The 144,179-nt window shown below is 48.4% G+C and overlaps 1 protein-coding gene and 1 long non-coding RNA gene across 4 annotated transcripts; one reads left to right on the top strand and one right to left on the bottom strand.

Annotated features, from left to right (window-relative positions):
* Nucleotides 1–39,460: 39,460 nt before the first annotated feature.
* Nucleotides 39,461–117,879, bottom strand: nes (lysophosphatidylcholine acyltransferase 3 protein nessy). 3 transcript variants are annotated; one of them, XM_077655614.1, is made up of 13 exons: nucleotides 117,459–117,879; nucleotides 109,808–109,915; nucleotides 84,122–84,228; nucleotides 79,283–79,376; nucleotides 77,780–77,817; nucleotides 71,471–71,491; nucleotides 65,915–66,022; nucleotides 64,493–64,563; nucleotides 63,745–63,853; nucleotides 59,133–59,219; nucleotides 58,390–58,556; nucleotides 50,290–50,596; nucleotides 39,461–42,992 (listed from the first exon to the last, which is right to left on the bottom strand). In XM_077655614.1, the coding sequence occupies exons 1-13, from the start codon at nucleotides 117,544–117,546 to the stop codon at nucleotides 42,870–42,872; spliced, it is 1,428 nt and encodes a 475-aa protein (XP_077511740.1). In that variant the 5' UTR covers nucleotides 117,547–117,879; the 3' UTR covers nucleotides 39,461–42,869. The 3 variants fall into 3 exon arrangements, with proteins under 3 accessions (XP_077511740.1, XP_077511741.1, XP_077511742.1); XM_077655615.1 differs by having other exon boundaries at nucleotides 71,471–71,488; XM_077655616.1 differs by lacking the exon at nucleotides 71,471–71,491.
* On the top strand, nucleotides 96,190–98,683 carry LOC144122093 (uncharacterized). The gene is made up of 3 exons (XR_013312803.1): nucleotides 96,190–96,311; nucleotides 98,224–98,277; nucleotides 98,581–98,683. It is a non-coding gene; the product is annotated as an uncharacterized LOC144122093 (long non-coding RNA).
* Nucleotides 117,880–144,179: the final 26,300 nt, after the last annotated feature.

Here is a 144,179-nt window from a genome sequence, read left to right as displayed (position 1 = left end):
TCGGAACTAGTGAAAGAGGTTTACCGCCTTTTGTCAGTAAGGCAATTACTGACAACGCCTTACCACCCCATGTGTAATGGGCTTGTAGAGCGGTTCAACGGCACCCTCAAAAATATGATCAAGAAAATATGACAAGAGAGCTACTGATTGAGATATCTCCCAGCTCTTTTGTTCGCTTACCGCGAAGTACCGCAAACGAGTCTTGGTTTCTCGCCCTTCGAGATGTTGTATGGAAGAACCATTAGAAGTCCACTTGCAATACTCAAGGAGCTGTGGGCTAATAGAGAGATTGAATCAGATCTCAAGACGACATACACGTACGTTATTGAGTTGCGGGACAGGTTGAAGGAAACATGCAGGCTTGCACATCAAGGCCTGCAAAAGGCGCGTGAACACCATAAGAGATATTATGAAAAGAAAGCCATTCACAGGAATCTGAATCCGGGCGACAGGGTTCTCGTCCTGCTACCCACGGATCACAATAAGTTACTCATGCAATGGAAGGGCCCGTACCTTGTGACGCGGAAGAAAAAGGATATGGGTTATGAATTATTGATAGATGACACTAGGGAGGTTTTTCATGTAAATATGTTGAAGAAGTACGAAGAAAGCGGCCCCGTATGGTACGCCCCCAAGGTAGCACATGCGCTTGTGGCCGAGGAGACAGGTGATGCTGCCGAAGTGCCCACGTGCAGTGGGAAGAAAAAATGCAGGAGGGGATAAGGTACTGAAGAAGCCCAATTTGAATGAAGACAGACGATTACAGCTCTACTCCAAATCAAGGGGGAGATGTTTTTAGATGGGCCAGGCAAAACGGAGGTCATATGTTACAAGTTAGACTTGTATACAGATAGAGCTAACTGAACCGCTCTATGTATCTCTAGGATATATCTTGTTGTTGTTGCTGTGCTAATGTATCTCTGGGATTTATCTTGTTGTTGTTGCTGTTGTGGGTGTTATATGTTATTATACAAGGGAGTGTGTTGTGGACACGAACATGTTTATTAAGGACTCTGCACGGACAGCGGCAGTGGTGTGTTAGTGTTCTGAAAACGCAATTTGGTGTGCTGTGTTAGTGGTGTGCGTTTGGTGTGTGCTGGACATCTGCGGTGTGTTATGTGCTGGGTCCAATATTGCCACAGAAGATAGTCGGTTGGCTGGATGGCTTGAAGATGAGGATGACGTGAGCAGTTTTTCATGGAAAAACTCTTGAGAGAGGGGGCCCTTGTCACATATATTAAGGAGCCTAAATTAAATTTTAAAGGAAAGATGTGTGAAGAAGACGAAGTGGATTAACCGAAGAATAAAGAGGAGGAAGAAGAAGCATTCGGTGAGGTGAAGAGAGATGTTTGGTGAAGAGAAGAAGACGACGACAAGGCATACGTGGACTAACACCGATGCTATAAAAGGGCGAGTGCAAGTGAGGCCCGGGGGAACAGCAGAGAAGCGAAGGCTCCGGCGGGTCAGGGACACACCGGCTGGAAGAGAGCGACGCCGGCTAGTGCTCCGGTGAGCTCGCGTTCTACGGCATCGCATCGTGGACTTCCTGCCGTGCCTGAGCCCGTTCCGGGGAGTCACCGGAGGACACTACCACCTGCTGCGGCCAGGAGTGTCTCCAGCGCTGTTGCCACCCATCCGGGTGGTGCCCCCAACGCCAACAACACCGGCATCACCTCCACGGGCGCTTGGACCGGGAGCTTATACAACGCAGCCAGCGACGCCGCCAGCAACGCCAGCCCAAGAACGCCGAACGCCGCCTCGACGCCGCCTACTGGGTCCATGCAGCGCCGCAGCCGCACCGAACCAACCGTGAGCGCGAACGCCGACCGCTAGTAGTAGAACGCTAGTAGTAGGCGCTGGTAGCAGTGTGCCCGGGTCGTGTGTATTTAGTCTTTGTGTTTTGTGTTAGTTTTTGTGACGTAGTGCAAGTCATGCACACGCGCCTAGCCGGACAGAAGCAGCCCCCATTTCTGTTATCTAACCGCTTGCCTATATAACCGCTCGCCTTCTTCAATAAAGCGTCATTCATGCACCATGCCTCGTCGTGTCCACATGGTGTCAGAAGTGGCCGGTTAGCGATCGCGCAACGCAACTGGGCAACGTAACCGACGGCAGAAGCACGGCAATCCGGGAGGCCCGGGTAATTTCATCGGACCAGAGCCATGACAGACGCCGAGCAGCACCGCGCCCAGCCTGCCGCCCCCGTCACTTCGCTGCTGCCACCACCGAAGGCCCTGGATACAACGGGAGATGTCTGGCATAGCTGGGAAGCATGGAAGCAAGAGTTCGAGCTCTTCTCAACTGCAACCTACCTGGACCAACAACCGAAAGAGGTACAGGCAGCCACTTTTCTCATCAGTATTGGAGAAGACGCACGCAAAACGTACAGCACTTTCGTATTTGATGCTGGAGAGGATAAAAGCGACATTGCTGTACTGAAGCGAAAGTTTGAAGCGTTCTACAAACCAGCACTAAACCTAGCTTATCACGAGTTTCGATTTGGAAAGCGTGACCAGAAGGAAGACGAACATTTTAACGATTGGTTAACGGAGCTGCGTGTACTAGCAAAAAGCTGTGAATTCGGTGAGCTGGAAGAACGCATGCTAAGAAGCAGAATCATTCTGGGAATGAGAGACAAGAAGCTTCAAGAAACGCTTCTTTCTGAAAATGCTTCCTTGGCCAAAACTGTTGAAATGTGTCGAGCTCAGGAACACGGCAAAGAGCAAAGTGAAGAAATACACTCCAGCAAGAACTGTCAAGTGGAGGTCAATGCGGTCCTCCAAATGAAAAGTCGCTGTAACAAATGTGCTCGTGTTCACAACAGTGAAACATGCCCTGCAAAGGGACGCACGTGCTTAAAATGTGGCAAAAGAAATCATTTTTCAGCTGCGTGCAAAACGAAGAGCGCTAACCTCTGCGGGAAAGAGCAAAAACTGGCGTCACTGGAAGCGAATTCAGACGGACAGGCAGATAATTTCTGGTTGCAAACTTTATCGCCAAGCAGCAAGAAAGACGACCGCTGCACTGCAATCGTGAAAATAGAAGAAACGCCCGTTGCCTGCAAGCTTGTTACAGGAGCCAATTGCTCGGTCATATCACGCAGCCAGCTGCAGAAGATAACTCAAAAGCAACCCGAAAACTGCGCTGTCGTGCTGAACACATTTTTTGGCTTTCAGAAAAAAGCAACGAAACGTAGTCACCTTCATGTGACCGGACCCGAGGGAACATTTGAAACGACATTCTTCGTAATGGAAGACGACATACCCGTGACTCTTAGCGGCTCAGTTGCCGAGAAGCTAGGCTTGATTCGCCGAATTGCTTCACTGGAGCACCAAGAGCTGTACGACGTAGTCAAGCCGTATGAAGACGTCTTCTCCGGATTAGGCGAGCTCAAGGGTGTCGTCTACCACTTGAAGCTCAAGCCAGGTTCCCAAGGAGTGGTCAGAGCAGCACGCCGGATTCCGTTCGCACTCGAGGACAGAGTAAAAACGGAACTGGACCGCATGGAAGCAGCCGGAGTAGTTTCCAAGGTGACCGAGCCAACCGAGTGGTCCAGCCACATGGTTACCGTCATAAAGAACGACAAGGTACGCATATGTCTCGATCCATCTGATTTGAACAAAGCGCTGCTGAGGGAACATTATCCTATGCCAACGCTAGAAGACATTGCACCGTCTCTGTGTGGAGCACAATACTTTTCGACTTTGGATGCCGCTACGGGATTTTGGCAGATAAAACTGAATGAGGAAAGCTCCAGAATTTGCACAATGAGCACTCCGTACGGTCGTTACAGGTTCCTACGTATGCCTTTCGGCATTTCTTCGGCTCCCGAAATATTTCAGCGCGCCATGCACAAAGTACTAGAAGGTCTCACTGGCACAGCAGTCGTAATGGACGACATTCTAGTCTGGGGTCGCACTAAAGAAGAGCATGACGCAAATCTTGTCAATGTGCTGACAAGATGTCAGGAGCACAACTTGAAATTGAACAAAACAAAGTGTAACTTCTTGCAGGAATCCGTCAAGTACCTAGGCCACGTGTTGACGCGCGACGGGTTGAGCCTGAATCCAGGGAGACTGGAAAATATTTTCCACGTGCAGGCCCCTTGCAACCGGAAAGAGCTACAGACATTCTTGGGTATGGTGAACTTCGTTTCCCGCTTCATTCCTAATATGTCAACGCTCACAGCATCGCTCCGAGAACATTTAAAAAAGAATGCTGCATGGGTTTGGGAAGACAGACATCAAAAAAGCTTTGAAGCACTGCGCGAAGCACTAGCAACGGCTCCCATATTGGCATATTACCAGAAGGGCAAACCAATCACCCTATCTGTAGACGCCAGCCAAAACGGAATTGGCGCTGTGATAATGCAGGATGGACACCCCTTAGCTTACTCATCTCGCTCGCTGACAGAAGCACAGCAAAGGTACGCGCAGATAGAGAAAGAGATGCTAGCAATCGTCCACGGCTGTGAAAAATTCAAGGACTACATTTTCGGGCAGCCAGAAGTCATTGTGGAATCTGATCACAAGCCGCTCGAAATGATTTTCAAGAAGCCATTATGCCAGTGCCCTCTCCGCCGGCAGCGTATGCGTCTAAACCTACAAAAATACCATATAAATGTCAAGTATACTCCGGGAAAACAATTGTTCATCGCTGACGCGTTATCACGTTTTCCTAATAAAGCACAGCTCGTAGAACATTGCGCGCATTTCCACGTTAACACTATCGCTTGTCTTCAAGCTTCAGACAGGCGCCTGGAGCAAGTTCTGCGGGAGACGGACCGTGACCCCAGCATGGTGAAACTTCGCCAGTATGCAAGCACAGCGTGGCCCATTGACAAGGCTGACGTCACTACCGAGCTACGCAGCTACTGGAGCTTCCGCGACGAGCTGCATACTGAATCCGGCCTTGTGTTCCGGAGCAATCGCCTTATCATTCCTGCCAGACTGCGCTGTGGGGTACTGGCTTCTCTTCATGCTGCGCACACAGGAGCAGAAAAAATGAAGGCACGCGCCCGAACCGTTGTCTTCTGGCCAAGTATAAACAGCGATATTGAGGAAGTCGCTCAACGCTGTCAAACATGCCAAAAGTACAAATCAAGAAATTCGCGACTACCGCTGTTAAGTCACGAGATACCAACTCTGCCCTGGGAGTCAGTAGGAGCTGATATTTGTCATCACAACGGTGCCGAGTACTTAGTCGTTGTTGACTTCTACTCTTTCTTTTTTGAAATCAGGCTTGTGCAAGCGCCGTCAGCCAACAAGGTTATTGCAGCATGCAATGACATCTTCGCAACACATGGCTTCCCAAGGCGACTTTGCACAGACAACGGACCACCCTTCAGTAGCCAACAGTTCAAGGATTACGCCGATAAGATTGGCCTGCAACACGTCCGGTCTAGTCCGTACTATCCCCGCTCGAATGGAATGGCAGAAAGAGCAGTACAGGAAGCTAAGAAGCTGTTAAGGCGGTTCCGTTTCGGCAGCACTGAGTTTTGTGCCGCATTGCTTGAGTGTCGAAATTCACCTCGGGACTCTTCTCTGAAGTCCCCTGTGCCGAGGCTCATGGGCCGACAGACAAGAACGCTGCTTCCTGTACCAACCAGCCACCTACAGCCACAAACAGTGCCACCCAAGACCGTGCGACGAAGGCTAGAAGACATCAGGAGCAAGCAACGCTGCTTCTACAACAGATGTACACGGCCTCTTCCAGAGCTTCGCACTGGCTCGACCGCAACTATGTACAATGTGCCCTCAAGATCATGGTCCCCTGTCACGGTCGTACAGCGGGCTGAGACTCCTCGTGCCTACATCGTCAAAACGGAAGAGGGTCAACAGTTTCAGCGCACAAGAGAACACCTCAATCCGGCTCCTCCTCCCTCGTCTCCAGACCACAAGACTCCCGCGCCGCTGCCAGCTGTGGGAGTCCCAGACACTACAGGGACATCCGAATCTACACAACTCCGCAGGAGTGAACGGAAGCGCCAACCACCACGAAGATACCCGGCGCCTGAGTTCTGAAACTCTACTTGATTCGACGATTAAAAAAAAGAGAGAGAGAGGGGAGATGTGACGTAGTGCAAGTCATGCACACGCGCCTAGCCGGACAGAAGCAGCCCCCATTTCTGTTATCTAACCGCTTGCCTATATAACCGCTCGCCTTCTTCAATAAAGCGTCATTCATGCACCATGCCTCGTCGTGTCCACAGTTTTGTTAGTTTTTTGTTCTAGTGTGTGTGCCACTTAGGGTGTATTAAACGTGCATTTGTGTGGGTACACCCGTCGCCTAGTCCATTCTTTCGTCCGAGTGTTCTCCGGAGAGATCCGTGACAAGCTAACGATGGCGTCTTTTGAAAACGGCGGAACGACGCGTGCCCGGACACGGCACTTCGCAGGTGCGCCCCAAAGCGTGGAAGCGGGGCTGCTTTGACCCTTTTGGCTGAGCGCACCGCCGCCCCTGGCGTGCGGCGCTTAGGGCCGTTGTACGATCGTTTTGGAGCGCCTTCCGCCTCGTCCGTTTCGCGAGCGGAGCTGGCGGATCCGCCTCGTTCGGCGAACGGATGGAAAGTTGGTGAACTTCAACTTTCTGGCGGACGAGCGCATCCGGCCGGGGACCGGATTGCAGCTATTGGCTGCTTTTCCCGTGACGTCAGTGACGTCCGAGCCCCTCCTCCCTCCGCCTCGGTTCTGCTCTGCCCCGGCCTGCCGGGGCAAAATGGCCATCCGTCGACTGAACTGGGGAGCGCGGCCTGGGCAGTGGCAGCGGTGGGGGTGGTGGTGGTGGTTGTTGCTATGAAGGGGGGGAGGGGGATCTGGTCCCGACGCATGTCGTTCCTTTGGGCATCACTCTTGGGGAGCGGAGGGGGGGGGGGGGCGCCTATGCATCGGTCCCTCGCGAGCACGCGAGGGAGAGAACGCAGCTTCGCATTTCTTTTCCCAGCGCGAACTTGAAAAAAAGAAAAGGGAAAAAAAAGGAGAGAAAAAGTAAAGGGAATGTGGAATTCAAAGTGAATACCTTTTCTGTTTTGGGGCGGTCATTTTCGCAAAATACTTAATTTTGTAGGTGTGGCTGAGCAGGTCGGTGCACGCAACTCTGTTGGCGAAATAGTTGGCATTTCGTTTCGTTCTTCGCTGCATAAGAATTGCAATATTTTTTATTTCAGCATAAAATGAAGTGCCCATAAGGCGATACGCGAGGCTGAAGAGAAAAACTAAAACACTCACGAAATGCGCCTAGCAGCTGCTCGCTTATGGCTAACGGAAAAATGATCTAAAGTTAATCTACCACTGAGATAAACGGCTGGTGTTTTTATTTTAATGCCGATCACAGCGTACGCGTATCCCCAAAACGATGAATGTGCAGAGCCGTCGCTGATATGCAAATGCTCATTCAAGTGCAAGCAGACATTTCGACTACTTTTACTTTTAGTAATTGTTTAGATGTAGTTAAGTAACTTCGGAAATTAAGCCGGGCATCACACGCCGGAACAATAAGCCGATCATTGCCCTTGTCTCACATGCGTCTGCATAACGCAGCTGTTGATGTCAGTCTCCAAAACAATATTTCGCATTCCCGGACTGGACTGGCGCAGGGCTTTACTGGCAAAAAAAGTGTTTCGTTTCTAACGAAGAGGGGTGCATAGACACATTTTTTCTTATATTGGAATATTTGGCTATAACAATCACGCATCTACAGGCTTGCTATTAACGTTTTGGTATCGTCAACTGGCCGATGCGAGCGATGGAAAACTTACAAGACACTGAAGGGATAGACCATCACCTTCAACATTTCCATTAGAGTACCGTGCAAGGTAGTCGGGCGCATACCGATCTGCCCCTTGGGATGCGGGAGCCCGTTTCGGCGCGTGGAGCGATGCTGGCGGTGCGCTCGCGCCGGCTAGGTTGCCACCAGCCGGAGAAGGCTATTGGACAGACGGATATGCCCGGCGCGCCAATCGGCATGCTGGGACCATCCGTCTCGCTCGCAAGCGCCAAAGTGATCGTACAACACCTTTCCGCCTCACGTCCGCCTGGCGGCCGAAAACTGGCGGACCGCTCCCGAAACGGACGAGGCGGAAGGCGCTCCAAAACGATCGTACAACGGCCCTTACCCCTACGTTTTCGCCACTGACGCAGCCATCACTCACGGTTCGAGTGAGAAGGCGCGTCGCAGTGGCACTCAATGCGAGGATGACGGCGGCCATGAGGGGTGGGGGGGGGGGGGGGGGGTCGAAAGAGAAGGTTCCCGACAGGAGAGGGCTCGGATGCCTTTCCAGGAAAGAGGATCTTGTATTTGGTCACGTTGTACGAACATACTGCACCGTGTATTTGGTTTTACTTTGCCTTCTGTTATTGGCCGAGAGCTGGGTTTGGACTGTAGTGTGGCGGCCGCTTCGAAAGAAGGATCTGCTCGTTGTCGGTCCCCTCGGCTCCCTGTTAAAGGCCGATTCACACGACGGTCCGTTCGCCCGCGGCCCGCGCATCACGTGTTCATGCGTCACCAAATTGAGAGGCGTGCTGTCGGCCCAGGGGCTGGACAATCAAGGAAGTTTATGTGTCTTCAAGTGCAGTGCAATTAGCGGCGGCCCGCGAAGGCGAACGCGCTAGCTCTGGCAACCACCGCTCGGCTGCTGCATTTCGCTGAGCGGCGTTGAGCTGGCGCGCTGTTTTGACAAGCTGCACTGCGTTCGCTACCATGACAAAGCGATCGACTCGGCTAGCAAGACGGCCCAGGCCATTGAGGAATTGGACAAAGGGCCGCACCTGCACCATTCAATCGTAGTCATGGGTCAGGAGGAAAAACCAGTTTGACCAGCGTTGCCAAACGCTTCAAAATAATCTGGCAACAGTGATACACCTAGCGCGTCGTCTGCTCTTTTGGTCCGTCGCATCCGCTTGACGTCATCGGATCGCAGGCCAGTTTTGAAGCGAAAAGCTTCACTACGCTAGTCAACACCGCGCTTCGCGCGAGCCGGCGTATGTCGGAGCACGAGTGACGTCACGCACGGCGCAGGTGGCCGCCGCCGACTCCATTTAATACCACCTAGACATACTTAGCTAGACGTCTACGCAGCCAAGGCTACGGTGCCTGTTTGCGATCCTCGTCCGCATTATAATATAGTGCGTCAAAAATAAAAATAGAAATGAATTGACAAGCAAAGTGAACAGTAGTTGATATTATAGTAGACCGATGGAAGTGTTTTATTTTGCAAATAGATTGATTTTTCTTTTATGTTTTCCAGAACCGAGTGACGCAGATTTTTCGTTTTCTCAGGCGCCGGCTGTATCAGGTTTTCGCAGCTGAGCCGGCAGGTCTATTTGTGAAAATGGCGTCGCTGTCACCTGCTCGCTTGTTTTCTTCCCCCGCTTCGACTTCGAAAACATCTCCTGTTCGCCTCTTTTCCAAGGTGAAGTCTCCAAAGTTTTCTAAAGACTGCAAGGCGGTGATAGTTAATGTCTACGCAAGCATAAGGAAGCTCCACCCCGAGAAGACTGTGCGTGACGTTCTCGCAATTGTGGGCGAGATGACCGGAGTGAGCCCTCGGACAGTTGTGAGGTTTAAGAAAGAAGGTCTTTCTGGCGGAGTAAAATAATTGAAGCCACACTGAATTCTATCACCCCACAATTAATGATTCATTGTGTGCAGCATGCGAAAAAATCCGTGAACACCGAAAAACAGCGCCTCTCAGCACGTCCGTTGCCAACTCTCACTTCACTTTCGTTTCCCTGCGGAAAAAGTTAACAGCACGCTTCTTATTAAAGAAGTCATTTCATTTTGATAACAAAAAAGGCCACTTATATATGGCTCGCATTTAGACTTTCTATCTAGAGATTCGCCGAAAAAAGATAAAAAAAGAACAAACCTACGCTGAGGATCGAACCTGGGCCCCCTCACAAAATGAACAAACATGCCCGCGCTTCGTACCACTCAGCCACGACGCGAGGCGGAGTGACACATTTTGTTTGTTTTTTTTTGACGGACTACTTCCGTACCTTTGGCTGTGTAGACAGCTATGTATGAAACGGAGTATAGCTCTTTCTCCATCGCCTGTTTCTCTCTCTCTCGCTCCCTAGTCACTACTGCTCATGCGCCACTAGTAGCACCGAGCCACAGGTGTTCCGCCGCTGTGCAGCGCCGCGCCTTTCCTCAAAATCCACATTTCAACTTTCAGTTTTCCTTTTCTTCTTTCCCTCCCTCCTTTGCCCCTTTACGGCGCGGCTCGGGTGTCAACCACTGTGGTGTCCACCGAGATATGTGAGACTGTTACTGTGCCATTTCCTTTCCTCAAAAACCAAACAAGTGAGCCGACGGCGTTCATAGAGTTCATTGGCGTTGACAACTTTTCAAAGGCCGTTCGTTTTCACGAAAGGAAAGGCGCACAACCGGCTCCGTGGGTCAGTGGAGACCTCAATCTCGCTTTCACTTTGTATATCCTAGATCAGCTGGGCTAATCCACATTAATTTTTTTTTAGTGGCGCATGGACACGTGATGCGCGGGCCGCGGGCGAACGGACCGCCGTGTGAAGGGAGGAAGGTGGGAGTGAAAGAGGAAAGAGAGAAAGAGGTGTCGTAGTTTTCAATTCTGCCTATTAAACAAGCCCCGCCGCGGTGGCTCAGTGGTTAGGGCGCTTGACTACTGATCCGGAGTTCCCGGGTTCGAACCCGACCGCGGCGGCTGCGTTTTTATGGAGGAAAAACGCTAAGGCGCCCGTGTGCTGTGCGATGTCAGTGCACGTTAAAGATCCCCAGGTGGTCGAAATTATTCCGGCGCCCTCCACTACGGCACCTCATTCTTCCTTTCTTCTTTCACTCCCTTCCTTATCCCTTCCCTTACGGCGCGGTTCAGGTGTCCAACGATATATGAGACAGATACTGCGCCATTTCCTTTCCCCAAAAACCAATTATTATTATTATTATTATTATTATTATTATTATTATTATTATTATTATTATTAAACAATTTGGCTTCGTGCAAAGGTGGGGCACAATTGCGCTCCTGCAAAAAATTCGCAGATGATTTGTATTCTGCTTTTGAACACAATCTCTTTAGCTGTGCATTGTTCCTTGACGTATCCAAATTTAGCCTTTGATGCAGTTAGGCGCGACATATTGTTTCGCAAGTTATACCTTATATGGTTTTAGGGGCCCCTTCTACGCAGTAGCTCAAAACTGTTATCAACAGGTCAGAAATGGTTGTTAGAGGCACCAATCGAATATACTAGCAGCAATTTACCTCTTGGTGCCGGTGTCCATCAAGGACCAATTTTATCCTCTCTTCTATGCAATACATTTGTCAACGATTTCGTATAATAATAATTGGTTTTGGGGGAAAGGAAATGGCGCAGTATGTGTCTCATGTATCGTTGGACACCTGAACCGCGCCGTAAGGGAAGGGTAAAGGAGGGAGTGAAAGGAGAAAGGAAGAGAGAGGTGCCGTAGTGGAGGGCTCCGGAATAATTTCGACCACCTGGGGATCTTTAACGTGCACTGACATCGCACAGCACACGGGCGCCTTAGCGTTTTGCCTCCATAATTCCAAAAGGTAAAGTGGTGCAGTACGCGGATGGTATTGTCCTTCTGACAATGCATGTTTATTACAAAACTGCTGTCGAATATGTACACAGCAATCAGTGCACAAAGCTATGCTTTGGTTCTCTGAAAACAACCTTACCGGTGATCAAAACAAGACAGAATTAAACTATATGCTTCAAAACCCCCTGAACAATGGAGCCACTATCATTCCAGTATTTCTTCATCGTCAAGACTGCATATCCCGCAGGAGGCGCATGTCTGTTCAAAAATTAAATCCGTTGCATGTTTACTTTTTAATGTTAGCTTGGTGCCGTTTGACATTTAAAGAAGTGATGGTTTAATCCCTTGCACACATCGTTTTAAGATACGGCATAACTACCTTCGCTTTATGCTCCGACCGTTGGCAAAACCGTGTTGATAAAGCGTTAAAAAACATATTAAAAATTGCGGCTTACAGTCGCGTTGCATCATCGAACATGGACATTACTCATAAACTAGGCTTTCTTTACTTTCAATCCTTATTTACTCCTACAGTTAGACTTCTTGCCCTCCTCCTTGTGGGATGGCCGTATTGGCTAGTCGGTTGCTCCTCGCGAGCGGTGAATGATGGCACGCTGGCCGGTGATCGAATATAGGCTCCGTGCGCTGCAGTTTGGTGCGCCCGAGTGGCGCCACCTGGTTAACAGCGGTGGCGAAAGGCGGACGCAGCCGACGTTTTGTTCGAAGGCGAAAACCAACTTGGATAATTATGGGTGCTCGACCTACTGCTCTGTTTAGCAATGTCACAACAGCTATAAAAACACTGCAGCAAAAGGTACCGAATATATTGTTACGATGAAGTGGCAGTGGAAGACGAAGTGGCCTCTCGCGTGAAAGGACGAACGAAGAAGAGGTGGTTAATGCAGCTCCCTGTTTATGTGCCATATACCTGGGGTGAAGAAGAAGAAGCTCCCTGTTCGTGTTGGTGCTCCCTGCTAAGCATAGTTTACGCTTTTTTTTTTTGGTACCGTTCTCTATAGTGGACACAACTTGTCTCCTTTCGGAATTGATGAGGAGGGCGACGGCTAGGTACTGGGCCCTGCCAGACACCCGCCACATCCGCCTTAAACGGCTAGATCCGACGATGACCTTTTCAGTTCCTCGCGGAATACTTCGCCCTATTGCATGCGTTATCCGTAGACTACGTTTAAACGTGGCATTCACGCGCAAATACTTGCACTTAATAGGACAAGCGGACTCCCCGGAATGTACCACATGTGGCGTGCTAGAGACTATAGAACATGTTTTAGTGGCGTGTCCAGCGTATGCACGTGAAAGACTCATACTTGCATCTGCTCTGAAGCCTGTGGACACATCGCTCCTCTCTGAGGATTTGATCCCCGGCGCTTGGCCAGATAGTTTTAGAACTGTAAAGGCAACGCGAGCGCTCTCACGCTTTTTGAGCGACACGGACCTTGTCTAGCGTTTGTGATGTCAGAAAATGTGCCTTTTTTTAAAGTAGTTTTTCATCTGCCTCCTCCCATCATCATCGTCCCCCATCGTGACCTTCTTTTATCTTCTCTTCCCGTCCGCCAGAGCAGAGTAGCAGACCAGATATTTATTTTTCAAGCCAACCTCTCTGCCTTTCCTATCAATAAACCCTCTCTCTCTCTTTACGCTTTTTGCGTAAACCATGTCAAGCTACAACCAACTAGCTCAAATGAAAGTCTTGCTGCAACATAAGTCTCCCTGCTAGGAACTTTTTATTATAACCCCCAACACTTGTAAATAAATGTAAATAGTATTTCCCCGTAACAATATTTTAACACTTTCTTTGGACATCGTGCATGCTCGCTCACGCACAGAGGGTCTGCTGGAAATGAGTACACTGTGGAATTAAATTGATGAGTGTGAACTGGGAAAGGGTTGACACTGACTAGGGTGTTTTGAACGTGCCATCATTGGTAGGAGTTGCTTTAGGTCTTTATGTAGAGGGAAGGAATGCGCTCAGTCAGTCACAGGAAATGGTCTACGATTAAGTTCTTGGAGCTAGCATCTGAAGTTTGAGCATTCGTTTGTTATGCTCATCTGTGGTTCAGCGAGTCAATTTTGTTCCTAGTTTTTTTTTTTTTGTGCTTGTGTGTATGCTGTGGGAGCGACGTCGTACTTCTGAGTATACTTATGTTGTTTTCACATTGTTTCACCTAAGGTTTTGTGTATTTATTTGAATCATTTTATTTCCTCCAGTGGTTTAAAATTTTGTATCCTTATTTGTTGCATTTCTGAGATCTCAAATCCTGTTCTGGACGAGGGAAAAAAATAGAGAGTGGTTCAAATTTTCCTATATATATTTCTTGGATTTTACAACATCGCTAAACCCTTAATTTCTGAAATTAATATTTTGATTTTAATGAAGTTTATCGTCCCAATTCAAATCAGACTATAAGAGGCGCAATAGTTGGAGGTTCCAAATAATTTGAACCACTTGGGTTTTTTTAACGTGCACTGACATTGCGCAGTACGCGGCCCTCTAGAATTATGCCTTCATCGAAATGCGACCGCCGCAACCAGGCTCGAACCCGAGTCATTTAGGTCAGCAGCTGAGCACCATAACCACTGAGCCACCGCGGCGGCCTTTCTAGAGTTAATTATTTACCAAAAGAAAAATATGACCGAAATAATTCATGTAATTGGTGCCTTCATGAAATCCCTGAAATGAAAGTCCTCTAACTGTGGAATATAGTTAGCATGAAACCCATCGTATTTTTTTATGCTTAGAGCTATGCTTTTCTGAGGGGAATACACAAAGTAAAGCAGTCACGATCCTGCAGGATGTAGAGCATTATAATCTGATATGCGTAGTAAGTGCGTTTTTCGCAATTCTAGCCGACCATTCACATAGTGGATGTCACAGTGGGTGTAAATTACATAGCTGATTTCATTATCTGAGTCAATCAGAGACTTGTTTCTCAAACTGTAAAGGTACATAATTAATCTCAATAAGGTCAACTGTGCTGCCAAATATTGCAGTGCCGTCGGGACTGCAACACAATCATGGCTGCTCGGCATCGGTGATCAGCACAACCTGAAAGCAATTGAAACTAAATGTAGCAGCGGTGGCGCCAAGGCTTTCAATGCCTTGAAATCCGCAGAGAAGCAGGCGTTGACTTAGAATGGCATCGCGGTCAGTGCGTGTCTGCTATGCGGCCGGGCTGACGCGAACGCACCGGCATGGAGGAAGGCGCAGGGCCACCACGGCTAGTCTCGAGGAGAGCGCGGGCTCTCCCCTCGAGAGACCGGCCGTGACTGGAGGCGGGCAACATACCCTGTGATGCGGCGATTACCAGCTCGGAGGCCTTGCACCGCCGTTTTCCACCGCAGCGCGTGGTCAATGGTCACCCCCAGGTACTTGACACTGGTCTGCCAAGGGAGTGGGCTTCCGAAGAGGTGGAGCTGTGGTGTGTTCTTGCGGTAGCTCGGCTGGGGGTGCACCATCATTGCCAGAGTTTTCCCAGGCGAGATGTTTAGGCCGATGTTGCCCAGGTGGTTGACGACCGCATCCAGGGCATTCTGTAGTGCCGCGCGGACAGCTGGGCCTTCGTAGGTTAGACCGGAGGCAAGGATCGCCACATCGTCCGCGTAGACCGCCATTTGGACGTGGTGCCGGGAAGCGGGGAGACAGCGGGGCAGCCGTGCGAGCGCCAGGTGAAAAAGGAACGGGCTCAGCACGCTTCCCTGCGGGACGTCGGAATGGATGGAGCGGGGCGAGCTGATGGAGTTGCCCACCCGCACCCGGAACGTTCTGCCGCTAAGGAAGGCCTGCACATATGCCAGCAGCTTGCCGCTGACGCCCAGTGAGCGCACGGCAGCGAGGACGACGGCGTGCGGCAGCAGATCGAACGCGCTGCGCACGTCCAACAAGATTAGGTATGACACCTCTATTCGTCCCCTGGCATCCTCGAGCGCCGAGACCACCTGGGAGATGCAGTCCGCAGTGCAGCGGCCTCTCCGGAATCCGCTTTGTTCGGGTGCCAGAGCCCTGCACGCCATGGCGATCCAGTCAAGGCGGAGCAGCGTGACAGCCTCGAGCGTCTTCCCGGCGGCCGAGGTCAATGACACCGGCCTGTAGGATGTAAGCGCTTTCTGCGGCTTCCCGGGCTTCCGGACGGGCACAACCAGGGCGCTCCTCCAATCTTCCGGGATGTCCCCACTGGCCCAGATTTGGTTGTAGGCGGCAAGGAGCGCAGGGCGCTGGTGGCTGTCGATGTTGAGGAGCATCTGATATGTAATACCGTCCGCTCCGGGTGCCGCGTCGACGCTCGAGTACGTTGCCAAGCTCGTGGGGGGTGATATCCGCGTTGCAGAGCTCGGCTATCTCTGTCTGCAGCCGTGCTGGTAGAGCCGGGGGGCTGGACAGCGTGATGCCCAGCGGCGCCGAGCGAGGCGGCGCGAAGTGGTCAGCCAGGGCTTCAGTCAGCTGCGCGAGCGACGGCGATGGTAAGGACCGCGCAGCGAGGCACAGCAGGGTAAAGCATCGCGCGCAGTATCCTCCAGGGACGGCCAGGGCGACGGGAGTCACCCAGTGCACCACACACTCGAGCCCAACTCCGTCTGCGGCAGCGGGTGGCGTGGCGGCGACAGACGGCGTCCAGGCGATTGTATAGCGTCCAGTGTTCTGGTTTGCCAGTGCGGATGGCTCGCCGCTGGGCTACACGTCGTGCAGCGCGCACGTTGAGCAGTTTAATGTCCGGAACTGGATCACCCACAGTCAGAGAGCACTTCAGCGTTGCCACGCGCGCGCACTGGGCCACATGTCCGAAAAAATGTACTCCGCTAGGAGACCTGGTGCTGCAGCGCTCGCGGAACTCGCCCCATCGCACTACACTACACACACGCTTGGTGGCTTGATCACGGTGTACTGGGGTGAGCACTATTGGGTAGTGATCGGACCCCTGTGTGTCCGGCTCACACTCCCACCTGTATGCACAGTTGGACGAGGTCAGCGTAAGGTCAATCGCGCTGTGCTGCCCCGCCCGCTGTACGTGCGTGGCCGCTCCGCTATTTATGATGCGAAGCCTCGCTCGCTGGGCAGCCGAGAAGAGCTCCCTACCTCGGCGGTTGGTGCTGTGGCATCCCCAACTGGTGTGGTGTGCATTGAAGTCGCCGCACAACACCGCGTCATAGTTCAGGCGGTCAGCCAGCTGATCAATTTGTGCGGCGTCCCATGCTACCTGCGGTCGCACATAAACACTGGCGACAGCCGTGTCTGTGTCGCGCACGCGCACAATCACTGCGCAACACTCCGCCGCTGCCGTCGACAGGTCAGACACACTCACAAGCAGGTGGGGCAGTGAGTTGCGCACATAGATGGCAGTGCGGGGCCGACCAGGCCCATGCGTTGGATCGGCGCATGGCACAGCTACACACGGGTCACTAGCACAACTGGTGGGACCACTGTATCCGGTGAATCCGGGTAGTTTCAGCTCCTCCGCGCGAACGTATGTTTCCTGCAAGGCCAGGACATCACATTCGAGGCGCGGATTCGAAGGAGCTGAACCAGTGTTGCGTGGCGGCGGCGCAGGGAGCGGCAGTTCCACTGCCGGATGCGCGGCCTTCGAGTTGTTGTGTTAGCCATGTTGGGCTAGTGATTCTTGAGCCGCCAGGGCCGCAGTGCACAGCTGGCGGGCGATGGAGTCTGCCGGGAGGTGGTCCACGTGTGCGCGAACAGCCGCCGTTAGGGCAGCGATGACAACATCCTTGGCATCTGGTGGCGCACTGGAGTGGAGGGGCTGGCTAGATGCCGTCTTCCCAGCCAGGGCTTCGGAGAAGGTGGTGCCTTCTCTTATTGTTGACGTGGGCTTCCACCGTGGCTTTTCGGATGCTGCATCTCGGGATGGCACTGAAGTTGCACTAATTTGAGCGCGCACTGCGCGAGTGGCTTCCCGGCGTGTGATGGGTCGTTTTGATGTGGCCAGGAGAGTGGCAACCTTGCGCTCCTGTTGCCAGCGGGGGCAGCGAGGTTCCTTGGCGTCATGTGGACCCCCACAATTGATGCAGCGCGGCTTAATTGCGGCGCATTCCTTGGTAGCATGAGGTCCACCACATCTGAGGCAGCGCGTCGGCGCTCTGCATGTCGCTGTGGCGTGGCCCAGCGCACCGCACTTTGCACACTGCACCGGGCGTGGGAGACACGCGCGCACTGAACGCCTCAGCTTAAACAGCGCAATCTCCTCAGGAGGGGTGACTCCGGCGAACCGGACGACGATTTTACGGCCACTGCGGGAGCATCCGAGAATGGGGACTTTGCTCTCCATGTTGTCGAGGACATCGTCGAGGGGCATATTGCCGTCGACGCCATAGATTATGCCAGCACAGGTGTTCGTGCTGGCCACTCGAGCGCGAACACGGACATCCCCTATTTCCGCAACCGCGAGTAGGGGCTCGAGTTGCGCGGAAAGCTCGGCGTCTACGGCAACCACGTTCCGACGAAAATTAACGCGAACGTTGCTGACTCCCGGCAGTTTAGAGAGCTGAGCCCCGATGACTTCCCTGGACAATGCCAGGAATTTGCCTTTCCTCTCCCTTGGCCGGAAGAGTACCGTCTCGGTTTTCGTGCGGAGGGTTTCAGCCAGCGCGGCCAGGGAAGTTCTTGCCATGGGCGCAGGGTTACTTGGATGTGCGCTCGAGGCATGTGTGTTTGCCATGTGCACTTCTTCATGCGGCGTGTCGCCGGCAAGTGACTCTGCTTGCGTCAGTGGCCTCTGCTCAGTTGACAGCACTGCCTGCGGGGGCGCCTCTTAGCTAGCAGACGACACGGCTTGTGCCGATGATTCCAGGCCAGAAGCCGCGGCGGCCCGCCGGTGCGCCTCTCCGCTAGCAGACGACACAGGTTTTCGGAAATGCCTCTTCGAAGGGACGAAAACCCAGGCGGCGATTATTTCGTTTGTCGGCCCTCCGCGCCGGCGCAGATCTTGTAGGCGGGGCTATGGATGGATGGATGGATGGATGGATGGATGGATGGATGGATGGATGGATGGATGGATGGATGGATGGATGGATGGATGGATGGATGGACGGACGGACGGACGGACGGACGGACGGATGGACGGATGGATGGATGGATGGATGGATGGATGGATGGATGGATGGATGGATGGATGGATGGATGGATGGATGGATGGATGGATGGATGGATGGATGGATGGATGGATACGGCTGAACCCTTTACATCGGGCGGTGGCTCAAGCCACCTAGCCATGTCTTGTGAAATTTTACTCCTGTCTTGCTTTTAGCCACCAATCAGATAACCTTCGCTTGGTTACTTCTAACCTCTTAAAATCCACTTTCCCTTCACTATCCTTAAACCCCAATGCCTTGGGTGTGTCAGCCCTGCTGCTTTCCACTGTAGGGTGAAGCCCTTTACAGAAAAGTATCAAGTGTTCAGCCGTTTCCTCCTCCTCTCCGCACGCAATGCACAAAGTGTCTATCTCCTGGTACCTGACTCTATACGTCTTAGTCCGCAGAACTCCAGTCCTGGCCTCAAACAACAAAGAGCTTCCCCTACAATTATCATAGATATTTTCTTTTACAACTTCCTGTTTAAAGGTCCGGTATGTTCCCAGTGCCGATTTCGTCAGCATCCCTGTTTTCCACAAAGCTCTCTGTGTTTAACCTTTTTCTTTACCGATAATTGCTGATTTGCCCCCTTACTGCTGTCCAGATATTTGCTTGCCAATTTTCTAGTTCGCTTTCTCTATTTCGTGTCAACATTCCTTATATCCAGGTATCTGAAAACTTTCCTAGCCCACTGCTTTTCCTCCATCTTTCTCAATCGTTCCTCAAATGCTATCTTACTGCTAGCCTCTCTGCTCTCGAAAGACGCCCATCCCATATCACCCTGTACCCCCTGATTTGGTGTATTGCCATGTGCTCCCAAAGCTAACCTCCCTACTCCCCGTTGCTTAATTTCCAGCCTTGCTTGAACATATGGCCTCATACACAGGACCGCATTACCGAAGGTCAGGCTAGGGACCATCACCCCTTTCCAGATCCCTCTCACCACCTCATACCTATTGTAATTCCACAGTGCCCTATTTTTCATGACAGCTGCATTCCTACTAGCTTTATTCATTACATATTTTTCATGCTCTGTCAGATACTCAGCACTGTTATTTATCCACACCCCAAGATACTTGTACTCATTCACTACTTTTAGCACGAACTCCTGTATTCTATGCTCGCCGCCATCTTCATTAAATATCATGACTGCAGATTTTTCCTTACTATACTTGAAGCCTAATCTATCTCCCTCTGTACTGCATATGTCTAACAACTTCTGCGGGTCTTCCTTGTTGTCAGCCATTATCACTATATCGTCCGCGTATATTAGTCCCGGTAATGTCTGTTTAATCAATTCGCCTTGCTTGAAAAAAGATAGGTTGGAGCCTAGTCCGCTCCCCTCTAGCTTGGTCTCCAACCCTTGCATGTACAACATGAACAACAAAGGGGACAGAGGACATAATTGTCTAAGCCCCCGCTGTATCTCTACAGGCCCTGATACATTTTTTCCCATTTTGTGAGCACTATGTTACCTCTATATAAATATATATCTTTTAGAAGTTTAATTACTCCATTTTCCACATCCAATGTGCCCCGTATGTCCCACAAATGCTCCTGAGTAACGTTGTCATAGGCTCCCCTAATATCCAGAAATGCTAGCCATAAGGGCCTATGTTCCTTTTCCGCAATTTCTATACACTGTGCCAATGAAAATAGATTGTCCTCCAACCTCCTTTGTTTCCGGAACCCATTCTGTAGTTCCCCTAACACCCCCTCGTTCTCCACCCAAGCCTGCAGTCTATCCTTTATAATTTGCATCACCACCCTGTAAACCACAGATGTCACTGTTATGGGACGATAGTTACTTACGTCTGCTTTGTCCCCCTTTACCTTATATATCATGTTCATTCTACTTAATCACCATTCATCGGGGACTTTCTCATCCACTATCCTTTTGTTCACTACCTGCATTAATGTTTGCTTGGATTTTGGTCCTAACTTCTTTATCAACATAATCGGGATACAATCTGGTCCTGTTGATGTGCCACTAGGAACCTTCTTCTATGCCCTTTCCCACTCTCCTTGCTCAAGTGAAGCTATTGCTGTAACCGGTCTATCCTCCTTCGATAAATTATGTACCACGTGCTTTGCTGTAAATTTTTCCGTCATCCTTGTTCCTATGTGTTTTATTGCTTCATCCCCTTCTAGTCGAATACCCTCATCTGTAACATAAACCTTTGTTCTAGCCTAGTCTTATTACTCGCGATCGATCATTGCATTTAGATGTTTCCAGAATTTTTGGGCTGCTTTTCTATCCTTTTTATTTACTTTTGACATCCATTGGGCACCCTTTCTAATTTTCTCAATCAAATAGGATGCGTTCCTTCTACACTTTATGAAGGTATCCCATTTTCTGTCTACTTCGGGTTTTGGTTCCCCCCTCTTCTTGGAATATCTGTGTTCCCTGGACGCTTCCTGGCGCTTTTCTATTGCCCTCTTGACCTCCTCATCCCACCAACTCTTGGGTTTGCATCTTTTCCCTAGATGGTAGGGAGCCTACATACATGCCGCCTGCCGCCTGGCTTAGGGTGGTGACATCTCTCCCAGTGTTGCCGAAAACGGCCGCTAAACATGACGGGCAGCCATGTTGTTCCCCTTGAAGAGAGCATCCCCGGCTTTCAGTGGCGTGGTCGCTGGGGCGATCTACAACATTAGTTTATATTCTAGTTTATCGGCGTTTCTTTCGAAGTTAGTACCAACAGATGACGCCGTTCCGACGACATAGAGCAGTTCTCAGCGACGGTGCATTACACTCCGAACGGGTCTCTCCTCTGCGCGCGTCATCGCGCCAAAAGGCAGCGCTTATCAATTACGTAAAAAGGGTTCCTCCTCACGATGAGCACTAACCGAGCTTAGGTGTTGGGCGTTCAGAATTTAATGTTATGACGGTATTCAAAAGATTACGCAGGCCCACTTTTTAATGCTTATCAATTACTTGGTTCATGCGCGGCCTGTACAGAATGTGGCCGTAGTGGCTGTGTAGCTTATGTCGGGCATAATCGCCGCAAGTGTTCTATCGTTGGGTAGCTTATGTCGAGTATAATTGCACCGGACTAATTGTAGGTCTCAATTAATTACCGGTAATTAGTTAATTGTAATGTAATTGAAATTTACGCTACATCACTAAGTCGCTGGATAGCTTATGTTGAGTACAATTGCACTGAACTAATCTTGTCTTACCGACCATTAATTAGATAACCGTGATTAAAAATCAATCGTTATGCTCCATCATCAAGCTATATATCGTTGGATAGCTTATGTCGAGTATAATTCCACCGGAGTAATCGCAGGTCTTAATTACCATTAATTATTTATTTGATTTAAAATTGAACCTAATGTTATAGCATCGTCATATATCCTTGAAAGGTCTCGATGAGTAGAATCGAAAATGTAACGGTAAACCGAGCTAACGCTGGTCTATGTAGGTTCAAAATAAAACCACGCAACAGAAGCAAAACAGTAGCACCTAATGCTTATGCATTCACAGCACGGGAAGAGACTTAAGTGCCCCAGTAGTTCTATTACCGACATCACAATGGCATTTGCGTGTGCAATGTACCATTAGTTTGTGCATTTTGCTCTTCTGTGAGCAATTACACATGCTCTACGCAATGAGCTATGCAACCTCATACTAGCACACTGTAGCTTCAGCAAAAGGTATAAACATACTTAAAAAAATTTAGGGAATCTTGAGGCTGATGTTAACAAATTAAGATCGAGTGTTGTAAGCGTCTTAGTTTTGTACAGATTGCCATTGAGTTAACATTAAAGCAGTGCTTCATTTCACATTGCCTACCATTTTTCCACGTATGCTGAGAAACTAACTTACACAGGGTGTTCAGTAGGAGGCTCAAATGTTCAGAGTGTAACATGAGACTTGCTGGAATGGAATCAGAGAAAGAGGAGCAATACAAACAATGGGACAAGTGAGAAAACCTAAAATCAAGAAACCAAATGACATTTTCAGACGCCTTCGTGTAAACATTCAAGAAGCTTCTTTTATTGCCGACACACTTCTGGCAACTGTCAATTAAAGGGGAGGTGCTCATATTCTTTCTCAAGCAAACTGACAGAATATATAAGCATCCGCAGCCAGCTAAAGTGCATATGAAATTACATTCTTCCATTATCAGCATCTGTGAAACCAGTGAAATTTTTGTACACATATCAGTCACTCCTGTAAAACATATCTGGTGCGCACACTGATGGTGTAATTGCAAACAGGCTTATTATTTTTAAACATTGACCGAAGTAAAGCAGCTTCGTTGCTCAATGAACACTTCTACATAAAACAAAATATACTGATAGCCATGAACAAATTGCATGAGTGCAGTACAGAGGACACAATAAATGGGCTAAATTAGCAGGACTAGTAATGCAAACAACTCAAATGATAATGAAAAACACCACGGCAACTCTGTGGGAGCGTATGTTTTACAGCCCCTAAATAATGCAAGGCATGGTAGTGATGCTCCAGCCACAAAAATAAGACTATTACGCACTTCACAAAAGACTTGAAACAGTGGTTTACACATTTGCATCTAGTTCCAACACTTGCTCCTAAAAACTTCACCTTTGATGAACACACTAGTGGCACGCACTGTAAATCAGTTTGCTATTTCCAAATGCTGACTGAAGCAAAGCAGCTTCATTGGTTAGTGCACACAATCTGCAAGCAACAGCTTGCTACAGAGAGGTGACATAAAAATATGCTGAAAGACGTGAACAATTTACAGGCGAGCAAAGTACACACGACATACACAGTGAAAGTGTCAGAGTGCTATATTCGGGTACAACCCAAGGAAGTAGTGGCAGATGCCCCCCGACCGTTTCCCTCCAGCCAATAGCAGTGACCGATTTTCATGACAACGCGGTCAATCCGATTAAGCCACGGTTAACTGCCGTTCATCTGCCACTCCCAGCGATGCAACTTCTCAGCATTAAACATGGTGTCATGAAAATCGGTTGGCGCCATTGGCTGGATAGAATTCTTTAAGGACATCTCCCCTATTTTCTTGAGTTGTGTCAAACTATAGAAAAACAACGAAAGCAAGGCCAAATCATTAACTAGCTGACTGCAAGCATCTAAGCATATGATGTTACCATCCTTCTCAGAGTTCAGACCAGGTTTGTTGCGGCACATGTTTTGCTAGACATTCCATCCACCCTCTGTGCATGCTGCTGTCGTAGATGGATCCTCAGTCTTGTCCTCACATATTTTGTCAGGAGGACCTTCCCTACCTGAGCATGATGTGTTTCACAGCAACCTAAGTTCAACTTGACAGCCTTGCACAGGGCATTCAGAATGCTAGCAAATGGGGTTTTGAGCACCATGATTTCCTTCATGTCTGCAAAAGTCTTAAACTGCTCCTCACATTCTATAAGGACATTAATCACTGCTTGCGTTGGATAAATGAGGTTCTCAGAATTTTTCACGTACTCTTTAAGCTTAATAAGATTGCTATACTGATTTGTAGCATCTCCAACAAGGGCATTTTTGCAGTCACTACAGTTACCAATGGACTTCATGACAGACTTGACCAGGAATCCTCCTAGATAAGCAAGAATGTCACATTCTGCTTCTGTGAGAGCACACACAAACAGGTTTTCTAGCTCTTCAGGCTCTTGGTTTTGTCCTTCATGTCTCTGGATAGTTGGGTCAAGGAGGTCAGCTAGATGCAAGCTGTCATCAACCTCGTAGCTAGAATTTGTAAGTGTGTGCATGAACTGTCCAACACAAATCAGCTTCAGTGCACACTTAACGTCGTATGCACTAGGGACCGGCTTCTTGAGTCTCAACACAGAGAATATGTTTTCGAGACAATCTTGTACGAGCCGGCCAAGAAGCACATACTTGTAGCTTTGGTTGTCCAAGAGGTCTTGCGACAGGCTGAGAGCAACAGTGGTCGATGCCAGAAGGCCAGCTTGTGAAGGCTTCCAATGTGCCGTTGCTCCCATTTTCATTTGACGGAAAGTGCTGCACGTCAGTTCCAAAAGCGCAGTGGCCTCTTTATGCTTTGAAGGATCTATATCGCTCAGAGCAACAACCGGATGTCTGGCCGACATAAGGGTGTACCACCTGCTCACGAGGTTAAAAAACCACGCTGTAGCCTCTGCTTCGGGGGGCAAAATTTTTTGTTGGATTAAATATCGGATAGCAGCAGGAGCCTCACAGAACAATTGCACAGCAATGTTCACTTTCATGGTAGTGAAATGTCCACTGCTGATGTGGATTTCCGACAGCCTATTTGCAATCTTCAGCTCACTTTGACAGTCATACTTCAACACTGCTTCAACATGCTCCACCTTGACAGTGCCAGAAGGAAGACTTTGTTCCTTAACAGTTTCTTCACCCAGAGTGAATTCTCCCACTCGGAGTAGTTGGGCACGGATGTTCAAGACGTGGGCGGGGTCAGCCATAAAGAATAGTTGCCTGCCACGGAGGTGCGGGTGCGGAATACAGCAGACAGTCTGTGAGTTTCTGTGGTTGGACAAGCCAAGCAGGCGCCAAACTGCACGGTTGGCAGCTCCCATGTCACTTGTGACAACAAGCACTCTAAGCGAGATTTGAAAACAAAGCTCAATCAAGTGGAACACAATGTCCTTCAAAATAGAGCCATCTATCGACCTTCCAGTGAAGTGATAGGCGATAACCTGTTTCCATCTCGTGTTCACGCCACCAACCATGAACACAAGGGCATGGTTGGCAACATCTGTAGCGGACTCCGGCAATGTAGTGCTCCCAAAAAAGCAATCAAGCGAGCGATCGTGGTCAAATCCTTGGGAGATTTCCATCTCATCCATGAAGAGCACACAGTCTTTTTCTATGTCTTGCATTGTGGCTACTTTGGATTTCAGGACATTAAAAACTTCATGAAGAACTCCAGGCAAAAATTTAATATTTTGAAGCCTTCGTATTAATGTCCTATTGCATGGCAGTGGATATGATAATGATCTTAATTCATAGCCTGCTGTTCCACATGCGTGCTTTATTTGAAGGGCTTCTCGAATAGTCTTCTCAGACCACTTAAGGCCCTTCGTAGTTTTCACCGTCAAAGCCCTTCTCTGGTCGTGTTTGAGGAACGGTAATTGTTCCAAGGTTATCATTTTTTGTTGTGGCGACTGTGACTTCTTTACAAGACTGCGCAGTTTTCTCTTTGTTTGCTCGTGAAGCCTCTGTAGGTTTCTGTACTTTTGGGCCAAGTCCTTATTTCTCTTTCTCAGCTCAGCATTCTGTCTTTGAAGAGACAAGTCAGTTGAAGCCGTACTTGAACCAAGTGTGAATGCAGCTTGAGGTATTTCTTTACTTGATCGCTCATTACTATGCTGTGACCTTTCAGCGCTTAAGGATTCGGCCTCCATGGGTGAAGCTGCGGGCAGAGGAAGTCGACTTGCATCAGTGGAATCTTCCCCACTGGCTTTATCTGTTCTCAGAAAGGAATGGGCAACGCTGTCTGCATAGATAACAGTGTCGACAGCTTTGGGCGGCAGCAAGGTGGTTGTTAAAGGTAGATCATACCCTGGTACCTGAGCACATTGTAGTGGACTGACAGTGTCCTGGGAACTCATGCTGTCACTCACAGCCGAGTCTTGTGTTTGTTCGGCTGTTGATGCGAAGACAGGCTCTAGAGCAGCACTACCACATGGTTCATTTCCGGTGGGGTCAAGTACTGGGCTTTGCGTTGGCGTGGCCGGACGAAAGCAAGACCGCTTCTTCGGAGGCTTCCGGTGTTTCGGGATGGCTGAAATAAAAAATTCAGTCAATAGGGTAGCACTACACTCAAGAACTGCAGAAATTCTGCATTTACAGAAGAGCAACCTAGTACCTGCATAAAACTTCCAAATAAACTTCAGGAGTAGTAATATCAGTTGGGTTTTAAGATCCCGAAGCTGTACTGGGGGGCTTTAGATTTCTTACCGCCAGTGCATATTTAACAGCGTCGGAAAGCATGCTACAACTGGCAATGATTCAGTCGTGCAAAATTGTGCTCAACAGCAGGTTGTGTTAGCAGCTGAGGTACCATTGATGCAACTAGAATTACTAATCGTCCTGAACTTTGCATTTTAGCTTCTGTGCCAGGAGACATAGAACAAATGAGGCAGCACAGTATGCAGTCTGCTTTAGGATATTTGTTTGATTCTAGACGCCCCCTTTCTCGCAGGCGTCGGGTGAATTATAAAGAAAAAACGATGCTATACAAAGTATAAACACACTATAGGTGGCCTTGTGCTCTTTGAATACAAGGCTATATCTGTGTGTTACGTTTTGGATCTTAGTATCATATATATGAGTGCATTCAATGTGTAGAGAAGATAAACAGTAGTCCCTTAGGGAAGCAGTGGGTGTTCAAGAAAAGCAAATATAGTAGGGGTAGGCAGAGAGTTAGGTGGCAAAAGTTTTGTTTAGTGCCATACTTTATACCTTTATGGCTTACACGGAAGATTTCAATTGTCATTCATTCATTTTTTTTTCAATCTACAGTGAAAAATGAGCCAGAGGTAATGCAGAAGCCGTTAAAACACGGCTTAAGGTGATTTTATGTTTGAAGGTGCTGTTCGAATGCATGATCCTACAATAATGTGCAATATACATATTTTTTTATGCCCGCGATTTAGTTTTACAAGAAATGAATTGCATGGATCCCAACAAATTTCTAGCTAGGGATCTAGATGCTGATGCAAACATGCGCTGTAGGAATGCTTGGATATAAAAGCCATATCAATAGACCAAGAAGTTTGTGTGGATAATGTGGTCACAGATGGCACAGGAACCGGTTAAAGGGAAGTCAGTAGGATAGGCTTCGTCCTGCTATGGACCTTGAAATGCTGATGGTGATGAACCTTTCTTTGCAGCCTTCTAAAAGCAGATGAGCGCACATTTTTGAGCTTGCACAAAGCAACCACAGCACTACCGTATACGTGTAGACAAATTTCTTTGCAAACATTTCATATGAATGAGGCAGAGTTGTATTTAAGAGATGGATCAAAATTAGAAGCTTACCTCGATAAGTAAAAAGTGTGGGAACCGCATCTGGCCTTAGCTTCTTTAAGCCATCCTGTCTGTTTTGCTCGAAACTTGTTTCTTCAAAATGTGCCTGAAATGAATGGCAGCAAGTACTTCATAAGCATCAAGAAGTATATTCATACCTGCACATAACTGTGACAAATGCTGCAAACCGGAACATGACTAGCGTTACAACTACAGAGCTGTTTCTACCTGCTGTAATGTTTTCACATGCTGTCTTTTACCAGGCTATAGTGCCAAGCTAAAAAAACTGGATAAGGGCTTCCTAAAGGCTTCATATGCATGCCAGTAACCGGGCATATACAAAATGTGTTCTTTTAGTCTGATCTTGGGTTTCCAATCTTTTTCTACCGAATAGCGTCGTACAGCAGAACGGTGCCTAGATAACCAGACCTGACTGAAAATAAGTTCCTCCGACCACAGCGCTCACGAAACAGCGAACGCGTACAATGTCAGAGAGATGTAGAAATTTATTTTCACTACCTCAGTCATGTTCTCTGACATGAGTCTTGGCGCATGTATTACAGCGCAAACAAGGAAGCGGGCGCCAATATATCGTGAGTGCACTCGCGTGAGAATTACAGTCAGCGAGGGCGAATGCGAACCGTTGCTTCTCGCCCTTGGTGCTCGAGACACGCCGCCAGCGCATCTAAAAACTAACGAGAAGATTGCACCCACGCCCGCAATGCGTAGCCTGTTATCAAACCCACGCCGCGCACGCCGTTCGAGGCGGCCGTGGTTTAATTATCGTAAACGTGAAGCACAGTACACCAAACATGGAAAGCGAGCAGGTAACAAAAGAGAAAAAGGTACGGTACTCACAGAACATATGCGAGAAGCAGCAGTGGGTTCCCAGCAGTCTCGCTTTACTTGTGCCAGCCAACGTTTTCTTCGGTTGGAGTCAGCCGGGAAACGAAACATCCGTGTGCCCTTCCTGCAGTGGTTCGAGCACTGCGGAACGCAACACCCGGGCATTGCTGCTGCGTAAGCTTCCTGGCGCACTTAGTGCAACAACCGACAACATATGACTGTCCCACTCAACGATGAACGGCGATGAAGACGCAACTGCTGCAGCAGCTAATGCGCGCCTATGCACGGCGGGGAACAAGATGGCGCGGCGTCTTCCCGTAACCATGACAACACACGCGCTGGCAACATGGGTCTTAGCGGGAGGCGGCATGTGCTGTGTCAAAGGAAGTCACCACCCTAAGCCGGGAGGGGGCGCGACATGTAGGCTCCCTACTAGATGGGAGCGACCAGCGCCATCTCTGGGTTGGGACGGGAGTTGCTGGTGCGCTGCCGATAGCAGCTCAAGTTGCCTGTCGGAGATGGAGTGGAGAGGGTTTCCAGCGGAGAGGTGCAGCGGGCAGTAGTGGCGGGAAGTCTTCCAGGCGTAAGTTGGATTCCCTTTGTGGTGGGGCCTTGTATGGACCTCCTGCATGTTTGTAAACAAACGAGGTAGCGCTGCAGTCGCTAGCGAGCTCGTGGTAGGCAACTGCCCAGCCAGGCGGCAGCAGAGCCGCGTGACAGCAGCCCTCCGGCAGACCGCCAACCCTGATGACCGACGGTCCGTGCTGCGAAGGATGAGAGCCCTCCCAGCCAAGCGGCCCCATGGTGGTGCCCCTCCAGCCTCTAACAGCCCTGGCCACAGTTACGCGGAGGTCGTCCGGTCCGGCCGAGCCCCAACCAGCACTCCACCTCCCGCTCCAGACGTGACTGCAGCCCTTCGCGCGGCGGTACAAACACTCCTTCCCCAACTCCCCGCCAACTCGGAGGCGAGGAGACTCTGCATGGCCGCTCTGGCTGCGCAGGACCTTCCACTCGTCAGCCATGGCTAGACGGACCAAGATTGCCTCACTGCCTCACATCCTGCAGTGGAATGTGAGGTCCCTGCGGGCCAGGCAATCGGAACTGGCCTGCCTCATTGAGGATGGCCGCCTCCCCTTCGACGTGCTGGCCCTCCAGGAGACCAACGTGGAGCCATCCTCTCTGCGCCTGCCGGGGTACCTCGGCTATGCGGGAGTTACTCGCTGCACCTCGCCAGGCTGCCCCAGCTCCCCCTGCCTTGACCCTGGTCACCAGCAACAGGGCCCGCGGAGTGCTGTTTATGTTCGGGCCGGCCTGCCGCACGTTGTCATGGACCTGTCCGACGCCGTCTCAGGCCCCCTGGAGGCCTGTGCAGTCACCGTGCGGATGGGCGCCACAGACACCACGGTGGTGTCCATCTACATCCCTCCAGGGGTGAGCTGGGCCACACCCTTGCTGACCCCAGTGCTTTCTCGTATCGGCCCCAGAGCACTGGTGTGTGGGGATTTCAACGCCCATAGCAGGGAGTGGGGCTGCCGCACCACCAGCCGCGCGGGCCGTATCCTGATGGAGACGACGCTGAGGGCGGGCCTTGGTCTTCTGAAGCCCCCTTCCCCCACCTTCGTCACCCTCCGACACTCATCAACCCTGGACCTGGCATTCACAACGCCAGGGATTCGGTACGAGTGCCGGAAGCCAGCTGACACCTGGGGTTCGGACCACTTCCCCCTGTTCCTCACCCCAACCTCCAGGCGGCCCCAGGAGGATCGGACGTACGCGGTGATCTCCTGGCCAGAGTTCCGCGTCCGCAGCAAGGAGATCCATCCGGGCCAGAGCTTCCTGGACCACGTAGCTACCTGCGCCCGCGAGGCTACCACTTTGGTCAGGGTCCCGGCCAGTTCCCCTGTCCCGGACTTCCGCCTCCTGAACATCAGGGCAAACCGCAGGCGCCAGGAGCGCATTGCCTTGAACACCTCCCTGCCTGCGGACTGGACGGCCTACCGGCGCATCGACGCTGCCTGCCGTCGACACGCCAGACGCCGGCGCCGCCAGAGCTGGACCGGGGTATGCTCCAGCATACAGAGAAGCAGCCACTCGGGCAAAGCCTGGCGCCTCCTGAAGGCTCTGGTCCATCCACAGATCCCCAGGCGTCCCATCCTGGCCATTGCCATCGCAAGGGCCATCAGCATCGAGGACCTGGCTGAGCTGATGGCTGATCAGTTCAATCCTCCTGGCGGACCGGTCTCCAGCCCCCCTCCAGCCCTGCCCACCCCCAGAACCCCGGCAGCCCCCCCTGGTGTACTGGCCCATGTCGTGGCACAGTGCTATGCCGCAATCACGGCGCATGAGCTACAGGCAGTCCTGGACCGCCCACGAAAGCGGAGGGCCCCGGGGGCAGACGGCATAAGTCATCAAATGCTCCGTAACCTCGACACCCCAGAGAGAACCCGTCTCCTTGAGGCCTTCAACGCCATCTGGGGCTCGGCCACTCTCCCCGAGGACTGGCTGACGGCCGTGGTCGTGCCAGTCCTCAAGCCACGGAAACCGAGCCGCCTGCCGTCCTCCTACAGGCCAGTCTCCCTGACCTCCGCAGCCTGCAAGACCATGGAGGCCATCGCCCTGTTCCGCCTCACCTGGATTGCCCGGGTCACCAACTTCCTGCCAGAGCAGCTAACGGGCTTCCGACGGGGCAGGTGCACTGCGGATTCAATTGCCGACCTGGTTTCCACCCTGGAGGATGCCCGGCACGATGGGGACGCCGTCATGCTGGTCCTGCTGGATGTCAAGGCTGCCTTTGACACGCTCCCACACAGTGTGATCCATGAGGCCCTGAGCCGCCTGGGAGTCACTGGCCCTCTGCTGGCGTTTATCCAAGCCTTCCTCCAGGGCCGCACCTTCCGGGTTCGAGTCGGCGGACAACTAAGCTCCCCACGGCCCGTCGCCGCAGGAGTACCACAGGGCTCAGTGCTGAGCCCATTCCTATTCAACCTGGCCATGGCAGGACTACCAGCCTCCCTCAAATCCAGGTCCTCCCACCGGGTGAGGTGCTCTGTGTATGCAGACGACGTGGCCCTGTGGGTGAGGGGCACACCCAGGAGGATCCGTTCTATGCGTACATCTCTCCAGAGGGCCCTGGATGCTGCACAGGCCTACCTATCGTCCATCGGCCTCACAGTGTCCCCGGCAAAGACGGAGGCCCTGCTGTACCACCCCAGAGGGCGTCGGGCGCACATCACCACCCTGCGGCTAGGTGCGGATGGGCTCACGTGGCGGAACCAGGTGAAGTACCTCGGCCTCCTGATCGACCGACGCCTCACCTGGCTTCCTGCGGTGGGGGCCCTCCTGCCCCGTCTACGACGAATCGGCCAGGCGGTCCAGCGCCTCCAGGCCAGGGACCAGGGCTGCTCTCCTTCCTGGGCCCTCCGCCTCTACCACGCAGCGGCCACGTCTCTAGTGACATATGCCCTCCCGCTGGTGACCCTGCCACCTGCCCGCCTTCGGACTCTAGAGCTTGGACACCGCTCCGTCCTGCGGCAATGCCTGGGCCTCCCGCGTATCTCCCCCATCGCTGCCACTCACGCGGAAGCAGGGTCCTGGCCGCTGTCCCTCCTGCTCCTCCAGATGGGTCTGCGCCACGTGAACCGCCTATACCATGCTCCAGACGGAAGGGCCCTCCTGTCTCGGCTCCGCCGAGCACCGGACTCCCGCATGGGGCTCCTGTATAGCACTTTCCACAGGCTCTTCGGCCCCCCTGTCAACCAGGCACCATTCCCGCCCCCACCAACAAGGCCGCCGCTTCCCATCTCGGTGGACATCCGGAGCTGCAGTAGGCGCCGTACACCTGTTGCTGCCCTGCAGCAGACTGCTGCCACCCTGCTGCAGGAGTCCCTGGGAGGACATCTCCAGGTCTACACCGACGGCTCGGTACTTCCAGCAACAGGCCAGGCCGCTGCGGCCTGCGTAGCACCGGCCTTAGGTGCAGCACTGTCATGCCACCTGCGGTTCCCAGCCAACTCCACGGCGGCTGAACTGGCGGGCCTCCACCTGGCAGCAGACCTGCTCCTCCTGCTGCCTGGACAGCAGCCCGCAGTCATCTTAACCGACTCGAGAGCAGCCCTCCAGCTGTTGCGCCAGCACCAGCCCAGACAGCACACGGTGGCCAACCTTAAGGCCCGACTTATGGCCATCCAGGATGCTGGCCGTCCGGTCTCCCTCCAGTGGCTGCCTTCACACGTTGGCATCACTGGGAACGAGGCTGCGGATCAGCTGGCCGGAGCCGCCCACACCAATGGCTCCCCGGTGTCCTCAAACGTAACGCAGCTGGACTTCGCCCGTCCTGCTCTTCGGCAGGCCGTACGGGCCCTCCACCCCGATCCCCGCGTGGCCTCAGGAGTCCGCTTCATGCGGGTACCCGAGTGCCTGCCACGGAGGGAACGGGCCCTAATCCTGCGACTACGAACGGGCTGCTCATGGACACAGGCCCGGCTACACCGACATGGCAGAGCCCCGTCCCCGGCCTGCTCCTTCTGTGGGGCAGACGAGACTCTGGGCCACCTCCTCTGTGCCTGCCCGAACCTAGAGGCCGCCCGGCGTGACATGACTGCTGGGTACCGCAACCTAGGGCTGCCCTCCTACTCGGACCAAGACCTGCTGCACCCAAAGCGCAGCCAGACTGAGGCCTTCCGACTGCTGCTGGAATTCCTACAATCTACGGGATTAGCCACTCGGCTATAAGCCTGGCTCGCATCCTGTGATCCAGAACACGGCCCATATTTCCTGGAAACCCCCAGCAGTCGGCGCAGCTGATGACTTTGGCGTCAGCTTGTTCACCACCTCGACACCTGCCGTGGTGCCCTGAACGGGAGTGCGGGGCCCCGACGCGCCGTCTCCCATGGCGATATCCCCCTGCTGCTGTCCTGAAGCAGCCCCCCGGCGGTACGACCAGGCCCGCATCCCGAGATCCTGGACACGGCCGCCGGTCCCTTGTGCGCCAGCCCGCTGGCGCCCCAGCTGTAACCACAGCTCCTGCGCGCCGCCGGAAACGGCGGTTTTCCTTAGCGCACCCCGCCGCGCTGCTACCCTGTAGCAGTTTACCCCGCGGTCCTCATCGGCTGCCACATGGTGGCCTCCTGCAGCCAAACCGGCTGAGCTGTAGTAATCGCCCACCTCCGCCCAGCCTTTCGGCCGGACCGGGGAAATGAGCTGCCTGCCTCCTGCAAGCCCCCGACGTGCACGCGCCACTCCCAGTGCGTGCCGTTCACCCTCCCCAGTTGTGGCTACTGCTGCTGCTGGGACCTGCCTTCCTGGACACCACGGACCACCAGCGCGCGTTGCAAGCGGACATCCCCCTCCCCACATCCCCTTTCCCCATCCCCGCTCCAAGCTGTGCCCCCGCGATATGGGTGGCAGAAATCGAGCACATTCCCCCCCACAATAGCCACAAGAAGAAGGCAAAAGGTCGGGGAGTGGCGTCGCGGATAGGTGTTGTGCGCGGGTTTTCAAGGCTTGTAGGCGCGTTTCCGGTTTCTGCGAATCACAGCAATGGTCGATGCTTCCAACTTAGTAATTTGTCGAAGTACACGAGCTCGCGTTGTCCACGTGCGGCCTATAAAGAGAAATAGTTTGCCACTGTGTATTGTATATATGGTTAGTAGTAAACATGTAGAAAGCGTTCCTGCCGTTTATTTACGCGCTAGGCATTGAACAAAACAAGTTTTGACACTCTGCACTAGCCGGAATGATTTTACTTCGGGACAGTAGTGAGGGGAAGTGCTGGCGTTGTTTCGCCGGAGCAGACATGCGCTCATCGTCTGCTGACATACGTACGTGTCGCGCTGCGCGAAAAGTGGGGACAGAGTCGTGTACCCGATCTCCTGTCTCGCTTAGCGCTGTTTTTAGCCGCATGACCACGCACCAGCCAGGCCGACTTGTCCTCTTGTTAAGCTGGTCGATTTGGTGAAAATTTTTGATTTCTAGAATTATTTCCTTTCCTAGCCCTGAAGTCGTTTCGTGACGAAAAATTATAGCAAAATATTGAGTACAAATTTATAAATTACGCTTTTTAGAAGTGTGGTCGTCAAAAATTGTGAGGTAATTTCTTTGATTTCAGTGCCGCATTTCTTTGACCAAAGCGAAAGCGAAGATGCCATAAACGAGGGAATAAACTTTAAGGTTCGTTTTCTGACCTCTCACATTTTCTGCGACTGGATCACTCACCTTCGTAATTCGCATGAAAATCAAATGATTTCATTTGTCGCAAACTATTCCTGAGACGTTGAGGAGCGTAATAAATCTCGATTTTTTCCCTACACGTGCAGTATTGTGTTAGTTATTTTTTGTAAGAAACGTTTTCATGTAACTATCCATGCATAAGTACTGATCATATAGAAAAACAACTAATCGCGTCATCATACAGAACAGGGCTTTATGCACACGCTGGCATAAAAAAAAAACTGCGCACTATCTACTCAATTATTTGAGACCTAGCTTGGGGGGACTTGACGACGGTGTTAATTATAATTACCCAGAACTGCGCCAGGTATAGCTATAAATAAAAGGAATGACTGAAACTAGCGTAGGAATTTCATATTTGCACCAAGTTTAGTTACATATCGCATGCATGAATAACGAAAACACTTTTCATGCCGCGTCCCCTCAATCTCGCCACGTGTCTGTTAGTAGCACGCCTGCGGCTGCTTCTTTCCAAACAAGCTTCGCGATCATGTATTACCTCATGAAACATGACACATGCATGATGCAATGAAAAAGCATATGGCGTTTAGCACACTTAAGGTACGCTATTCTAAGCACACCAACGCGACCGCGCAAGATTGACACAACTTACCAGACTTCTTTCTACTCGAATGAAATAATTACGTCGTCATATCAAGAAACAGTTTCAAGTAACTATTAAATGTCGCAAAACGCGCCATTTAAACATGGTGTGCTATTAACAAAAAAAACGCATTCCTTGGGGGCGAGTGAACCTGTCGGCGCCCCGTACACTCCGGCTCAAGGTGATAAGTACGTGTGCAGCTACATGTCTTTTTTTTTTTCCTTGAGCAATTATCAGCCTACTATCCTGAAGTTCAGGTGAATGAACGCAGTAACTTGCATGCATTAAGTGCATTGAGTGGCAGTGCCTATCGACTCCCAGACTTCGCGCTTTACTACCGTGGCCCAATGCCTGTTAGCCAGTTTCCGAATGCGGCATTTATGCGCGAGAAACCTATCGAGGCTAATTTAATATTTTTTATGCTACTACGCGGATCCAGCAGTGACGCAGCTGGTCAATATATGCTGCTTCTGCAGTGCACAGGCTTGAAGCAGCCGCCGGTAACTGCGGCAGCTGCGGTAGGCACGGGCAAGCGGAACCTGTTTTGCCTACCATGCGAAAGTCGCTGCTAACATCAGCGCCACCGCATTTTCGTGACGTCGCGGGGTGAAGGAGGTCCAGGCCCACATTTTTGTTGTTTGGGGCTGGAATGCGAGCCGGTCATTTTTTTTTTTTTCCAGCGCGTCTTGTTGCCCGCCGGCAGGAGGGAGGAATACGGGGTCGGCTTGTTGCTTCTTCTCCCCTGCATGCCTGGAACTCTTGGGCGAAACTGCTCGGCGCTCGTTCCGCGAATGTGGGGTGGGTACCTCCGGTCTGAGCGGCGTCGTGGTCGCCTGAGGGGCGATCGGAGAACAGCTCTCAAAACGCTGGCTCGGTGCGCATATTGCTGGGTACCTAAAGGAGCTGTCCAGATTCTTGTACAGTAGGGACTCCGAGCGTGCTCCCTCCGCGCCCGGCGAACTGGCTTCAGCACTTGTGTCCAAGAAGAGTATGGAGCTCTTCTCCCCTGCGTCCACTGGGATGGTCACAACCGTTCCAGGAGCCGCTACCTGGGGGCTGGCGTTCGCAGCAGGCGGAGAGGCCCCAGAGGAGCTCTGGGCAGCATCAGGGCGTTGTACGGCGGTGACGAAGTCTTGCGCCTGAGCTTGCAGCTCCAGAATCCGGTTTGCATCCGCGTAGAGTTGGTGCAGCGTGCGGGAGCAGTTAACACTGCCCACACGGCGGTGCGTCCCGGTCGCCCATGAGCGGAGGTTCGAGGACAATCCCTCCATCGTCTCGTCAAGACGGTTCATCCTTTATGGGGACTAGGGGATGCTAAGAGCCCCATCGTGGGGCTGAAAACTAGGGAAAACAGCAAACGCAATTGCACGTGGTACGTCTTCCAAAAAATCCGTCCGAACACGACAGTAGTTCGGAGAGAACCATGACACCGCAACTGGGCACTTAAGGCACAGAGCACCGAACAAGCGAGGGCACATACCTAAGTTTGTGGCAATTACTGCGCATCTGGGTCGTCTAGAAACCAATACGGATATATTTACATACAATTTTCTGGCTTTTTGACACGTATGTTGCATTGGGTAGCTTGCGCTGCCTGTTAGCACGATGCTTCGTCCAACGACGCCGCTTTAGGTCAGTAAATGAGATTAACAGAATATGTTGCTATGTGCAGACTGAGGCCCTCATTCGAGTAATTCGACTGATATATTTGGACTACTTTGTTTTCTTGCGTGCTGTGTTCATTGCTTTCATTCTCGAGCAGTAAATGTGGGGCTAATTCCAATAATGCTGGCTCATTTCGAAGACAAGAGCTTCGAACAAAACCGCGCGGACGGATGGAAGAATCAAATCTTGTGCTGGAGTCAGCCTTGCGTCACCAAGCCGGAATAAGAATTAACTTCCGCGAAAGTTTTGCTTCGAAGCCGTAATTCTGCATCTATGTATATATATGCAATCACAACTCTTTTGTCAATTAGTCATCTATTTAACATAGATGTCTACTTTGAAAAAGTGCAATAATGTTCACGTTCCCATAAACAGAAATACTGGTAACTTTATTGAGTGTTTTCATAACCACTGAATGAATGATTTCTTGTTTGCTTGGGTAACAGTTTGTGATCATCTAGGTATACCCAGACGAACAGGCGAATGCTTATATATTTTACTACCGTTGCTGATAATCTTTTTTTCAAAACGTGCGAAACCAAGACGTTGTGTCGTTGACCGCGTTAGTTGTTTTCTTACCCATCCACTGTACTCACTTGTATTGGGACATTCATATAGCTAAAGATTGAAAAAAAAATGCCAAACAAGCTTGAACAGAAATCACCCAATGCGCTTCAGCAATTCTAATAAACTTGATAGTTTGGAATTAACTACAAAAAGAAGTGAACAGAATTAAATGCTTTCAACTGAGGAAGGTGTGGTCTAGAATGAATTCCTCCCCCCAGCCCCCACCCCCCCCCGACCTTCCACCTCCGCAGTGGATTGTGGCATTTTTCAAGCGTTTTGTTCACCCGGAGATTAAACATGCGTAGGAAGGACAACATGCAACGGGTCTGCCAATACCCGCGGTGGTATGCAGAGTATGCCTTGACATAACCATGCAGATTTAACTCATCGTAAAAGCGGTTCAAAACATTTTATTGCATGCTCCTCTGCTTAGTAACGGTTCCCTTCATCGTAATCTATCGCAAACCTCGGTAAATAAACGTTTTCGTGAATTTTTTTCTTCTGCTTCTCTAGGAGGATGGTCGTTTGACGACGGAAATTTATGTTGAAGTGGAGTGCTGTTTTGATGCACCAACGGGGTCAGTGCATAAGACACAGGTTTTGAACTATAGCCATAGATTCTAGAAAAGCTTCACTTACATATTTGGCGCATATCTTGCACACCCGCTTTCCTTCCTATCGTCGACGCCTTGACGTTGGCCGCTTGTCCCGTTTCTAAAAGCAGAAGGCTCTCCAACAAAATTTAGTACTCTATTCTCGTAAAACAAAAGCGCACCGCAAGACTTCTTATTTTGAGCGCCCGCGGCAAGCGAGAAGCGAACAGCCCCCCCCCCTCCTCCCCCCCCCCCCCCCCCTTCCCCCCTCAACGAGCCGGCGCCACTTGCTTCAGGAAGAAGGTCCAATGAACAGTGTATGTAAGCCCAAAGAAAAGTTATTTTAGTATATTGAACACATGGTTTTTTTTGTCACCTCTTCAGACTCTTAGTGTCCCTAGATTTTATGTGTCAGGCGTGCTTTTCTGTGGATCACTTCCAGCTGCCATTTCAGTGGGGAGCCAACAGTGAATCGACAGTTCTGAATTCCTGTAGTATGCAATTAGTTTCAATTCTATACTATTGAAACCAATTGGAATGCCCAATTGGTTCCAGCTGTGCATTTGGAACCAATTGGAAGGTCCAGCAGGTATATTCAATTCCAGTGCTCCAGGCATTCCAACTGGCTCTAACTGGAGCTTTCAGTTGGTTCCAAAAGCACAACTGGGCAATTTTTCCATTGGACCTAGTGTTGTTTTTTTTCGCCTCGGTCCGCGCCATTCGGCTGTGCTCCAGCCTACCAGCCCCGAACTGACGTTGCCGTTGCTCCCCCGCCCAGCCCCCGCACCGACCACCTGTCACAAAGAACTGGGAACAGACGCTACGACCTGGCATACTGACTCCACCAACCCAACAGACATGCTCACACTTGAAGACATCGTTCCCCTGTTCATGCCGTTCGATGCGTCCAAGGGCCTAGGCCGTTGGCTCCTGGTGACCTGCGGCCCAGAAGCTACGTGGACCAGGACTCATTCGCTCATCTCTTTCATCGTGGTGGCCGGCACTAGGTCATCATGCCATTTCTGTTGTACTGCCCTCTCAAGCCCCTCAACATTTCGCACGCAGGGTAGATAACACGAGAGGAGGCGAGTTACCGCTGGCTGCTTGCTGCAGGAACCACCCGGAGGGTAGTTACCCCGGAAGGAGGAAGTGCGTTACCGTGGAAGGAGGTACGGCGAAACTGAAGGCGTTACCGGAAGGTGGTTATGAAGGTGGATATGAAGGGATATGAGGCCCAAATGGCCTCATATCTCATATCCTGTTTTTTATTTAAAACTCCATCCCTTAAAGGATACTGGCATACCATGCTTCAAAAGAACACACAACACGTACGAATCAAAACGAAAGACTTTTTTGTTTATTAAGGCACCTTCATGTATGCTGTATAATACTGCACATGAGGAAGAAGGGCACGTGTAAACTACGTCGTCAGCACAGCTCTGAAATGTGGGTGAACAAAGGCTGCAGCAGTGTACTGGACCCCTTTCTAGTCATGCATGCATGGAAGGAGAAAAAAAGACATGGTGCAAGCTTCACACAGTAAGTCACCACTGTGGAAATCATGCTGCAAGTTCACTGTGCACAAGGACAGAACTTCTGGGAAGCTCGAAGCCCTCTCTTAAATGCTGGATCCTATGGACATCTGTGTGCGCATCACATTCTATCTTGTGGAATGGCAGCCACACAGGCAGCACTACGCTAAGTATATGCAGCGAACCGACATCTGTGCACACCATGTGGTAGTGCAGGGACTGTTTCTAGCAGCTGACAAATAATGTCCCCTTGAGCAGAACTTGCAATCGATAGCTCCTCGTGAAATCACGCTGCTGCCTCGTGGGTGTCAACCTTTCAGCATAGTGGCTGCGGGTTTGCAGTAAGGTGATATGATCCTTTTATACCGTACTTGCATAGGCATACTCTTCAAACATAATGTCTTTTGAGTGAAGGGTCTAACTTATCTGGATGCCAAGATTTCGTCGATGGAGCAGCGAAGCTGAAGAAGCATGATTGTGCCTGCTCCCCTGTCTATGTTCTAGAAGACAACAGACTAGTACTTCTTTACTGGGAAAACTTGCAGGGGCGCTCAATGTTACATTGAGCCCTGAGAAGCAAGGGCATAGCCTCACATAGCTAGAGTTAAGAAATGGCCTAGTAGCTTCATAATTTTGACTGTGTATTGCTTCAGTCGAAAAAGATTCTACAGTTTCAACTAGCACCAGCATTTTCACTCTATCACAAAGCAGCTAAAAATCCTACTTCAATGCAAAGAGGACCCAAACAATAAGGACCCCGAGGGACAGGCAGAAAGGAAAAAGAAAAGGAAGTGTAGATAATGTCAGAGTATGCCTCAAATTCTCATTGTTTCACTCTTAAGGGGGGATGTGGGGATCAGATCACAAAAATAGCGAAAAAAGTCAATTTTTGAAAAGTACACTTTTTGGCATCTACAACAGTCTTTCTATGTTGTACTGAAATATTTCACACAAAAATAAACTCTAAGCAGTCCAAACAAATATATTTGTGAGCATCTACGCATAGACAGTGTGTGCTAGTTTAGAACTTTCAGGCTTGTTTTCTCGAAAGTTGGTTTTGAGCATATCACCTTGCTTGTGGAAAACATAGCGTGGCAATGGGAGCACGGATTTTAATCTCGCTTGTTTTGTTTTAATTGCTGAAATATGCCTTACGTCAAAGACAGTCTCAGATTTACCGTTTAGGCTCAACATTTTTTATTACACAATAATTGGAGCAAGATACATTCTAAACATAAAGAGAAGGTGCATACTGTGTCATTTAGAAAAGGACCAGAGAAAGTTAAAATGAAATTAAGAGAATCTTGATTTAGACTACACTTCTTAGTTACTATTAAAAACATTTACAGACCCATAACCTATTTTGCTGTCATGCTAGATTTTCCACAAGCAAGCAACATTGGACCAACATATAAAGAAGGATAAAATAAAAACTGCTGAAGATATTATTGTGAAACTTAGTAGCTGTCAGTTTGATGCTATTTCACACCAGTCTGCCACATTTCATCACTCTAAGTGAAAAGATAAAAAGTTTGCTCCGATCCCCTCATCCCCCGCTCAATGGATGCCACAATAGTCTGGACACTGGATTCGACACAGTGCTCAAACCATTGAGCCAGGCACGATATTCCAGAGCCCAGGAGACACAGATGAGCAAAGGGAAGGATGCTCATTCAGGAAGAAGAGCAACAAAAATTTCTAGCGAAGGAGAAATGTAGCATTCACAAAACTAACCGCACATGCCTGGCAAGTGGATGGGCATGCACCTGGTGAACAGCCCCTGAGATGGCATAAGCCCCTATTAGGGAATGAGAAACCTTTCTTTCAATATTACCGCTGTCAAGAGAGTACCCTAAAACGGGGCCAAACAAGACAAAACTGATGAGGCACAGGTGACATGGAGCTGCTTCCTTCACAAGTGCGCTCCAAACTGTGAAGAGCAGGTCTGTGCTCTCACTCCCTCAGAAAGTATTTCACGAAAAGTATGAAGGCAACCTGCATGCAAACCATGGCCGCCAGACGATGACAAACCGGCACTTTCAGCAACAAGGTCAAGTGCATTGCAACGAAGCCCAACGTCACTGACTCGATTTGCGCTGTATGCAATAAGAAAAAGGGCGGTGTTTAATGAAAAAGTTACTTGGCCTAATGAGTTTGTGCCACACTGGCTCAGACAGCAAACTTCACCACAGGACTCTGTCTCTTAAGAACACGTCTACCATTTGAAAGCTAAGCAAGTAAAAAAAACCTTCCTAGAACACGTCACTCACCTACACCGAACCGTTGATTGAAAAGACCTAAGTAGTTTTCCCTCAACAAGTGCAGCAATTCCACATAACATTCAACAGAATGCTGTCATGGCGACACAAAGCGCCTCAATGTTGGTATTCTCAGCCATAACAGTGCGCTAATACCCTCACCTCAGACCTCAATATTCCGAGCAAGCAATTTGGTCCACGTGGCTCTCGTTCAATAGTGGGTAACACAAACCAAGGTGCTCAGCACAAGTGAACAACAAAAAAACTCAATGACCACAACACAACCACACAACCTTGCAGCAGTGAACAACAAAAACATTCTGCAATGATGATGTGTCACTGATCTCCCTAACGCAGTTAATTTAATGCGGGTCAACATGCAGCTGCATTCACAGGAAGGTGCTGTTGATGCTGCTGCTACTAGCACTGTGCGGGAAATATTCATAGAAAAAAGACTGCCATACTGTACAGCAACAGCTGAACTGCGTCAGCTGCAATAATGAACACTTTGTGTGCCTCTTCCTCCTTGCAACTTGGCAAAAGATTCGTGCCCCTTTTGATTCGATAAACAGCTCACCCGAGCCTAGCAGCCCAATTAGGCACAGAACTCTCGGCCAACTCTATGCTGGCGTGCCCCACAGCTGCAATGTTGAGTCAGGCTCAGGATTGATTACCCCGAGTCGATTTATCTGTGCATCACACATGGCGCCATGAGCTGCCACTTTTGACACACTGAAAAATGCCAAAGGCTGCCCTAACCTCTCATTGGAACTTCGCATCAGAAGTGAAAAGCGAAATGGGGCATCTTTCACTTACTCTTTTTTTATCATAGGCTCACATGTAACTACATTCTCTCTAAAAAAAAAGCGACTTATTTCTCCGTCCCTGACCAGCTGCCCCAATCGGCCATAGGCACAGCTGCCCTGCCTGCAGCGCAGTCCCCCTGAGCAGGGCCTAGTCCTCCTTCTTGGCGGGCACCTCCTTGGGCATCCTGGGCACAGCCTTCATCACAACCACTGACAGGGGCATCCAGCTCAGGTAGATGATGTGCCCGATCCAGTAGACACGGCTGTATGCCTGCAACACATGCAAGATGCACACAGTTGGCCACCCCTGCCTCTCTGCAAGACTTGTTCCTGAGCTGGTCCACCTCCATTAAAATGTTGTCTGAAAAACAAGGCATGAACAGGAGAGACAGATGGGATTATTGCTAAGAGGAATGTGTATATACTTGTAACTCTAGATGGACAGAGGTCAGTGGAAGCCAAGGTGGCCACCCAACCTTCTGTTTACTCCTCGTTTACCTCCTCTGCCATCACACTGTTCCCCACCGCCTCTTCCCAGCCCGGTGAAGGTCAGGAGTGGTTAGTCCAAAAGCGCTATGATAGCCACATGTTGTGATGAACCAAGTGCATGAACAGAGAGATGAAAAACCAGGGAAGCTATTTGATAGAAGCCATGTGGCTCTGATGAACAGCCTTGATTGTGCCAAAGAGGATGCAAGAGAATGAACAGTCAGGTGGTCAGGATTGTCGGAACACAACCGAATGCTGCGGCTACACTGAGAGCCTCAGTCGAATTCCAGCCTGTGTCATGCGTACATACTGCCACACAGTTAACCACTCTAGCAGCACCGCCATGCGGTAGGACCACACCAGGTCACATGTGTCTGGCCTCAATATGGGCTGGGGCACTACTCGCTTATTTGTCTCCGCTCAAGCTCCAGCTTTGTGATCCTGTCCCATCCTATCTAGTAAAGCAGCTCCCTAAGCCCTGGTGACAGCTTACGTGGAAGTGCTGAGTATCAATCACCCTACCACTCCAATAACACACAGCTAACATGGCATTGCCATGCAGTTAAGACTACATTGGCCTGCACATCGCTAACCTCAATATTATCTGGGTCCTGTTGGCCTTTTCATCTGTTCAGATCCTGTTTTATGAGTTTAAGGCCGCGCTTCATCAACGCATACATTTTTTTTTTTATTCCCTTAGCTTGCGATCACTGCGGGCCACCGGTCTACATGGAGAGCTCTCAGTGAAGCTCCGAGCTCCCCCCCCGCAAGCATAGTGGCAAAGGCGCAGGAGGCACCGGCTGCTTGACAGCACCGCTATGACGGCCGAAGACACCTGGCTTTGTTAAGCGCACCAGGAAAGCATGCGAGGCGCACACAATGAGCACATGGTGCCGCTTGGTCTTAGGCAGCATTCCCACGGCGGCAAAATGCGAACCACCTCGCTTTCCGCGATGGGTCCCCCCCCCCCCCATTTTTTTTTGGCATTCTCGATGGCACCGAAGCGTCGCGGTTCTCCGCCATCTGACAATCCTGCGGCGAGCCAGTGGATTAGTGGTCGCGCCAATTAGCTGAGAAAAAAAACGTTTCATCCTTTGAGAGGCGACGCGCGGGTGCGGCAGGGAAGGGGAAAGCATCAAGCAATAAGAGCGAGAACTCCCCCCCCGGGGAGAGGGTTTTCAGAATGTTTTCTGTATGTTTCTTTTTTTTTTATTTTTTAGCCAAGCCCCGGACTCGAAGTTGGGTGCAACCTTCAGGGGCTGTGGCTACCTCCATTGGTTATCGAAGCTTAGGGCGGGCCTTGAAATATCGCCGCCCTAACTTCTTTGTTTGAAAAGCCTTTAAAATTGCATGTAAAATCATTGGAGGGCAGTCTTGTCTAGTTGAGCTAGAGGCTCCGTGCAGTGGCGCGTAATTCTACAGACCTAGGCTCTAACCTCGGGTCGATGAGTAAGGTCTTGTCGAGTTTCTCTGTGTGAGATCTTTTATTTTATGTTGCAGTTTGAGTGTCTGTGTGACTCAACTTGTAATGCAGTTTGCCAATGTACATCCTGTAAATATATTTTCTCTTTGCCTCCATCATCTGGCATCAATCATCGTCTGCTCCTTCAACACCGTCGAATTCACGTTTGGAGAGGTCCTGTGTCCCTCTGAATAAACGCAAAGAACCATCTTGAATTTACTATGAGCCTGTGCCATACCGTCTAGTACAGCTGCTCCTTCACAAGTCTACTGGTTGTCAGCAATAACAATACAAAACCAACAAAATTTCTCTTTTTCAATGTATATTATGCATTGGTCAATGTGATCAACAAATAATCCATAATTTATTGAAAAAAAAAAAAAAATGTAGCACTTTTATGTACTGTACTGGCCATAATATTATGAGGCATGCTTTGGCGATCAATCTATTGTTACGCCTTACCTAATGAAATTTATGAAGTGCTTTACACAGTCCATGACCAATTTTTCACTCTGGAACACTTAAGCTCCACTTTAAGGGTATGACACAAGAACTTTAGTGGGTTAATTAATGCCCATATATGCAGAATTGGTCACTCTCCACTTTACATTCATAGATCCCTCGGAGTACAGATGCCACTCCTGGCATAGTGGTGCAGCAAGCAGTTCGGCGATGACAGGTGCTGCCACTGGTGGGGCTTCCCAACCCATGTTGCTCTTTCCAAGTGATCTCTCGCGACCAATCATTAATTTAACTGCCACCTGCCACGGTGGTCAATTTGCTCACAATCCGATGGGCAGATTGTGATGACACCACAAGGTTACGTCACCTCGCTGACCCACCTGCCTACAAGATTGCTTCTGTGGGGATTTTTCACTCACTGCCAACAACACCAGCGATGTCGACGACGAGTCAGGATTTTCTGCTCCTTAGCATTATCGCATTATAACTGCCACTATGCTGGAAGAAGGGGTCGGCAGTTTTGTGCACATGCTGAACCTCCTCATGCCTACGTCAGTGCCACCAGCAGTGCCTCAACTGGTCGAGAGATAGGCAGCCTCCCGGAGAACTATCAGTGCAAACATGAGACTCAGGGGAAGAGCAACCTGGGTCTCAAGACAGTGGTACATCTTTTAACTGCTGCACCACTGTGCCAAGAGTGGTATGAGGACTCTCCATGATCTATGAACCTATGCAAGAGAAGGGGCACAGGGATCTCTAATGCTGTCGCACTGTACTGCAGTGCGCTAGCACTACAGCTTCCACTCAGCCACTTAGCCGTTGTCTGTGCGGGCATACCTCTGTGTGGACAGGTTGTGATGACATCACTAGGTCACGTAACCTAGCTGGCCCACCGGCCATCTAGGTTGCTTCTCTGGGGATTTTAGTGCGCTAGCACTAGGGCCCCCACTGGCTGATTTCACCAATGTCCATCCGGTCCCTCTGCGACCTTGAAGAGCTGGATGGTTGGGTGCACCCACCTGGGTCACATGACCTTGTGACAACACCACACTCTGCCCACCGGGATTGTGAGCAAACTGACCAGTGTGGCAGGTAGCAGTTAAATTAATTATTGGTCGTGAGAGGTTGCTCAAGAAGGGCAACCTGGGTCTCATAAGCCCATCAGTGGCGGCACCTGCCATTGCAGGGCAGTGGCACATCATTTAACCACTGCACCAATGCGCCAGGATTAGTATTGGGACTCCCACATATCTATGAATAAAAGGTAGAGAATGGTTATGGTTTATGAGGGTTTAACGTCCCAAAGCGACTCAGGCTATGAGGGACGCCGTAGTGAAGGGCTCCGGAAATTTCGACCACCTGGGGTTCTTTAACGTGCACTGACATCGCACAGTACACTGGCCTCTAGAATTTCGCCTCCATCGAAATTCGACCGCCACGGCCAGGATCGAACCTGCGTCTTTCGGGCCAGCAGCCGAGCGCCATAACCACTCAGCCACCGCGGCGGCCTACAAAAGGTAGAGAATGACCAATGAGAGAATGAAAACCGCAATGGTAGCACACCTAGTAATTCGCACTTGACATAACTGCGCTAAATAGTCAGTCATTTCTAATTTTTTACTGCACCAGCACGTTCTTCAGTTATTAAATTTTAGCTCTTGGTCAGCACTGTGTCCCATCCATATACCACGTCTTTCAGCGAACGCTTTCAAAAATTCCTGAAAATATTGGATTTGATGTAGCAAAAAAATAGGTGTAAGATCACACTCTCTGCCTAGGCGGGCACAATATGCTTCAAAATCCCTCTAATTATGCAGGTAATGTACAAAAACCGATAAATTAACTTATTAATTATCATAGCTGTGTGGTTACTCCCAATTGGGAGTTTGATGCCATAAACAAGACGATGTCATATCAGTTTATGAAACGAAGAAAAACTTGATTCCTAGAGCCCTGCAACCCGAAAAAATTTGACGCTTTTTCCCTCATGTGACCGAAACTGAGCGCATGAGGAGCAACAAAAGTGTGGCGTAAGCAAAGCGTCCGCTGGTGACGTGTCGTAATGGATGCAGCGCCCAATTCGAAACGCATGTGGTAATTTTCCTCGCTAGAGAGCCTCGGCGTTCAGCTTAGACCGCGGAGAGCGTTATCGACTGCTTCATCGCTCAAGGTAAGGAAATTTATAGTCATTGCCAGTTACGGGAACGTCTATTTTGAGAGCCCTGATAGGAGCATCTGAAGGCGTTTGTGTGTGCGTGTGTGTGCGCGTGCACCACTTCTGGCATGGCTGCCCGACGGGCTCGTTTTTGTGCATCATCATGAATTCATTTACTCACTAGCTTGATCTCCTGTTTTCTTATAATCACTGCGTGTCAGGAACCACGCTCGAAGAAGAAGAGCGTTGTCAGTGTGGCAAGGAGAGCTTGCGCGGCAGTGGCTATGTGCTATCGCACAGCGGTTGTGTTAGCGTGTGTTAGCTTCAGTTTCCCAACAGAGCGCAGTCGTTCGCATTTCAGGTACTTGTCTTGGAGGTTCGCGTGTGATAAGGCCATTGCAGTGTCAGTGTTTCAAATCAGTGTGGAAGTGCCGCCTAGGATTGAAACGTCACGCCTCATTGTGTGGGGATGGCCATGCCAACGCAACTCCAATACTCCACTGCGGAGAAGGTGGACAATGTGATCGCTTACGTGCAAATGGACTCAGAGCTGGCATCCAGACTGTATGCTGCCCAACATCCTGGTCGTTGTATGTGGACTCATCCCATGTTCGTATCGATATTTAATCGATTTAAGTCTACTGAATCAGTTCAGAAAGGAAGAGCCCAGGGTGAGCAACCGACCATTTTGACATTGATGTCCTCGCGTACGTTTCTGTCAGACCACAAGCAAGTGTCAGGGAAATTGCCAGCGCGTACGGAGCCAGCCCGGCATCAGTTTGGAGGTGACTATCAGGACACAGCTACCACCCCTATCATGTGTGTCTTCACCAGGAACTGACACCGCATGACTTTCAGAAACGGCTCGATTTTTGCAACTGGTGCCTAATTAAATGTGATGAAGACCCAAAATGCCTGCATAGTGCTTTGGGCAGACGAAGCCAGATTTTGCAGGCACTCCAATGTCAAATTGCACAATGCGCATTATTGGTGCGACAAGAACCCACATTGGCTATGCCAGCACAAGCACCAAATAAGATGGTCACCAAATGTTTGGCGGGCATTTATGGCAGCCATATTGTCGGTCCTTACTTCACCGATGGAAACCTCACTGGGGAAAAGTACACAGACTCAATCCTAAAAGGCGCAGTCTCTGAATTTGCCTCAGAGCTACCAGTGCCCGAGTTGAAAAAAATGTGGTTTCAGCATGAGGGAGCCCCACCACCTTTTTTTCGTTCTGCGATGCAATTCCTCGAGAGCACCTTGCCCAACCAATGGATTGGGCAGTGGGGAACAACAGCGTGGCCTCCAAGATTGCCCAATTTGTCACCTGGCGGCTGAGGCAGTGAAGAAACAATGCAACTTCACAAGTCGTTAGTCTGAGGAACATCCCCTACCTGCGTCCCAGGCCTGCGTGCCGGGAGCGGGGATTTGGGGGATCCTTCTCAGTGGACCAATGAAATTTTCATTCATTCATTCATTGTCACCACTGGATACCTTCCTCTGGGGTACGTTAAGAAGTAAGTTTTCAGTACAGAGCCAGCAAAACCCCGAAGACCTGAAGGAGCGTATCAAGATATAAAATTTAAAATATTCCCCAAGAGATGCACATTTCTGCTGTGAATTCCATCAAAGACCGCATTCTACTGTGCATTGCAATGAACTGCAAGCATTTTGAACATGGCTTCTTTTCATCCCATATACTAGTTCTTTCCTGGAGTGTCCAAGTGGGGCTGCAACCAACTGAATCCATAAAAGGTACAAATTTCATTCATCCCTGTTTGTTATGCAACTAGAAAGTGCTAAACATCTACGGAAAAGGTTTCCTAATTAAATACTACCACTACTTACAGCACGGGACGTGTCTGATCCAGCACAAGGCAACCGTATTGAGCCAGCTGGTACGGAGCACCTTAGTGTTAATATTGGAATGTTTTCAGTTAGAATCTTTTCACCTACGAAGTCATTCTCATTAATTCTAGCAGTCAATAAGCCGGTACCGCATAAAAGAAATAGACGCTTGACAGAAATAATACAATGCATGTCGATATACTGGCACTATCTAACGTTAAACAGTAGTCTGCACACTGTCAGAGAAGAGTGCCTGTATCCCTTTCACGAAGCTAGTGACGAAAATAAAAAAGATTTAGAAAACTCTTTCCGGAATTAACCAGACAGCCAGAGCACCAGGTGCGCTTGTCACTGTTCCCAAAAGCGACGGCCGCGTAGCAGACGATGACCATATATTTTTTGTTACTCCAAGCGACGAAGCAGTCGATAACGCCGTCCGCAGTCCAAGCTGAGCGCCGATATTCTCTAGCTAGAAAAGTTAGCACACGCGTTTCGAATTGGGCGCTGCATCCATTACGACATGTCACAAGTGGACGCTTTGCTTACGCCATACTTACGGTGCTCCTTGTGCGCTCAGTTTAGATCGCGTGTGGGAAAAACAATTGGATTTCTTCACGCTGCAGGGCTCGCGAAATTGAGTTTTTCTTCGTTTCAAAAACTGATATGACATCGTCTTGTTCCCAGCATCAAACTCCCAATTGGGACTAACCACCCAGCTACGATAATTAAAAAGTCAATTTGTGGGTTTAATTACCAGATAATTGGAGGCATTTTGCAGCATATTGTGTCTGCTGGGGCAGACAGTGTGATCCTACACCAATTTTTGTGCTATATTGAACCCAATATTTTCAGGAATTTTTGAAAGTGTTCGCTGAAATACCCGGTATATCTTGCACTCATACTGTTGTTCTGCAGACATCTAAACAAAGTGTGCGCAAACTAGATAGGATTCAATCATTTCTGCAGTCCACCCCTTACCTGACAGAAATGCAGATAATAGTGGCCATAATAATAATAGCCCACCTTAAGAAGTGGCTGGGGTGGGGGCCACAGCCTTGCCGCTGGCAAGCATAACATCCGAATAGACGAGCTTTTGTCGACCAATGGACTAAAGGGCATAGTACCTTACTAGACCTCCTCAGTGCTCACCTCGATGTAGCGCTGGTGCGAGAGCAGCACGAAGGGCACGATGCAGTAGCCGAACATGACAAGCACGTACACCTTGAGGAAGAGGAAGCGGGGCAGCCGCAGGTACGGGTGGTAGATGAGCCGCTTGAAGCGCGGCAGCCGCTCAATCAGCTCAAGGACGTCGCGCTCAAACTTCATCACAATGAACTCGTTGAAAAAGCAGACGTAGTAGCCCGAGTGCAGGCCGTGCCACAGCGCCAAGAAGAAGAGGGCACTCAGCTGCGACAGCTGCTTGTTGCCCAGGAAGCGCAGCCGCTTGAACACGTACCTGCGGTGACAGCATCATCAGCCCCATTCGTTTGTTTGGACGAATAGAAGACGTGAAGGTAGCCCCCACGGTTTACAAACAAACACCAGCGACACCCTGCGCTCACCCACCACCGCCCTGGACAGGCCCCCTTTCTGGTGGCGATAGCTAATAAGTAAACAGCAGGTCACATTTAAACTGAAGTTGTCTACGCAGTCGTTTGTGCAGTTGGAGGACATGGAAAAGGACCGTGGATTTGAGGTCGGTTGCCAATGCCCTTTTGGCGCACTGTGGCAGCAAGCAAATGCAGCTTGCTTGCGAACAGCGACATTATCACTGACATCACATAAAGCAACCCTCCGGGCCGCGCGTGGGAGTTTAGGTTTCGGTTTAAACTTTATAGCTTACTTCAAATTACACTTTGAGTATCTGAAGTAATGAAGTCACATACTCTGACGAGAAAGCCCTCAGCAATATATAAATCAGCCATTAACTAAGTGCACTAAAAAAATTTCCAAAGTTGCTCTTCAAGAAGCAGAGCTGTGTTTTAACAGCTCATGCAAGGGGCTCGCAACCCACAGATGTGTACGAATAACAAATTTTTTATTGCAAATTTTTGGTCCATTACTGAAGGGGCAAGGCGCAGCGTGCTGCTGGCGAAGCCCAACAAGACTGCGTGCAAAATGGACGCAACAGCAGCAACCTGAGCTACAACAAAGTGGTACCAACCTTTCCACACTCCCCCACGAAGACTAAGTGCCAGTTGTGGCATGTCAGCCCAAACGCAGTATTCACAGCAACATGTAGCCCGCTTAATCATACTGCGTCAGTTTGACTGAACTGCAAGCCCTGTGATGGGCCCAAACTAGTGATGCAAAACTACTGATAGTACTGTTGATACTATCGACAGCTGAATCACTACTACTAATCGTAAAAAAACTATTGGTGGTACACTAGCGATAAAAGTACTGAAATTATAAGGTCACGCAACATACTGCTCGTAAACAGTACAGCATAAACTCGGCGAAGTTTTCATGCATGTCCCAAGCGTGTGAAATGCAGGAGGCAGTAACGATGATAGGACTCTCCATTCTCATAGTCCACGCGTCACTGAGCACTACAGAAGTACCTTCCACAGAGTGATTGGATAAATCATTCAGCGTACTGCGAACGTCCTAGTTGTGCTGGCAACAGTGACCGGCACCATCCACAGGCTTCCAAGCGCCCAGAGATGCATCGTTGGGTGCTCCTGGTTTTGAGCCGAAATCGGATGGAATTATTGCTTCAGCGGCTGTGTTGGCCAACTTCCGTGCTCTTGGGAGTTGCTGCTTACAACACAGTAGAAGTTACCGGTTGTGCTTGTGTGGAATGCTCATCTACCAGATGCAGACAATGTAGCTTAAGATTACCGACACTTTGCAACCCATAAGCACAGCATTGTGGATAAGACTTACTTGTAGTTTTCTACCTTACATTTTAACCTGGGCTAAGTTCCTAGGGCATTGCACCCCTCCAAGATTCCACAAATAGGAAGAATTGAGCTTCCAGGTGGCACATTCGGTAATTTTCTTGCTTGACATGGCTCTCGCATTTTACTTCAGCCCTGGCTGAGTAGGCAAAGAAAAAAAGTTTCCGCCAGTCTAGAAGACTAAGTAACGAGCGTTTGCTGTTTGGTTTACTAGAATTGATATGACGTCCTAATCACGTGGTTTCACTTCTGTCCGCCACATTAGATTTTGACGGCATCATTGGCACCCGAATTTGGCCGCCATCTTGGATTATGACATCACAGTCACATGGTGGCCAGAGTCGGCCGCCGTCTTGGATTTATAAATGACGTCACCAATCAATCGCCAATTGGATATATTAGTAACGTCATCAATCAATCACCAATTCGATATACTAATGACGTCACCAACCAATCACCAATTGGGTTGCTACATCGATTTACCATAAAAGCCCGCGTATTGCTTCGTTATTGCGCCGTGGCTGCGGCTTGGATTCGCTACTCTCGAAAAACGACGTCACGATGTCGTTTCTTTGTTGTTGATCCTTTGGGTGTGAGAGGGCTGTGGTGTGTCGTGTGCCTGTTGACAACGCACGTGCTCAGATGTAAGCCACGCTTCGTGAAGTGGATGTTTTTTTGGGAGCAAGATGACAGGGTCTCGAAAACGGCACTCGGGTGCTTTCAAGCGAAAAGTTATTTTAGCTGCGGAAAACAACGGCAACAGTGCGGCCGGGAGGCAGTTTGGTGTCGTCGAGAGAAGCATTCATGAATGGAGATGACAGAAAGAAGCCCTTTTTGTATGCAGCGGAACGCGACGAAGCTTTCGCGGCCTGAATAATGGCGCATTCCTTGAAAATGAGCTTGGCCTGACGGAGTTCGTACGGCAACAGCGAGCCGCACATCTAGCTATGAGCGTGAATCTTATGCAGGCAAAAGCTAGAGAGCTTGCAAAAGAAAAAGGGATACCGCGCTCTACCTTCAAAGCGAGCAAGCACTGGATCCATCGCTACATGTGCCGTGCTGGCTTTTCACTACGGCGGCGGACCTCGATTTCACAGAAGCTGCCTGAAGCGTTCATAGAGCTGCTTGTGAGTTTTCAGCGCCATGTTATTTCTTTGCGCAAGTCAAAGAACTTTCTGTTGGGCCAAATGAAAAATGCCGATGAGACGCCGGTTTACCTGGGCATAGTCTAGACAAGTTAGCGTCCGGGCCACTGGCAACGAGAAGATGCGAGTTACAGTCACGTTATAGTGCACAGCAGATGGGCGCAAGCTCCCCGCTTTTGTGATCTTCAAGAGGAAAGCAATGCCAAAAAGTGAGGTGCTGCCGAAAAATGTCACCGTGAGATGTCATGAGAAAGGGTGCATGAATGAGGATCTAGTCTTGGACTGGGTAAAGTTCGTGTGCTGTAGGCGACCTGGTGCACTGTTGTCTTTGCCGTCCATCCTTGTGCTGCATGCGTTTTGTTTCCATTTGGCCGACACGGTCAAGAGGCTACTGTGGCACTGAACTCATAGTGATTCCGGGTGGGATGACGTCTCAACTACAGGCCCTTGATGTTTTCGTACACAAACCTTTCAAGGACGCAGTCAAGCGGTGCTACGCAGAGTAGATGCGCTCAGGTGAGCGTCCAGTGACACCAACCGGGCGGCTGAAGCGGGCTTCACCAGCCACGCTTGTGCAAATGTATCATGGACGCACGGGTGGCCATCCCAGAAGATCTTGCGTGTTGTTCTTTTAAGAAATGCGGCATCTCGAATGCCCTCGATGGCACGGAAGATGAGTACATTGGGGATGATTTGTCGGACAAGGAAATGTCCAAAGAAAGCGCTGGTGAAGAGGAAAGTGATTGATCTGAAGTGCGGGATGGGATTTGAATAAATGCCTTCTCTGAGCTTTCGTCACTCCTATTACACGCGGGTAAAACTTTTTTTTTTTTTCCATTTCGCGTCTCTACAACTTCACCTCGTATTATACTCGGGTTCGTATTATACACAGGTTTTTACGGTACTATGGGGGCCGCCATCTTGAATTCCTAGGACTTAAAAAATTTCGTGCCGAAGGGAGGTGGTAGGAGACCCCAAGAAATCGAGAAACGCGATGAGTAAGAGCTAACGCCCTTAAAAATTGTCATAGGAAAATTTTGGCAGAATATGCGGTACAATGCAACTGGGAAGCAGTCAGGAAATGATTACCCTATTTTATTGTTTTAGAGTATTCCATCATCACCTTCTGCTTTTTTTCCTGCAAGGCAATGGCCAGTACCTTCTGTTCTAAAGCCTGAAGTTTTCAGAAGGCCTCTAAGATAGCCTTCAAAACTGAAGAAGCAAGCGGTGTTCAGCGCAACCGGCGTGCTACCACCTGTGAGCATTGTCACATGGCTGGAAAATCGAGCAGCGTGCTACTGATATGCAACTGCCGCTTTTCGACCAAAATGATAGTGCAACCTTTGCAGCTCAAAAATTCACACTTGCAAGCCTTGAGGTAGCATGACCGTTAAGGTGAAAAAGCGAAAGTCGCAAGGACGGCTGCAAATACATTGCCCGATTTTGCAGCCTTCCGAGCACAAGTCCCAAACTGCAAACCAATGAGCGTGCCATGCTTTTTAACAATATCCTGTTTCAATAACGTACCGGTGTCAACTTCACGCATGGTTTTAATTTTCTCTCGAAGCGTTTTGGCACAGTAATTACCGCAGACAGTAGACACTTCTAAATTACTACACCGTGGCACACCACGCAGGTTGACCGCTACAGCTGCAACCAATTGCACGCAAAGGACACTGGAAAGCAGAGATAAAGACGTGCAGCAAACATCACCCAAAGATTTTCCAGGCCCGTCGTGGTTTTGTGCGCAACCACATGGTTTCAGAATCAGAATTCTGGAGACGCTGCGATGTGTCTGATTCACTGTATCTCGCTGCCAGTCACGTCGTCCATCGCTCAACAGCTAAAGCTAACCCAGCAGGCTACTGAAGCCTCCGAGTTCAATGCTTACAAGCAAGCCGGGTACAAATCTCGGAAGTCATGCAGTTAATTGCTGCTGTCATGCCGCTGCTAACAGAGAGAGAGAGAGTCACCTCCTCCGTTTACATCTCCTCCAAAGAGGCAGTGCAGCTTCGGGGGAGCATTTCTTGGTTCACCTTGTGCTCAGGCCCGCCCAAGACGCCACAGTGCGTAGTTGGAATTATTGGTGCTGCAAACAATTCTTGTTCAAATTAACGGGCTATGTTTTACATAGACTTCAATGGAGCATGGACGGACCAAGCCATGCAGTTTGACTTATCAAGAAATCTGAATTAATGAGGTTCGAATTAACGAGTTTTCTACTAACTGATAGGACAAGCACAACATATAGACAAGGCGGCCATTAGCAGCGCCTGAGCCTGTCTAGTGAGCCTGTCCTGTCCAGTCTCTCTTCTTTGCACTCCCCTTGTGCTGGGCAAACTTGCTACCCAGAAAGTTTGCAGAGCCCAGTCCTCAATGCCCAGGGGCAGATTGATGGGCCGCTCTTGGAGGGGTACAGTAGAATCACGATGATACGAACCTGGCTGATACGAATTCGTAAAATTCCCCGGTTGAACTGCATTGTGTACAATGGGCCACAATTCGGATGTTCCGAACACTGTTCCATGTCACGCCAGGTGATACGAACCTGATCACCACGACCTTCGAGCAATTGCCGGCACAGCGTATGCCAGTACCAGTTTGGGAGTCCACAGTAACAGGGTAGCTGATGAGGGAAGCGACGGGCGAGTGGAAGCTTTCTATCTTGTTTTTGACGGCGGCCTCTTCACCATTTTTTTTTACTTCATTTTTGCCCGAGGCTAGCACCGCCGCTTATTGGTCCATTCGCCCTGGGAACCAGCCAACCGAACCAGAATTTTTGGGTGCAGTCGTCCTCTCCACATTTCTCGCAGCTCCGCACGCCCCACTCCCCCACTCTCTGCTACAGCCAGCACACAGATCGTTGCAGCGGCAGCAGTTCTTACTTCTTTGTTCCCTCATGTGCGAAGACAGACTACGGAAGTGCAGCGTGTTGTTTGCATGTGTCATTTCATGAGCACCGATCACTTCAGCCCAAAAGGTACTGCAATCAGTACAATGTCAGCAAAGCGGAAGGCGCTGTCTTTTAAGGACAAATTGGATATTTTAAAGAAGGTAGACGAAGAGCCCATGAAAAGGTGCATTGACATGGTTAAGGAATTAGGCCTGTTGCTTTCTAAACTGTCTACGATGGTCGGTAAGCACGACCAACTTGTGCAGAATGTGCAGCACTTTGGCATAAACTCCAAAGAAGCAAAGACTGCCCACCATGTGAAATTAGAAGAAGTTCTCCTAACATGGTTTAAAGCCACCACGGCCGAAATCAACATTGCCGGAAAAGTTCTTCGAGAGAAGGCTGCAGACATCGCACTCACACGGAGAGTCGGAAGATTTTCAGGCCCCTGGCAGCTGGTGATCCACCAATTGAAGGCACGGCATGACCTCTCTTACAAAATTGTTTGCGGCGAAGAAAAAAAGCTTGACACCTCCGCCATTGAAGACTGGATGGCAACCACGCTGCAGTCTTTCATCGCGAGATGTGACGCTCGCAATGTTTTTAACGTAGACGAGGCAGGGCTATTCTACAACCTTCAGCCCGAAAAAGAGTCTGTGCTTCAAGAGCGGAGCCAGCCAGGGCGGACAAAAAGCAAGCAGCGTGTTACGGTACTGTTTTGCTGCAATGATGATGGGTCAGAAAAGACGAAACTGACCATCATTGGCTAGTACCAAAAGCCCCAACGCTTTAAGGCAGCCTGTCGGTTGCCCTGCATCTACAGGAATAATAAAAGGTTTTGATGACATTGGCTCTGTTTGTGGAATTCATCGCGTACTTGGACCATAGGATGTTGTGCCAGAACAGAAAGACTGTTTTGCTGCTGGACCAGTCTGCAGCCTACTCGAAAAAAATGATGAAACAGAGTGTTAAAGTGGTATTCCTGTACCCGAATGCTTCAAGTCATTTGCAGCCACTGGATGCTGGCATTATCAGAAATGTCAAGAACCATTTCAAAGGTTTGTTGGTGCACCGCCTCCTTGCTAAGATTGACCGCAAGGATGCGAATCTGAGGATTAGTCTTCTGGACGCTATGCATTTTATAGCAATGGCCTGGGATTGCGTCTCCCCTGCAACCATCGCCAATTGTTTCACAAAGAGTGGAACTTTTAAATCAACAGTGGCCACCACCTCGCAAGTGCCAGATCCGATTCCTCTTTGTCTGAAACCAGCTGGCGTTGACTGTAGTGCCAATGATTTCATCACTGCGGACGACGATCTCGCCACCTCTGGTCTGCGCACAGTGGAAGACATCGTTGCAGCCTGGACCAGTGATGAAGAAGAAGACCAGCCATTGACGACAGCAGACACTATGCACGCCCTCGATATTCTGCGGCGTGCTGTGACATCTGAGACTATGAGTGAGAACACAACAGCCCAGTTCTTCAGCTTTGAAAATTATCTGCTGGCCGACCTCACGAGAAAAAGATTAAAAGAACATACGTGACTTCTTTCCACGTAAATAAATGTTTTGTGCATGTCTCATGGTTTGGGAACGAATTTCGCTCGTTTTTTGGTGGTACGAAATTTCGGCTGATATGAATATTTTCACCTCCCATTGAGATTCATATTACAGAGATTCAAATGTAGTTGGGGGGAGGAGACGGGGGTGGTCAAGTTCGAAACTTGTTTCTTTAAACTTTTCTGGCCGAAAATTGGGATTCTGTGTAAAAGTGCTAACTTTGAGAGGACGCCCCCCCCTGCTTAAATTCGCCCCTGCGACTGCCTGGTGGCCATATGCTTTGTAATCCCTTTGAGAGGTGTCTGCCACTTCCATCTTGGACCACCATGGCAGATTGTGCCACTAAGCCAGGCTGTGGCACAGTCGCAGTTTCTGTCCACCCCCAAGTCATCACCACCAAGTCCACAGAGTATACAGCAGAGTACGAAGACCTCCCACACTGGTCTCCAAATCACCTATGCCTCGCAGCAATGTGACCACCCTATCGGCACACTCCCACATCGCACAGAACACTGGCACCTTTTGCGTCTCCCCTCCATCTAAACACAGCCACCACAGACAAGTGGCCGAGCAGTCTAAGGCCTGACAAAGTGACAGTGTGTCGTCAGCAATAAGAGCGCATTTAACATGTTCACTGCGTCGTGGGTCACCGGTAGGCCACGTCGTGTATTCACGCAGTGTGACAAGGAATACACCGAGTTGCAGGTGAGAAAGTGATGGCGGAGGAAGAGGAGGAGGGAGACCCACTGTGCAACCCAGAGGTTGGTGTTGATGTTGAAGGATTTGATGAGGTCGTCAAAGGTGGTGGCTGTCTCGTAGCGCCAGACCGAGATGTTGACGCAGCCGTTCCAGAGGTCATTGCCATTCTCGTCCCGGCCGTTGTACGTCAGGCCCGCCATAATGCAGCTGCCTTCCTGCATGGGCCGAGGGCAACATCTTTGTAGGCAACTGCTGGTCACGCATTGGTGCTAAGGTGTCAGTGCATTGCATGACTGCCTATTTAAGAAGCTCATCTCCTGACAAGCCCATTCACAGCGCTAAGAACTTTACTGGCCCCTTCATCAGGGGCATGGACTTATGGGTTGCTCTTGGAGGGGCAGTTCCATCTGAACCAATTATTTTTTCGACTTTTTTCATCAAAGAAATAGGGTCCAGCCCGATTTTCCAAGTAAAACTAGGGGGAGCGGAGGGGGCGTCGTTCCCCCTCCCCATAAATCTATCCTTGCCTTCTATTGGAATGCATATGTGTGGACATTTAAGTGCTGCTTTGTGCCAAACGCTGAGTCCATGCTCTGAAAAAGTTGACCAGTAACAAGTGTTCCAGTCACCATTAATGATAGGCACGAATGAGAAAGAAGGCGAGATTCGTGATGGACTAAAAACAGGCACTACGCAGACTAGCTGAATATTTGGATGGCAGGCATGCACAGCTGTGATTATTCTTTTACAACAGTCGTATCATGGGATTAGGAGAAGATGCCTCCACTCACCGAGAGTAGCCAGCAGGCGACGTACTTGTGCAGTGTGACCACCTGCCACATCCCCATGAGCAGCAGCCGCATGGCTGGACCATGGGCCTGCACAGCGGCAACACTTCAGCCACCAATGTTCCTTCCCTGCTACCTTATTGTCATGCGACAGTTCCTGAACTTCATCCATTGGCTGCCCTTCAATCCAACCGCTCTCCTTCTTCACTTCTTACAGGGGACTGGCATTCTCGTCAACCGACCACAGGCCTCGTACCCCTCAATGGACAAAGGGACATTACCTACAGCACAGCTGCAAATTCCTTCTGCCACGAGTTATTTCCCATAGCTAAGCAATAATATATTACATTCAATAATGATTCAGGGACACAAGAATCAGTTTCACACTTCAACACATAAAAAAATAAAGACACAGCAATTTCACAACCAATTTCAGAGCTGGCCAACAGGCACGAAATGGATCGCGTGGCGGACACAGCTGCATGGTTACCTGCAATGTTACGCCTACTAGGCTTATCAGCTGCTAGCAGTGAGCAAAATGCAGGCAGGTGCCAAACAGGCCCAATGCAGTGGCTGTAAGGTATGACTTTGTTTGCAGCATCAACCCCACCTGTCATTGCAGCAGCCAAACCCAGATGCAAATTCAAGGTGCTTTGTCAGAAGCTGATTTCCTTAACTGAAAATACACAAAAGGTATGCCATGTCTTTGTTGCAGTTCGGTATGGAGTACACTATTTTGACTGCATTCCGATTGCATGCATGCCGAGAATAGCCCACAAATTAAAAGCTCAAGAAAATAGCTTGCAAGTGCCGGTGGCCTTTACAAAGCACCAAGAATGAATAGATGGCTTAGTGCCACACACTGCACGCGAGGAAATAATAATGAACACAGAAGAATGCACACACTGCAAACTTCATCATGAACCAGGTCACCCTGCTCGTAAAATACAGCTTCGAATTGTTTCACAGCAGCCTATACAGACTTGGCTGATTAGATTCATATCTGCTTAAAATATCAGGTGTAAGGAAATGAAGTTTGCCTTTATTCGGTTGGTGTGAGGAACTAACCAGTCATCAGTAGTTAAGACATACCCTTCATTGCATTTTAATTTTGTAAGAAAGACACAAAGATAGAGATCAGAGGTTAATTACAATAGCCTGCTTGTCAGTGCTCCTCACATTAAGAGGTATCTCTTCGTATCTTGGCATATTTGTTTTTACATTATTTTCATGCCACCTTAGAAGGTGGCAAGAGCAAGGTGGCACGGAAGAGCCAGCTGCAACCTGCCACAGTTGGCAGGTGGCAAATGGAGAGGGACATCACCCTCTCCTCTTTTAAGAAAGAGGAGGGGGTGGCTACCATGGGAAGAACCCTGTCACCTGCCAAGGTTAGTTCACAGATGAGCCAGCTGCAACCTGCCGCGGTTGGCAGGTGGCAAATGGAGAGGGACATCACCCTCTGCTCTTTTAAGGAAGAGGAGAGAGTGGCTACCATGGGAAGAACCCTGTCGCCTGCCAAGGTTAGTTCATGGATGAGCCAGCTGCAACCTGCCACGGTTGACAGGTGGCAAAATGGAGAGGGACATCACCCTCTGCTCTTTTAAGGAAGAGGAGAGAGTGGCTACCATGGGAAGAACCCTGTCACTTGCCAAGGTTAGTTCACGGATGAGCCAGTTGCAACCTGCTATGGTTGACAGGTGGTGAAGAGAAGAGAGGGAAATCCCCTTTCTACTTGTATAGGATATGCGGTGTTGGATGTGTATGCAAGTGTATTTGTATTTTATAGTATTTCATTGTGACATTTTGTGCTCACCGTTGCTTGGACTCAAAGCGACTCTGCAGTATTGATGATAATAATAATAATAATAATAATAATAATAATAATAATAATAATAATAATAATAATAATAATAATAATGTGCATGGTAGGTTCACAATGAAGTTTTTAAAGGGACACTGAGGAGAAATTGAAGTAGGCTTGTATCGATAGAATACCAGCTCCTGATCACAAAAACGCCACTCTTACTAAAAACAAAGCTCTTGTAAGGTAGATAATAGCAAGAACCAAAATACAGGTATTGCCGCCATAGGCCAATCTGGCAAGTACAAGCGTGATGACGTCATAGGACAAGAGACGCCACCTTGGAAGAATTTTCCTGCCTGCATGAAATCTCTGAGGCTGACAAAGGAAGGTTGCATGGTTCAATATTGAAGTAAGTTTTGTTTTAAAACCGATAGTGCACTTTTATCAGACAAGGAAGACAGACAAAAGACAACCTGAATGTTGGAAGCAAAAAAAACCAATGCTTGGTGGCGCTACAGGCGGCCAGGAGAGTTTCGATTAGTTATGGCGCTTCGCGTCTATGAGCTTTGCATGTCCCGTGGTTTTGTTTTTGACGCGCCTCAATTTACAAGCGCCGAACAGCAGAGGAACTCCAAGTGCCGCTTCAAGTATTATTTAACCTTTGAAGTAGCCTGTTAAGGCTGGTCAGATGATCGCCCCGGTTGATGAAAAGCTATGCTGGCACGATGGTCAGTGACCATACAAGGCAATTCGCAGTATAAAGAGCACTTGTGCTTTCGCACACTCACCCGGCGAAACATTCCCGGCTGTGCCAGTCAACTTCAAACTACTTGACGGAAATCATTTATTAGGGACGGGAGACAAGGTACAAGGTAGAAAAATTGCTGATGGCCTAGCTCTGTTAGGCCAGGATATACGTAGCGAAAGCGCGGAGACTTTTGCATCGGAAGAGTGCATTCATTAGATGCGCCTTTATCCACTGTTAAAGCCTGAGCCGTTGTGGCAGAGTGGTAGCGTCTCCGCCTCAAATGCCAAAGGCCCTGGTTCGATTCCGAGCCTTGGCACAGGTTTTATATTTTATTCAGTGAGTGTGCGGGGGGTTTCAGTGGCTCCCATAGATGCAGCCACTGAATACGTTGGTTAGCAGTTAAGCGCAGGCTCTGTTAAGGCGCGTTTATACTCCGGCATAAGGAGCGCGCGCGCGCTGCACAGCGACGTCACGTCGGCCAAAGCGAGACCCTGTACACTCCAACTGCGCTTGACCGCCAATGCGTTCGGCGGCTTCGGCGCACTCTGACCGCACTGGCGGAGACCTGGAGCATGTCTCTATTTCGCGCCAAGTGCGCTAGCTGCCGCCGGTCCAGCCAGACCGGTTCGGCTCCGCGGCGATGTGCGCATTGTGACATCATCCAATAGCTTCGGCAGTTGGGAGGAACTGTTCTTTTCAAGCTCTCGGCTAATTTAATCCATTCACAGTACACATCTGAAGGTACATGCAAGTGGGTGAGAGAGCCTGATCCAGTGGACCCCGTACCTCCAGAAACATGCAGAAGCTGTCGAAGCGTTTTGCGTCGGCTTTACTTTCAAGCCGCCAACTTTAAAAGCGAGCGCCCTTGAGCACCCATCCGTTTTTTGTGGCAAAAAAATAAAAATAACCTGGTCCTTGCAACCGTGGGAGACGTCGACGCCGCCTGCTGCACCGTGCAACAGCGCTGTTCAAGGAATCACAATCCGTTAGCCCCAAAGCCCCGGCCAGCCTCCAATGGGAGCAACGTGCCGACCTTGTCCTCGTCCCTCGCGACTCCCCACACTGGGGTCATGATATTTAATCTGCAACGGCTGCTCACGACGGAAGGGGGAAATGACCCGCCGGCACCTACCCTAACTGCATTCCCTCAAAAGCATCACACGCTCTGTGGGGCTGAGGTCGCTGAAATGAAGACTGGCGTTTTTGCAAGAACTTCATCATCGTGTTCAGGAACGGGATCCACTGTAGCGCTGGCAAGACGCCGGTGCAAACGTAGATGAAGCGACGGTAGACCCCCGTGAGATGCCTTCAACGTGCGGCGGCGGTATCTTTCATTTCGGCTGCTGCTAGACTGCACCAATAGCCGCCAGAAATCATGGAGTCAACGTTCACATCAAGTTTCATGTCACTCTGTTCTATGACGTCATAGGAGTGCGTCGTGACGTCATAACAGTGCCCTGAGTTTGAATCGGAGTGGCGGGAAAAACCTTTTCAACTTCGAATCCAAATTTCTTTGAACTAAATGCATCTTTCGTTTCCGGACAAGCGGTAACAAAACCATGAAATGCCGAACTAGCAGGTTTTGCTAACAAAAAAAAATTTGATACAGTTCTCCTCACTGTCCCTTTAAGCATGACATTGTGACAGCTAATGGTGACTAGTTGTCTTCTAGGTTTTTCTTTTCGCTGCTGAGTGGGCTTCCAGTGGGCACAGAAGGTGGATGTAGGTGGGTGGTGGATGGCGTTTCTCGAAGGTGAAAGTGGGCAGAGATGGGAGTGGGGCAGTGGATCAGGGATGGGCAGCCTCTTAGGACGCAGTGGAGAGGTGGCTTCTGGAGAATGGAGGCTCTCCCTGCTTGGGCTGGAAGCTTCACTTCAACAGATGCTGGTGGGGGGGGGGGTGAGAGCATATAACTTTTTTTTGCTGCAAACAGAGAAAGCAAAAGAAGCACAAAAGAAGCACAATGTCCCAATACACGGAACGTGAGTGGCTGAGCCCCCACCCCATATGGTGTCTTTACAGGCTACAAAAAGGCACAGCCTGGCGCAGTGTAGAGCACTCACCGCATACTCGTCCGAGAGCAGAAACTTCTCGTCCAGGTGCCCCGAGCCGACCAGACTCAGCAGCAGGCAGCACATGCCCAGGGCCAGCCGAGACAGCGCAGGCACAATGCTGCGCACATGCAAGGCACCACATCACTCACTGTCAACATAGAACACGGTGGCAGCACTGCAAACACCCCACCACACACACCAGCACAGAAGCTGACAGTACAGACAGCAACGCAGGCAAGGAAAGCCAGCACTTTCTGTGGCTACCATTACCCACAGGGAGCAAAGACAAAAACACCTGCCCCTTCACCATTACCATGAGCTTTAGCATGAGGGATTACCATCGAAGATGATGATAATCTAAAACTGTGAAACACGGCTTCAGACTTGACATGAAACAGCTAGTGTCAGCAGCAGACGCACGTCGCCATACTGCAAGCTGCTTGAAGAATTAAATGCAGTGACGGAAAAAATGTGTGCTGGAATCTAGTGGAAATGATGCATGTAAAGCCAGCACCCGCCACCAAAGTTGTCGAAAGACGGAAACCAGCCAGCCCTAACATGTACGCAAATGCTTTCCATGCACAGATTGCACCTAACGGCATAAAGCAGCAGCGTCTCTGTGCACAAGTTGGTCCTGTAACAAATTCTGCTCCTCATCAAGGCAGCCAGGGTGCCACTGCCAGGAATAAAGCGCCATCGGAACCAAATATGAGAATGCAGGTGCAGCCTCGCAGGGAAGCAGCCGCAAAACACTCACCAGGAGGGCTTGACGGCCTTTCCATGGAAGAAGTGGCCCTGGGTGAAGTCCAGGTAGCGCTTCATCGGGAACTGCACATGCATAACGGCACAAGGTTCTGAGGAGCTTGCCAATATATTCTCCCTTCGCATCTATAGTTGGCACAATGTAGCTGAGATTTGTTGGGCCACAGCGCTGATGGTAAATGCCTTTTCAAAATTCTAAAAACGGATATGAATATTACTCATGGTGGGCTACATGCCTCTCAATAAATAAGTAGGCTAAGGGTAACAGAAAACAAGTTTACTATTCAATGTCAGTTAGCCAGCTTACTAGTTAGCATGCCTTAGCTGTATTCTGATACGCTACACCTCTGACAATACTATACCAAAAAAAATAATCAAAAAGCGTTTTAAAAATTGCAGAACATCTTACACGAAACACCTGGAATGCCACCTTCCTTACAGACTTGAATTATGAGCAATCTTGCCTTCAATTTCGTCCACTGTTTGATTTCAATCAACTCAGTCAGCAGCAATGTCTCTTGTGCATGTATACAAACTCTGTCTTAAATGAATAACTGAGCCCTCTTTGTCAGCTAAAGCACTACTTGCCACTCTGCCCTCAACCCTACAGTCAGACTCTCCTTTCCATATCAAAAACAAGACTGCACAAAGGACAGCAGCAAAGAAAGCAGTGCACGTAATGAGCACTCTCTGTTGTTGCCTTGCTGTGGATTAAGGCAGGATGCAGCTTTCAGCAAAATTTCTTTATTTCTTTATGTATTTCATAACATCTTTTGAGAATATCAGAAATAATTTCATCACTACTCTCATAAAATTTCGCTGCTATATCTCCGAAAGATTGTTTTCTAATGCATATTATTTCTCTGAATAACGTAAAAAAGGCTGCAGAGTTAAGAAAACGTGGCAGAAGGCTGATTCAACTGCATTCCTACTGATGAGCCACAGGTCAAGACATTCATTTTTTTCAGAGAATACAAATTTTTTTGTTTTCAATTTTTGTGATGTCCACTGACATATCTAGAGTGAGCAGAAAATTTCAAACAAAAATTCACAAATTTCAAAACATATAACACCTTGACCTGCAGTAATGCTGTTATAAATGCAAGAAAACAAATGAAGTCAGAAAACCGAAATGAAAAGAAACTCAGATTGTTAGAGCATATCCCCGCAATGAACAGCTGCCATGGTTCACATCTTTTTCAAGCACTTGCTGGTCAATTTCAGCACTCAAACTTCGGGACAGCATAAAAAGCAAAGTATTCAAGCAGTTACAACAACCGTCAAAAAATCAATTGGCCATTTTGTGGGATTTAAAAGTCATGTCCTCCTTTAAGACAGTTGCACCATCAGATTTCAGCCAGCATCTGTAGCCACGACAACAGACTGCCGAGTGATGGACTGGTGCCGAGAGACGTACCTGTGGGCCGACGAGGAACCCGCCAAAGAAGTAGGAGTGCCCCAGGACCTCGAGGAAGGTCGGCACGTTGGCGAGGGCAGTGCGCTTCTGGTCATGCGGCAGCGCCTCCTGCACATGCACCACAGCCTCATTTTACTGAAAGGTGGCACAAGCAGCCCCATCTGCAGCACAGAGTCCTACAAAACTAGACATCAACATCCTTTCCATGGAGCCTCATTTTTGCAGCAGTTTTGCACTGGCAGCATGAGCACTTAACCCAAGTTCAATTTAACTGAAATCAGTGGCCCAAGTTGAACAGGTCGAGCCACAAGACAGATGTCGATGTCATGGGATGCACTTGAAAGCCTCTTAAGAAATGTGCTTCCTTGAAAAGATGTGTGCAGTAGAAAACTACTGTTGGCTCTTGCCTAGTTAAAAAAAAAACTAGCTCTTGAAACCATATCCGTTGCAATGTTCCAGAAGGGTCACCTTTTTGCCATCTCCTATGTTCCTGCAAGAGCCTCATGGGACAAGCTGTTACATGCTCTACACATGGCATTAGCAGCCAATCCACGGCAGCCTCCCAACGACCTCGTAAAGAATTTGGGGCCTTCTTAACAACATTCAAGATGAAAATGCGACAGCATTTGGAAGTTGGCCAACCACCAAATGTTCTAAAGCCCTCTGCCAAATTTTGGAAGTAGGCCTGGCCTAAAAATGAATTAAGGTGGTTTAGTGGGTATTCCTAGGTGGGTTCAGATAGACTAATGGTGATTTCTGGGTGGATTGAGGTGGATTAAGGTGGAAGAGTGTGTCAGGTTAGTTTAATCCCATATGATAATCCAATGAAAGGTACTCCAACGCTCTAGTCCTCAGATTTCCAAATTCAGTGGTTCTGATGACGTGACGACCCTCTCAAGCAATCAGGGAATTTCATGAGAGAGAAACCTGGTGATTTTTGCAAGACAACCAAAATGCTATCGCATTAAAAAGTTGCATGGCAGTGTTTGACTCCAAGTGTAACGCATACAACTCTCTAGATCAAGACATGTCCCACAGGACTCTGTACAAAGCAGTTGTTGCAGCAAAAAAGCAAAGTGTCAGCGCTGAAAGCAGCAGCACAATGTCAAAGCCAGCATGTAAAAGCGGGACACCATAGAACACACGGAAGGAGCGCACTGCCACCCCAGCCCAAAACACAAGCAAAGCAGCAGCAGCAAACAATTGTGGTACATGATGTTCCAGTCCACCATCTCTGATCCACCACAGTTGACAAGACTGCAAAAATGAGGAGCAAATGAAGTACACAGTACATAAACAAACCGAAAGGGACCACTTTCACAGTTAAAAAACATGACATACACATATACAAAGGCCAAGGCAGCTTTAAGCTCATCATGTGAACAGCACGCCCTACTATAAGGCAGAGCGCAGCATCAGCAGCACAACTGCAAACTTGGCAAGAGCGCAACACAAAACCCAACTACCACCATGACCCATGTGCAAAGGTCAATGCCCAACCTGAAACATCTATGTCTAATGACCAGTGCAACATCTTGCTCTAATGCAGCATTTTGCCGCCTGTGGCTTCTTTCCATCTCTGCTACTTAAAAGCATCCATCCAGAAAAGGGCATTCACCATCCACCTGCAAGCTGGCAGTGTTCCAGTTTTTCAGGAAACCCATGAGGCAAAAGTTCAACATGAGTAAAGTTTTCAATACATTTTGCTTCCTAAAACCTTTGTAGCATTATGCTGTTACTCTGACCCCATGCACCACAACCCCACTCATCTCTGCAGTATGCTTCTCCTGGGTCCCTCAGCGGCCAAAAACCGTTAGCGCATGCTGGATGTGACCTGATCACCATTCCGAGCGGATTGACATGATTTGTTCAGCAGCTGAAGATGCGCTGAACGAGCCACTCAAAGACCCATCGGATCGTTTTACAGTGAATGATTCCAGCAGGAAAACCCGAAGACACCGACTGAGCAGCTGAAGCGCGCTTCTTAGAGTGAAGTGGCGCAATGGGTTGTTGGTGCCTGGTACGGGCCGCAGTCGACGTGTTCTGTGCAGCGTTTTCCACGTGCAGTATGTCGGCACCACTTCTGATGACCAGCAGCAGCAGTGACTTGTGAGCCAAGACTGTATCCTTCTCAGAAGTGATGAGAAGTCGCAGCAGGTGCCACGTAGACAAATGTAACTGTTTCTTTGCATGACCCGGTCTTCTGAAAACTTTATCGGCAAGCTAGGACAGCAGAGTGAGGAAGCGTCTAAAATCAGCAATGTGTGGTATGAGGTTGTGTTTCTTGAGTGGCCAAATCTGTGCTGAAGCCACGTCGCCGCTTCCATGATTCCCACGCACCAATGTCGCACAGCTAGCAAGTACAGTGAAACCTCATTAATTCGAAATCGCTTAATTCGAACTTCCGGTTAATTCGAACTGACGGCCGGGTCCCGGCAAAGCCCTGTGTATTTCAATGGGTCAAAACTCCCGATAATTCGAATATGCCGGTATCCACGTCAGTTAATTCGAACTAGGCGCCGATGGCTGGCATTGCTCCTCGCATATAGAAGTCACCTCGTAGCAAATACAATGCGCTGAAAATTTTAAAAAAATGCAGAATGATGAGAAAAAAATAAGCCAGCACGCACGAGGTGAGACGTGAATTTCGTTGCCCGAACCAACCCTCAGGTGCACGCCGTAGCAGGTTTTCGCTGCCGGAGCGTCACAGCATTGGCTTGTCTATTTTTGGCTGACGCGCGGTCACGCGGGTAGCCACACTACCGCGGGCGCCGCCTATGCTCCGGCCACGGTGGCTCCGGCGTAAGCCGTTGCAGGTTTCCGCTGCGCCGAGGCGGTCGTGACCATTGGAGACGCACGCGACCATGGAGGAAGGAAGTACTCGGGCGAGGCGGTTACGTCACATTTTTTTGAAGGCGCGCTTTTTTTCTGATGGAAATAAACGTTTCAATCAAGCGGGCCTCCCCTCCCCGCTCCCCCGCTTCCCTCTACTTGGGCGCCGTCCCCCAGCGCGCCTGCCCATGCAGCAGACGACGCCGCTGCGCCCAGCGTTCTATTGGCTGCGCCGTCGGCTAAACTCTCCCAGTAGCCCTTGCAAGAACGCGTGACTTCCGGTACCCTTTTATTGTGCAGCTCGGGAAGCGAAGACTCTTTCCTTTCCTTCATCCTGCACGCAGCACCCGGCCCCTCTTGCGCCTAGTCTTTGTTGCCGCGGTGTCTAGCGAAGTTTGTGTTGCGTGATATTCCTCATTTGTTTGGTATCTCGCTGGTGACGTCTCATCGACTGTGGCAATCATGGCAAACCGAGGAAAGTACTCCGCAAAGGATTTGAAGACGAAGGTGGAGATATTACAGGAGGTCGAACGTGGTCTCCTAACAAAGAAAGCGATCGCAGAGAAGTTTGCAGTCAAGAAAAGCACGCTGTCCACATACCTCAAGAACAAGGACTCGATCTTCAATGCGTATCAAAAGGAGATGGAGCCCTCACGGAAACGACTGAGAACATCGGCTCATCCAGAGATGGAGGATGCTGTAATAGCATGGATTAAGGATGTTCGCAGCAGGAACATTCCGCTAAGTGGACCAATAATTGCCGCAAAGGCAGTGGACTTCGCCAGCCAGGTGGGCATAAGTGACTTCAGCGCGTCGGAAGGCTGGTTGCCGCGTTTCAAGGCCCGTCACGGACTTACGTTTAAAAGCGTTTGTGGAGAGGCAGCCGCAGTCGATGAAGAAACGTGTCAAAATTGGATCTCAGGTCAACTAAAGGACTACCTTGCCGATTACTCGCTCAGCGATGTGTTCAATGCAGATGAAACCGCGCTTTATTTTAAGTTGCTGCCGAACAAGACTGTCAGTTACAAAGGCGACACGTGTTCAGGCGGGAAGAGAAGCAAGGAAAGAGTGACGGTGTTGGTGTGCGCAAACGCGACTGGCACGGAACGGTGCCGCTTGCTAGTTATAGGCAAAGCAGCGAAGCCTCGCTGCTTTAAAGGGCTAAAAACTCTCCCTGTTGATTACACTTTCAACAGAAAGTCGTGGATGACGCGAGCAATTTTCACGGATTGGCTGCGCACACTCGACAGGAAGTTCGCGGCACAGAACAGGAATGTTCTGTTGTTCGTCGACAACTGTTCAGCCCATTGCGACATCAGCGGACTGAAGGCGATCCGTCTGGCATTTCTGCCGAAAAACACTATGGCTGTGCTGCAGCCTATGGACCTTGGGGTTATTAAAAACCTCAAAACACTGTACAGGCGCCACCTCCTAGAGCGGATTCTTGTGTGTATGGACAGCGGCAAATCGTACGACGTCAATCTCCTCGGAGCCTGCCACATGCTGGCAACATCGTGGAATGCTGTCAAGGCGGACAAAGTCGCGAACTGTTACCGAAAGTGCGGCTTCATTGAAGGCCCAGAAGCCTGCAGCACGGCAGAGCTGGATGCTCAGTGTGATGACTCTGTCGCGCTGCACCCTGCCTACGCTGCTTTATCGGAGGGTGTTGACTTCCAGAGCTTCGTAGACGTTGACAGCGGCGTGGAGACATCGGGGCCGTTAAGTGATGCCGAGATTATTGAAGCGGCCTGCGGTGACCAGATGCCGCACAACTCGGGCGCGGCGAGCACAGCTGACAGCGACGACGAGTCCGACGGAGGCGACGATCCATTGCCACCCCCGAGTGCATGTGAAACAGCGTCAGCACTCGATCTGGCTGCGCGCTACTTCTCCGCCGATGATAATTCGGACGCTGCGTTGGAGCTGTTGGGCAAGTTGCAGACGATGCTTGTCGAGTCATGGCAAAGAAAACGAAAACAAATGCGCATCACGATTATTTTTCTCTTTGATATGCTTTGCCAATCTGCTGTTAATAAACATGTTTTTGAGGCATAGTGTCATATTTAATCATTAAGCTTGCTGCTTACGCGAATGCATTTTGATGTTAGCTCCAACCGCATAAACAAATGAACTTTATTTCCTTCGACATTTGGGCTCTATGATTTTAATTCGCGCAATCGCCCGCCGCAAATGTGTAGTAGCACGTAGTAAGAGATAACGATCTCAGATATGCCTGTTTTAGCTTCGGCCCGTGCTGCCGGGCGTGATGGCCGCTTTTTTTAGCGCCCGCTCGTTAATTCAAACTCCGCTTAATTCGAACAATTTTCCGGTCCCCCTCGAGTTCGAATTAACGAGGTTTTACTGTATAGATGCAACCAATTGCACAGGTCTAATCCAGAACTTCATAGTTTTCAAATTGCTCAGCTGACAGAAGCAGGTGTCGACGCATCAGCAGAGCTTCACAGTAACTTCCTTCGGGTGCTCTGTGCTGTAGCAGCAACTGAATGTGTAGGTGCTAGGCAGGAAGGCACCTGCTAACTGTGCAACTGTGCCATGTGGCCGCAGCGATAGCTCCCCGTGCGTTCCCCAAGCACTGCAAGCACACAGTCAGTAGCCATGAGCGGCAGAGAGATGCACGACTGTGCAAAACACGCATAAGCAGCACAAGGGGGCGCTGCAAGCAAGCGTGCGAGAGTCAGCCTCACAAGGAGAGGGGCTGCTCACCTGCTGTTTTCCACTGGGCTGCTACCAAAGTCAGGGCACACATGGGAGAAGAGAGAGAAACGAGGGCAAAGTCACTGTGCACCCAACTGGCCACAGCATGCAACTGCAACCTCCACAAATACATCGCAGAGGGCAGGGCATCCTCAGCTGCACTCTCGTGGTACCCCACACTCCACCGCATCTCCACAGGGTGAGCTGTGGTTTCGTGCCATTACGCAGAGGGACAACACTTGCAACTGTCTCTTCAGTTTTGGGACCCAAACCCAGCATGTCACACAAAGCTTCCCCTTGCAAAAATATACAGCCAACTGTGCGCTCACTTCTGAAAACAACAGTGCATTGCCTATTTTGAGTTCATGACAGGGGGTGTCAGGAGGCTCTGACACCAGTCACAGCCAGAAAGTTTCAAATCGACATTAGCAAGGATGCTGTTGCCGGTTGTGCAAGGCAAGCCTGGCTAACGCATGCAAAACAACCTTGACGTGGGACTGTACTACCTTTAGGTTAAAAGGAAAGTGCGAACCCACATCAAGGTTGTAACAAGACCCTATTATTTTCCAATGGGCACGATAACAACAGCATGAGACCAAATTTCATTGAACAGTCCACGGCAGCAGAAAAGAAAAGCAGGAATCACACTAACAAGTATACCGTCCATAACCCTTTCTTCCACATTTGTTTAAAGGCCATAAAAAAAGCTGACAACCATTACATGTAGCTTAAATTAACTAAAGGCTAACAAATTGTGTCTGCTCAGAAAGCAGAGGCTTGTAAAGGCCTTGCAATGCAACTAGTACTTTGATGCTGCAGCCGTTCCACCAACACTGCAGAGAGGCATCCCGCACAACAAGTACCCATCACACTACAGAACAAAACCAACAAAAGAAACGTCAGGTCAGCTCGGAGCAGCATTCACCGAGAGTTGCACTGTACACCGCTCTCTTTTGGGCAAGAAGCGCAGTGGCTGCAATGCATGGGTTACAATGTGCTTTGCCACCTGCACACTTACTACACAACTGAGGCCTCTGTTCACAAAGGCTGGCAGTCAAGGATGCCTTTGACAATACCATGCCCTGCCACTACGCTTCATTCATTCATCCAGGCAGCCAGGCTACAGTGGTCTGCTGAACTGAAGCAAATCGTACAGTCTCAGCAGCTCACAATGCAATGCAGGAACTACGCGAACAACACGTAAGTACAGTAGAATTGTGACGATAGGAATAGGAGCACAGTTGATACGAATTTCAGGACAACATGAATTTGTAAAATTCCCTAGCTGAGGTGCACTGCGTACAACAAGCCGAATTTCAGATCTTCTGAACACTCTCCCATGCCACTGGGCGATCCGCAAGTGCACGCTCAGGCACCAAGATATGCCCGCAAATTGCGTATGCCACACCACCAGTCATGCTGTACTCACCGTGAGCAGTGAGTAGCAGCATGCAGCCGTAACTAACTCTTGTGGCCATAAACAGTTTTTCCTGTGCTTTTGCATACAGATTTTGTTAATTTTGGATGATACGATTATTTTTCGTGGGCCCATGATATTTTTATTATCGAGATTCTACTGTACTTGGTGTTGACAGGAAGAGTATGTTGGTAGAAAAGCGGGATTCGGTGCAGAGAAGATGCACACTGCCCAAAAAAGCAACAGCAAAAAAAACACGACTTCTCTGGCATTTGCCTAGGGCTATCAATGCATAAACCACAAAACCAAAGTAGTTGTAAGTCACAACTTTGCGTTGTTTTCTTCTTCTTTTCTGTCTGAACCTCCCCTGTACCATCTCTGAATTTCAAGCGTAGCTTTTACAACTATCAGAAGTACAGTCGTCAGAGCTGCACCCACTTGTGACTGTACCAGCCTCTCTTCCTTGCTGCAGCCATGCCAGTGGAATGACCAAAATGGTTAACCCCTTCCCCTTGTGCATCTATGTAAATGCATTTGAAATGTATTCACTGGCACAGCATGAGGTCCTTGCTTTTCCTTCGCCAGTGTCTTGAAAATATGGAGATAAATACACAAAAGGCGGAAGATAAACTAAGTCACATGTGATATAATAGGCTACTTAACGACCAGCACCACTGTAGCAAGTGGCAATTTCAACCACCTGGGTTCTGCAACACAAACTGACACTGCAATGTAAGAAGGTGATTGTACAGTTCACCTCTGGAGAGACGAGAAAGCCACGAACCGTGGCCCAAGGTGGGACCACTGAGGCTTGACAGCTGAAAGCCACAGCCACTGAGCCAGCACAGCTAGTTGGAAGTAAAAAGACAAAAGAGGAGCCAGGCAACCAGCGCAAGTCAAAAGCCCGTGTAACCTAGTAGCCTGCTGGAAGGTTCAACTGCTGGCAACCAGCGTGAATGTGCAGTGCCATCTGCTGAGCAGGCAGATTCCCAGATCCCGTACAGTATGAGGTATAAAGGCCTTCACAATTACAGCATCATGGAAAGACACAGCATAGTGTTAAATTGGCACCAAGTAGCCTCATTGACTGCCTCGCTGTTTTTATTATTTTTCTGTTGCCAGGCCAAGATACAGAGGCATTCAGACTCTATGCACGAAGCTTAGACAGCCCTAGCGTAGCTTCAAGGTTGCCACGTATGACAGCAGAGCACAGAGTGGCCACAGGTATAGTTCACTTACCATGATATCTTCTTCACTCTAGGACAGACACAAAATAACGTTCACCACAAGCAGCCCCGAGTCACATTATCATTCACAAAAAGATGCAGAAGAAAGCTTACGTCGTGCTTAGACGGCAAACATACTCTGCACTCACAAGGCATCACCTACATTGAACCTTTGACATGAACAGACACTGGTGCTCCCTAACGCACCAGGACGCAAGCACACTGTGTGCTGCCTCATGCACTGAACGCAGCCCACAGAGCATACCCTGCATTTCACAGCTTAGCATACAGCACATCAACTTGAAAGTAAGGGCACTGTGCAGAGAAAGTACTTATACTTTCTGCACAGGAATGGATCCCATTACAGATGCAAACACTCATCCCAAGCACTCGCTGGCTGCCAGACCATGTCACTAATGCATCCCTGGCGAGCACAAAGAGTCATTCAAGAAAAAAAGAGGAAAGGCTGACAGCCGCCCCATGATTTTAGGTTAGGTGAGAAGGTCGCATGCAACAGGGCAGTTTGTCTCCACTTTCTCCACAGGGACAATATTCCACCTTGCCTGGTCTTTTGGGCACACGTTGGCAGTGTGTGGCAAGCAGGGCTGCCGATCCAGCTAACACTACCTCCTTGCGAACAAAAGCAATGCATGCAAGAGAACACCCTTGTGCGCGTTCTGCCCCTTTCCACTGGTTGCTTAAAGTCATGTGTGGTCTAGTCACACTTGGCTCCACGGGAACAGACAGCATACCTCCCACTAACACTAGCATTGTAATCCTTGGCCAAAGAGTGCCATGGCACAAGGTGTTTTGGGCTACTCCAAGGTAGAATCAGACCCATTCTCCACCATAATTAAGCCAAGTACCAGACCAAGGGAAAACCCACCGGTGGGCACCAGACGGCACTGGGGACAGAATCCTGCACCTCCCGCTAACAGTGCTCTGCTAAAGGCCTTTTCGGGCCTATGACTGCAAGAGCAGAGCCCCAAAAAATATCCACTCCAAGCATAACAGCCCCCTCGGTCTGACAACATGGGCAGACCACACCACTTGGCATACTGTGGTCACACAACAAGAAGAACCAAACAATCTGTGCACACAGAAAGGGCAGAAAACCCCAGGAGCCAACCAACGAATGCTGGTGGCCAATTTGTTTCCGCTGTCAATGAGAAGAGGAGGAGGATAGCAAGTGCAACAAGGGTCCAGAGGCTAGGGAATCACCAAAATGTGAGACCTCCAAATCACGAGCAGCAGATCGAAATTTTATACCTGTAAAAGCAACTAGAGGTTTGCAAAACTGCAAATAGTTGCTAACACACCTTCAAGGAGGGATGTGGGGATCAGATTGCAAACATCGCGAAAAAAAGTCGACTTTTTAAAAGTACACTTTTCAGTATATCTACAACACTCTTTCTATGTTGTACTAAAGTAGTATTTCACCCAAAAATAAACATACGCATACATACATACATACATCTATGCATAGTCAGTGCGTGCTAGATTAGAACTTTCAGGCTTGTTTTCTCGAAAGTTTGTTTTGAGCTTATCACCTTGCTCGTGGAAAGCATAGCACGGCAATGGTAGCACGGATTTTAATCCCGTTTGTTTTGTTGTAATTGCTGAAATGTACCTTGCGTCGAGAAAGTCTCAGATTCATTGTTTAGGCTCACCATTTTCTATTACACAATAATTGGAGCATGAAACATTCTAAACATAAAGAGAAGGTGCATACTATGTCGTTCAGAAAAAGAGCAGAAAAATTTAAAAAGAAATCCAGAGAATCTTGATTTAGACCATACTTCTTAGCAGCTATTAAAAACTATTACAGACCCATAACCAATTTTGCTGTCACACTAGGCTTTCCACGAGCAAGCAACATGTGACCAACATATAAACAATGATAAAATAAAAACTACTGAAGATATCATTGTGAAACTTTGTAGCTGTCTGTTTGATGCTATTTCAAGCCAATCTGCCAAATTTCAACACTCTAAGTAAAAAAATAAAGTTTGCTACGATCCCCTCATCCCCCCTTAAACTGCATGCATCAAGCTCAAATGTTCTGAAGTAGCTTAAGTTGCATGTCGCAGTTAGTCTCACCCAATGCCACAGTTTATAACAGCCTACAGTTATCAGCATGCTCATTTCTAAGAGAGCTAATTTGGGTAAAGGAAACAAAAAACCCAAGACTGTGAACCAGGGTTCGTATGTGCAGTCTCCAAAGGATAATCATTTGTGCGTAAGTTAGGAGGATTACCACGCAGAGCTTAGGGCATAACAGGCCCATTTGTTCCTTTCAGCTCAGGTCTTGCATAACATTCAGGATGTGTTGATGCGTCCAGCTTTCCAGTTTGATACAAACACCACACTACATAGAGCTCTAATGAACTTGGTATTCTGACATCTCTGACCTTTGCACGTTTCTATCTAACCTTCAAGTGACCTGTGGGCAGAGATACCACAGACAGAACGGTAATAGGAAAAAAAAGAGCTCACATGACAGTTACTAGTGTGTGATGTAAGATGCAACAACAGCTATCAAAGTAACTGTCATCATCAGCCTGACTACGCCCACTGCACGGCAAAGGAAAGGCCGCTCTCATGTCTCTGCAATAAACCCTCTCCTGTGCCAACTGCACCCATTGTACCCAGGCAAACTTCTTAATCTCATCCGTCTATCCAACCTTCTGCTGCCTCCTGCTACGCTTGCCTTCTCTCGGAATCCACTCCGTTACCCTTGACCTTGGGCAGGGCATATAATGCCCTGCCCAAGACCATTTAACTATATTTCCATTCAACTATATTTGTCGAATTAACTATATTTCATGATATACTGAGGTAAAGAATGAGAGCAACTTCATATTAGTACAGTTATAGTAACACTCCTCTCCAGCCCACCACTCTAGGTGCACAACACGTTTCACAGCAGCCATCACAGATGAACCGTGCTACATTCTGCTGCTCTTGCCGTGCTCTCCCTCCTCCTAGCACATTGACCACCCTTCGAAGGTTCCCTTGGCAGCCACCATCCAGTTGCTCACTCCTTGTACTCGCCATACCCTCTTACTTCCTCCAGATTAAGCTTCCTGTGCTTTCACCATTCCCTTCTACCCTCTGGATGATTCGTGACATAACCACCCTCCTATTTTGCATTCTTACGCTCTCATCACATACTCCTCCTTCCACAGTAACCACCTTCAGATTGGTCCCAATGACAACCACACCGGTTGCGCTAACTACTACTGCACTGATGCAAAAACCAGGAATGAAGGCTTAGCAGCTGTCTCTCCACACCCTCATGCACCTGTCCTGAAATGCTCTTGCAGTCTATTGTGGACTGAGTTAACACGTTTGACTGCATTATGCATTTCCTTGCCTTGGACTAACATTAGGCTGGGTAGGCTTTAGTTAGGTTATGTTTCAGGGGGAAGCAGGCACTGCCACAATGCAGCTGGACGACAGCAACACGATTATATCCAAGAGTGACATCTCTACATGCACTGCCACTGAAGTCATGATTATGTCCTTATATCCGTGTGCCCTTCCTGCTTGGACCTAAAGAAGGGTCTGCTGTATTGTGTAAATAAAGAAAATAAATAAATTTGCTGAAAACATACAGTCTTAATACTCTGCTTCAATCCACTACAGGCAAACAACGGAACGAAGGCCACTTACGGGGTTCTTTGTGCCATCATAGACGTCAAACACCAGACCTGCAAGTGACAGAAAGTTTGCGTTGTGAAGTTTCGGCACACCACAGGCAATGAGAAAAAGTGGCTGATGGCATCACTAGGCGCCTCCCAGTCTTCCTCATGCAAGGCAGGTGAGGTCACTTCTGTAGCTAGTTCTTACATGAACTTGAGCCAGTCCCAGCAGTCTGGTAAGCCTAAGTTATAAGCTTTAACTTATAAACCTAATCAGTAAGCTTATCACCTGACTTCTGCCTGTGACTGAGAGGCTGGCCACAAGCAAGACCACTCAGAACACTGCTAGATGGATGCAAGGGGTTTGGTTTACCCCCCCTTCAAGAACGTGACCAATGGTAAGTGGATTTTCATGAGGCAAAAAGAGAGATAATACAGGAGATAAGCTTCAAGTTCAGCCCAACCAATGAAGCCTCATTACTAAGCAGTGAAGACATGGGGAAGGGTAATAATATGTGGATGATGATGACGATGGCCAAGCTGCTTTCCATCCCACAACAGAGCTCTTAAAACAGGCACTGCAACTTCTACTTTGTTTCCACCAGCCACTTTCACCGTGCAAAGGGCTCCTTACAGAATGCAGAAAAGAGAATTCAGCATGCGCCAATTAAAGTTACTGCACTTATAAAATTTAAAATCAGAAGCAGAAAGAAAGAGGAGAACAAAATGGCTTTATCAATATACTTATCACAGCACTGCTGCGATAAGATGTTCTTAACCTCATCAAGCATGCATCATGTTTAGGCTTTTCTTGGTTAACACCGTGCTGCTTTGAATGTTATCCCCTTGACGTAATACCACAAGCAAAGCTAGGGTATTTGTACATAGTGGAGCCTCGTTAATTCAAACGCTTAATTCAAGCCACTGGTTTGTCTAACTGATGACTTGGTTCCGTCACACATATTGTTTTTAAAGGCTACCCTTAATTTGAATTCCACATATCGCCAACAAATTTCTGGCCCCCTTTGCTTGTAATTTATCGAGAGCAGACTGCAAATACACAAAATGGGGGCCCTCTACCTTGAAGTCAGAGCGAAAATACCATCACAGATATTTAAGATTAAAAACTCCCCTCTTAACACTTAGCAGAAGCTGTCTCAAACTGCCAATGCTGCACAGCCATCGGCATTCCTACTGCCTTCAGAGCCAGTGTGCCTGGATACTGGTCCCCAAAAGTGACAAACTACAATTAGAGCAGAGATCACATGCAATGCCTTCAAAAGCAATGCTGCAAAACAGTCCAGGTGACATTTCAATTAGTTCCTTCACAGTGGAATATGCGGAAGTCTCATTAATGGCAATGCCCTGCTCCATGGTAATGGTGCTGCTACCAGAACGAAGACAACAAAACAGGCACGGACAAGTGAGCAGACAGGAGCGAGTACTTGCCATCAGTGTGCCCTTTTCCTCCACAAATGCTACTCAGAGCAGCGTTTCTAAGCAGTCTCTGACACAAGGCCGACAGGGAACTCACCAATGAGCCGAAGGGCCAGGATGCAGTGGGGCATCGTCCACGTGATGTCATACTCCTTGGTCGCTGTGTAGTAGTAGCCCAGAATCAGGTAGCCCTACAAGAGGAGGGGTCGGGTTAGCCATCAGGGAAAAAAAAACACCTGTGTAGGCAGAAAGCAAGCACTTTTAGCGCCCTTCAGGGCATAAAGTGCACGAGGATGTCGCAGAGTAGCAAACTTTGCAGATTTTTGCAGAAAGAACAAAATGTCCACACAGCTTCAACTTAAAGCAGTCCTAAAGCGACTTCGGTTCCAAATATGACATTTAATTTCAGGTACAGCAAGTCCTTGTGCACTTATGAATTATATTATGGAACTTTTCGCCGACAGCTTTAAAATTCTGCCACAGGGAACTTGCTAGAATGCATGCCATTGATTTCTCTTGACATCAAGCTATGCAATAAGGGTAAAATTATTATCCTGCCTGTCATAGAAGTAGAGTTATAGGATTTTGAAGTAGTCACTTCAGAAACAGGAATACAAATTTTTCTTCCCGTTTGTAAAGTGGCAACTTCAAAACCCCGTAACTCAACTTCTATCATAGCAATGACAATAATTTTACCCTTATTACATAGCTTGATGTCAAGAGAAATCAATGGCATGCAATGTAGCAAGTTCCCTAAAGCAGAATTTCTTTAAAGCTCTTGGCAAAAAGGTAACAACACATTGCATAAGTGCACAAGGACTTGCTGTACATAAAATTAAATGACATATTTGGAGTCAGCACACAAACATATATATTGCCTGATGTTTTCATAATTTTGACTTCATTAACAATTTTTTTTTTTTAAGAACAGTTTCCCCTCTTAAACCTAGAATGAAAGTCATTTAAAGCCCTGCAATTCATTACTTATCTCCGAAAACTGCAGCACTCAGATGTGCGGGTCAACACCCCTGCGCACACATTCAACCACCCCTACCCATTAAATGACAGGTGCGTGACTGACATAAAGGGGAAAGCATCATCACTGGGCTTGCCAAAGTGTGCTGAAGTTTTTCTCAACATTACCTCACTTAAGTGCCCATTTTGCTCTTATTCTGTTCAGGTCTCGAAAATGCACATGAAAGTGGCCAACAAGTACATGTCTTCAAACAAATGCAGGCCATCTGCAGAGAACAAAGTCCATCTGCTTGAGAATCCTTGAGGAATACCACCACAACTGGTGCACTGGACCCCATTCAACCACATCTGTTCTATGAAGGGCCACAAAGCTGATCAGCCCGTCCAGCAAGCTGAACAGCTGCTTTCTTGGTCGGCATGATGCACGGGGTCACAACCAGGTGCACATCACTGCTGCGAGGCAGAAAGGACCCCTGAACCATTTCTTTTTCTTTTTTAATATGACAGCGTTCAGGCTATTGTCTCACAAAAAATTCTGGCTTCATTGTGACAAAATCCCATGGTTGGTTGAGAGGGTCGCGACATCAACACCAAGTGCCAGATTAAGGCAATAAGTGGGGTTTGGTGGCCAACTAAGGTGGGTTGCAGTATATTAGTGAGGATTACTGGGTGGATTAATGTGGTTAATTGGTTACTAAGAAGTTTAGTGGCTGGATTAGTATAATCCCATATAATATTGGCACACTGCTCACATTCTGCGAGCGCCGCCATGGGGCCGAGTGGCATGACTTGGCTCGTGATAAAGCGAAGAAGACGATGTTTCCGCTCGGAAGCGCGCTGCTGGTTTTCTTGGCCATCCGATTAAACATCCCCTTTTGAGTCGCCCTACGTTTGTCGGCGTTTGTCGCCGACAAATGTTTAAAATCATCCAATGGAAGATACTCGAACATTCTAGAAGGTGATGACTCAAGCATACCATATAAGGGCAACAGAACCAGTTCCAACTGGAGTTTTGACAGGAAAATCACAAGGACATTAGACACTCAATGTAGAGACCATAACAGGCAACCTAAAGGCTATTGCATTTTCTTTAAGAATGTGGTTAAGGCCACCAAGTTTTTTTTTTTCTTTTTCAAGGCTTTTTCCTCCTCTCGGCAACGCTGGCAGCTGCACAGGCACTGGTGGTCGGCCCTTCATCAGTCAGCTGCTCTGGCAGTGCTCCTCACTTGGCTAGAAAAACTCAGACATTTTTGTCACGAGCTGCTTTTGTGCCTCCTGGCAGAGCACAGCCACAGCTGCCACAGAGTGAGGAAGGAAGCCGCAGTACGAGAGGAGAACAGTGACCTATAAAGACGGATGTAGCTCCAGCTCCTGGCAGAAGTGCCAGTCCTAACTGGAGAGCAAAAGACTGCACAGCGCAACTGGAAGAAATGCTCCTGAGAAAGCAGTGTTGCAGTAGTGGCCCTCGTGCCCAAACTGTCCAGCTCAGCTTGCCAGCTACCAATTGAGGCACCTGTTAAAGAGCACCTCACAACACTCAATTCTTCCCATAGTCAGTGCATACTCTGTGCAATAAGCACTGTTCTCCACAAACAAGCCCTAGCTGAGAGCCTGCTATTGTTCTGCACCCTCTGCATGCATTTTACTATCAAACGCGCTGCAACACTACCAAAGATCTTCAACCACGCAACCCCCCCTGGCCATCATGCTACGGGACTAAGCAATTCCATCCAACTTGATCACATCGGTTAACACGAACAGTTGCATAACCACAGCTTAGCATCATACAGCAGCAACCAGTTAGTCAGTGCATGAATTTGGCAGAGAAATGAAGTCCACCAATGACAGCGGCCCCCATACCGGAATAACTGAACAGGTTTGTGCGTGCAAGTATACTGCCGCTTGGCAAGGGGCAGCGCTGCATTGTGTGTGGCATTCAATGAGGCACATAATGCTCTTGACGCACAGCAGCAGATTTCTTCGAAGGCAAAAAGGGGCGTAAGCATCCTACACAAACAACTGACAGATGTCTTACTAAGCAAATGCAAATTTAATACGAGGTACACGGCAAAACACGGTAAATGTGAGTGCATATCTGAACTGTGCTGCAAGGAAAGGAAGTGAAAAGAGGCCGAAATAAGGGGGCATCATGACGGTGTACTCCGCATTCATTTCAACCATCTGCAGTTCTTCAACGTGCTCTGACACCACATAGCGCATTAGAATTTTTCCACGTCACTTCCTACCATGTGATAAAATGGCAAAAGCCACAAGAAAGATTGAAACCTGCAACAAATAAATAGTTGTCTGTAGCCACTACCTGGAGCTTTTCAGCGCATCTTTTACTGCGTTAGAATTACAAGGGCCTGTGCAAGCAGATATGGCGACCACAGTCACTCTTAAATTTATGCGAACCCTGAGATGTCATCCTAACCTACCCACTGGACTGTCAGCAAACTGCCCAGTGGGACAAGTGGCAGTTATTGGCTGGCCACGAGAGGTTGGTTGGGGACAGCAACCGAGGTCTCACAAGCTCCACCGATGGCTGTGTTTGAAACAGTCGCCTGCTGGGACAGTGGTGCATCACTTGATTGCACCACTACACCTGAGGACTCCCCGCGATCTATGAATGTGCATTAACCCATGAACACTATCGCATCACACCCTTAAGGCAGAGCTAGAACAGAATCAGCAGCAACAGAAGATGCTAACACATTCAAACAATCCATCGAGGATCCCCTAAGAGCTTTTTTTTTCCCCACTGTATATTCAGTGCTTTCTCTTAAACTCCACCCCATTTATGTTTGTCTCCTCACAAGGTGTGGTAAAAGGGAATGCGCAAAATTTCAGCAGTGGTTTACAAGAACCCCCGTACATCACACACGATCTCACATTTTGGACACTTCAGCTCAAGGTCGCCAGTACACACATTGTGGCTGTACATACACAGCATATGCAGAATATGTAACTAGTTTGCAACTGCAAAAATAATTTTGTCAACCGAATAGCCAAGTTTACAAATAAACCAGTGGCACCCTGCATGAGTTGATGACACTAAGTGGCTCAATTTTTGAGTGAGGCGGTTCATGCAGTAAATCACAGGGACGTTACAAATCCATCAAATACCTACCAGATAGCCTAAATATTTATGTTAGCTGACACAAATGTGATACACGTAAGCTTGAGCTACCTTGGAATGCACTCAGCTGTACAATATCAAGACCCACATCAACCAAACAGTAAACTGTTCTCGTACAGTGTGTGTGGTCTCTCAACATTTGTTCCAAGCCCCACCAAGACAAGTCCGCCTGCACTGAATCCCAGCAGGTCTCCCACCTTCACTCACGCAATCTGCTCTCGTAGGAAATCCTAGTCCAAACCATGAGTGCCTTTTGTGAAACCCCTTGCAGCACACGCTCAGTGTTTCTCCCCACATGTAAGCAACACAAAGACTCAACACGCAGCAAAGGCCTGCATGAGCAGTGTTAGCACGTTTTGCATTCTGCTTGTGCTGTTCATTTTGTTTCTACTATATCTCACATTGTCGTGAATTTCGCTTTAAATTACAGCACTGTTATTTGCCTCAATACTTGCCGCAGCCACTCCTGCAATGGCGCCACTCGGCTGCAGTATTACAAATTGAAAATTAGTGGGGGCAATTAAGGAGCTTACATGCAAGCAATGCGAAAGTGTTTAAATTCTATTCCAATTCCAATCTACTTCTATCAAAATTCCATTTCAATTCCTTTCTAATTATATCTCAATTCCGTTCCTGTGTAGTTGGTGCAGTTAAATACTAGTACTGACTATTACTGGTTAACATTTCGTATTTTCGATGACGTCGCGCCGTTTCGACCAATCACGAGTTTTGTAACACCACCTCTTTTTGGCCGGCATCGGATTTCTGTGCCAACGAGCCATCTAATACTTCCGCATTAAAGAAATAACAAGGGAAGCTCACCATGCAGAAGACAAAGCTGAAGGCGACCGAAGCCCGTGTCCCACCCGCCACCTTGAGCACGGCGTACACGATGAGAATGTTGAGCAGCGAGTGGTACACAGCAAAACCTGCACAGCGTCACCGCCAAATCACACAACCACACTGATGATGACGGGCAATGCAAAACCCCTCATGGTTCGATGCACTCCCTCATGCTGGTATTTCGCTGATAGGCGTGGCCGCATGTGAGCAATGCCATTGAAAATTTTAATCTTGCCTTTCCAGGTAACAAAACTGACAGGCAAGCAAACGTTTAGACCCAAGAATAGTGGGTTGTAGGATGATGGCAAATTCACGCCTGCAAAGCAGCACATAAATATACTAATGCAGGGTTCAACGCAGCCCCAGACAGTGCATTTACTGTAAGAACTCACACGAATCCACAAGCTGCAATAAGCCCATGAAGAGTAAGCCAGCAGACACAGTGAAAAGGCCACGGTTTTCCTTTCCCAGCTGACACCAATCCCAGCTTCACAATAAGGTCGATTATTAAGATCACAGCTTCATATAGCCATTTCACCGCTTGGAATACATTCTCAAAAGCCCGAAAAAGACAACAGGTAAAGAGTGCGTAAAACATCTGCTTTGCAATGCAGGTAAGACGCCTATGAAGCCACCAAGGTTCTTAGATGTGACAATGAAGCTTCTCCTACCGCTTGCAAAGATTCTGAGGTTCAGAGTTGTGTCCTAAATGCCCCACTACATGACTCTAAGGCAGACCTTGAGGCCGGGAAACCCTGGACCCACCCTGCACATTTATCACAACACGTTCGCGAGTTCACACAGCACAGCCTACATGGCAGTAAGAAAGCATCTAGCCTCATCACCTCTCAGAATCACAGTTGTGCACTAGCTGAAACTCGCAGCTCCTGAAAGCAGGCTACTGTACACAACCCATGGTGCTTAGATGTTAGTAAAGAGACACCAAGGACAAACTGATGACGGTTTGTGTCAATAGGTTACCATGTATTAATCACCGCCATCATCATCAGCCTGACTGCAGGGCAAAGGCCTCTCCCATGTCTCTCCAATTAACCCTGTCCTTTGCCAGCTGCGGCCACCATATCCCCGCAAACTTCTTGATTTCATCCGCCCACCTAACTTTCTGTCGGCCCCTGCTATGCTCTTGAAATCCACTCCGTTACCCTTAAGAACCAGCAGTTGTCTTGCAAAGCCCTGGCCAAGCCATCCCATGTATTAATAAGAGAGAGATTATCCTCACCAGAGACATAGCTTTTATGATCTAGAAAAAACCCAAAAATTAAGTACAGGCAGTAACTCGACAGCGTTAAGGGTCCTGTGTCGCAGAAAATTCAGCAACGGCGGCATGAGTGAGAAATCCGGATTGGTTGAAAAGGGTGGCTATGTCAGACGTGAAACGGTGGGTTTGAAAAGTGATTAATACATTAGAAAACTGGTAATCAGAAGGCTGGAACATGTCTCAAACGTCCTTAGGGCATGTAAGTATATTGGCACGACCTGAGGAGCCGTGCAGGTAGGCATCAAGGAGAACCCAAGACAGAGCTTTTAATTAGAGTGCCGGGGTCCAGGTCACAGAGCCAGAGCGCCTCGAGAGCCAACTACCGCTTCGTCATCGTTTTCGATTAAGCGTGGAGGCCGCGCGGCGCTTTAGGCACGTGGCATTATTCCCCCTCCGCAAAAGCAAACATCGTCTCAATGTGGAATGGGTTATGTACAGGGAGAGAAGTAAGAAAAAAACGAAAAATAGGGATGAGGTGAACTATACATCTGGCGCTAGTTGAGAGGTGAGAGTCAAGTTCGCACATGGGGTAAAGAGATAAAGGTGCAAAACACAGCGTGCACTCAGCGCTCTGTCATGAGAAAAGTACGGTTTTAGGCGCACTACATGGATGACTTCAGGCCGTTAACGCTGACGGCCGGCGACCACAGTTCCATCGGGAGCAACTTAGTAGTTGACACTGTTCAGGCGGCGCAGGACTTTGTACGGGTCGAAATACCAATTGATAAGCTTTTCGCACAACCCCTTGCAGCGCACGGGTGTCCACACCCATACCTGGTCACCCGGCTCGTAGTGCACGTCCCTGTGCCGAAGGTTATAGTGTCGAGCATCGACGGATTGGTGGTCCTTGATGTTCAAGCGGGCCAGCTGACGGTCTTGCTCTGCTTGTTCAACGAAGTGGCCTGCTTCAGGGGGTACCACTGCGTCGCCGTACGGGAGCATCGCATCCAACATCATGCGGACCTCCCTGCCATATACGAGACGAAACGGGGTAAACTGGGTGGTTTCCTGCTTCGCTGTATTATATGCGAAGGTGGCGTACGGCAAAATCTCATCCCCAGTTTTATGTTCAACGTCAACATACATCGAGATCATGTCTGCAAATGTTTTGTTGAGCCGTTCAATTAGACCACTGGTTTGGGGATGATACGCTGTTGTTGGTCGATGAGATGTATGGCTAAGAGTTAAGACGTCACGTAAGAGCCGGCCTGTAAACGCCTTGCCTCGGTCAGTAATGATGGTCGATGGGACGCCGTGTCTAAGCACGATGTCGTGCATAAAGAACTGGGCAACTTCGGTGGCAGTACCTCGCGCAAGGACCTTCATTTCAGCATAACGGGTCAAGTAGTCTGTGGAGACTACGATCCACTTGTGGCCGGTCGACAAGAGAGGGAATGGCCCCAGAAGGTCCATGCCAACTTTGTCGAATGGTATTTGTGGCGGCTCGATGCACTGAAGCAGACCGGGAGGTTTGAGCGCCGTTTTTTTTCGCTGGTGGCATTGCCGGCATGTCCGGACATAACGCTTGACACTTGAAGTGAGCTGGGGCCTGTAATAGTTCTGCCGGATTCGGGACAAGGTGCGTGTAACACCAGGGTGGTCGGAAGTCGGTTCATCATGGCAGGCAAGAACTTCATTTCGTAAATCAGACGGTATGACGAGCTGGTAAGTTGTCGGACTGGAAGTAGAGTTCTTTTTATTAAGCACCCCGCTCCGGAGACAGAACGATGATAGTCCATGAGCCAGGTATCTCAGGGTGCCCACCTTCAAGATGTTCTATGAGCAGACGCAGCTCGGCGTCGGCACGCTGTCTGGAAACGAGCTCAGACGTGCTGACCGCTCCAAGGAAGCTATCGTCGTCAATGGTGTCTTGTGGAGGAGGTTCGACGGGAGCGCGTGAAAGGCTATCAGCGTCGGTGTGTTTCCGGCCGGACTTATAGGTGAAATCGAATTCCTGCAGGCGTAATGCCCAACGTGCGAGGCGGCCTCAAGGGTCCTTTAAATTTTTCAGCCAGCACAGCTGTTGGTGGTCAGTGACGATGCAAAACGGTGTGCCATACAGGTATGGGCGGAACTTACCTGCTGCCCAGACTACCGCTAAACATTCTTTTTCGGTGGTAGAGTAGTTCAACTCAATGCGCGACAGTGCGCAGCTGGCGTAGGCAATTACTCTGCGCGACACCATCTTGCCGCTGGACGAGAACAAAGCCAAGAGCGACATTGCTTGCATCCGTATGTACCCCCGTGTCGGCATCTTCGTCAAAATGTGCTAGGATTGGCGCCGATTGGAGTCGGCGGTGTAATTCGTCGAAGGCAGTTTGCTGTTTGTAGCCCCAGGAAAATGATGCATCATCACGGGTTAGGAGCGTCACAGTGCTGGCAAGCTGGGCGAAGTTTCTAATGAAGCGATGATAGTAGGAGCACAGGCCCAGGAAATGGCGGACTGCTTTTTTGTGGACGGGGACCGGAAAGGCAGCAACGGCAGCAAGCATCTCTGGGTCAGCTCGGATTCCGTCAGCACTAGTGACATGCCTGAGAAACTTTAATTCGGTGAAACTAAAGTGACATTTTTGTGGGGACCTGCCCTGCAGTCCCCTGTGTTTGCTTTCCCGCGAGGCACCACCCTGCAACAGCAACCTCGCCTTGAGGAGGAACACATTCCTTTGTCAGTTACACCAACTAGCAAGAGAGGGCGCTAGCGTCGCAGCGAGAGAGACTGCTTGCAGCCCACGCGCGGGAGAGGGCATATGGCGCTTCGGCTGGGATCGTCAGCGCGAGCGGACATGTCACTCGCGGCTCCGCTCTTCGCCAGCAGGGCGAGGAAGCGACGGGGAGCCTCGCTCCCGTATCTCTTCTCGTCCGGCCTTCGGAGTGTCCGTTGCCCTAGCACGGGCGAACATTCGCTCGCAACCTCGCTGGTGAGTCGGACGACCTCGATTCATTAGCTTATCTTGTTGCTAGCTGGCGTTATTGTTGCTGTAGCAATAAATGCCTGTTTGTGTCAGCCAATGTGTCGTTCCTTTGTTCCCTCAGAGCAAGGCCCGCCATGGTCGGCGAGCGCTCGGTAGCGTACGGGATCATGGGGTGGGGTCTGGCGGTATTGAACTGTGTCAGCCGCGATTAAGCGGGGAGAAACTATTCATCTCCCCAATAAAACCCCACATCTGGCTGCCCAACGTGGGGCCCGCTCTTGGAACATTGGACGACTGTCGGATCGATTCGAGGAACGCTCTTTGTCCGGACTTGACAAGTGCTAGGCCTAGAGTGAATTTTGATCGCTAGGAACTGCGGCATGCTTTCTTGAGTGCCAGGTGTATTGCGCTGCAGCATGTTTGAACTTTTCGACATGCTCAGCACATTTTTGATTCAGTTTTCCCTGGGGTTTCTTCACGAGAACCACTTGGTCCGCATCGAGGGAGCGCGAGACCTAGCGCCCACGGAGTTGCCGAGCCCGAAGCGAGTGAGTACGGAATCCGCATGGGTGGTCCAAATTTCTGTATATATTTTCTCTACTGTCTCTTTTTCGACTCTGGGAGTCGCGGCTCGGGGTGGCCTGGGGCCACGGGTGCCGCATAGAGCTTGCTGGTATTGCAGCTTGGCACCGGGCACTCCGACACCGTCCGATACGGTGGGCGCCAACCGCTCAGGAGCTGCTTCATGCAGTAAGAGGGGTAGGACCATCCCACAAAGCTGATGTCTCCTTGCGGCTGCGTGCACGTAACCCGTTTCGGGTCTTTGTTGTGTTCACGGTCGTTGCCGGAGTGGTAGTTAGAAATCAGGCTTTTCGGAGCTGCCTGCACAACATCAGAAGAGACACGACCACCGGACCGTGTTGTTGAGAGGGGGCGCCCTTTGCTGCCCACTCGGTTTTTTTTAACCTAACATGAACTGAGCAGTCTCGTTCAGCTCAAGAAAGGGCTTTGTTCACTCGAACTTTGCGTTTGCACAGCCACCCAACACGTTTTGTTAGCAAGTTAGGCATTGTGCCACGAGGCCATTGCGGATGCCGTTTCCCCTCCCGTGACCTACTTTAAAGGCACGCCGAGAGCGTTGCGGCAATTTTGCAGATCCGGTGGAGCCACCCAGGCTTGCTGTCCGGTGCACATCGTGTCAATGCCACCTGCTGCGACAGAGCGGCCTGTATCCTGTTCGCCGCATCCATCCGGGGCAGCTGTGGCGAGAACAGTCAGCAGTCACCTCCAGCTGCTGTTGCCCGGGCGACTACTGCAGAATCCTGGTCTGCAGTTTTCCAACCGGCCTTCTCTTCGCGGGCCATGCGAGTCGTCCCAGCGGAGACCTTCACGCCGCCCTTGGAACACCGCGGAAGTCTGCGTGGACGCTGTCGGCATGACCTCCGCTGCAAGACGTGCCTCAAGGACATGAAGACCAGGAGACTCCTCCATAGCATGTACTTTCAGACGCGTGGGCCTATTTAAGGTTGGGGGGATGTGGGGACCTGCCCTGCAGTCCCCTGTGTTTGCTTTCCCGTGAGGCACCACCGTGCAACAGCAGCTTCGCCTTGAGAAGGAACACATTCCTTTGTCAGTTACACCAACTAGCAAGAGAGGGCGCCGGCATCGCAGCGCGAGAGACTGCTTGTAGCCCACATGCGGGAGAGGGCATATGGCGCTTCGGCTGGGATCGTCGGCGCGAGCGGACGTGTCGCCCACGGCTCCACTCTTCGCCAGCGGGGCGAGGAAGCTACGGGAAGACTTGCTCCCGCCTGGCCTTCGGAGTATCCCTTGCCCTAGCGTGAGCGAACATTCGCTCGCAACCTTGCTAGTGAGTCTGACGACCTCGATTCATTAGCATATCTTGTTGCTAGCTGGCGTTATTGTTGCTGTAGCAATAAATGCCTGTTTGTGTCAGCCAATGTGTCGTTCCTTTGTTCCCTCAGAGCAAGGCCTGCCGTGGTCGGCAAGTGCTCGGTAGCGTACGCGATCACGGGGTGGGGTCTGGCGGTTTTGAACTGCGTCAGCCGCGATTAAGCGGGGAGAAACTGTTTATCCCCCGATTAAAACCCAATAGGTTTGAGGGAGAGGTTGGCGGAACGAACGGCTTCGAGGATGGACAGCTCTTGGGCAGTGCAGATGTTCCGTGAACGTTGCGGAAAAAATAATGACATCGTCAAGATAAAGAAGACATGTCTGCCAGTTCAGACCAGTGAGGACGGTGTCCATCATTCTTTGGAAAGTGGCCGGAGAGCAGCTGAGCCCGAATGGGAGGACGCGAAATTCCTAGTAAAATGAACTGCGCTGAAAATAAAATTGGGGTAAATAGTTTGGAATCAAACCCCGAACCCTTGGGCAGTGAGTCGACACGTTTACCCATAGGCCATGCAGGCACATTTGTACAGCTTGGTCAAAGTGGGGCTCTATTTGTATGTCATGCTATCTTTCACGTAATATGAAAACAGTGTCCATTTTTACATGGGCAAGAGGAGCCGCTGCCAGGAATTATTAGTGCTTCAAATTTTCCCCACCATCGGTATGTTTTCGCAAGCACACTTAAGACAGCAAGACAATTTTTTGTGTGTGAGAAAGGCTGAAGTGCCATCCACCTTCAGGCAGTGACCACAGTATATCGTCTTGGTGTTCATGTCAAGTGTTTGCATTAATTGTCTAGAAAATTTTTACTAAATTTTGTTACGAAAAAATGCATCTTTGCTCCTGAAAAAACAACAATCTAACTAGAGAATCTATTTTTACTGAGCAAAATAATTTGATGGATTTGTCTCCAGTGCCCCTTCCAGCACACAAGGCAGGGCATTTGAAGTATCACCTTCCTCATTAAACAGCGCATCATTTAACGCTGAATCCCCACATGCTCACAAGTTAGTACAAGTACATGTTCAGAAGGTTAACCCCTTCAGACACAAATTATTATTCCACGCCTCCTTATTAATCTTTTCTCACGACATGTCTATTTTTCACAGGAAAAATTCCCACCCTCTAAGTAATTAAATATGCAATTTATATCGTGTTCTCATGGGTACACATCATGACTGAACACTGCTTTCAGGGTCTGAGTAACACCTGTTTTGACTAACTTATGCAATAAGTAGTAGCTCTGTAAATCAATCAGCAGATTTAGAGTGCTCAATATTGAAAAACAGGCAAGCAAAATATACGCTCACCAGAGCCCTTTAATATGTAGAGACAGCCATCTTAAAAATGATTTTCCATGCTCGTTTTGCATGCGTGGTGTTAAGAATGGCGCCAGCAGGTCTCGCTTGGAAACAGCCAGCACACGTTTCTCCTGTGTGGCTCCGAATACCTCCTGTCTACTCTACGACGACTGCTTCAAGGCCTGTCATAATGGACCACCAGGAGAGTTGTCATGTGGTTTCAACCAATATGCTTTGCTGCGTCGGAGTGCGGGGCTCAAAAGAATGACAAGCTGAAGTTTGAACACAAAAGTGCCCAATTTCCGTTGTTGGCTCAGGCAGGCATTATCTTCCCCAATTGCCGCGACCATGTTAGGGAACTAAAGGCTTCATTTCACGTGGCTCTTCGGCGTGCGAGCACCGCGGCGGACTGGCCAGCATCTTCCGCAACCATCACGAACACCTCTAGGGACAAAGAACCACCTTCCGCCCTTTTTCCGACCTCGCGTTCCGGCCTTGCGCGCCGGGTGTCTTCGGATGAATAACAGGTGCCAGCAGCACGTGGGAACCATCAGCCGGCCAGCGAACATCACCTATCACAGTGGAGAATGCGGTACCTCAACCGCATTCTCCACTCCCTGAAGCTCAACACGTGACGGGGGCGTGTCCATAAGTGCTGGGGTGTGAGTTTGTGGGCACAAGTGAAAGTTTCAGGCCACTCCCAGCGAGGGTGTCAGCCTAAGGAACTTAGGGAAGAACGCTATAAAAACTCAACGAGTACGGTCGAATAACCCACTTTTGATATTTACACTTGTAAAAATGTAAATAAATCTAGTCTTCCTCCAACTCCTTCGCTCAGCAGCACTCCTGTCCTGGTGGTGAGAACGGGCGTCGTCTTGACCATGGTTCTGTCGAGCCGTGACCCCGAACCCCACCTTTCACAATGGCTTCAAAGCTGCCACATGGCTTGTAACCAGAAGGCCACAAAGAGTATAAGCCAGAGCCATGCCGGGCCCGCAACATCCCAGAAGTAACAAACAACCAAACCAAACAGGCTAACGGCACTCTGGCCCTCCTGAACCATGCATGTGCACAGTAGTTTCCCAAAGTCTTTGCCTCGTCAAAGCTCCGACCCTAACCTTGCTATAAAAATAACCCTGGCACTATATTCCACGGCTGCCATTGGAGAACACAATCATAGTACAATGCCTTTAACCTGTTGGCTGACAAAGCAGGCAGACCGACACTAAAAAAAAGTGGGACCAAATTAGTAAAGCTGTCGAAATAGTAGCCCATGGCTTTTCACGCTTCTGATAGCCATTCCGAAATGATGTATAATGACAAATTGTTGGATGGATGTTTCCCTTTATCATGGCATTTTTTGGGATCTCGATATTTTATTTAGTGGATACAGGCGTGGTCTTTCTTATAAACTGTGAGGGATATTCTTTCTTGACAGTGATGATGATGTTGACTGCATCAACGAAGGCAAGTTTTCAGCGCATTCTACAGATAAAGTAAGAGGGGTGATGGGGATGACACCAGTAATGTACAGAGTCGTCAGAAGTTAACCTTCAGCATGGAAGGAATCCACCATAGCATTGTAACGTCCATGAAATACTCAGGTTATTTCTTTCACAGAGTAAATCATCATCTTTTTCCGCACTACTTCTACAAATTATTTTTTACCAGACGCCCATTTTAGAGCAAGCATTCACTGTGTACACGTTCTCTGGGTGAAAAGTTAGGTCGGTACAAAACGTCCAACATTAAAAAAAAAATTCGATGTGAATGGGTTAAAGACAAATACAGTAAAACCTCGTTAATTCGAAATCGCTTAATTCGAACTGACGGCCGGGTCCCGGCAAAGCCCTGTGTATTTCAACGGGTCAAAACTCCCGATAATTCGAATATGCCGGTATCCACGTCGGTTAATTCGAACTAGGCGCCGATGGCTGGCATTGCTCCTCGCATGTAGAAGTCACCTCGTAGCAAATACAATGCGCTGAAAATTTAAAAAAAAAAGCAGAATGATGAGAAAAAAAATTAGCCAGCATGCACGAGGTGAGACGTGAATTTCGTTGCCCGAACCAACCCTCCGGTGCATGCCGTAGCAGGTTTTCGCTGCCGGAGCGTCGAAGCATTGGCTTGTCTATTTTTGGCTGACGCGCGGTCTCGCGGGTAGCCACCCTACCGTAGGCGCCGCCTATGCTCCGGCCACGGTGGCTCCGGCGCAAGCCGTTGCAGGTTTCCGCTGCGCCGAGGCGGTCGTGACCATTGGAGACGCACGCGACCATGGAGGAAGGAAGTACTCGGGAGAGGCGGTTACGTCACATTTTTTTGAAGCCGCGCTTTTTTTCTGATGGAAATAAACGTTTCAATCATGGAGGAAAGAAGAAAAAGAGGGGAGGCTGCTACGTCACATTTTTTGAAGCCGGAAGCGAGGGCTCCGCCATGACACTTGGCCGTTTTCTCAGCCAATGGCATGCGAGCGCCGCGAAGATCAACGCGAGCGGCGCGAGCAGACGATTTCGTGCCGCGCCAGGCTGTCGGCAGCTGTCAGACACGGCGGAAAGTGAGACTTCTGCTCCCATTGACAACAAAGACGCTGCGATGCCCAGCTGCTGCGTTCCTGGGTGTCGGTCGCGCACACCAGGACAAGAACCGGGCGTCACTTTCCACACGTAAGTATGCTGCATTTTGTTTTCGTATTTAATTGACTGCGTAATGAGTAAAATGCATGCTCGCAGAACATAACGCACGACACGGCGTGAACGTGGTATTCGTACCGCCCCGGCCTTATTGGTGGCTCTTTGTCCGAGTGCAGTGAATAGTATTGTTTTCAAACAGGTTTCCGAAAGATCCAGAGCGAAGGGGGCAGTGGACTGAGGCCGTTAGACCAGGCCAAAGAGACTGGGAGCCAGCAAAATGGACCTTCGTATGTTCAAAACATTTCCTGCCCGAGCACTTCGATCGGATGTCGCCGCTCGTAGTTCGTATACGTGCAGATGCCGTCCCCCTTGAGGTGAGGAACCACCTTCTATACATTCTCAAAAGATTGGAAAGAAATGCTCTTATTGAGAAGGTGCTTTATTATAACTTGACTGCATAAGCATGCGTTCAATATGATGTTTTAGGTGTTCGTGCAAGAAATAGAATGATTTGTGAATAAATTGCTTTAGCTAGACGTTATGATCGAGTAGCGCGGCTACAGTACTCCCGCACTGATAAAAAGTAATTGGGTCATTATACTCCTAAACTGGCTGCGGTTCATATACGGCTCTGGTGAAATTCTGCTTACTGTACATGATAATTTATTTATTTATTAGCTTACGCACTAAATCATTAGAAGAAAATAAAAAAAAAAGAGCATCGAGCACACCACAGTTTTCCTTGGGGCATCATTTCTATTTAATTATTACTTGTAGTGTGCAAATGTTTGCGCCTAGCAGTAGGCGGTGCATTTTTTGTTGTCATCTCGGCCATAGCACCTGGGAAGTGTCACCGAGAGAGCACTGTAATTCCTTAAAACTATAGTTCGTTTACAAAGGAAATCACAAAGAAGTTCCATAAGGCATAGAGCACCGTACGTATTTGCTCGCGTGATTTGCGCACGTTTTTTCTTTAATTAGGGTTCCAAAAAGAGGGTGCGCAATTTACGCGCAAGCGAGTTATCCGAACACATCCTAAAAAAAAGGTTGGCACCCCTCGCCCCATGGCAACAAGGTTGACAAGTCCCCCCCCCCCCCTTCCCCACGCTATAGCTCCCGGCGGGGTGGCATGACATGACGGCACGTGCTTAGCTCAAAGCAATAAACGCGCAAAGATTCAATCGCGAAGTCAGCCGTGGGAGGAGATAACGGGCAATAAAACGGGGCCCTTGCGTGTGGCCCCACTGACTAGCGGCAAACCGTATAGCGAACGGTACGGTAGAGTTTTGGATTCGGGCGGGCGCGCAACTGTTCGTCCGGAACAGCGACCGCCAGCGCGAGCAAGCCGGGTAAACGGCACAGTTCGCACCCGCGTACATGCTGGTGGTCTGGCTCAGCATAGTGCGCAAAATGTGCGAGTAGTTTTTTTTTTTTTTATCTGGTTAAAAGTTTGAAACTTTTTGGGGTGCAAAATCTATGTGCGGGCGCAAATTACGCGAGTAAATACGGTAAATGTCATACACATAAGGAAAAGGGGAAGCATGAGACAAAGAAAAAAAGACAAAACACAGGCAGAAAGCTTGGCCAAATGTTTAGGGGAATCCCGTTTTCTTTTGCGAAGTTTCTGTGGAAACAATTTATAGCTTTCCTTTAGCCGCATAGCTGCGCTTGGGTGGATGCCAATGAGTATAATTAGCTCCCTTATTATACAGATACGGCAGTTCTGCATATATAATTCCTCATACACATACCATACACACTTCATGGGGTATAGCTGGGTGAGCCTGAGGAGAGACACCCCACTCTCCCTTCTCAAAAATATGGTAGACCTGCTGTACTAACAATGCATTTCTCTGCTGCTGCTTTCTTAAGAAATGGGTGCACTCTCGCCCACTGGCTGTGTTCCATATTGACAGTCTCAGATTGGTACATCTGTCTGTTGAATTACATGCATCTTTTTAGCTAAGGCTGGCGTTCCACTGCGAGCATGTGATGCACCTCATTATTCATTTACAGCAGGAACCCCTTTCACAGCAGCCAGGCGATGGCACAGCTGTTGCTGCCACTGCTCAGCATGGCGCCCAGCAAGCACTAACACAAAGTCACACATCTCCAGCGTCTCCACTGCAACAGGTATTTTCAAACAGCGCTGTTTTGTGACTACTACAGCTATTCAAAGCATCACAGTGGCTGTGTATATGTTGGAGTAGGAGCTACAAACACTGCTTCCTGGCACGGGCTCACCAGAACATTTATCCGAATCCCATGACACACTAGTCATCATATTTCTTAACCCTTCAGACAGCACTCAGAACAGTCTTAAAGTGTGATGCTCCACCTCCATCTTTCACTAGCTGGTTAAAGCTGAACACCTTGTATGCTTGGTACATGATGTATGCGTTAACAGACAAAGAGGGCAATATCATTAGCAATATGGATAAGATATCAAATAGCCAAAGAGACACAAATCTATGCAGTAGCCAATGCAATCAGAACGTTAATGAGAGAAGCCGCAGCGCACAGCAATGGGACATCCCGTAGCAGTAAGAGAAGAGGAAGTAACGGAAGCCTTAGTAGGAATGAAAAGCGGGAAAGCAGCTGGTGAGGATCAGGTAACAGCAGATTTGTTGAAGGAGGGAGGGGAGATTGTGCTAGTAGAACTAGCCATCCTATATATGCAATGCCTTGTGACCTCGAGAGTACCAGGAGCTTGGAAGAATGCTAACATTATCTTTATAAAGGAGACGTCAAGGACTTGAAGAATTACAGACCGATCAGCTTACTGTTCATTGCCTACCAAGTATTTGCTAAGGTAATCGCTAATAGTCAGGACAACCTTAGGCTTTAATCAACCAAATAATTAGGCAGGCTTTCATAAAAGATACTCAACAATAGATCATGTTCATGCTATCAGTGAGTGATAGAGGAATGCACAGATTATAACCGACCCCTATATATGGCCTTCATTGATTACGAGAAAGCATTTAACTCAGTGGAAACCTCAACTGTCATGCAGGCACGGCAGAATCAGCGTGTGGAAGAGTGTTATGTGAAAATATTGGAAGATATTTATAACGATTGCACGCCTACCATAGTCCTCCATATAGTTAGCAATAAAATTCCAATAAGGAAGGGTGTCAGGCAGGGACACACGATCTCGCCAATGCTATTCACTGCCTATTTACAGGAGGTATTCCGCAGCCTGAAATGGGAACATTTGGGGATAAGAGTTAATGGAGAATACCTGAGTAATTTGCGATTCGCTGATGACATTGCCTTGCTAAGCCACTCAGGACAAGAACTGCAAAGCATGATCAATGAGTTAGACAGGCAGAGCAGAATGGTGGGGCTAAAAATAATATGCAGAAAACCAAAGTAGAAACAGCAGTTCGCAATTGGTAGCGAGGTGCTGGAAGTAGTAAGAGAATATGCCTACTTAGGGCAGGTAGTGACCGCTAATACAGATCATGAAAGGGAAATAACTAGAAGAATAAGAATGGGTGGAGCGCATATGGCAGGTTCTCCCAGATCATGAATGGCAGTTTACCATTATCCCTCAAGAGAAAAGTCTACGACAGCTGCATCTTACCGGTACTCATCTATGGGGCAGAAATGTGGAGGCTAATAAAGAGGGTTCAACTTAAGTTAAGGACAACACAGTGAGCTATGGATAGGAAAATGACAGGTGTAACGTTAAGAAACCAGAAGTAGGCAGAGTGGATGAGGGAACAAACGTGGGTTAATGACATCCTAGTTGAAATCAAGAGGAAGAAGTGGGCTTGGGTAGGGCACGTAATGCAAAGGCAAGATAACCGCTGGTCCTTAAGGGTAACAGAGTGGATTCCAAGAGAAGGCAAGCGTAGCAGGGGGCGGCAGGAAGTTAGGTGGGCGGGTGAGATTAAGGAGTTTGCGGGAATGCGGTGGCCGCAGCTGGCAAAGGACAGGGTTAATTGGAGACATGGGAGAGGCCTTCACCCTTCAGTGGGCGTAGTCAGGCTGATGATGACGATGGTGACATTCCTCCAGAATAAATTTTTTTTTACAGGCACCTATGGATGTCGCTGAAAGCCAGGAGACTTTGGCAGGCCCATCACAACAGGTATTTTACAATATGCCATTTTGTGACTGCATCAATTCGAAGAACAACAGTGTCTGCGTTTATGTCGCAGCACGAGCGACCAAAAACAGATTTCTGTAACAGAATGCATCTTGGCACTGGCTCAGAGGAAGTTTTCTCTGAATCGCCTCAACACATTAGTCATTTTTTATAATCCTTTTGACAGAACTGAAAACACAGCCTAGCAGTGTGATGCTTTTCTATTTTTCAGTAGTTGCTTAGAACTGAATACATCTTATGCTTTGGTAGAAGCATATTTCTCAAGAATAAAATTTTTTTTCACAGGCACCTATGGATGTCACTGAAAGCCAGGAAACTTTACCAGGCCCATCACAACAGATATGTTACGATATACCATTTTGTGACAGCAACTGCTAGAAGATTGACAGTGTCCGAGTTTATCTCGCAGCACGAGTCACGAAACGGGTGAATTTTTATGTAAAAGAAAGCTTCCTGGCGCAGGCTCAGAGGAAGTTTTGACCAAGCCACCTCAGCACACCAATCATATCTTTATTCCTTCAGACATAACTCAAAACGGTCTAGTAGTGTGATGCTTCTCCACTTTTCACTAGGTGCTTAAAACTGAACGCTTGTTATGTCTCGGTACACGCACATTTCTCCTGAACAAAATTTTTTTACAGGCATCTATGGATGTGGCGACAATGCTGGACATTCAGCCAGGGCCATCTCAAGCCTTTCAACTTACACCGGTAAGTTTCATATCGTCCTGTGTGGTTTCCATCCAGGTTTATTCACTGCATGAGGTAGGATGTCGTTGCAATTCTGCAATGTAAAGTGCAGTAGAACCTGCAGTTGTTTGTCAGGCCCCGTGCTTACCGGAGACAGTAGCAGAGTGCAGTAAGTTCTGCAAAGATCCTTCATATAGGATGGTACCTTTTTGTGGAACCACATAAGCACATTAGTAACTGCCACAATATTCTTTCATGTGCCTTCATTGCTTATGTTCGTTACACAAATCAATATAGTCATCTCGTCAGAGTTCCACTACAAATAATCTGTCAGTATCAAGAAAAATTTGGCTATGCAAGACATACTCCACCAGGTCAGTGATATCTTTTCTACAAAATTTTCTCACATTATTCCAAACTGGTTTTACTGATTTTGGACAAGGTCATTGACAGCTATGTAGAAAGTATTCGGTGCAAACTGGCATGCGTGCTACATGAAAAATTTGTACTGTCATGTTTTCTTCTTTTTCAGTTGTTCCTTGTATAAGTTTTCATGAAATACTTCTTATATGGGTACATGCCAACCTCTTTAACGTCAGTTCCAGTGGGCATTCAGAAAAGGAGATTGCACGACACAAAATTTAATGCAATAATTTTTAAAGCTGTATATATCCACGCTTCTACACAGTTGTGCTATTAACCCTGCTTTATTTCTGCAAAACTTTGAGTGTATAATAAAAATAAAATGTGTAGACATATAACATTACCTTAACATGCTAGGTGATGTGAGTTTAACAATGTGCGAGCGTTTTTCTTTTGCAGTGACATCGAAAGGCATTGAGTACATATGCACTGAAGCTGTTGCGTGGCCCAGTAGTGGGCATGCTGAGTAATTTTGTGATTAGCCTCATGTCCTGCTTTCCTTCTTATGCCTTGATGCATGGCGGAGGAGAACAGGGCAACAGGCATTCTAAGGTGGGCTGCATTACTAAACAGTTTATCTTATGCAGGAACTTCCGACTTTGCCAACCGCCCCAGCCTCTGTTGGGACGCCACGAAGAAGGAGGCCAGCAATAGTAAATGGACCTGTCCAATGTGCCTATTTCTGAAGCAGAATTCAACACCATGAATGTCAAATGCTTGTGCATATGCCAAGAGCGTATTTGATAGCGTGAGTGGCCCATCCACAGCATGCATTATTAGCATAATCTTTAACACAGCATGTGCAGGCACCCAGACTGTGTGAATGGACTTAGCTTGATTTCGCCGTGGCAATCTTTACTAATATCTACTAACTGATCTGCATGGTATATTGTATGCAATGATGAATCAATAAACCAATGAATTTTTAAGTGTGTGAGTGGCCTGCATATCAAGCTGAGGAGCACATTATGGAATCTTCTTCTTGGACACCTCTCCATCTACCAGAGGAGAATCGGTGAGTCACAGCTTCATTTATTGATCTATTCAAGTACCCTAAGGGTCCACTAGGGGCATTACATAGGGGGAGATGGGGGGGACTCAAAGCGGAACAAAATTGTTTCAAAAACAAAAAAAAGCAGCGTAGGTACGGCACTCAGGTGCAAGTCGAGAAACATCATTGCCAAGTAAATATTCTTACGAAAATTCACAAAGAAAAAATAAACAGCAGGTGCGAATTAGTCATCTGAGAAATCAAATTTTGTTACTGAAAGTGTGAGGAATCCATATAAGAAAGTGATCCTGACTGAAATAACAAAAGACTCTGTTATCATGGCAATCCTGGAAGGTAAATCATTGCATTCTTTCATCATTAAGGTTACAGGTGAATTTTTGTACTTTTCCATCTGGAAAAAAACAGGGTTACCCTTGTAGGCATTACCGGCTTGATGCGAGGTGAGGTGCTGGTAAAATATGTGACAGGGCAAATGATCTGTTGCTATGGTATAATGTGCGAGAAAAAGATGATGAAGTGAATTTTCTGTGCGTTGTAAGTGATGGCATGCTGAGCATTTCCATCACAGGTGAAACACTTTGATATTAAAGTAGGACGAGAAGATTAACTGAGCTCCTTCATTCTTCTTTTAATGGAACATTCAGAGCGCTTTGTGTTTTATATGTGCACACTGTTGTAACTGTGGTATGCAAGGCTTGGGTGTGCATTGTTCTAATGACGCATTGCATTTTCTATCTCTCTTCATAGGAGGACACACCCGAAAAAGCTTACTTGAGAGCAAGGGCTTCATGGTTTTCTGCAATGCATGCTCAGTCAAGAAAAAGCATAAAAAGGCTGCAGCAAACAAGGCGGAGACTGCAAAAGAAAAATGCGGAACTAAAATCTGTTCTGTCAGCTTTAACTACGGAGAATATCCTCCTGACAGAGCAAGTGTCTGTTTTAGATGGCCTGCGTAAAGTAAATAAGCACCTACTTGAAAGACAAGTCGGAAAGCATGGTGGAATTGGCACTCCAAAGCGGTACTCCCCTGAACTGAGAACTTTTGCCTTAGCTTTAAATTTCTATTCCCCACGAGCCTATCAGTATGGCAGGAAAGTTTTTGACACGTGCCTCCCACATCCCAGAACTCTGCGAAAATGGTATGAGACTGTTGATGGCCAGGCAGGACTTTCAACAGAAGCTTTCAATGCACTAAAAATGAAGTGTGCTGAAACAGCAAGCAAGGGGCACCGAACAGTTTGCAGCCTCATGGTTGATGAAATGGCTATTCGGCAAAACATCCAGTGGAACAAACGCAACTTTGAAGGGTTTGTTGACTTTGGCAGTGGCATTGACAGCGACTCTTTGCCACAAACAAAGGCTGCATTCGTTATAATGGCTGTGGCTATTAATGGGCGATGGAAGTTGCCCCTTGGGTACTTCCTAGTTGATGGCCTAATTAGAACACAGAGGGCTAACCCTGTCACCCAGTGCCTTCATAAGGCACATGATGCTGGAGCTATGGTTGCTTCACTCACTTGTGACGGGGCGCCCACAAATCTGGCTATGTTGCAAGAGCTTGGGTGTGATTTCCAACATGTGGGAGACCTAAAAACAACCTTTCGACACCCAGCTACCCAGGAACCAGTGGCAGCTTTTTTGGATCCCTGCCATATGCTAAAACTTGTGAGGAATGCACTGGCACACAAGAGGTACTTTATTGACCACCAAGGAAGGACAGTGTCATGGGAGCATATTGAGCGGCTGCATACTGTGCAGCAGAAAGAAGGCCTACATTTGGCTAACAAGTTGCGCAGAGCTCATATTGAGTGGCAGCGGCAGCCCATAAAAGTTAGACTTGCTGCCCAAGTAATGAGCACTTCTGTTGCGACAGCACTAGCCGAGTGCAGGGAACTTGACCTGGAAGGTTTTTCTGGCACACAGGCAACAGAGAATTTTTTGTTGAAAATTAATGAGACATTTGATGCCCTAAATTCTAGAAGCCCATATCAGAAAGGTTGGAAGAAACCTATAAATGAAAAGAACATTGAAGCTTTCGAAGGCATTCAAAACCACAACCCATTACCTCTCTTCCTTGAAGGAGTCTGCAAATGGAAGACGAATGATTGAAACAAACCGAAAGACAGGTTTCTTAGGTTTTATCATCTGCATGCAAAGCCTGATTAGTCTTTTTCATTTTCTTGTCACTGAAAAACGAGTGCTGAAGTACATTCCGGCCCACAAAATTTGCCAGGACCATTTGGAACTGTTTTTTGGCCTGATTCGAGCACATGGCGGGCATAATGACAACCCTACTACACAGCAGTTTCGTGCTGCCTTCAAAAAAGTGATTGTTCAAAGTGAACTGGCTGATGTATCAACAGGCAACTGTCTGAGCCTGGACAGCATCTCCATATTGTCATGCAGCAGTGCAACAGTTATTTCTTCTCAGGTCTTGAATATATCTGCACCAAGGAGGCAACTTCTAGACAGTGATGCTGTTCAGCAGTCTCAGGTAACAGCTGCAGACCATGACTACATCATAGCTCCAGGCTACATCAGTGAATGTGGAGGCCGAATTGTGGCTTACATGGCAGGTTATGTAGCTCATAAATTGGCTGCAAAGCTGACTTGTGAGCACTGCACAAGTGCACTACTCACAACAGAACGAGGAAACATTTACTCACTAATTAAGAGGAAAAGCAGAGGAGGGCTGAAATACCCATCAGAAAGTGTACTGAAGATCTGTCAAAAATCGGAGGCGGTGATCAGGACGGCAGTGCGCCTGAACAAATTGGCATCAAGAACACTACTCACTGATCTTCTCCACGAGGTTCTTTACGCATTCCACGGTAGAGAGCTCTTCAATGAACTTCATGAGCACATGTTCGACAACTCTCCACTCGACTATCATTACATACACCTTGTCAGAAGTGTTGCAGAAAATACATCAACATGCGCTTGTTTCATGTTGGCAAGCAGGCAACCGAGAGCCTGCACACTGCTCAGGTCCAGCAGATGTTTAAAAAAATAACTCAATTCAAGGGGCAGTGACTGATGCGACAGTGAGAATTCAAAAATCAGACTTGGTTTTCGTCAGCACATGTCTTAATTTACCGTAGAGTATGAATGCAACCAGCCCATAGGGGTCCCATGCTTCATGTTGACACTGCAGCTTGCTGCCGCAATATGAGCTGAATAAGAATCTTACATGTAACAGACTTTCATATCTGACTTTGTCAGAATAAAATTCTATTCAAACGGCCGCTCACAGTTTAGAGTACATTACAACCTGTCATACTGAGTATTGAAAAGATTAGCTTTTTAATGTGAATGCGTCATGTACACCACCGACTTAGGCTCATGCTTGATGGCAGTCACTGTCAGTTTTTTCAGGAGTAATCAGGGTTTTGATTTAGCTTGATTGCTACTGAATCAACCAGAAATTACCTGCTTCCTAAAATCAGATTTTCGTCTTTTGTGGTAAATGAACAATACGCACATTTTAAAAAAGAAGTCAGTTAAGTAAAATCAGTACATGTCCAGAGCGCAAATGCTAGTTCTTGTTCATGAATCTATATGCTGTAGATTCACAGATGGACATGTACTATTGGTCACTGATGTTCAAGAATAGGGGCTGCAGTTAGCAGTCTCCCAGAGCTTTCTTTACAGCGTGCCTGCACTACTGTCCTTTAGGGTACAGGGTGACTGAAGTATCTCGTATTTTGTAAAAAATATGGAGTGCATGTTTTTCATACTATAGAAGCCAGAATAATCAAGAGAGTAATTAGTGTACCATACTTACAATTTTAGTTCTAGATATTCAACACAACTGAAGGTGATTTTGGCCTTTCAAAGTAATAGTGTCAAAAGGGGGTGATCATCCCACTGCACGCAGCAACAGAGTAAGCACTAGCATATAAGTTTTGCAACAAATTCATGTTCTTAAATGATGAAAACACTTTTCCACATGCACTTGGTACATTCATGCATAAAGAGGACAACCTTATCATTCTACCAGCCGCAATTTGTACATTATATTAAACATTCTTTAGCTGTCATCATGCCTTAGTTGTGCACAGCTCAAATGCCCGACTTATGTGCAGACTATGTTGGTTGGCTCGTGGTTTTGACAAATATAAAACAGCATGTGCACACATGTACCACATAGTACACAACAAACAGAACAGAAAATTGGACAGAAGGCTAGGCAGATAAGAGTCAAATACAACAATGCAACAATAGAAACAGTGTCAGCAGGGTGCTCTCTTTCTTTACATATATTACAGAAAGGAATACATGAAGCAGAAGGGAGGAAAATGATTCACTTTTTCCACTAGCTGCGACAACTGTTACCAATTTTTCAAGTCACTTCCATGCAGTGCTCCAATTACTTTGCATTTGCATCGCTTAAATTTTATCAACTTTGTGATGCAGAAACAACTACCGAGAAATGAAAGCTTTCACACAATTTGGCAAGATCGGTCCACAAATATTTTTCTGTCTCAAAGCCCCCATTTACTGCCTTCCTATATATGTTTTACTCTCTCTGTTCGAATGGTTCATGGTTGCAAAGTGATCTAATTCAGTTGTGCATTTCTTCTTCTGGTCTTTTTTGTTGAATCCTTTTTATGTGCGTTCTCCTTCCATGTGTTATCACTTTTGTTAAAAGATTTTGCTTGCTTCAGGTAGCAAGCTATGTTTTGTAATAAGTGTTATGCTGTATCAAACCTTTTTAAAGCTCATATTTTGATTGTCCAATAAAATACAAATTTTGGACTTCATTAATCCGTTTAATCAGCTGAATGCAAGAAAGTGCAACTCGGCGAGGTGGTCGCGAGGGTCGACTCGGCATCTTGGTAAACGGTAAGTTGCGAGGTACACTCAATCTTACAGAGGCATGGCCTTACACTTCACCACCCTTAAGCGCAAATGTTTTAAACCTAACACTGCGCCTCCTAAACCCGGCTATGTGTCCTTACGCTCGCACAACAGCACTCGATCGAGACAGCAGCGCGGGTCGGTCGATCCACTGGGTCCATATCGGAGAAAACTTGCACGCAGTTGACATATCGCTCGCACAGCGTACAGTAAACATATGGTACGCTTCAGACTGCTTCGCGTATCGCTTTGCTGACGGATACCATCGCATGCGGCGTGGCTTCCTTGGCACTGCACGCTTCGGTGAGCACACCGCGGCCCACGCATATCGGTCGCCACCAGTTGTGACTGTCATGCATAGGGGAATGTAGACGCAACGGGTATGCTTACAAGGACACAGTCTGGACGAGTTTGTATTTATTCGTGGTTAAAACAGCGCGGGAAAAAGTACACAAAAATGAGGGAACACGCAGAACACGTATTCACACACAAAACAATTAAGCGCCGACTCGCACTTTTTCTTCCCGCGCTGCTGTAACCATAAACCAGCGTGTCACCGTCGTCTATCGCTTTATGAGCCGTCGGCACTGTCAATTTCTCCTTGAAACAAGGCTAGCAGCGTTGAGGGACGCAACCGCGCAAAGCCGAAAGAGAATAGCGCCAAGCCAAGCCTTTTCAGAGAAAGCTGTCGCGGGCTTCCAAAACAACCGCTTTCATCAAGACGGCATCCTGAATGAACTAAGCGCACAGCAATGAAGACCAGCACCGACTACAGGCCTCTGGAACTTAGTGCCTCCCGCGGACCACAACGATTGAATAAAAATGCGAATTTCCAACTCTACTCGACCGGTCTGCCGACATGGGTGATGCGTGAAGCAGACGACGCCGCTGCGCCCAACGCTGCTATTGGCTGCGCCATCGGCCAACAAATCCCAGTAGGCCTTGCAAAACCACGTGACTTCCTGCACGTTTTTTGTCTTGCGGCTTGGATAGCGAGGGCCTCTCCTATGGTTTCCTTCCTCCGTGGTTTCAATCAAGCGGGCCTCCCCTCCCCATTCCCCCGCTTCCCTCTACTTGGGCGCCGTCCCAGCGCGCCTGCCCATGCAGCAGACGACGACGCTGCGCCCAGCGTTCTATTGGTTGCGCCGTCGGCTAAACTCTCCCAGTAGCCCTTGGAAGAACGCGTGACTTTTGGTATCCTTTTATTGTGCAGCTCGGGAAGCGAAGACTCTTTCCTTTCCTTCATCCTGCACGCAGCACCCGGCCCCTCTTGCGCCTAGTCTTTGTTGCCGCGGTGTCTAGCGAAGTTTGTGTTGCGTGATATTCCTCATTTGTTTGGTATCTCGCTGGTGACGTCTCATCGACTGTGGCAATCATGGCAAACCGAGGAAAGTACTCTGCAAAGGATTTGAAGACGAAGGTGGAGATATTACAGGAGGTCGAACGTGGTCTCCTAACAAAGACAGCGATCGCAGAGAAGTTTGCAGTCAAGAAAAGCACGCTGTCCACATACCTCAAGAACAAGGACTCGATCTTCAATGCGTATCAAAAGGAGATGGAGCCCTCGCGGAAACGACTGAGAACATCGGCTCATCCAGAGATGGAGGATGCTGTAATGGCATGGATTAAGGACGTTCGCAGCAGGAACATTCCGCTAAGTGGACCAATAATTGCCGCAAAGGCAGTGGACTTCGCCAGCCAGGTGGGCATAAGTGACTTCAGCGCGTCGGAAGGCTGGTTGTCGCGTTTCAAGGCCCGTCACGGACTTACGTTTAAAAGCGTTTGTGCAGAGGCAGCCGCAGTCGATGAAGAAACGTGTCAAAATTGGATCTCAGGTCAACTAAAGGACTACCTTGCCGATTACTCGCTCAGCGATGTGTTCAATGCAGATGAAACCGCGCTTTATTTTAAGTTGCTGCCGAACAAGACTGTCAGTTACAAAGGCGACACGTGTTCAGGCGGGAAGAGAAGCAAGGAAAGAGTGACGGTGTTGGTGTGCGCAAACGCGACTGGCACGGAACGGTGCCGCTTGCTAGTTATAGGCAAAGCAGCGAAGCCTCGCTGCTTTAAAGGGCTAAAAACTCTCCCTGTTGATTATACTTTCAACAGAAAGTCGTGGATGATGCGAGCAATTTTCACGGATTGGCTGCGCACACTCGACAAGAAGTTCGCGGCACAGAACAGGATGTTCTGTTCTTCGTCGACAACTGTTCAGCCCATTGCGACATCAGCGGACTGAAGGCGATCTGTCTGGCATTTCTGCCGAAAAACACTATGGCTGTGCTGCAGCCTATGGACCTTGGGGTTATTAAAAACCTCAAAACACTGTACAGGCGCCACCTACTAGAGCGGATTCTTGTGTGTATGGACAGCGGCAAATCGTACGACGTCAATCTCCTCGGAGCCTGCCACATGCTGGCAACATCGTGGAATGCTGTCAAGGCGGACACAGTCGCGAACTGTTACCGAAAGTGCGGCTTCATCGAAGGCCCAGAAGCCTGCAGCACGGCAGAGCTGGATGCTCAGTGTGATGACTCCGTCGCGCTGCACCCTGCCTACGCTGCTTTATCGGAGGGTGTTGACTTCCAGAGCTTCGTACACGTTGACAGCGGCGTGGAGACATCGGGGCCGTTAAGCGATGCCGAGATTATTGAAGCGGCCTGCGGTGACGAGATGCCGCACAACTCGGGCGCGGCGAGCACAGCTGACAGCGACGACGAGTCCGGCGGAGGCGACGATCCATTGCCACCCCCGAGTGCATGTGAAACAGCGTCAGCACTCGATTTGGCTGCGCGCTACTTCTCCGCCGATGATAATTCGGACGCTGCGTTGGAGCTGTTGGGCAAGTTGCAGACGATGCTTGTCGAGTCACGGCAAAGAAAACGAAAACAAATGCGCATCACCGATTATTTTTCTCTTTGATATGCTTTGCCAATCTGCTGTTAATAAACATGTTTTTGAAGCATAGTGTCATATTTAATCATTAAGCTTGCTGCTTACGCGAATGCATTTTGATGTTAGCTCCAACCGCATAAACAAATTAACTTTATTTCCTTCGACATTCGGGCTCTATGATTTTAATTCGTGCAATCGCCCGCCGCAAATGTGTAGTAGCGCGTAGTAAGAGATAACGATCTCAGATATGCCTGTTTTAGCTTCGGCCCGTGCTGCCGGGCGTGATGGCCGCTTTTTTTAGCGCCCGCTCGTTAATTCAAACTCCGCTTAATTCGAACAATTTTCCGGTCCCCCTCGAGTTCGAATTAACAAGGTTTTACTGTATTGGCATGTCGCTCAATGTGTGAAGAGTGGCAGGGCATACAAAGAGCACGTGTTTTGCGAGCCCATCATAAATTCATTACATCTTTCGTGCAGCATCGTTATCAGATGTGCAGCTGCTTTCTGCTGTGGTACCTTAGATACCCTGCAAATCAAGATGGACGCTCTGCCCATATCAAGAGACCCCAACCATCTTTTCCAGCTGCCGATACACCAGGAGGGGGGGGGGGGGGGGAATGGCTCCCGGGTGTAAAGATTAGGTAGCCATTATACAATGCTGCCCAACACTGCACTGTTACTGCTACAAGGCTTTCAGGGCGTACAGCTTTTGCCTGTATTAAACTCAAAAGCTTCTTCATACACAGCAGGAACAACAAAATTACCGGGGGCATTTAAGGAACTGTGAAAGCACTGCAATTCCATTTCCAATTCTATAATAATTCTACCCAAACTTCACACCCGCCCAAACTTCAAAGAGCAGTGCAGTCTTCAGACAAGGGCACTCAAGTATGGGCAGCCCAGCAGGCCCGGGGTGCACTCAAAAAGCACAAGCCTCACGACCCACCACAAACGGGCTGAACTGGGATAGTGCAGAGTAGGGCGTAACCCCGGGTCGACGCTTGGCCAACGTCACGGCACGTTAAACAGTCGACTGCCGGTATTTTAATAAAGTTATTCCTATCTTATCCTATAATAATTCTGTTCTATTCCTTTGTAGTTAGTGCAGATGTATGTACAGGTGCTAACGAAAGTTTTCGGAATGTCTAAATCCCAAAATACGTTAATTCCCTTGCTGAATAGAAGCGCGGCTAGGCACTGAGGGGTGTACTGTGCAGGTCGTGCTGGGAACTACAAAATACACACTTCAGTTCATAGCTGCATGCTTACGCTGCACAGTAATTAGGCTTTCTGGCAATTTTTGTGTTCCGAAAACTTCTGTGGCTGCCGTAATAGTACTCACTCTACTGGACAACGTTTCACTCTTTCGTGCCTTTGACAATGTCACACTGTTGTGACCAACAGTGAGTTTTATAATGTCGCCACTTTTTAGGCGGCGTCAGGTTTTCGTCTCAATGAGCAATCTAATGCTTTTGCATTAATAAGATTACTTACTCCCGCACCACACACAGAATTTTGACCTGCACAAAGAGCTTGGGGTCAGGCACCACATCATGTGCCGATAGGACAGCTCAACAGCCGCAAATGCAGGAGCAAGGACACAGCAGCAGCACATGCAGCTGCGACTACTCACCATAGTTGAAGCAGCAGAGTACCAGGCCACACAGTGCAAAGTAGAAGTGCTGTGCATTGGGGCTCTTGCCCAGCAGGAAGTTCCGATGGATCAGGGCCAGCGGGTAGCCTGTGTGGGCAGAGACAGTCAGTTCTCCACGGCAAAGACCTCATGTGGCACCTACACTCTCTCCCCTGTGCACAGGCCCAACTCCTTGCTCTTCAAAACTCGGACACTTCTCACTAGCACACACAATGCAGGCACAGGAAACTTCAGCCCCACTTCCCAGGAAACACTGCAAACAGTGTGCTGTGGTGTAGCGTCACACCACGCCGTACCGCATAGCACCACACAGTGCGGGTGTAAAGAAACGAAATACAGGTGTCGCCATAACTGGCTCATTTCATAAATAAAATGTGTGCGTCAACACCGGATCCTTAGGGCTGGGCCATAGGGGCTATGCTCCTCCACCGTCAACTTCAAAACTCTGGCAACCAGTCCTTCTAGTTTGAATCGAGTGGCAGCTAAAATTGCTGAAGTCAATTTTCTCAGCCATAAGAGGGTTTTTTGATGCCAGACAAACAATGACATATCCAGAAAGAGTCCGAAAATCAATTTTTACTCACAACAATAATTGGACGAAGTTGTAGTCAGTATTTTCACTGACTACATTTCTACTGCGCAAATGACAACGAGCAAACTCCAAGATCAACTTGCCAGCAAAAAAGAACCCCCTGGGAAGAGTCAAGTTATCTGGAAGCAGTACAATATAGCTACTGCAAAGATTATGCAGCCTACACTGGCAAATGGGGAAGTTTTAAGGGATGCCTCCCGCAACAACAAAATGACATATCAAAAAGCTGCACAACTCTGAGTGCCTTGGCACAAGACTATGAGCAATGGGCCATCCATCACTGCCCCAGAATAGTGCCTATTTTCGCACTTGCCATAGACGCATTGCAGACATGGATGGAAACATTATCTTGCTGAAGTCAGATCCACTCTATCGAAGTTCAAAGTAGAAATGACTCTGAAAAGGTGCTTGCATTGGACATATAAATGAGAAGTTTACATCTAAATTCAATGCGATGGGGCACATAATGCAACCAAAGGACATTCTTCTGTGCGGTGTAGTGTGACGATACAACTGGCGAAACAGGACAGTTTCCTTCGGCTCTAATCCTTCTGGTTGCAATTCCAATAAATAAAGACAATGGAGTTATTCTGAAGTAGCTCTAAAGCCAGACCAGAATTCACTGCAGCCACTATTTCATGATCAGAATATCATGATGATGCCACTTATTCTATTCTGGGATGTGCACCAATAAATTTACACAAGAGGGAGCACTAGAAAACTTTTGGCGCAATTAGCCAAGAGTGCTCTAAGGTTTCTTAATTACATATTCAATCTCAGTTGTCCAAGAATGATTTTGTGCAGTGTAAACTATTGAGTACCTGTGAATTCAGTCACATTGAAGGAATGTTATTCAAACAGTAAACATGAAAAGTACTTCCAATTCTGGATACACGTATGAATTAACACTTGTTTGTGCTCAGTTTCACTGACAACAGTTACATCACTTTAAAATCAGAATGAAGTGTATAAAGGCCATATCACCACTACCAGAACATTTTATTTTGCTGAACATAACACATTTGCCTGCAAAAAGAGGCAGACAACAGAGCTTTGAGGTAGCGGGAAAAGCACATCATAGCGGAGAATTATGACCACCAACAGACAGGAACTACAACTGATTAGTAAGAAAATGTTTAACCTACTTTAAAAGGTTAAAGCCAAGGATAAGTTGGCCTAGCTTACAAAGATGTATCTGATGTCAAACCTCGCTTAGTGTTTTACTTAAATCTTAAGCAAACAAAGTCAGTAAATCACGAATGCTTCATTGATGTAGGGCAATTTGTCAGTGAAAGGTACAAGCTGCATTTCATCAATATGACTTCTTGCAAGTCCTGCTATAAAGGTGTACAGAATGAGCTTAACCAGAATTTAACAATTCACAAAGGTAACAAAAATAAATGCATTAAGGAGTATACAACAAAAATACCACTAACAACATGTCTCCACTTGTGAAGCTACGCTTTATGCAGTATTAGCATGCTTGATAGCTTCATTTTGTACACTTTCAGCTTGTTTGCTAGCATAAGCACAAGCACACCACGCTCCGCTTTATGAAGTGCACCAGGATCCACATTTAGGTTGTGACTTTGCACAGCACTCCTTTAGTTGATATCAGTGCTCTCAGCAGCATCTGGCACAAAACCTTAAAAGCTTGCGTATGGTTTGAATGCTTCCCATACTTGCATTAGCTTCAAATATCAGCGAAAAATAAGGCCCTGTGTGCTTTTTTTTTTTAATCCTTAAGCTGCTCACCTGTGCCAACAAAATGTTTCCAGCTGTTCCCATATTTTTCTTGCTCCTTTCTGACAGTCACGCTTTGCTCTTTTTTTCTATCAAGCGCATTCGGAACATGTGCCTGCCATGGAGCAAGAAGAAGCACGAAGCAATTCCCATTTCAAGCAAACACCAATACGATGCCCAGGCCAGAAATGGTTAATTCACTCTTTGCGCTAAAAAAAGACATAGTGAGCTAGGAGGAATGCCACAGTAGAAGGTTCTGGTTTAAATTTAACTGTGGCCCATTTAATGAGCTATATTTTTTCCGCAGCACCTCAGGGGGAACAACGCACAATGGCATCCCCCAAACAAATGGACCACAACTGGAGGTCTAACAGCGATAGAATAAAAGATGACGAATTGGTGCCTTCTAAAACACTCTTTCACTATGCACCTTCGCACGCAAAGAAAAAACTAGGCACTGAAGGCGAAATGCAAAAAGACGCCTGTTTTCTGTGCAACGTCGGTGCCATAGGCACACAGTTTTCAATCCGCCCCGGGGGGGGGGGGGGGGGGGGGGGGGGGGGGGGGGGGGGGGGGGGGGGGGGGGGGGGGGGGGGGCTAGACAATTAGCACACTATCCCTTTTTCATTTGCGCCTCTCTCTCTCTCTCTCCTTAGGACCGCAGTGTTGGCCTAGTGGTCTGAGCATCTCTGCCTTGCATGCGGGAGGTGCAGCGTTCGATCCCCAGCGTCGCTGGGAACCCACCGGCGATACAATGGGTACAAGCTTTCCACTGGCCTGGTACTCAGCTTATTTAGGGAGAAATGCTTGGGAAATGGGTCTTTGACCCCACCTTGAGTAGAAAGAAAATACCTTGTGCCATGGCGCTCTTCGGCCACAGATGCCCCTGCATGACAAAAATCCATGCTCATCACCTTCCCCCTCGCGCATGCTCCTTGGCAAGAAATTAGACAGGCGGAGGAGCTATATACGTAAACATATGTTTATTCGTCTCTAGTTGAGTGGATATGCTAAGAATGACCCCATGGCTATTAAGATACTAAATAAATAAATGAACAAAACAAACTGAAAAGTATGTAACCACTTGGTTGACATTCATAACTTCCTTAGTCAAAGTGAGAGAAAACCCTGGGCAACACAAACATTTCCAGAACAAGGCAACAATTCGATACAAATATTTACAAAATAAGCTAACGATTCAAAGTTAAAGATGGATTTTAAACTGTTTGTCTCTCAAACAAGAAAGCCTTTGCTGAGCTTCACAAATGGGGGAAAAAATAGCAAAACTAGTGTTTTAAGGCGCTCTTCTTGCGAAGAGCAAAAGGCAGAGCAAAAGGCATAGTCACAGACTGCTTATTTTGAAAGGTATGTTCATAAGCTGATGCTTTGGATCAAGACATGATTTTGGTGTTGAGAGACGGTTCGAAGCGTTAGAAAAGACTGCACGAAAGAAAAAAACTATGCTTATCTAGTGGCCATTCATTTGATTATGCATAGCGACTTGGAACAGGAGACGTTCAAAAAAGCTCCCATTGCCACTTGGATCCCGCGAAGGTGAACTGAATCTAGTGCAGTCAACCCCTCCTTCTTTGTAGATGGGAGCCAAAACTATATGCTCATGGCAGTTTAAGGCTGCCCTGTTCTTCCAACTTTTAGGCAACTGTAGTTATTTAGTCGATTTGTCCAAAACCGTAAGAAAGAAGACATGCTGCCCCCTAACCCGATCGGTTCAATCTCTGGGGGCAGGGGCAGGCTCGAGCCCCTCCAGCCCCCCCCCCCCCCCCCCCCCCCTCCCCCTCCCCCTCCCCCCCCCCCCCCCCCCCCCCCCCCCCCCCCCCCCCCCCCCCCCCGGGCGCATATGCTCACACATTATAACACTCCTGGTGGTCAAAATTAATATGGAGCCCTTCAACTTCTTTCTCTCCCTCCTTTGCCCTTCCTTCACGGCTGACTGAGGTGTCCACCAAGAGTGAGACAAACACTGGGCCTTCCTTTTCCTCATGACTAGCGGCTCCATTTAAAGTAAAAAAAAAAAGATACATCTATGCTGCATTTATTTATTTTTAATTTGGTTTTAAAGGACAAAAGTCAGTATCCTTGAGTAGTATGCCACAGATTGCTGGCTATTCAGCACAAGTCGTAGACGGTCACAAGACAGTTACAAAGTGCAGAAGACAGGAGTATGGTGAGACGAGATTGTCGCATTAAAGGACTATAGACACCTAATTTTAGCTGAGCGTTTCCTTTCTTCATATTGTCAGGTAGGTAATTAGCCCTTGCGGGTGGATCCAGGACAAAGCCCGAAGAATAAGGCACCACAGTGGTCAGCAAGAACGGACGAGGAGAAAACATGAGCCGCGCACTTCTTCCTCCGAAATCTTTGTTGCCCTCTTCAGCACTGGTGGCAATATGATGCATTAGACGTTAGAATACATGGATCACCGCGCAGTATTCGCCCATGGCCACCAAATAATTTACACTTGAATTTCTTCTTGACGCCACTCTGATTTCGGTTTCGTCACGCGAGGTATGAAAAAAGCCTGCAATATAAACGCTGATACATAGTTTTAATTCACTACAACACTTAAACAAGTGTGCTTCGAGACAGCGGTTATATTGCAGTTGTTTTTTTCGCGTCTCACATGACACGAAGGTCAACTAATTGTCACAGCTATCATTCAGCTGATGAAACCGAAGCAGCATAGAGAAAGGAATTCCTTCCTCTATAGAAGCAGCGTCAAGAAGAAATTCAATTATAAATTATTTAGCAGCCGTAGGTGAGTACCACACGGTAATCAATGCACATTAATGGCAAACACATCACTTGATAGAAGAAAACATGAAAGTTAAAATTTGGCGTTCTATAGTCCTTTATGTAGCGCAGTTTGTATGTTTTGAGGCATTGCTCCACTCCTGAAAGGGGCACTGAGGAGAAATACTTTTACCTGCACCGTGTTCTAATCACAAAGAGACCACCCTCACTGAAAACGGAGCTTTTACAAGAGCTAGGAAAGACCAAAAAATTAAGGAGTTGCCATCAGCGGCCAATTGTGAAAGTAAAATGCATGCATTGACTCTGATTTTCAGATGCGGACCACACATGCTACGCTGAACCACCATTCACTCCAATATGGTCGCGGCCTATCCTTTCAGGCAAGGGCGTCACGGGTTTGAATTGACTGGCAGAAAAATTTTTACCGTCAATTTTCTCATCGATAAATGCATCTCTTGCTGCCCAGAAAACATCAACATAGCCAGAAAGGGCCAGAGAATCAATTTTTACGGAGAACAGTGCTTGGATAGCGCGGAGTTCCGGTAAAGGAGTAGAAAGGCAGTAAGTTGGCCTCTAGCACACTCTCCTTTATAAAGGGGAGTGCGCTCCCATATTTCATGTCTAGAGTGCACCCTTAAGGCATGTGCCAGGCGCAGACAGAGGGGCTCCACCACCTCGTCAAGCTCCTTCTATTATTAGCGTAGCAACTTCTACTGACAGTGTCACCACATCGTCAAGCTCCGTCTACTATTAGCGTAGAAACTTCTACCGACAGACTCCACCACCTAGTCAAGCTCCGTCTACTATTAACGTAGCAACTTCTACCGACAGACTCCACCACCTCGTCAAGCTCCGTCTACTACTAGCCTAGCAACCTCTACTGACTGTCACCACCTCGTCAAGCTCCTTCTATTATTAGCGTAGCAACTTCTACTGACAGTGTCACCACATCGTCAAGCTCCGTCTACTATTAGCGTAGAAACTTCTACCGACAGACTCCACCACCTCGTCAAGCTCCGTCTACTATTAGCGTAGAAACTTCTACCGACAGACTCCACCACCTAGTCAAGCTCCGTCTACTATTAACGTAGCAACTTCTACCGACAGACTCCACCACCTCGTCAAGCTCCGTCTACTATTAGCCTAGCAACCTCTACTGACTGTCACCACCTCGTCAAGCTCCGTCTACTATTAGCGTAGCAACTTCTACCGACAGACTCCACCACCTCGTCAAGCTCAGTCTACTATTAGCGTAGCAACTTCTACTGACAGACTGTCACCACCTTATCAGAACCACTGCTTCATTACAATGGTTGTGACATGGCACACAAGGACACTGACAATGTAACCATAGCAAGCCACCGTCAATGTCAGGCCATGAACAAGCATCTCCAAAAAGTGTCATGTTCCAGTTCTGCAGCCCTTTCATAGCTGCTGTCATCTTGCACACTATGTGCTCACAGGCCCTCTGGCTTCTAGATTTCTGCTGGGGTTACTTTTTTTCTCCACAATCCGTAGCTTTGTTCCATTGAAGGAAACACTTGCTCCTTTAAAGGCACACAATTGCATTTTCCACAACCAGATAAAGCTGTTCCTAGCTGACCTGACAAACTCGTTTTACTAGCCTAAGCGAGGCAAGTGTATGTGTGTTTTGCTGCGCCCGCTATTTAGCTTGTTTTTTTATTTATTTGATTTTTGTATGGTCTAGCGTCTTTTTCTTCTTACAATGATAGTGCTCCCTACTGCAACCACTGTTCTGTATAGCCGCACAGAGGTGTCAAGTATATAATCGAAAAACACCTGTGCTTCTTCCAAGGCAATTCATATTCGCCGAAAAAAAAAAAATCGCGTTCTTAGAAAAGCGGAATCCTTTAGCATGCCAGTAGAGGTGTGGGCAGAGCAAAGGTCGGCTGCCCTCTCCGCAGGCGCTGCTTTGCACTGCTCGATGCACATGTCCAACTGTACTGCGAGCCCGATGCTCACGACATTTGTAGCAGCAGACCGCCACACGGTGTCCTCAAGCGCTCCGCTGCTCGCGGACGGGAATGAATGGAAGGCGCAGCTGGCGCAGCTTCCTCGTTTGCTGCCAGCGACTGCCCACGTCGGAGAAAGAGAGAAAACAAAAAAAAAAACACGCCTCGCTTCCGTCTTCGGGCGCCCGTACGAAGGCCGGCCGGCACGCACCGCCGGCGGACGCTTCGCTTTTTTCCTCGTACTATTCTGGCGACCGGACGGCCAACGAACCCGACCAGTTCTCGGCCCCGTATCTCCGGAGAAAGCGGCGCAACCGTATCCGCAGCTCGGCTGATATGCCGTCAGCTGGAACGACCAGATCGCGCCACGAACACTAGGCTCTAGCGCTGACCCAGACGCGGGTGATGGTGCCGGTCCTGGGTTCGACCAAGTGGTATTGGTTCGACACGGGCGCTAACCCGTCCACAGCCGGCGCAGCAGCGCAGTGAGCCGCGAAGGGCGCCTGGAGCGATGTCGCAGCATCCACGCAGCCTGGATAAGCGGCTCACCTGCGAGTATGGTCAGGAGCAGCCGGAAGGCCGCTTCCGACGAGCCCAGGTAGGCGGCCACCCGACCCAGTGTGCCCGGCGCGGTCATGATCGGTGTGCGCTGCCAAGCGCCTCGAATCGGCCACTCGCCGCCGTCAGCGTCACAACAGCCAGCACGCCACGCGGGGATCGCTCGAGCGGCGACGCACGCACGGCTTCGTCAGCTTTGCCGAGCACCACTCGCACCGCCACGCGACAACGATGACCGCGGGGAAACACTTGCCGGCGTGCGCTACTGCGTCTCGCCGTCACGTACGCCTCCCGTCACTGCACACAGTCAGCACTAGAGTCTTTATTTAGTGACTCTAGTCAGCACAGTAGCGACTGCAGAGCATGCGCATGCAAAAGACGCGAAAATACTACTAGAGCACTGTAAAAATACGCGGAAAACGATGAGCGCGCCCCGCAGCGTGACCCGCAGCGACGAAAACGAGCAAACCGCAAGACGGCGCCACAGAAGGCGTAGTTTTACTTAAAAATTCGTTTCGGTTTTGGTTCCGCATTTTTTTAGTGAAGCAAACTGACATTTTATGCACCAAAGAGAAGAGGTTGGTGTAACGAAATATTTGAACGAAGCACATAGTAGCGTGAAACCTACTCGAAGGAATGGCAAGATTTTTGCTTGCGTGTTTTCTTCTTCCAATGATGCGTTGGACATCAATATACACGGATTACCACATTTCGAACCCACGGGTACGCCTACAATCGCTAAATAATTTATAAATTAAAATTGAATGTCCTCTTGATGCTGCTTCGGTGTCATCAACCGACCGCTAGCTGTGACGTGTACTTCAAACTTATGTCACCTGTGGCACCCAAAAAAAAAAAAGGCAATATAGCTGCTGATACGTCGTTTGTTGTCATTCCAGCTCTTGAAGTAAGCTTGCAAGTGTTGTGGTGAACTAAAACTACGTCTCAGCGTTTACATTGCAGGTTTTTTTCGTGCCTCACGTGACCTAAAGGTCAACTACACGTCACAGCCCTCGTTCCGTTTATGAGACCGAAGCAGAAGCAAAACCCAGCAGGTTCCAATCATACTTTCCAATTTGAAAATTTCCAGTTGTAGAGTCCGGTTGGAAGCCAATTTTTTCCTTGAAAGCGATCTGCACATTGCTCTCCATAAACACAGAGCAGTGGACTTTAGATTCTTCCAAATAAAGATATTAGCAGGTAAATATGATTAATTGTTTTCATTATTTCCTCGGCGTGATTAAACAAAATATAACTTCCATTAATGGAGAAGTGCTACTGACTCCAGCAGGAAATCCAACGAATGGGGTATGTAAGTACACGAACAACTGAAGATAGCTTGACTTCCACAAAAGCATGGCATTCTCATAATTTTACTACTCTTGCAAAAAATGTTGGCTCAAGGAGCATATTCCAGCTGTACAGTTAATTGGTTCCATTTGGGCTCCAACTGCTTTTTTTTCTCTCAATTGGCCTTCGCCCAATTGTATTAGATCCAAATCTGTCTAATTCGGGCCAATTTCCAAATAGAAAATTCAGTTGTTTCCAATTGGAAATTTCCGATTTCCGATTGTAGTCATTTTTTTTTTTTTTACTGGGATTGTACTGCACCTTGTTCTAGCTGACCGATGCTCCTGCATAAACTGGCCACCTTTCGGGGGGTGAAAAATCGACGTCTACACCTTGTCTACTCGTGATCTTATGTTGTGCAACAGTGCGGGAACCTAAGAAATGGCCTCAGTCTTTTTTGTCTTTTTTTTATCTGCCGGCTCCGTTTCAGTTGGTTTCCCTTCTACTTGTTTCGGGAGCTTTTTAGAGCAATTTAAAAGGCATACCTTATACCATAAAAAAACTGATGCATGTCTTAGCGACACTGCAGTGAGTAATACTCAAAATAGAAAATTACATTTTTTACGGGTTTAATGTCACAAAGCGACCCAGGCTATGAGGGACACCGTAGTGGAGGGCTCCGGAAAATTTCGACCACCTAGCTGGGGTTCTTAACGTGCACTTACATCACACATTTGTAAAGCACTCACATACAGATACCGAAAGCCCGGTGTGACGGGCGTCTTTCCTCCATTATTTATTTTTTTCTTTTTTCATGCGAAAAATTTTTCGTGCACCTGTATGGTTTCATTGCTCAAGGCTATACAATGCTGAAGGCTATATATACACCCTCACAGTACCTACTACAGTCCCAATTGTCAGGGTCCAAGCAGGACAGGCATATGTATCCATAATAGTATTGCAAAAAGATACAGAATGCAATAAAAAAAATGTGCATAATAAAAAGTAACAAGAGTTACTAAATTAAGACAATGCCATAACATGATTGCAATCGAATATTGTCCGCGGAAAAAAAATTTAAAACAGTCGATTTCCGCAGAATACGGTGTTAATTAGTGAGTGAGATGAGTGATGATGCCGAGTATGCCGAGTATGCCGGGTATGCCGGGTAGAAGTTTCACAAGTCGCCTGCAAAAATGGATGTTCCTACAAGTAATCACTTTGCAGCTCTCGCATGTGACGACAACGACTTCCCTGAAATTCCTTTATCTGAGCCCGCTGCTCACCATACGTCTCCTCACCAGCGTACATATGCACAAGCGGCTCACCTTCCCGGATCAAATGGTACGCCAAAACGTCCAGTGCATCCATCACATGTGGATACCACAGATGAAGACACAGCTTTAGACAATGCAATCGCGGAGGCTCGCCGCCGACTAGACGAACTCACCCAGCGCCGGGAACAGCGTCGTTCTCAATCCTCCCGAAGAATTCTCATAACTCGGGAGCAATCATCAGAGGAATCACCTAGGGTAAGCACTGCCCACAATCAGGTGCCGACCACCTGTTAGCCGTGACTACCCCGACAGTGGATAAGATATTAGCGCTGATGAAGCAGGTGACATCCCTCATCGTGGAAGCTCTTCGGCCTCGTCATGGATAGCGCATCACCATCGGTGGTGGTTGTTACGTTTCGCCTACGACGCGCGGTATAGCCGGCGCGGATGCAACGGACGCCGGGGCTTCGTTCAAAGTGGCGGTCATTTTGACCCGTTCATCGCTGCCGCAACGCCTCCCGCCAAGCGCGTCCAGGCAGGTTTCAATGCCACGTGTCTTCGTGTGTGCGTGTGTGTGTGCATGTTGGTGCCCACGCTTGTCAAAGCGCGGCAGCCGGGGAGAGGAGCTCCCCAACTGGGAGGCGAGGAGGTCTGACCGGCGCCGGCCCGGCGGACGCGTCACTTCACGTCTCAACATGTCCGTGCGTCGCCGTCTCGTGCGACTCCTCCCGAGCCGTTCCTTCTTGCCCTCGACTCCGAGGGTATAAAAGCAGCTGCCCCGGACGCCAGAGAGACTTCGATTTCTTCCTTCGAGAAACGTGGTCCCTGACCGGCTCCTCTTTTGTGATGCCAGAATAAACAAGTTGTTCTGTTGCCAGTCGACTCATCCTTTGCCAGGACCTTCGGATGTTTCCAGCTGTGCCCCAGGCCGCCAGGCCAACGCTACCCTTGGGGCTTGCAACCCATTTGCAACAACTGGTTGCCAGCGGTGGGATCGCGACAACGGAGGCCAGCAGCGAAGATATGCGGTCAACTGTATGCTGAGCAGCACAACGACCATCCGGGAGCAGTGCAACGAGCCCTGTGTGATGACTGGTTGCCTGCAGCGGAACGACTGCGCTGAATTCTTGGCTGCGAGGTTTGGTGAGTGTGGGACTTTCTTCTTCTGAGTTTTGCCAGGCTTTTGTTAGTGTCAGAAACAGAGCTGGTAATTGTGTTGTCGTTGCTGCCGGGTTAGTTTGCGGCAAGACAATAGTAGGCAGTAGAGAAAGCAGCATTCGGAGCAGCCATGGATTTGAAGTCGTTGCGCAAACCGAAATTGCTGGAGCTTGCAAGAGAGTTGGGTCTGGATGTCTCAGACAAACTCAGAAAACCAGAACTGCTAAGGGCTATTCTTGAGTTGGAGGGTGAGGATGACGAGCTGTCGGAATGCCTTGAGACCATTGAGGAGAGGGAGCAAAAAGAGAAAGAGGAGCGCGAACGTAAAGAGCAAAAAGAGAAAGACGAGCGCGAACGTAAAGAACAAAAAGATAAAGAGTAAGAAGAGCGCGACCGTCAACACGCTTTGGAAATGAAGCGTCTCGAGGTAGAGATGGAACGCGCTCGTAATGGAAGTCAGGCACACGGTGCAGGAGAACGAGTATCGTTCAAAATGACTGACCTGATGCGGCCGTTTAAGCTTGGAGAGGACATTGGTTTGTTCCTGGTTAACTTTGAGCGAACGTGCGAGAAGCAGGGGTTCTCTCGGGAAACGTGGCCACAGCGCTTGCTCACTTTGTTACCCGGCGAGGCGGCCGACGTAGTCGCTCGCTTGAAGAGAGAGGAGGCAGAGGATTTCGACCAAGTGAAATCGAGTCTGCTAAAAAAGTACAGGCTGTCAGCGGAGGCGTTCCGTCGGAAGTTTCGGGAAAATGAAAAAGGCAGAAGCGAGTCATATACAGAGTTTGCCTACAGGCTTATGTCAAACATGCAGGAGTGGCTCAAAGAAGAGAAAGCGTTTGGTGACCACGAGAAAATTCTGCAGTGTTTCGGGCTGGAACAGTTTTATAGTCGGTTACCTGAGAACGTGCGGTACTGCGTCTTGGATAGGCCACACGTTAGTACAGTGGCTAAAGCCGCCGAGCTAGCCGAGGAGTTTGTGACGCGTCGGGCTCGCGGAGCTAAGGACGGTCAAAAGGGTGAATTTGGCTCCAAGTCTGAGAGGCCGAAGTTCACACCCATGAGAGCAAGGGGGGACAAACGTAGTGCGGATGCGAGTGAAAGCAGTCCGACCGAACGTAAGGAGACGGCGGCAGCCGAAGCCGAACGCAGAAAGCGGTTCGAGACGAGGCAAGCGCGCGTGTTATACGTGCCAGAAGCCGGGTCACTTTTCGGCGCAGTGTCCAGAAACAAAAACAAAAGTCGTGTTTTTGTCATTATGTAGCACTGACGAGAACATGAAGCTTCTCGAGCCTTACATGCGAGACTTCCTCGTGAACGGGAAAGAGTGCCGAGTGCTTCGTGATTCTGCAGCTACAATAGATGTAGTTCACCCCTCTTACGTAGAACCCGATATGTTCACGGGCGAGTGCGCATGGATCAAGCAAGCCGTGGAAGCTCACAGCGTGGGTCTGCCCGTAGCAAAAGTGCTTATTGAAGGACCTTTCGGAGCACTTGAGACGGAGGCCGTAGTGTCATCTATGCTGCCCCCCCAGTACCCGTACCTATTTTCGAACAGGTCCGATCACCTCCTGCGCGAGAAGGGGCTTTTGTTTGGTGAGGCTAGCGTTCAGGCCTTAACCAGGTCGACAGTTCGGGAGCTCGCTGCAAAGGCGGTAGTTGCGGGGCCGACGTTGTCGAACAATGAGGAAGGGTCGGAGGCGCAGCAAGCTGATATTCAGAGCACGTCCGAACTGAATAAAATTGAGCCTGTAGCGTTGAAGGCACCAGGTACTGGAGAGGAAATTCCCGACACGGGAAAGTTAGAAGAGCTTCCGGTCAAGCTTCCGGGACTATGCTCAGTGACGAACAGGGAAGACACCGATCAGGTCATTAGTGACTTACTCAGTAAAGCACCGCTGTCGCCTGAGCAGAAAACCGAACTACACCAACTCTTACAAGAGTTTCAAGGTCAGTTCTCTGAGAGGCCTGGTAGGACTTCTGTCCTTACTCATGATATAGAACTTACCTCCCCAGAGCCAGTACGATCCAAGGCGTACCGGGTGTCACCCCGCCAGCGCGATATTATGGAGGCTGAGGTAAAGAAAATGCTACAGCTCGGTGTTATTGAGGCGGGTGAGAGTGATTATACCTCCCCTTTGATTTTAGTTGAGGTACCGGGCAAGGAACCTCGTCCTTGCGTCGACTACCGCAGGCTTAATTCCATCACTAAGGATCAAATTTATCCGATCCCTAACATCGAGGAGCGCCTTGAGAAAGTTAGTAGCGCTCAGTTTATTTCCACCCTAGATCTTGTCAGGGGTTATTGGCAGGTTCCACTTACAGAAGAGGCTAGTAGGTATGCGGCGTTCATTTCACCAATGGGAACATTCCGTCCTAAAGTTTTGAGTTTTGGTTTGAAGAACGCGCCATACTGCTTTTCAAGCCTCATGGACAAAGTGTTGCGGGGACAGGAAGAATTCGCTTTACCGTATTTAGACGACGTAGCGATATTCTCCGCATCCTGGTCTGAGCATATGGCACACTTGCGGGCAGTGCTAACCCGCCTGCGCGAAGCGGGCTTGACAGTCAAGGCTCCCAAGTGCCAATTAGCACAGGCCGAGGTTGTCTACCTCGGTCACGTGATTGGACAGTGTCGTCGCCGCCCCTCTGAAATAAAGGTGGCCGCTGTGCGAGACTTCCCGCAACCGCGCACGAAGACCGATATTCGGTCGTTCTTAGGTGTCGCCGGCTACTATCAGAGGTACATCCCCAGGTACTCCGATATCGCGGCTCCCCTGACGGATGCTCTAAGAAAAACAGAGCCCCAAACAGTCGTCTGGAGCGAGACAAAGGAAAGAGCTTTTAGCGCCCTAAAGAGCGCCCTAACAAGCCAGCCTGTGCTACGATCGCCAGACTACACAGAAGGGTTCGTTGTTCCGTGCGATGCTAGTGAGCGAGGCATGGGCGTTGCACTGTGCCAACGGGAAAATGGAGAAGTGGAACACCCCGTCCTGTATGTTAGTCGTAAGCTGACCTGTCGTGAGCAGGCGTACAGCGCCACCGAGAAAGAGTGTGCGTGTCTCGTGTGGGCCGTTCAGAAATTGTCATGCTACCTAGCCGGCTCGAGGTTTATCATTGAGACGGATCACTGCCCTCTCCAATGGCTGCAGACCATCTCTCCCGAAAATGGCCGCCTCCTGCGCTGGAGCCTCGCTTTGCAACAATATTCCTTTGAGGTGCGTTACAAAAAGGGGAGTCTCAACGGTAACGCCGATGGCTTAAGTCGAGGCCCTAACGTAGGAATCCGCCTCAAAAATTTTTGTTACTGATGTTTTCTTCCTGAGGCAGGATTTTTAACATATTGCTTTTGTTTAGTGTTTCAAAGTGATGACGTGCTTTCTAGTGCAATTTTCTCATTTGTGGACGCGTTCTGAGTGCTGCTTGAATACTGTAAGGAACTAGGCAGTAGTATAAAAGGGGAAAGAGCCTGGCAGAGCTTAGTAAGGGTTGTCTCGTGCTTGCTGACTGAGCGGTTGCGTTTCGGCGTAGTTCTAACGCTTGCTGGGAACGAGCACAAAAATGGCAACTCTCCCGAAGTCACTTTGCAGTGTCCTGTGTGAACCTGAACCTGAGAACGAGGCCTTCTCTGTGCGCTGCGCTCAAGCAACGCCGAGGGACGACCGATTTCGATTACGAGCATCATCGAGCGACATCCCTCCGGACAGCGGATGCAGTCGCCTGACCATCGGGATCTCCTTCTCCCGGCGGGGCGGTCTGTTACGTTTCGCCTACGACGCGCGGTATAGCCGGCGCGGATGCAACGGACGCCGGGGCTTCGTTCAAAGTGGCGGTCATTTTGACCCGTTCATCGCTGCCGCAACGCCTCCCGCCAAGCGCGTCCAGGCAGGTTTCAATGCCACGTGTCTTCGTGTGTGCGTGTGTGTGTGTGTGCATGTTGGTGCCCACGCTTGTCAAAGCGCGGCAGCTGGGGAGAGGAGCTCCCCAACTGGGAGGCGAGGAGGTCTGACCGGCGCCGGCCCGGCGGACGCGTCACTTCACGTCTCAACATGTCCGTGCGTCGCCGTCTCGTGCGACTCCTCCCGAGCCGTTCCTTCTTGCCCTCGACTCCGAGGGTATAAAAGCAGCTGCCCCGGACGCCAAAGAGACTTCGATTTCTTCCTTCGAGTAACGTGGTCGCCCTGACCGGCTGCTCTTTTGCGATGCCAGAATAAACAAGTTGTTCTGTTGCCAGTCGACTCATCCTTTGCCAGGACCTTCGGATGTTTCCAGCTGTGCCCCAGGCCGCCAGGCCAACGCTACCCTTGGGGCTTGCAACCCATTTGCAACATGGTGCAGTGGAACTGCCGAGGATTCGCTAATAAGGCCTCTGAAGTGAACATCCGCCTTCGCGACGGAAAGCTGCGGGCATGGGCGTTCCTACTGCAAGAGCATAATGCATTCCCACGCCTTTCAGGTTTGCGCATACCATTCACCCTCTATCCCTGATCGCCGTTGCACCACCTCCTCCCTCAGCCCAGGTAAATCTGCAATTTATATTCACAGTTTAGCTCCGCACACACCGCTCGACCTTTCACGGTGGTGCAACACACGCCAAGAGGTTGTCGCCCTTCTCGTAAAACCTGCACGCACACCCCTTGTCCTAGTTTCTTTTTATATTCGTCCTTGCTCCGCATCTCCCAATCTGGGATGGGTTCGTTTTCTACGTTCTACCAACTTGGGTGTCCCTATTCTAGTTGGTGGTGACTTCAACGGCGCACACACTGCGTGGGGTTACCCATCGGATTCCTCAAGGGGTGCACACATCCAAGGGAGCTTTTCGGATCATTCCTTTCAACTTTTAAACCACCCGAATACTTCTACCCGCCCACGAAGTGGCCCGTATTCACCTGATTTGACTTGGTGGTTAGGCCCCGGTAACCATCGTTGGGCTGTTGATTCTGATACTTGGGGTAGCGATCACAGCCCTATTTTTATCTCCCTCACTCCTACGCGTCTACGGAAAATACGCCGCACTGTACGAATAACGTCATTGGACTCTGTACGCGCAGACAATCACTTATCTACATTCAACCCCTCTTCAGCACTGTCTACTCTCTCTGCTGTTCTCGCTACTCACACTATTACCACTACTGTAAATGAAGACGACCCAAACCCGGACATACATCCCTTGAATCTGTGGGCTCTTCGTCGCCAGGCGGATCTTTACGCTACTCGTCACCCCGATGACCCATCGGCTCTTCCTACTCTTCACCGCGCTACCGCACGGGCGCGGCGCTATGCAAAGCGGCTAGGCAGGCAACGCTGGGCTGCATGGTGTGCCCGCCTGTCCTCTACGCAGGGCAATCGACATCTTTGGAGAGTTTCACGCCATGAAGCGCCCTTCTCAGGTTGCAGATTACACAGAGAGCATTCGCCTCGCGCTAAATGTGGATGAGGACACAATTGCACAACAAGCGGCCCGTCAATTTTTTCCAAATCATGACTGCACCGCTACGTCTCCACCTGACTTATCGGTTACAGAGCCCTCCGATGGGATTACTTCTGACCTCACCATGGCAAAGCTGCTGGCCTCCATTGAACGTTTAAAAACTACTACTACTCCCGCGCACGACGGCATACCTAACTCCTTATTCCGTAACTGGGAAGGGAGGGCTTTGCAAACCCTTCTTGATACTTTTAACGAAGTGTGGCTTTCTGGCGTCATGCCGGGAGACTGGAAGCATTCTATTGTGGTTCCAATACCCAAGTCAGGTCAGCCTCCAGTATCTCTCTCGGCCCTTCGTCCAATTTCCCTTACCCCTACCATCTGCAAGCTTTATGAAAACATTCTAGCCGCATGCTTATCATGGTGGCTGGAATCCCATGATTGTTACCCAGATTCCCAAATTGGTTTCCGCCCACAAATTGGAACGGAAGACGGCCTTGCTACTTTGGCTGCTGACGTGCTTGACCACTTTCCGCAGAGTCACCTTGTACGAACCGTAATTGCTACAGACATAACAAAGGCATATGATAACATCCTTCACTCTGCCATTCTTGCCTCCCTTCAAACTCTTGGTCTCCCTCACCGGTTCCTCCTCTCCATTCACGCCTTTTTAGCAAATCGAACCTTCAGCGTGCGTGTCCACGGAAAGCCCTTTGGTAACTTTACTTCCAATAGAGGAGTACCGCAGGGCTCCGTTCTCGCCCCCACATTATTTAATGTGGCTTTAATTCCTCTTATTTGAGCCCTAGAGTCCATTCCTTCTATCCGCGTGCTTACGTATGCCGATGATATAACCTTGTGGTGCTGTCATCCAGATGCGTCTATTCATCAGTCGGTCCTTCAACACGCGCTGGATGTATTGACATCTCGCCTCCCACATCTGGGTCTAACACTCTCTCCTACTAAATCATGTTTCATTCGAATTGGAAATAAAGCCGGCTTACGGAAAGCTCCCCCTTTAAATTTTACGGTACATAATTCGCTGATTCCTCAGGTAGAAACAGTTCGCATTCTTGGTCTTCTCCTCCATACATCTGGGACTGGCACCCCGTGGCTGACAGCCACCCGTAAATCGGTTCACGCTACTCTAGGTCTGATTCGTCGCATAGCTATGCGCTCTGGTGGCGCACGTGCTCATACGGCCCGCCAGCTTGTGCGCTCTATCCTTCAGCCACGGATAGTACATCAGGCACAATTTCAACGTCTCACCCGCAGACAGTGGGACTCCCTTGAAGCTATTAATCGTGAGGCTATGTGCGTCATAACATATCTGCCTCGTTTGACACCCATACCTGAGCTACAGGAGTTCGCCCAACTTAATACACTCGGTGAAATCATCGACCAACGGGTGGCAAATAGGGCTCGGAAACAGTCTCTCAAACTTCATAGTTTAAGGACACTTCCACCGTGGTCCTATTGCCAGCTCACTGACAATCGCTCCACTGTTTCCCCGTCGGTATCAGCAGCGTATCTGCCTGAAGGGTGCATATTATACACGGATGCATCACATTCTGCAGAGAGGGGAGTTACTGCTGTGTATAGTCCATCTCATCCGCATCTCAACTCTCGCGCGACGTATACTGCGGATACGTGCACTCCCCTGGCATTGGAACTTCAAGCCATTTATAATGTCATTGCTTCCCTTCCGCTCGTTCCAACATTCAATACAGTTCATATTTACACCGACTCCCGCGCCGCCCTTAAACAGCTTAAGGCTGTTCGACGGACGTTCCAGATTTCACAATCAATTCATGCGCTCTGCGCAAAGTATCCATGTCCTGTGCGCATACACTGGATTCACGACCATGCCCAGGATCCACATAACATTCAAGCGGATGCTATGACTCATCTTCATACATTAGACGATTCGCCACCTTCCCCTCTTCCCCCAGATCCGTTCCTGTCCCATGTTTCCGATTCCGAAGTTCTGCGCCAGCGAACACGCGCTCTAATTCCTCCGTGTTCGCACCCTCTCCCCCGTAGTCTTACTCGGCAGGAGGAGGTATCCGTGCGCCGGATTCGGGCAGGGGCGGTTCTGACACCATCTGCCCGTCATCGGTGGCGTGCCAAAGATCTGCCAGCACCTGACAGGTGCCCTCACTGTGGCGCTGCACCGGACATATGTGATGTGCGGCACTTGTGGACGTGCCCAGCGACGGCTGCTATCAGAAAACGGCTCCTCAGGGAGGTGGGCCTGCGGTGGAACCGCGAAAGTCACTACGTGAAGTGGACTACGGACAACCGTTTCATCAGCAACCTCTGCGACTACCTCACCGCAACGGTTCTTCACTCCTTCTTTTAACTTTCAATCCCGTGCATTCCCCCCCCCCCTTCCTTTTTTCAACTTATGCCTCATGGCACACTTCTCGAATAATAAAAAAAAAGATAAAGGAAACAAGTACTGACAAAGGTCTAAAGATAACTTGTGGTTAAGCAGAGAATAAAGTCAATACGGTGTTTTCTTCGCGTTTCAAGTTATTCAATATTATTATCGGCAATAAGCTGAGTGGAGGAGTCGGTGATTTTAAACTTTCAATAAATAAGCCGAATAGCCTTTTCTCTGAACCCTCTCTATTTTGTTAATGTTAGGTTTAGTAAATGTATCCCATACTATCGAAGCATATTCGCAACTTTGGCCTGATGTATGCGTTATATATATATATCCTCGTCCATAGCGGCGGACGTAGCACATCCTGTATTACCGTGAGTGTGACGTGGAACGTCAAACGGCGAGGGCGGAAACTGTGCGAGAGCCCTCTTATGCTACCTATGGCATCAAGGCTGCAGGAACCGAGACCGTCGTTAAGCTATTAGCAGACAAGGTAAAGGAAATGAGGGGCCCGTTCGACAAACTTATGAAGGGAGCCAACAGTCACCGAAACCAAGGTGCATAGGGGAACGTTGTTTTTTTTTAATGCGTTGTGCTTATCAGTGGGATAATGATACTTAGATTAATAAATCGCTTAAAGCAAACTACTTATAAAGGCGCTGGTGAACACTCTCAAGGTTCGCTTACACGCAATAAACATAAATACCCACGAGAGCAGCAGACTGGAAAGCTGTCGTCGTAGCTCAGTTGGTAGAGCACCGGACGCGATAGGTAAGTCGTGGGTGGATTGGCGTAGGTCGTGTGTTCGGATCCCACCGGCGGCATGGTTGTTTTCTTCTGCTGCATTATACGTTAGTCTTCTTTAATCGACAAATTAGTCCAAGTATTATTCTCCCACTGATCAGCACTACAAATAAAAAATAGAAACATTCCCATATGCACCTTGATTTTGGTGACGTTGGCTTCCTGTTACGAGGAGTATTTCGAAGTACATGCCTCAGGAAACATAGCTTTGTAAATATTATAGAAAGGTTTATGGGGATTTAATGACCCAAAGGTACTCAGGCTATGAGAGACGCCGTAGTGAAGGGCTCCGGAATAATTTCGACCACCTGGGGTTCTTTAACGTGCACCGACATCGTACAGCACACGGGCCTCTAGATTTTCGCCTCCATCGAAATTCGACCGCCGCGGCCGGGATCGAACCCACGTCTTTCGGGCCAGCATATAGTATAGAAAGATAAACGTATTTGGTTGCTAGAGGCAAAATGCAAAGTTGTGAAACGCTTCATTTAGCCACAGATTTATTTTGCGCCGACGTTTCGTCGGACAGAGCCTGTCCTTTCTCAAGAATTGATATATATATATCAGAGAAGCCAACGGCCCCAGAACCAAGAAGCATATATGCGGTATATATGAGTTGCTTAACGGGGGCCTCGGTGGCGCTGGTGAGCGCTCTCAAGGTTAGGTCACACGTAAAACTTAAATTACTTTGGTTTTCTGCATGTTAATTTTTAGGCCCATCGTTCTGCTCTGCCTGTCTAACTCACTGATCATGATTTGCAGTTCACCTCCTGATTGACTCAGCAAGGCAATGTCATCAGCGAATCGCAGATTATTTAGGTATTCTCCATTTATTCTTATTCCCAACTGTTCCCAAGGTAATGTTCAACAGCCTAGCAAGGGAACAACAGTTCACAATTGGCAGCGAGAGCCTGGAAGTTGTAAAGGAATACGTCTACTTAGGGCAGGTAGTGACAGCTGATCCGGATCATGAGAGGGAGATAACTAGAAGGATAAGAATGGGGTGGAGCGCATATGGCAAGTTCTCGCAGATGTACCCATTTCCCTCAAGAGAAAAGTGTACAACAGCTTTATCTTACCGGTACTCACCTACGGGGCAGAAACGTGGAGGCTAACGAAAAGAGTTCGGCTTAAGTTAAGGACAACGCAGCGAGCCATGGAAAGAAAAATGATAGGTGTAACGTTAAGAGACCGGAAGCGGGCAGAGTGGGTGAAGGAACAAACACGGGTTAATGGCATCCTAGTCGAAATCAAGAGAAAGAAATGGGCTTGGGCAGGGCATGTAATGCGAAGGCAAGATAACCGCTGGTCCTTAAGGGTAACGGAATGGATTCCAAGAGAAAGTAAGCGTAGCAGGGGGCGGCAGAAGGTTAGGTGGGAGGATGAGATTAAGAAGTTTGCAGGCAAAGGGTGGATGCAGCTGGCAAAGGACAGGGTTAATTGGAGAGACATGGGAGAGGCCTTTGCCCTGCAGTGGGTGTAGTAAGGCTGATGATGATGATGATGATGATGATGGCGATGATGATGATGATGATGATGCTGAAAACTTAAATATCCCCGAAAGCAAAAGATTTGACAGCCGTCGCCGTAGCTCACTTGGTACAGCACCAGACGCGTAATTCGGAGGTCGCAGGTTCGTTTCCCATCGCCATGTGATTGTTTTTTTCTTCTGCTTTTCTAATCAATTATCTTTAAGCAATAAAATATTCACTAATAATATCCATTGATCAGCGCCACGAATTCAAAAAATCCCGCATATATGCTTCTTGGCTTTTGGGGCCGTTGGCGTCGCTGATTTATATATATATATATATATATATATATATATATATATATATATATATATATATATATATATATATATATATATATATATATATATAGAGAGAGAGAGAGAGAGAGAGAGAGAGAGAGATCCACGAATGCAGCAGATTGGACAGCCGTCGCTCAGTTGGTAGAGCACCGGACGCGATATTCGGAGGTCATGGGCTCGGATCCCACCGACAGCATGTTTTTTCTGCTGCTTTATGGGTAATTTTCTTTAAGCCAATTGATGAACCCAATTTTACGATCTTCCCCAAAATTTTGTATTTTTTTAACTGTTATTACTAACCCTATTTTTCCCTCCTGCAACTATCCCAAATGGGATTAGCAGTATGTATAAATAAATAAATTGGCACTACAATTTAAAAAAAGAAAAAAAACGGCGACGGCTGTCCAATCTGCTGCCTTCGTGAGTATTTTATGTTTCGCGTGTAAGCGAACCCGCCGCGGTGGCTCAGTGGTTAGGGCGCTCGCGTACTGATCTGGAGTGCCCGGGTTCGAACCCGACCGTGGCGGCTGCGTTTTTATGGAGGCAAAACGCTAAGGGCGCCCGTGTGCTGTGCGATGTCAGTGCACGTTAAAGATCCCCAGGTGGTCGAAATTATTCCGGAGCCCTCCACTACGGCCCTTCTTTCTTCCTTTCTTCTTTCACTCCCTCCTTTATCTATTCCCTTAAGGCGCGGTTCAGGTGTCCAACGATATATGAGACAGATACTGTGCCATTTCCTTTCCCCCAAAACCAATTATTATTATTATTATTATTATTATTATTATTATTATTGTTGTTGTTGTTGTTGTTGTTGTTGTTGTTGTTGTTGTTGTTGTTGTTGTTGTTGTTGTTGTTGTTGTTGTTGTTGTTGTTGTTGTAAGCGAACATTGAGAGTGTTCACCAGCGCCACCTTCGTCCATAGCGGTGGACGTAGCACGTCCTGTAATACAGCGAGTGTGACGCAGAACGTCATCTAACGGTGATGTGTGTGTGTGTGTGTGCGTGTGTGCTGTGACTAAACAGAGACCAACGTTTGAAACAATGTAATTTGACGTTTCGGCCGTGGAACGGCCTTCATCAGAATAGCAGAATAGGAACGGAGGACACAGAATATTACGGAGCTAGGGTGCACAAAAAACGTACAAACATGTAATGCAGCGAAGATTAAAAACGTATCACACACGTGACTAGAACGCAATATGTAGGTACACGAATGTGGGTCACAATGGCTGAACAGGAGCGGTACGTTGCGACATTTAGTGCGTTAACAATCTTGGCTGTAGAATGCGACGACAGATGATTTAACGTGTCATGCTTACAGTGCAAAGATGAGAAACCAGAATTACTGGACAGCACAACTTAAGAAGCCAGAAGTAGTACACTCTAAAAACACACGGTCACTAAAAAAAAGAAAACATAGATCTCCGATAAAGCAGCATAAACGGTAACAGTATTAGCTTTTATTACATCCTGACACACACAAAAAACTCATGACGCTATCTGCCTGTTCTGTCCGAGCCCATGAAAAGAATAAATAAGAAGCATACCCGTTCGGTGATGTAAAAAGATGAACGCAGCGAAATTTTAGCTATATGATGCAGCGGCAAGTTAAACATACAGGCGCTATTAAACGCAAACGCGGGGTGCGATATACATGAAGAAAGAGCACGAACAGAATAGCACTTAACATCGGTGGATATCAGGGTGTTTGAGCTGGTAGGGTATTCCCGCAACCTGCGTCTTCGAGAATTTTTTTACGACAAACCTAATTCTAACGCCCCGCGAAATTCATTGCCGTCTTACAAGCACTGGGCTCCCCCAACACAGCGGGACAAGTGCCTAGAGTTGTATATTGGTGCTGTGCAAAAAGATATCCTACAACTGTACAAGAGTAAGGTAGCTTTCCACCGCAATCTTTCAGTTCGCGAAACTAGAGCAATGGAACAGTTAGCATCTCGTAATTAAATCGTCATTAATCCTGCTGACAAGGGTGGAGCTGTGGTTGTAATGAACAAGAGTGATTATGTCGCAGAGGCATACAGGCAGCTAGCAGACAGTTCTTTTTATCGACTTCTAGACTATAACACCACAAATCAGTTCAAAGAAATTCTCAAGAATACATTGCTAGACCTTTATAATGATAACCAAATTACAGAAAACGTTTTTCGCTCAATCATTCCGCTTACCCCGGTTGCTGGTAGATTCTACTTGTTACCAAAAATCCATAAATTAAACATTCTGGGTGGACCCATCGTTTCTGGTGTCGGCACTATTACGAAAAATCTACCCCGTTACGTCGATACGCTATTAATATAATTCCGTCCACATTCCCGCGCTACATAAAGGACACTACTAACTTCCTGTCCGATATCAATGATCTTGTCATTCCTCAGGGTTCTTTGCTTGTCACCCTCGGCGTCACTTCACTCTATACGAACATTCCGCATGCAGATGGTATCCGGGCAGTCGTGGCCGTCTACAATGAAGCTCGCATTGAAAAGATAGTGGACGGTGGTACACTGCCCACCTTACTTAAACTGATATTAGAACTTAACAACTTTGAGTATGAGGGAGAACATTATGTTCAAATTAGTGGCAATTCTATGGGCACGTGCATTGGCCCTAATTATGCAAACATATTTTAGGTTTGTTGGAAACCGAATTTTTGAAAAGCCGTTTATTAGTGCCATTTTACTGTAGACGTTACATTGATGACATATTTCTTATTTGGCCCCATGGAGAAAACGAGCTGCTTTCATTTATAGCCGATTTCAACAACCTGCATTATTCTATATGATTTTCCCATATGTACTCCAGATGTAAAGTGAATTTTCTTGACGTCACCGTTTCGCTTCACGAAGGCAGAATGACTACAACGGTGTACCGAAAACCTACTGACCGCCAGCAATATTTGCACTGTCATATTAGCCATGTCAAGCATGTTAAAACCAGCATCCCCTAGAGTCAAACACTTCGGTTCAAACGTATCTGCTCGAAACAATCTGACTTTAAAAGCAACTGCGCCACACTTCGTAGTGCGCTCATTAAACAAAATTAACCCCCTCAGCTGATCGATGACGCCATAGAGCGCGCAGATACACAATCCCGAAGGATTCTACTCGCTAAAGAAAAACCAGACACTTCCTACTCGAATACCAAACTTGTCCTCACTCATTCTGCATCCGCACCAAAAGTTGCGGCAATCTTAAAAAAACACTATACTATTCTCATGAAAGTGTTCGCCTGAAGGAAATATTCGTAGAGCCACCAAAGCTGTTTATAGAAGATCTAGAAATCTACAGGACATACTAACTTCTTCAAAAACTAGTCCTCCGCAACCCAAAGGCTGCCACCCTTGTAACAAGGGCCGCTGTAAAGTTTGTCCGCATTTGACTACGTCTCAGAGCGTTAGCAGTACGGGTTCTAACTTTCATTTAAAAATTCAGGCTGACTCCACCTGCGATAGTGCGAACGTCATTTACCTACTCCAGTGTACCATAGGTAACCTTCAGTATGTAGGCCAGACTGAAACCCCATTAAGATTACGCTTCAATAACCACATTTAGATTACGCTTCAATAACCACAGAGCCCATGTTAAATCCCTCCCAAACCTGCCCCTGTCAAGACATGTTCAGCTCCCAAGTCATTCACTTGATCATATTACACCTACTATTCTGGAATCTGCATTTAAATATAATCACGACCGAGAAATTAGAGAGTATTTTCTGATCTATAAGTTTAATACAGTATCTTCCGGTTTGAACGAAAGCACGGGGATATTGAGCACCCACCAGCTCAAACACCCTGATATCCACCGATGTTAAGTGCTATTCTGTTCCTGCTCTTTCTTCATGTATATCGCACCCCGCGTTTGCGTTTAATAGCGCCTGTATGTTTAACTTGCCGCTGCATCATATAGCTAAAATTTCGCTGCGTTCATCTTTTTACATCACCGAACGGGTATGCTTCTTATTTATTCTTTTCATGGGCTCGGACAGAACAGGCAGATAGCGTCATGAGTTTTTTGTGTGTGTCAGGATGTAATAAAAGCTAATACTGTTACCGTTTATGCTGCTTTATCGTGACCTATGTTTTCTTTTTTTTAGTGACCGTGTGTTTTTAGAGTGTACTACTTCTGGCTTCTTAAGTCGTGCTGTCCAGTAATTCTGGTTTCTCATCTTTGCACTGTAAGCATGACACGTTAAATCATCTGTCGTCGCATTCTACAGCCAAGATTGTTAACGCACTAAATGTCGCAACGTACCGCTCCTGTTCAGCCATTGTGACCCACATTCGTGTACCTACATATTGCGTTCTAGTCACGTGTGTGATACGTTTTTAATCTTCGCTGCATTACATGTTTGTACGTTTTTTGTGCACCCTAGCTCCGTCATATTCTGTGTCCTCCGTTCCTATTCTGCTATTCTGATGAAGGCCGTACCACGGCCGAAACGCCAAAACGTTGGTCTCTGTTCAGTCACTACTACTGACCGTGCCAAGTCTTTTCCCTGATATATATATATATATATATATATATATATATATATATATATATATATATATATATATATATATATATATATATATATATATATATATGTGTGTGTGTGTGTGTGTGTGTGTGTGTGTGTGTGTGTGTGTGTGTGTGTGTGTGTGTGTGTGTGTGTGTGTGTGTGTGTGTGTGTGTGTGTGTGTGTGTGTGTGTGTGTGTGTGTGTGTGTGTGTGTGTGTGTGTGTGTGTGTAAGTACAATATTACGACAAACGCGACTGTTCGTTTTAAAGGTTTATTGTGCCAACAGTTTCGGGAATGGTATTCCCTTCGTCAGGGCAGGCTTACAATGAAACAGTCTTGTCAATATAAGGACACAAAGCGGGCGAGGATGTATAAACTCCGCCCTCAAAGCAAACTTGAGAGTGAGGGCAAGGGGCCGTATAATGGACCGCGCAGCAGCTCTCACAGGGGCAGTGGCTAAATTAAACACAGAAAAAACGCAGAGCAAAACGGGGAGGTGGAAATAGTAAAGGAGTAGAAAAGACAACGAATTTGAACAGCGATAGAAAAGGGAAAGGAGCGTTAAACACGGCTCTCGGCGCACCGGGAGGCCGCACTCCCCCCCCCTTCTCTATGACACTCCCGCAAGACGCCGCCGAGTCCGCGCCGCCGGCCCGTATCAGGTATCCTGAGACGCTTGCTGGGGACGCGCACGAGAGACACTTGTTGCGCGCCGCAGCGGCAACCTGCAGTGGTGTCGTATGCGTATCTTTGCTTCTTTTCTTCGGTAGGCCCTTCCGTCGGGCTTTTTCTACCAGACATCCTGGCGCCCTTCTTCCCATAAATGAACTCGGCCGTTTCAACCCGTGTCCGGCAGTGCGCTTCCCGTGAAAAAGTGGCAGCCGTGGGGGAAAAAGACAGCAAATATTGAGCGAAGCCCGAGTGCGTAATGAGAAGGCAGAGAGGAATTTGGGAGAGAAAACGAAAAGGAAAAAGAGGAGAAAAATTAGTAGCACAAGAGAACTTTGAAAGAAGAAAATATTAACACGCACAAAAAATAAACAAAGAAATAAAAAATATATATATATGAATAGAATGGGGCGCCAACCAAATACCAAATGGTTAATGAGAATGAATAGGGCGCGGAAGACATAGCACAGAATTCAAGAAATGTATCGCACGGAAGTTAAAAAAAGAAGAAGAAAATAATAATAATACATGTGTGCGGAAACCGTGAAAGGTTTGCGGCCCGCGGGGCTGCCGCGTGGTCCCAGTGGGCTAGGTGATAGAGTTAGAATATAGGTGTTTATTCCAGGTAGAACATGGAAGCTGGCTGTAAGTTGAACAAAGGAGATTACTGACAAAATAAACAATATACAATAAAATAAACAGCTACATTCCCAGCCATTTAGAGCGTGGTTGAAGTTGTCAAGAACAACATCCGGCGTATTTTGATTTATAATGCTGTCCAAATCCTATGACGGGTGAAATTTTCTACGTTGCCTCCCTCAAGCAGGAGAGCCTCCCAGGAGTAGCGTTCATGCCATGGGAGAACGTGCGAAACTTGTGAATGAGGTATGACTCCCTTTGTTCCCTGTAATAGGTGCTAGGGAACCCGGACTGGAGAAGGATGACGCGGATGTTTTCGAAACTGTGGAGTGGCAAACGCAGGTGCTTGGAAAGGGGTAAGCTGGGTAATGATGACACGTGAGCTTTGTGGTTGTTAAAGCGGAAGCGAAATGATGTCTTGGTCTGACCAATATACTCTTGTCCACACACCTCACAATGAAGTTTGTAAATCACATTGCTTGAGTCGCAGTCGAGGTCTTCGCTTATGTGAAACACAAAGTTGTCGAACTTGGATTTTGCCAGTTTGGTGTCTAAAATGTGCGGACAGACTTTGCACCGAGGTTTTCCGCATGGGTGGCACCCACCCTGGGTAGAGTTCTTTTTTGTTTTCGCATTGACAAGCAAGTCTCTCAGGTTCTTGTCCCGGCGGTACACCACTCTGGGCGGTTCCTTGAATATTAGTGACAACTTATTACTCTGTCTGATTATATTAAAGTGACGGCTTAGTATGTTACTTACTCTGGGAGCCGTTGAGGAGAATGTAAGGATTAAGTTTGTTTTGCTGTCGTCTTTGACCTTGTTTTCTGCCAGGATGGATGTGCGCTCTAGGTTGCGAGCGCGTTCAATCGCGTCATCGACTATTTCCCCGGGGTATTTCTGTCGTGACAGAGCGGCTTTGAGAGTCCTTGTATGTTGGTCAGATTCCTCTGTTGTAGAACATATTCTTCGGTATCTGTGCGCCTGAGAGTATGGAATGCTTGTTTTGCAGTGTTTCGGGTGGCTACTATGGAAATGAAGATATTGCTGCCTATCTGTGGGCTTTTTGTATAGTGTAGTCGAAAGGCAGTTGCCGTCTACCGATATCTGCACGTCGAGAAAATTAATTCTAGAGTCGGAGATACTGTGGGTGAACCTGATTGAGGGGTGCAGGGCATTAAACTGAGCTATGAATTCCAACAGGCTTGCCTCATCATGTTCCCATACAAGAAATATGTCGTCCAGGAAACGCTTGTAGAAAAGTGGTTTTTTTTGGCTGTTTCTCAATGAACGGAATTTCTAGAGACGCCATGAATATTCCGGCGTAGTTAGGTGCCATTTTTGTGCCCATCGCAGTACCGCTCATCTGGAGGTAGTGCTCACCATGAAACTCAAAATTGTTCGAACTCAGGACCAGTTCAAGAAGGACGGAAAGAGTTCCATTGTCCAAATCTACCGAAGATTTTGAGCTTTCGAAGGCTGCCAGTGTTGCCGCTATGCCGTCGGCGTGCGGGATGTTTGTATACAGGGAGCAAACATCCATAGTCGCTAGAAGGCCTCCTGTGGGGATGGTCAAGCTGGAAATCTCCCGAAGGAAATCGGGAGATTTCCAGCTTGACCATCCCCACAGGAGGCCTTCTAGCGACTATGGATGTTTGCTCCCTGTATACAAACATCCCGCACGCCGACGGCATAGCGGCAACACTGGCAGCCTTCGAAAGCTCAAAATCTTCGGTAGATTTGGACAATGGAACTCTTTCCGTCCTTCTTGAACTGGTCCTGAGTTCGAACAATTTTGAGTTTCATGGTGAGCACTACCTCCAGATGAGCGGTACTGCGATGGGCACAAAAATGGCACCTAACTACGCCGGAATATTCATGGCGTCACTAGAAATTCCGTTCATTGAGAAACAGCCAAAAAAAACCACTTTTCTACAAGCGTTTCCTGGACGACATATTTCTTGTAAGGGAACATGATGAGGCAAGCCTGTTGGAATTCATAGCTCAGTTTAATGCCCTGCACCCCTCAATCAGGTTCACCCACAGTATCTCCGACTCTAGAATTAATTTTCTCGACGTGCAGATATCGGTAGACGGCAACTGCCTTTCGACTACACTATACAAAAAGCCCACAGATAGGCAGCAATATCTTCATTTCCATAGTAGCCACCCGAAACACTGCAAAACAAGCATTCCATACTCTCAGGCGCACAGATACCGAAGAATATGTTCTACAACAGAGGAATTTGACCAACATACAAGGACTCTCAAAGCCGCTCTGTCACGACAGAAATACCCCGGGGAAATAGTCGATGACGCGATTGAACGCGCTCGCAACCTAGAGCGCACATCCATCCTGGCAGAAAACAAGGTCAAAGACGACAGCAAAACAAACTTAATCCTTACATTCTCCTCAACGGCTCCCAGAGTAAGTAACATACTAAGCCGTCACTTTAATATAATCAGACAGAGTAATAAGTTGTCACTAATATTCAAGGAACCGCCCAGAGTGGTGTACCGCCGGGACAAGAACCTGAGAGACTTGCTTGTCAATGCGAAAACAAAAAAGAACTCTACCCAGGGTGGGTGCCACCCATGCGGAAAACCTCGGTGCAAAGTTTGTCCGCACATTTTAGACACCAAACTGGCAAAATCCAAGTTCGACAACTTTGTGTTTCACATAAGCGAAGACCTCGACTGCGACTCAAGCAATGTGATTTACAAACTTCATTGTGAGGTGTGTGGACAAGAGTATATTGGTCAGACCAAGACATCATTTCGCTTCCGCTTTAACAACCACAAAGCTCACGTGTCATCATTACCCAGCTTACCCCTTTCCAAGCACCTGCGTTTGCCACTCCACAGTTTCGAAAACATCCGCGTCATCCTTCTCCAGTCCGGGTTCCCTAGCACCTATTACAGGGAACAAAGGGAGTCATACCTCATTCACAAGTTTCGCACGTTCTCCCATGGCATGAACGCTACTCCTGGGAGGCTCTCCTGCTTGAGGGAGGCAACGTAGAAAATTTCACCCGTCATAGGATTTGGACAGCATTATAAATCAAAATACGCCGGATGTTGTTCTTGACAACTTCAACCACGCTCTAAATGGCTGGGAATGTAGCTGTTTATTTTATTGTATATTGTTTATTTTGTCAGTAATCTCCTTTGTTCAACTTACAGCCAGCTTCCATGTTCTACCTGGAATAAACACCTATATTCTAACTCTATCACCTAGCCCACTGGGACCACGCGGCAGCCCCGCGGGCCGCAAACCTTTCACGGTTTCCGCACACATGTATTATTATTATTTTCTTCTTCTTTTTTTAACTTCCGTGCGATACATTTCTTGAATTCTGTGCTATGTCTTCCGCGCCCTATTCATTCTCATTAACCATTTGGTATTTGGTTGGCGCCCCATTCTATTCATATATATATATTTTTTATTTCTTTGTTTATTTTTTGTGCGTGTTAATATTTTCTTCTTTCAAAGTTCTCTTGTGCTACTAATTTTTCTCCTCTTTTTCCTTTTCGTTTTCTCTCCCAAATTCCTCTCTGCCTTCTCATTACGCACTCGGGCTTCGCTCAATATTTGCTGTCTTTTTCCCCCACGGCTGCCACTTTTTCACGGGAAGCGCACTGCCGGACACGGGTTGAAACGGCCGAGTTCATTTATGGGAAGAAGGGCGCCAGGATGTCTGGTAGAAAAAGCCCGACGGAAGGGCCTACCGAAGAAAAGAAGCAAAGATACGCATACGACACCACTGCAGGTTGCCGCTGCGGCGCGCAACAAGTGTCTCTCGTGCGCGTCCCCAGCAAGCGTCTCAGGATACCTGATACGGGCCGGCGGCGCGGACTCGGCGGCGTCTTGCGGGAGTGTCATAGAGAAGGGGGGGGAGTGCGGCTTCCCGGTGCGCCGAGAGCCGTGTTTAACGCTCCTTTCCCTTTTCTATCGCTGTTCAAATTCGTTGTCTTTTCTACTCCTTTACTATTTCCACCTCCCCGTTTTGCTCTGCGTTTTTTCTGTGTTTAATTTAGCCACTGCCCCTGTGAGAGCTGCTGCGCGGTCCATTATACGGCCCCTTGCCCTCACTCTCAAGTTTGCTTTGAGGGCGGAGTTTATACATCCTCGCCCGCTTTGTGTCCTTATATTGACAAGACTGTTTCATTGTAAGCCTGCCCTGACGAAGGGAATACCATTCCCGAAACTGTTGGCACAATAAACCTTTAAAACGAACAGTCACGTTTGTCGTAATATTGTACTTACACACACACACACACACACACACACACGCACACACGCACACACACACACACACACACACAACACATATATATATATATACACACACACACACACACACACACACATATATATATATATATATATATATATATATATATATATATATATATATATATATATATATATATATATATTATGAAGGGAGCCAACAGTCACCGAAACCAAGGTGCATAGGGGAACGTTAATTTTTTTTTTATGTGTTATGCTTATCAGTGGGATAATAATACTTAGATTAATAAATCGCTTAAAGAAAATTACTTATAAAGCAGCAGAAAAAACAACCATGCCGCCGGTGGGATCCGAACCCACGACCTCCGAATATCGCGTCCGGTGCTCTTACCAACTGAGCTACGGCGACGGCTGTCCAACCTGCTGCTCTCGTGGGTATTTATGTTTACTGGGTGTAAGCGAGCCTTGAGAGTGTTCACCAGCGCCACCCTCGACCATAGCGGCGGACGTAGCACGTCCTGTAATACCGCGAGCGTGACGTAGAACGTCATCTAACGGCGAGGGCGGAAACTGTGCGAGAGCCCTCTTATGCTACCTATGGCATTAAGACTGCCAGAACCGAGACCCTCGTTAAGCTATTAGCAGACAAGTTAAATGAAATGAGGGGCCCGTTTGACAAATTTTATGAAGGGAGCCAACAGTCACCGAAACCAAGGTGCATAGGGGAACGTTAATTTTTTTTTTATGTGTTATGCTTATCAGTGGGATAATAATACTTAGATTAATAAATCGCTTAAAGAAAATTACTTATAAAGCAGCAGAAAAAACAACCATGCCGCCGGTGGGATCCGAACCCACGACCTCCGAATATCGCGTCCGGTGCTCTTACCAACTGAGCTACGGCGACGGCTGTCCAACCTGCTGCTCTCGTGGGTATTTATGTTTACTGGGTGTAAGCGAGCCTTGAGAGTGTTCACCAGCGCCACCCTCGACCATAGCGGCGGACGTAGCACGTCCTGTAATACCGCGACCGTGACGTAGAACGTCATCTAACGGCGAGGGCGGAAACTGTGCGAGAGCCCTCTTATGCTACCTATGGCATTAAGACTGCCAGAACCGAGACCCTCGTTAAGCTATTAGCAGACAAGTTAAATGAAATGAGGGGCCCGTTTGACAAATTTTATGAAGGGAGCCAACAGTCACCGAAACCAAGGTGCATAGGGGAACGTTAATTTTTTTTTTTTGTGTTATGCTTATCAGTGGGATAATAATACTTAGATTAATAAATCGCTTAAAGAAAATTACTTATAAAGCAGCAGAAAAAACAACCATGCCGCCGGTGGGATCCGAACCCACGACCTCCGAATATCGCGTCCGGTGCTCTTACCAACTGAGCTACGGCGACGGCTGTCCAATCTGCTGCTCTCGTGGGTATTTATGTTTACTGGGTGTAAGCGAGCCTTGAGAGTGTTCACCAGCGCCACCCTCGACCATAGCGGCGGACGTAGCACGTCCTGTAATACCGCGAGCGTGACGTAGAACGTCATCTAACGGCGAGGGCGGAAACTGTGCGAGAGCCCTCTTATGCTACCTATGGCATTAAGACTGCCAGAACCGAGACCCTCGTTAAGCTATTAGCAGACAAGTTAAAATGAAATGAGGGGCCCGTTTGACAAATTTTATGAAGGGGAGCCAACAGTCACACCGAAACCAAGGTGCATAGGGGAACGTTAATTTTTTTTTTATGTGTTATGCCTTATCAGTGGGATAATAATACTTAGATTAATAAATCGCTTAAAGAAAATTACTTATAAAGCAGCAGAAAAAACAACCATGCCGCCGGTGGGATCCGAACCCACGACCTCCGAATATCGCGTCCGGTGCTCTTACCAACTGAGCTACGGCGACGGCTGTCCAATCTGCTGCTCTCGTGGGTATTTATGTTTACTGGGTGTAAGCGAGCCTTGAGAGTGTTCACTCAGCGCCACCCTCGACCATAAGCGGCGGACGTAGCACGTCCTGTAATACCGCGAGCGTGACGTAGAACGTCATCTAACGGCGAGGGCGGAAACTGTGCGAGAGCCCTCTTATGCTACCTATGGCATTAAGACTGCCAGAACCGAGACCCTCGTTTAAGCTATTAGCAGACAAGTTAAATGAAATGAGGGGCCCGTTTGACAAATTTTATGAAGGGAGCCAACAGTCACACGAAACCAAGGTGCATAGGGGAACGTTAATTTTTTTTATATGTGTTATGCTTATCAGTGGGATAATAATACTTAGATTAATAAATCGCTTAAAAGAAAATTACTTATAAAGCAGCAGAAAAAACAACCATGCCGCCGGTGGGATCCGAACCCACGACCTCCGAATATCGCGTCCGGTGCTCTTACCAACTGAGCTACGGCGACGGCTGTCCAATCTGCTGCTCTCGTGGGTATTTATGTTTACTGGTGTAAGCGAGCCTTGAGAGTGTTC

This window comes from Amblyomma americanum, chromosome 2, assembly GCF_052857255.1.
Source record: "Amblyomma americanum isolate KBUSLIRL-KWMA chromosome 2, ASM5285725v1, whole genome shotgun sequence".
Classification (NCBI taxonomy): domain Eukaryota; kingdom Metazoa; phylum Arthropoda; class Arachnida; order Ixodida; family Ixodidae; genus Amblyomma; species Amblyomma americanum.
The sequence above is the reverse complement of the archived record's forward strand: the minus strand, read 5'-3'. Positions and strand labels throughout refer to the sequence as shown.

What these genes read in the sequence shown, in the direction of transcription:
- nes (XM_077655614.1), bottom strand. Translation starts at nt 117,546, where the DNA reads ATGACCGCGCCGGGCACACTGGGTCGGGTGGCCGCCTACCTGGGCTCG. An exon ending in AGCCCAGTGGAAAACAGCAG is followed by an intron (nt 66,023 to 71,470) that starts GTGAGCAGCCCC and finishes GTGCATGTGCAG; the next exon opens with GAGGCGCTGCCGCATGACCA. An exon ending in GGTTCCTCGTCGGCCCACAG is followed by an intron (nt 64,564 to 65,914) that starts GTACGTCTCTCG and finishes ATGCATGTGCAG; the next exon opens with TTCCCGATGAAGCGCTACCT.